Source organism: Apium graveolens, chromosome 3, assembly GCF_009905375.1.
Source record: "Apium graveolens cultivar Ventura chromosome 3, ASM990537v1, whole genome shotgun sequence".
NCBI classification, from domain to species: domain Eukaryota; kingdom Viridiplantae; phylum Streptophyta; class Magnoliopsida; order Apiales; family Apiaceae; genus Apium; species Apium graveolens.
Genome location: NC_133649.1, coordinates 221,871,827 through 222,016,005, shown reverse-complemented (window position 1 = coordinate 222,016,005; position 144,179 = coordinate 221,871,827).

Below are 144,179 nucleotides of genomic sequence, written 5' to 3'. Positions count from 1 at the left end.
TGTTAAATGATTAAATGCGAGTCTGATGTGCGATTTAAAAATGTTTTAAAAATATAATTTTATTAATTTTCAATAATTGGAGATTTTAAGAAATATTCAGCATTATTTATAATTATTTTATATATAGATATTCGATGAATTTTGCACGCGATGCGTAATAACACATTCGCGATTCAGGAGCGAGACGAAATAACAACGAAAATAAAAATAACGAATCAAAAGAAGGAAAAATAGATATAAAACCTAATTTTACCCCTAAATTATTCCCACCCCCTCCCCTGTTACATCGGTCTCTCCTCTCTCCCTCAATCGATCTATCTCTTTCCCCTCTCCTTTCTTTCTCTCTTTTCCCAGTTCTGTCTCCCGATTTTCCGGTTGTTTCCGGCCGCCGTTGCTCTATTTTTCTGGTAAGCCGGCCGTCCTGTTCCTTTTTGGCAATCTGTGTTTTATTACTATTTTAATTCGTTGGTTCTTGGATTACATACATATATATACGCTTGTATGTGTATCTCAGTTGGGTTTGGGTACAGTGCTCCTGTTTTCATCTTTATAATCGCTGCCCCTCACCGTTTTCCGGTGAGGATGGTGGCGATGACTGTTAGTTACTGTATGGTCGTGTTTTGTTGCCCCTGTGTTGTGGGTTCTATGTTTTTTTGGCCCCTTGCGCGTGTACGCGCGTGTGGTGGCGGTGGTTCGAAATCTGTTGGGTTTGGTTATGTTTGTTTGAATGGTTTAATTGAATTACTCGAATATTTTTACTGAAATTCTCGAATGAAATAATTGATTAGTTTGTGAAATAAATTATACGATGTTGCGAGATTTAATTGATAATTATCGGTGAAATTTACGTAGGATGCCCGATATAACGGGAACCCGTAAATTTTATCACCGTCGGCAATGAGCCTCGGCGAGCCGACAGTGGACTATGATGATACGATCTGATTACTACGATTTAAAACACACAATACGAATAAAAATTGTAAAATACGGTTTAAAACATAAAAATATGGATGATAATGATTAATAATTATATTTAATTAGTATTGGAGAATTTGTGAAGTGACGTTGTTAATTAAAGTTGGTGATTGGATTTTTGAATTGCGATTGGCTGTGTTGTGATTGATTTGATGTCGGGATGTTCGACGGGTAGGCCGATAAACAAAGGAGACGCTACCCGATTTTCGGGAAATTAATTCTGAAAATACAGGAACGTAATCTATAGTTATCAGAGATGTCGAATAACCATATACAATTATATTATATGAACTTGACTGCGATTGAGACTAGATAATTTATAAATAATCGATTACCCTGTTTTTCGAAACGACGAGTATACGTATTATCTGAAAATAAATACCGAACCGAGTTTCAAAGATGTGAACCATAATTGCTATGTTTATTTCGATAATACATATAAATACGAATTCGGTGATAAAACCGTATGTGTAGAATAGGATAACGATTTGATGTTAAGCTTAAGCGGTTATCTGAATTAGGGTATTTCAACCCAGTAGGTTTTAGACGGAAGACCCGAGATTTGACATCGGACTAGGAACGATCTAGTGAGTAGACGTCGAGATCAATGAAGTTCCAACTGAAGGGTCTGAATGTTGGGATCGTATCCAGAATAGGATAGTAGTTTGACGATAAAGCCAAATGATCAAAGTCGAACCAAAGTCGATAGCTGTTAAAGTTTATTGAGGCAAGTATTCCTGAATTTTCTTTAAATACTGCAAGTATTCTTGATTTTCTTTTAAATTACTGCAAATATTTATTCATTCCTATTCTAAGTTCAGAATAGTTAAATGTTTTACATTTCGCTGCAATTACTCTGATTATGCATGTTCTTTTATTCTTGTTCCTGTAATTCGATTGCTCTCTTGAGCGAATACCCATTCTTTCGGGTTATTTGCAAACCGTGAATTGGGATGTTTTGAATTCAAAATGATTTGACATCAAAACACTCTACAGGCTGGATAGTGATATTTTGGGGATTGAGTTTTACTTAATCCTGAGGACCGGGATGACTGGTGCCTCGAGATGGGCCATAGTGCCTGGGGACCCGACTAGATCTATATATTGAGATATAGATCTGCATTATATTCTGACTAATCAGCAGAATATAGATGCGAACTAGTGTCCATTCTAATTTGTTGTTGATCGCCATTAACGACATTCTCTCTCGAATGGTTTTATGATTCCAAAACCGGACAAAACCCTGACTCAGGAGATGAATCGGGGAATCGCTTGTCATTTTTGGATTTTAGTTAAAGGCTGATGACAACCAACATTTATTCACTCACTCAAAACAAATAGAATTGTTAAAATTGTTTTAAGATTTTGTCCGGAAGTTTTCGTTGAAATTAATGTTTGAAACTCTAATTATATACTTGTTGGGCATTTTTGGCTCACTCTTGCTTTGTCAATTCTTATTTCTTGCCAGATACAGATGATGATAAAAATGAATAGCTTAGATAGACAACAGAAGTTCGAGAAATCTCCGCTGCGAGAGGTTGAAAAAGTTAGAAGAATATGACACGAGCATTAGTTCAAAGGTATTTATACTTGTATTTTAGTTATTGTGAGTTGTGAAGGGTTAGATTCTTGTTTCATACCATAACCTGTAAACGATCCGGATTCAAGGGGTTAATTGAATATTCATTTGTTTTATGTAAAGATTATTTAGTGATACCAAATCTATACCCCGGATTTGGGTTGTTACATCCGTTGTGTTATGCTTACAAACTGTAAGTATACTCGATGGATAATGTTTAGAAAATTAACGGCTAAGATTTAGACAATTCGATGGATGAGAAAAACAGTTATCCGTCAAGTTATAAAAATTCCATAAAAATAATTGATTTTATTAACAAATTGTATTCCGACGGATGATCGAACTCGATGGATAATGATCATCCGTCGGGATGTTAATTTTGACTTAGCCAAAACTTCATCCAGAACTGAAAAATAATTAAATTTCTGGATGCTTTACAACTTACAAAATATTTGAAAAGATTCAAGAGTAATTAAGCATACCTAACTCACTTACCAACCTTGAAAAGGTGGATTCATCCAATGGCTTGGTAAATATATCTGCAAGCTGTTTTTCACTTGGAACAAAATGTAGTTCCATAGTACCATTCATTACATGTTCCCTTATGAAGTGGTACTTGATGTCTATGTGCTTTGTTCTTGAATGTTGTACTGGATTCTCAGTTATGGCAATTGTACCTGTATTGTCATAGAAAATAGGAATTCTTTCCATTGCAGACCATAGTCTAGCAATTGGTTTTTCATCCACAAAATCTGTGCACAGCAACTGTCAGCAGCAATATATTCAGCTTCTGCTATAGAAGTAGAAACTGAATTTTGCATTTTACTGAACCAGGACACAAGCTTGTTTCCTAGAAATTGACAGGTTCCTGTTGTACTTTTTCTATCAATTCTACAACCTACATAGTCTGCATCTGAATAACCTGTTAGATCAAAACCAGAATCTTTAGGGTACCAAATGCCAAGTTTTAGTGTACCTTTGAGATATCTGAAAGTTCTCTTAATAGCAATTAAATGAGATTCTCTAGGATCAGCCTGAAATCTAGCACAAAGACATGTAGCAAATATTATATCTGGCCTATGAGCTATTAAGTATAGAAGTGAGCCAACCATGCCTCTATAACTTAAAATGTCCACATACTTTTCAGTAGTGTTTAATTCAAGTTTAGTTGCAGTGGCCATGTGAGTTTTTGCAGATGTTCAATCCATTAGTTCAAACTTCTTTAAAAGATCATAAATGTATTTAGTTTGACTAATGAATATTCTGTCACTAACTTGCTTAACTTGCAAACCAAGAAAGTAAGTTAGTTCTCCCATCATGCTCATTTCATACTTACTTTGCATAAAATTTGGCAAACTTTTTGCAAAGTTTTTCATCTATAGAGCCAAAAATAATGTCATCTACATAAATTTGAACAAGTATGCTAGAGCCATTAACATTTCTAAAGAATAAATTTTTGTCTATAGTACCTCTAGTAAAGTGATTCTCTAAAAGAAACTTTGACAAAGTGTCATACCATGCTCTAGGTGCTTGCTTCAATCCATAGAGTGCTTTCAAATGATAGTATACATGATCAGGTAGATTTGGATCTTCAAAACCAGGAGGCTGACTGACATAGACTTTCTCCTCCAAATCTCCATTTAGAAAAGCACTCTTGACATCCATTTGATAGACCTTGAAATTGGCATGGGCTGCATAGGCTAAGAAGATTCTGATGGCTTCAAGTCTTGCAACAGGAGCAAAGGTTTCATCAAAATCTATTCCTTCTTGTTGACAATAGCCCTTAGCAACCAATCTAGCTTTATTCCTGACTATTATGCCATTTTCATCCATCTTGTTTCTGAATACCCATTTGGTGTCTATTGGATTCTTTCCTTTAGGCTTGGGTACCAGCTTCCATACATTGTTCCTTTCAAATTGGTTTAGCTCCTCCTGCATAGCTAAAATCCAATCAGGATCTAACAAAGCTTCTTCTACCTTCTTTGGTTCTTCCTTAAATAGGAAATTGCTATATAGACATTCTTCTTGAGTTGCTCTCCTTATTTAAACTCTAGAAGATACATCACCAATGATGAGCTCAAAGGGGTGATCCTTTGTCCATTTTCTTTGTTGAGGTAGATTAGCTCTAGATGAAGAGGCCTCATTATTGTCTTGATGTGTAATTGAGTTTTGATTATTAGAAACTCCCCCTGAGTTTGTATATCTATGATTTGAGAAAGAGGAACTTTCCGTAAGTGATTTATTCTGACTTTAAGCTTCTTTTGATGACCCGACGGATGGTGTATTTTGAGTTCCGACGGATGAAGCTGACTGTCTCCCGATGGATGATGCAGATTGTCTATCGACGGATGAAGCATTTTATAACTCGATGGATGTTGAGTTATTAGCTTCATTGGTTGTAGATTTTTCTGAACTATCCTTAGTTGTAGTTTCTTGATCACTTTCATCATCACTGTCATCACTAACCATCTCCACATTGTCAAATTTGAGGCTCTCATGGTAATTTCCATCTTGTAGTCCTTCAATCTTTTTATCATCAAACACAACATGTATTGATTCCATAACAATGTTGGTTCTCAGATTGTAGACTCTGTATGTTTTACCAACAACATATCCAACAAAAATTCCATCATCTGCTTTAGCATCAAACTTCCCATTTTGATCTGTTTGATTTCTCAAGATATAACATTTGCAGCCAAAGACATGAAGAAAATTTAGAGTTGGCTTCTTGTTCTTGAACAATTGGTAGGGAGTCATGCATTTTGCTTGATTAACCAAAGAAATATTCTGAGTGTAGCATGCAGTATTTACAGCTTCAGCCCAGAAGTATGTTGGTAACTTTGATTCTTCAAGCATTGTCCTTGTAGCTTCAATAAGTGATCTGTTCTTTCTTTCTACTACTCCATTCTGTTGTGGAGTTCTTGCTGCTGAAAACTCATGCATAATCCCATTCTCTTCATAAAATGTTCTCATGACAGAATTCTGGAACTCAGTTCCATTGTCACTCCTGATTCTTCTAACTTTGAAATCAGGATGATTGTTGACTTGCCTTATGTGATTGATGATGATTTCACTAGCCTCATCTTTAGACTTTAGGAAATATGTCCAAGAGAACTTTGAGAAATCATCTACAATTAATAGGCAAAATCTTTTCTTTGAGATGGATAACAAATTGACTGGTCCAAACAAATCCATGTATAGCAGTTGCAAAGGTTCTTCAATTATTGAATCAAGCTTCTTTTTGAATGATGCTTTGATTTGCTTTCCTTTTTGGCAAGCATCACACAGTCCATCCTTAGAAAACTCCACTTGAGGAATACCTCTTACCATTTCTTTCTTTACAAGCTCATTCATGGTCTTGAAGTTTAGATGGGATAGCTTCTTGTGCCATAGCCAACTTTCATCTTGACTTGCTTTACTGAGAAGACAAGTAACATATTCTGCATTTGATGAGTTGAAGTCAGCTAGGTACACATTTCCTTTTCTCACTCCAGTGAGAACCACTTTGTTGCTCCTCTTGTTTGTCACAACACAGGCTTCTGAATTGAAGGTTACTGAATTGCCTTTGTCACAAAGTTGGCTGATACTCAGCAAATTGTGCTTGAGACCATCCACTAAGGCAACCTCCTCAATGATGACATTGTCTTTTGAAATCAAGCCATATCACACAGTATAACCCTTGCTGTCATCTCCAAAGGTAATACTTGGGCAAGCTTTTTTCTTTAACTCTGTGAGCAGGGTAGAATCTCCAGTCATGTGTCTTGAACATCCACTATCCAAGTACCACAGATTCTTTCTGTTTCCCTGCACACATTAAAATCAAATCAAGTTGATTTTGGTACCCAAGTTTCCTTGGGTCCAGCCTTGTTAGCTTTCTTCTTTTGTATCTTAGGTTTGATCTCATTTGACTTGGGGATATCAGATTCATCCTTAGTCATTTGAGTTGGACCTTTGAAACTATTCATTAAAACAGAATTAACATGCACATTTTGATTAACAGGAAATAACATGCTATTTGCAGACATGTTATTCCAGTAGGGCATGCTAAGTGACATTTGAGGCATACTAAATGCAGCATAATAAGGATTAGGTGCAAATGGCATATTATCAGATTGTGCATTCATATTCTGTGTAGACATAGCATTCATAGGCATAGAAGGCATAACACTCATGTTGAGAAAAGAAGGTGGTACAGTCATGGAAGTAGGCATGGCAATTTTGCAATTAACGGACAAATGATTAACACTACCACACTTAACACAAATTTTTCTTGGAGCATACTTATCAGGTTTGTAGTTGTTATGTTTGTTAATCCCTACTTTCCCATTTCTATTGTTTTTCTTTTTAGCCTCTGTTTTAACCTCAATCTTTTCTAGTCTGTCATTCAATTGCTTGATGGACAGATGACCAACATTCACTTTCTTCTCCTTCTTCACTTGACTAGATTCTTCTGACATAAAGTTTTTGGAAACTGATCCATATTTTTCATTTAACTTGGCAAGTTTGGCTTACTCACAGGTTTTCGACAGATAACCTTCTTGATTATCCGACGGATGACTCTCATCATCTGTCGAGTCTACATCTGTTAGCAATCCTTCAACCAAATTGAATTCCAGCTTCTCTTTATTCTTTTTCCAGGCTGCATCACAGAAGAACTCAACACCTTGAACTTTGGTGATTTGAGCATGGCCATCTCTATATGATTTCCATGCCTTAATCACCTCCTGTTCACGATCAAGCTGCTTCTTTAAATTTTTTTCTTTCTTCAAGGACTCAGTTAATTCCTCCTTAGAAATCTTACATTCTATTCTCAATTTTTCAAATTCAATAAACTGAGACTCTAGCACATTATTCCTCTCACTTAAAAACAAATTGTTTTCTTTGATTTTAGCATTTTCCTTAGTGAGGGACTTAAGTGTAACACGTAAATGATATAATTCCGTAGACATGTCATTTATTGCATCATTACACTCAGCTTTAGATAAATATGCAAGGTTAGTGGTGATTACCTGATTACTTGAAGATCTTGTCCCTGTTTCATCAGACATGGCCATTAGAGCTAGATTAACATAGCTGACATCTTCATCCTCATACAAACCATCTGCTGCCCAGTCATTTTCTTGTGTAATAAAAGCTCTTTCCTTTTGTTTGAGCAACTCAAAATACTTCTGTTTATAATCCACCGGCTCAAACTTCTTCTTGCTGGAATCTGACTTTCTACACTCACTGGCAAAGTGCCCTGCCAAGACACATTTGAAACACTTAAATTCTGATTTATCCACCATGTTTCTATTTGGCTTAGCTGCTCCAAAGTTCCTCTTGAACTTGAGCTTGGCAAATCTTCTAGAAAGAAATGCAAGATGTTCATCAATGTCATCCATATCATCTTGGCTCATAGAATCTTCATTTTCTGCTACCAGCCCCTTGCCCTTGTTTTCACAGACCTTTGAAGTGGACTCAACAGCTTCTATCTTCATCTCCTTCTCTTTCTCTAACTCAGCAACCAGTGCAATGGACCCTCATTTCTTTCTCCCTTTCTCCATTCTTTCATCTTTCTCTATTTCAAGCTCATAAGTCTTTAGAATGCCATACAGTCTCTCTAGTGTAAACTCCTTTTATTCTTGTGAATTTCTCAAGGAGACTGTCATTGGTTTCCATTCTTTTGGAAGGGATCTCAAGAATTTGAGGTTAGAATCTTTGGTTTGGTAAACTCTTCCATGCAGCTTCAGAGCGTTTAGTAGCTTTTGAAATCTACTAAAGATATCAGTGAAAGTTTCACCTTCTTCACAGTAGAAATGCTCATATTGCTGAATTAGTAACTGCATCTTGTTTTCTCCAACTTGTTCAGTGCCATCATAAATTATTTGAATGGTGTCCCAAACCTCCTTGGCTGTCTTGCAATTGATGATGTTGTCAAACATGTCACCATCAACTCCATTGAATAAAATATCAATGTCATCCATATCATCTTGGCTCACAGAATCTTCATTTTCTGCTACCAGCCCCTTGCCCTTGTTTTCACAGACCTTTGAAGTGGACTCAACAGCTTCTATCTTCATCTCCTTCTCTTTCTCTAACTCAGCAACCAGTGCAATGGACCCTCTTTTCTTTCTCCCTTTCTCCCTTTCTCCATTCTTTCATCTTGCTCTATTTCAAGCTCATAAGTCTTTAAAATGCCATACAGTCTCTCGAGTGTAAACTCCTTTTATTCTTGTGAATTTCTCAAGGAGACTGTCATTAGTTTCCACTCTTTTGGAAGGGATCTCAAGAATTTGAGGTTAGAATCTTTGGTTTGATAAACTCTTCCATGCAGCTTCAGAGCGTTTAGTAGCTTTTGAAATCTACTAAAGATATCAGTGAAAGTTTCACCTTCTTCACAGTAGAAATGCTCATATTGCTGAATTAGTAACTGTCTCTTGTTTTCTCCAACTTGTTCAGTGCCATCATAAATTATTTGAATGATGTCCCAAACCTCCTTGGCTGTCTTGCAATTGATGATGTTGTCAAACATGTCACCATCAACTCCATTGAATAAAATATTCATGGCCTTCTTGTCCTTCCTGACTGGTTCAATATCAGGATCTAACCATTCATGCCTTGGCTTGGGAACTGATGGCTCATTTCCAGTTGCAGCTCTTATTGGCACATGAGGACCTCTCTCTATGCAATCCACATAGGCCTCATCTTGAGAAATTAAATGAAGATGCATCTTTACCTTCCAGTGATGGTAATTATCTTTGTCCAGAAAAGGAATCTTGACTCCAACATCCTTCTTGTTCATCTTGCTATTTGTTGTGATCTTTAAACTCTTTGTGCTTCAAGAGCTCGCTCTGATACCAATTGTTAGTCCCTAACAATGCAGCAAGAATTACAGGGGGGGGTTGAATGTAATTCTAGTAAACTTTTTCTTGAACTGTAAAATGTTCTAACTCAAACTATATATATAAGTGTTTTGATTTGCAAGGTGCGGAATAACAAGTTAAGTGAATCAAAAACACAAAGTAATAAAAACACAAGCTTTTAAAACTTCTGGTGGATTTGAAAGTATCCACCAGATATGTATATATATATATATATATCGATTTAAGAACTCTGTGAAGAACAAATTGTCTCACAGCTGCTTTACAAGTAAACAAACAAACTACAGAGAAATTCTTAACAGTTACAGCCTTTTCTATTTCTCTTCTAAAAGTGTTTGCTTAGTTATTTGTTTCACTAGCTACACTTGGTTTATATATTACCAAGTTTACATGGTAACAAGACAGGATAATAAAACAAAACTATCGAGTCAAACTCCATGCTGCTTCACTACTCTATTCCAGCATCTTTGAAAAATCTTCTTAACTTGCATGGGAATGGTAATGCTTCTTTATTCTTCATTTCCTGTTAAACAGGCTCCCACATTCCTTTTGTAAACACCCAACACATGTGACTGTGTTGTCACTGTCGACAGATGTTTGAATTGATCATCCGTCGGGTACATGCTTGTCATCCATCGGGTTTCCTTGTTGATCATCCTTCGGGTAGGTTTGTTGATCATCCATCGGGTAGCTATTTGGCACTTGACTTCATTTCACTTATGCAGAATTATAAGACATCTTATATTTACAATTATTCAACCTATTCTGCATATCTAATAATAGTCAACATGACTCATATGCTACTACAAGATCTATACAAAGTTGTTCACAGAAATGTTTTACAATACTTATTGTTACATAAGCTACTCACTCGATGGATGTCAAATCATCATCCGTCGGGACTATATTGAGTCATCCGTCGGGACTATATCTGATCATCCGTCGAGTGCTACATTTTTCACTAAGTTAAATCTACTAAGGTGTTTTGTTAATATAATCATCAAGTTCACAACATATTCCCAACAAGCAGCAAATGGAAATCTGTTGCTTTGAAAGTAAATGATAAAGCTTCAAAAGAAAAGTCTGTCGGAGTTATAAGAAAGAAGAAAAATTTTCCAGAATCAAATACTGATGACTCATCATCAAATCCAGATGATGATACTGATTCTGAAGTTGATGAGAACATGACAGATTCTGATGTCATGCAAATGGCCGCATTGCTGGTTAAGGGCTTCAGGAGGATGCAAATCAGGAAGTCTAAGAATGACATAAGCTTCAGGAAGAAGTTTACTGGAGGTGAAAGGAAGTCAACTGGGAGAAAAGATGGAAAGGACTCTAAAGTTGGAAAGGTAGACATGACAAAGATCAAGTGCTACAACTGTGATGAACCTGGTCACTATGCCACAGAGTACAAGAAAACAAAGCATGATAAAGGGAAGAACAAAGGCCTGATAACATCAAGCAAGAATTGGATGGACTCCTCTGATTCTGAAAATGAAGACATATGCTATGCACTGATGGCTAGTCTTGATGATCCTGCTTCTTCTGAGTCTAAGGTACCAACTTCCTTCTTCTCCTTTAATACTGAAGATATATCTGAATTGAAATCTATTCTTAAATCTCTGCATGGTAATTTTAAGAATAAGACTCTAGAAAATGATAGACTTATAACTGAAATTGAGATCCTCAAATCTAGGAATGAACATTTAGAGTCAGACTTAATAAATCAGATAGATTTGAAGAAATAATGTGAGAGAGCTAAACATACAATAAAGATTCTTGAGGCTAGATACAGTATGTTAGAGATGGATTTAGAAAATGAAAGAAAAACCCTTAAGGCCTGGACTGATTCAGGCAAAAAGGTTCATGAGATGATCTCAAAGAAAAACTGGAATGGAGTAAAGGATGTGGACACTGAAAATGAAATTTCCCTTAAAACTCCTATTAAGTTTATTTCATCAGAAGTTGATGAACCCAAATCCACCTTTGATCAACATCAGTATCACAAGAAAAATTGGTAAGTAATAAATCTCAAAGAAAGGAAAGCAAGGAAACCACTAAGACTGTTAAGAAACAAAAGAACACAAGACTTTTGTCAGCAAAATAATTGAAAAAGAAATTATCAGAGGTTACTGAAAAACCTCAAGTAAAAAGTCCTAAAAGAAATAGGAATGGTAAGCAAAGTATTTCTAAGGATTCAAATTACAAGGTTGTTTCCAATGCTCCTAAAATAACTTGTTTTAACTGTGGGAATACTAATCATCTTTCTATTGATTACAAGAGGAGTAAGAAATTAAAAACTGTTATTCCTGAGTCTGATGTTAGGGGTAGATCATTATTTTATAAACCACAAAATCCCTGTTTTTATTGTGGTAGTAGTTGGCATTTTATACTTGTAGTTCTTATCACAAGCTGTATCACAACTATTATGAACCTTTGCCTAAATTTAATAAAGTTTCTTGTGTGCTTAATTCTCTTGGTTATGCTAAATATGCTTCTGACAAGACAAATCTTGACAAAGGAAAAACTGTCAGAAGTACTCCTGACACATAAAGGCTTAAGTTGTCCAAAAAGAGGGCCCAACAAGTGCGGGTCCTTAAAAATCCTTCTAATTAATTATTCTTCTAATTGCAGGGTAACAAAAAAAATACACTTGTTCTGGATAGTGGATGTTCAGGACATATGACTGAAAATAAATCCCTGCTATCAGAATTTGAGAAGAAGGCTGACCCAAATGTATCTTATGGAGATGGAAATGCAGGACACACTCTGGGATATGGCAACTTGATAATTGGGAAGGTAGCAATAGATAATATAGCTCTGGTGGATGGACTGAAGCACAATTTTCTGAGCATCAGTCAAATCACTGACAGAGGTTAGCATGTGGTATTCTATGACTCACATTGTGAAGTTGTTCATAACAAGTCAAAGAAAATTTTCTTGATAGGATACAAACATGGTAACATATATGAAGCGAGGCTACATGAAAGTCTTGAAAAGGAAGCTACTTGCCTTATCTCTAAGGCTTCAATAGATGTGAGCTGGAACTGGCATAAGAAGCTCTCACATCTCAACTTCAATTCAATCAATGAACTTGCTAAGAAGGAGCTTGTAAGAGGATTACCAAATATGCTATACTCAAGTGATGGTCTTTGTGATACTTGCCAAAAGTCTAAAAAAAGAAGAGTATCTTTCAAAAGAAAAACAAAATTCTCTATTTCTGAGCCATATCACATGCTACACCTGGACCTTTTTGGACAAGTGAACATAATGTCCATCAACAAGAAAAGGTACACACTCGTAATTGTTGATGATTTCACTAGATATACTTGGGTTTATTTTCTACATAGGAAGGATGAAACTCCAGAAATTCTTCTGGACCACATAAGGTAAATTGAAAATGGATCTACTCATAAAGTGAAAATTCTGAGAAGTGATAATGGTACTTAATTCAAGAATTCAAAAATGGAGGAATTCTGCAAGTACAAAGGCATAGAACAACAATTCTCAGCTCCTGTACACCTAAAAAAATGGTGTTGTTGAGAGGAAGAACAGAACCTTGATTGAAGCTGGCAGAACTCTGCTAGAAGAAGCAAAACTACCCACTTCCTTTTGGGCTGAAGCAGTAAACACAACATGTTATACTTGAAAGAGATATATCCTAAGTCCAATCATGTATGAGGATTTAGGAATAACTTTTATGTAATCTGTTTTGATTTCATTGATATTAATAAAAAACTTGTTTTGTTTTTATTGCGGACTCTATCTATTTTAAGTGTTTAAATAAGATATACCACATTTTAGAGTAAAGCTTTTTATGGATTGTGATGAGATCATAATAATGAGACCTAAAAGATGATAACTCTAAACTCAAATAGTTCCTGGTCGTAGGATTACTAACTGGTAATTAATAATTCACAAATATCGGTACATACTATGCTTGCTTCATTATGAAGGATGTCTGTTCTCATAGACATTTGTGTGGTGACACTATAGCCAGTATGTAGGTGCTTATTATAGAATAAGTTCACTGAACATGACTCACACAGCTGAACAACTGATGGAGTTCACTCACGTGTTAGCAGTTGTTCACATAGTGATAGTTATATAAGTATCCTTAGACTGAGGTCATCATAGTCATCTTGTGTACACTAAACTATGCTTTGGTTTAGTTCTTAGTCTCCAGAGACAATTATAAGGGCTCTACTGGGTATAGGAATTTGTACACGAAGATATTGTATGATCAATAAAGGATCTACCCCTTCTAGTGAAGGAAGAGAATGTTCAATGCTGAACCACTTATGCTAGTTCAGGAATCTCTGGCCAGAGTGAATGAAATTAGAAAGGAGTTTCTAATTTACATTAAATAGAACTAAACATAGTGAATGGGAAAGCAAGTGATTAAATAAGATATGCTTGACACAAGTTCCATGCCTTGTATTTAATCATGACATTGCAGGGTAGAAGGAATTAATTGTATGGTAAATACTCACTGAATAGGTTCTTGGTATTCTAAGCAGTGAATTCGTATTATCCGGATAGTCGCGATATGCTGAGAAGTATCCCTCACGATGTAGAATAAATATGATTAATTAATTAATCATATTTAATGAATTAAAGAATTTATATAAATAATGATAAAATAGTTTTATTATTATTTATTTCTACTACCGGCTTAATATTGAACCTACAAGGTCACACCATAAAAGAGAATGGTTTAATGGTGGAGGAATTAATTAATAATGGCTGATAATTATTTATTTATGAAATAAATAATTAATTGGTAAATTTAATAATTAATTAAATGAGATTTAATTGATTATAAATTAATTAAGAAAAAGTTCTTAATATTATTAATTAAGTACTTAATTTTTGGAAATTAAATCAAGTGAGAGAATTATTTCTAAGTGTTTAGAAAAAGGATTAATAATTAGAAGGTGTTTTAATTATTAGTGAGAATAATAAAGGGTTAATAATAATAATATTTTATGGGAAAATTTTCAGCTGAAAATTTTGCCTATAAATATACTATTATAAACCCTATTTTTGCCTCAACCTAAAAATTCACAAAACCCTAATTCTCTCCACCTCCTCCTCCTTCATTATATCAATTTCTTGGTGGATAGCGGTGGAGTGCTACACACTTGAGGAGCAGCTGCTAGGGATCTCCGCTCGTAGTTTTTGGATCGCTTTTAAAGGTTAGAAATCGATCTCATATGTTTTAATCACGATTTGTATGCTTTTATTTGGATTTTATATGTGTAAAATTGTTTTACCATGCTTCCTTGATGGATAAAATCCAACAATGGTATCAGAGTATAGGTTGTATGCATATAGATCTGTGGTAAAAATTTCAGAATTTTATGTGCTTGTATGAATTAATTATGATTTTTACAAGTTATATCATGGATTAATTATGACTGATTAAAAATCGTTTCTCAGAATTATTTTGACTGTAGATCTGGGTTCTACAAGTGTTGTAGATCGTCTGGGTATTTGTTTCATAATTTTATGATGTATGGATTAATTCTTATGAATTTTTGAAGTTGTTTTAATTAAAATTCATAATTAAATATATGTATATATAGTATATATATATTTGTTTTGCTGAAGAATAATTCTGCTGTACTGAGTTTTAATGGTGGCATGGAAAGAGAGAACGCATGTTTTTCTGTGCGAAGAAAAGCGGCGGCGACAGTCTGAAACGGGCAGAGGAGCGCGCGTCTGGCATGCGCGCGTGGGGCACACGCGCTCGTGTGTCACGCGCGGCGCGTGTCAGACACGCGCGGTTAATGGTCAGCCCTGTGTTGACGTCATCAGATGACGTCATGCTGACGTCAGCTTAGGGTTTAGGGCGCGTGAATCGCGTGTGCGCGTGGGGCGCGTGGATGAATGTCAAACACGCGCCTGACAGCGCGTGTGCGCGTGTCGGCGCGTGGAATTTCTTCTCAGGGCACGTGAGGGCGCGTGGCTTGTCAGAATGAGGCATTTTTGGTGCCGTTGGATTCGTCTTTTCGAGACGCATCTAATGGTATATTATATGATATTTTCTGAAATTGTTTCGAACTGTTTATAGCTAACAATAGTGTTTTAAAGCTGTTTTTGACTGTTTTAATTGCTTTTAAATGCTCGTATGATACATAGAGATGTATAATGCCTAGAACAATATGCTACATGATTTAACATGCCTACCTTTACGTTTATTCATGCTAATATATGTGATATATCCTTAGTTTATCATGCGATGATTGATTTAGGTGAACTGAATTAACATAAGACGTTTGTTAGACAATCTAGTATAGTGAAATTGTTTCTTGACCTTTATATAAATATTATGAATACGATCATGAGATTCTTGTGTTTATGAAACACGTAATTGAATATGAATTTTCAATATTGAGAGAAAGGATGATTCTGTCAACAACAGATTTCTATCTGTAAGAAAGGGTTATTAAGTGACGCCTCTTGACAATGCTCCACCCGATCTGGGAATCATCTGATTATCGATTATTGATTTGAAATATTTAATTTAAAAGGAAGAATCTCTTTATAATATGATTATGATTGTAACGTAATATAATTCCTCTAAAATTAAATAATATCAAGTAGTAATTGGCCAATGACACAACGGGCTTGTGTCGGTCATAGCCTTCCAACATGATAGAAAGTGGTTCTTATTTTTAAATCATTGTCGTTTCGTGCTACAGCCGAGGGCTTTGATTTTGAAATAAGAAATACTTGTCTATTACATAGAGATGTGTACATTGAATTAGAATCTAAAGGTCGTTACGTGCTACAGCCGTGGGCTGTTGGAGACTGATTCAATTGTACGAAATGTTGGGTCAGACTTGACTTAGAATATTGAGTTTGTCGTGCCACAGCCGTGACTCAATTATTCAAGAGGCTAAATTTATATTAGGGAATAACATAAGATGTAATTGACAAGAGTTGTTTGCCTATTGAACATCACATGGCGTTTCGTGCTACAGCCGAGGTTGTGTGATGGAATGTAGGATCCCTATTCCCACTAGCATTATGAATGCTTAATTTTCACTTAGGGGTTGTATAAATTAGATAAACTAGTGGGAGCCACTTATGAATAAAGACCCGATTCATATAGTGTTTTAAAATGAAATTGAATATTTGCTAAGTGTTGTTATGTGTTTATCATTTACAGATTTACTATAATTGTCATGTCTTCTGCACTATCACTCTGGAGCATACTAGATGCTCACAAGTTGACTGGTCCTAATTTAGCTGTTTGCTTTCACTGTAACAAAATGGGGCACTGGAAGAGGAACTGCAAGCTTTACCTTACAGAATTGAAGAAGAAGAAGGGTAGTGAGACTACCGCTTCTGATTCAGGCACGTTCATGATCGAAGTTAATATGTCACTAGGTCAAATTTCTACTTGGGTATTAGATACCGCCTATGGTTCTCATATTTGCAATTCGTTGCAAGGACTAAAGGGAAGTAGGAATCTTGAAAAAGATGAGGTGATTCTATGTATGGGCAATGGAGCAAGGGTTGCGACCAAATCTGTAGGATCATTTAGTTTACATATGCCTACGGGCAAGACTATTATTTTGAATAATTGTTATTACGTTCCCTCTATTGTGAGGAATATTGTTTCTATTCCTATGTTGGATTTGGATGGGTTTTTATTTATTATTAAGAATAATGAATGTTCTATTCTTAGAGATAATGTTCTTTATGGACGTGGTATTTTAAATCATGGTATGTATGTGACGTAGAGCATGATTTACTTCAGATTGAACAAACTAATAAAAGAAAATGAGATGATGAAAATATGACCTATTTATGGAACTGTAGGCTAGGTTATATTAATGAAAATAGACTGCGGACATTGCATAAGGAAGGGTTACTTGACCCCTTTGATTTTGAATCATATCCTACATGTGAATCTTGTCTATTGGGTAAAATGATCAAATCTCCATTTAGTGGACATGGAGAGAGGGCTGCAGATTTGCTTGGATTGGTACACACAAATGTATGTGGACCAATGTCTACGCAAGCCATGGGTGGATATTCATACTTCATTACTTTCATAGATGATAGATCTAGATTCGGATATGTGTATTTGATGAAACACAAGTCCGAAGCCTTTGACAAGTTCAAAGAATATAAACATGAAGTGGAGAAACAAACCAAACACAGTATTATAACTCTTCAATCAGATCGAGGTGGTGAATACTTGAATGGAGAGTTTCTAGATTATCTCAAAGAAAATGGTATAGTCTCCCAGTGGACTCCTCCATATACTCCACAGTTAAATGGGGTATCTGAAAGGAGAAATCGAACTTTGTTAGACATGGTTCGGTCCATGATGAGCTATGCGAATCTTCCAGTATTTCTATGGGATTATGCATTGGAAACCTCAGCATATTTACTGAATAAGGTGCCTTCCAAATCTGTTCCTCAAACTCCATATGAGATATGGAAAGAAAGGAAACCGAGTCTTAAACACGTTAATATTTGGGGATGTCCAGCTTATGTCAAGAAAGTTGACCCAGATAAGCTGGAATCTCGATCCGTAAAATGTAATTTTGTGGGATATCCTAAAGAGACTTTGGGGTATTACTTTTACATCGATCATCGGGTGTTTGTCTCCAGACATGCTACCTTCTTGGAAAAGCAGTTTATACTTGAAGGAAACATTGGGAGCAAAATTGAACTTGATGAAGTTCAAGAAGCACAAACTACTATGAATCAAGTGGAAACACCTATTCAGACTGAACAACCTTCCGTGGAACAGCCCATTCATAGGACAGGGAGAGCATCTCGCCAACCTGAGAGGTATTATGGCCTTGTCATTGAGAATGGCAATGAGTTGTTAATCATTGATGATGACGACCCTGTGACCTATAATGAGGCTATGAGTAGTCTTACTCAGAAAAATGGCATAGTGCCATGAAATCTGAAATGGAATCTATGTATACCAACCAAGTATGGACTCTGGTTGAGGCGCCTGAAGGTGTTAAGCCTATTGGGTGCAAGTGGGTATACAAAAGAAAGATTGGAGCAGATGGCCAGGTGGAGACCTATAAGGCCAGGCTCGTGGCAAAAGGATTGAAACAAAGGCAATGGATTGACTTTGATGAAACTTTTTCGCCTGTAGCCCTGTTAAAATCAATTCGGATTTTGCTTGCGATTACTGCTTACTACGACTATGAGATCTGGAAAATGGACGTGAAAATGACCTTCCTCAATGGGGAACTTGAGGAGGAAGTGTATATGACACATCAGGAGGGTTTTCTTTCCAAGGGAAATGAACACCTAGTGTGTAAGCTACTGCGAACCATATATGGTTTAAGGCAAGCTTCTCGTAGATGGAACATCCGTTTTGATGAGACAATCAAAGAATTTGGTTTTATCAAAAACATAGATGAACCATGTGTCTACAAGAAGGTTAGTGGGAGCGCGGTAACATTTCTTGTATTGTATGTAGATGACATACTTCTTATAGGAAATGATATACTGATGCTGCAATCAGTCAAAGTATGGCTATCAAAGAACTTCACCATGAAGGACTTGGGAGAAGCATCCTACATTCTTGGTATGAAGATCTATAGAGATAGATCTAGAAGAATGATAGGTCTTACCCAGGGTACATACATCTAGAAAGTGCTTAAAAGGTTTAGCATGGAAAACTCCAAAAGGGGTCTCATACCGATGAGCCATGGAGTGTCCCTTTCCGAAAAAATGTCTCCTACGACACCTGAGGAAAGAGAGCGTATGAGTAAGATTCCTTATGCTTCAGCAATAGGATCTATCATGTACGCGATGTTATGTACAAGGCCTAATGTTGCTTATTCAATTAGTTTGACGAGCAGATATCAGTCCAATCCAGGTGAAGACCACTGGAAAGCAGTGAAAAACATCCTTAAGTACTTGGGAAGGACTCATGACATTTTTCTTGTTTTTGGTGGTGAATCTGAGTTGAAAATAGAGGGTTATACTGACTCTAGTTTTTAATCAGAAAGTGATAGCAAATCCATGTCAGGGTACGTGTTTACTCTGGATGGTGGTGCGATTAGTTGGAAGAGTTCCAAACAGTCTACAACGGCTGACTCCACAGCGGAAGCAGAATATATAGCTACAAGTGAGGCTGCAAAAGAAGCCGTTTGGATGAGGAAATTTGTTTCTGAGTTGGGAGTTGTTCCTAGCGTTGAAGAGCCTATTGTGTTGTATTGTGATAACAACGCAGCAATAGCACAAGCCAAGGAACCTAGGTCTCATAAAAATTCCAAACATGTCCTACGGCGCTTTCATCTGATTAGGGAGATTGTTGAAAGAGGAGATGTCAACGTCGAGAGAGTTGACACACATAACAACATAGCAGACCCTTTAACAAAGCCACTTTCTCAAAGTCACTTTGATCGTCATAAAGACAAGATGGGTATTAGATACCGAAGTGATTGGCTTTAGTACAAGTGGTAGATTGAAAGAGATATGTCCTAAGTCCAATCATGTATGAGGATTTAGGAATAACTTTTATGTAATCTATTTTGATTTCATTGATATTAATAAAAGACTTGTTTTGTTTTTATTACGGGCTCTATCTATTTTAAGTGTTTAAATAAGATATACCACAGTTTAGAGTAAAGCTTTTTATGGATTGTGATGAGATCATAATAATGAGACCTAAAAGATGATAACTCTAAACTCAAATAGTTCCTGGTCGTAGGATTACTAACGGGTAATTAATAATCCACAAAGATCGGTACATACTATGCTTGCTTTATTATGAAGGATGTCTGTTCTCATAGACATTTGTGTGGTGACACTATAGCTAGTATGTAGGTGCTTATTATAGAATAAGTTCACTGAACATGACTCACACAGCTGAACAACTGATGGAGTTCACTCACGTGTCAGCAGTTGTTCACATAGTGATAATTGTACAATTATCCTTAGACTTGAGGTCATCATAGTCATCTTGTGTACACTGAACTATGCTATGGTTTAGTTCTTAGTCTCCAGGGACAATTATAAGGGCTCTACCGGGTATAGGAATTTGTACACGAAGATAGTGTATGATCAATAAAGGATCTACCCCTTCCAGTGAAGGAAGAGAATGTTCAATGCTGATCCACTTATGCTAGTTCAGGAATCTCTGGCCAGAGTGAATTAAATTAGAAAGGAGTTTCTAATTTACATTAAATAGAACTAAGCATAGTGAATGGGAAATCAAGTGATTAAATAAGATAGGCTTGACACAAGTTTCATGCCTTGTATTTAATCGTGACATTGCATGGTAGAAGGAATTAATTGTACGGTAACTACTCACTGAATAGGTTCTTGGTATTCTAAGCAGTGAATTCGTATTATCCGGATAGTCGCGATATGCTGAGAAGTATCCCTCACGATGTAGAATAAATATGATTAATTAATTAATCATATTTAATGAATTAGAGAATTTATATAAATAATGATAAAATAGTTTTATTATTATTTATTTCTACTACCGGCTTAATATTGAACCTACAGGGTCACACCATAAAAGAGAATGATTTAATGGTGGAGGAATTAATTAATAATAGCTGATAATTATTTATTTATGAAATAAATAATTAGCTGGCAAATTTAATAATTGATTAAATGAGATTTAATTAAAAAGTTCTTAATATTATTAATTAAGTATTTAATTTTTGGAAATTAAATCAAGTGAGATAATTATTTCTAAAGTGTTTAGAAAAAGGATTAATAATTAAAAGGTGTTTTAATTATTAGTGAGAATAATAAAGGGTTAATAATAATAATAATATATTATGGAAAAATTTTCAGCTGAAAATTTTGCCTATAAATATACTATTTATAAACCCTATTTTTGCCTCAACCTAAAAATTCACAAAACCCTAATTCTCTCCACCTTCTCCTCCTTCATTGTATCAATTTCTTGGTGGATACCGGTGGAGTACTTCACACTTGAGGAACAGCTGCTAGGGATCTCTGCTCGTTGTTCTTGGATCACTTTTAAAGGTTAGAAATGATCCCATATGTTTTAATCACGATTTGTATGCTTTTATTTGGATTTTATATGTGTAAAATTGTTTTACCATGCTTCCGTGATAGATAAAATCCAACAATACTCAGAATATCACTCTGATAAATAGACATGGTGTTACTCCTTATCAAATACTAAAAAAAAAGAAGCCCGGTCTCAAACATCTTCATGTATTTGGATGTAAGTGCTTTATTTTGAGAACTCATACTGATCAGCTTGGAAAGTTTGAATCAAAGGCTGATGAAGGAATCTTTGTTGGATACTCACCATCAAGAGCATACAGAGTTTTCAATCTGAGAACAAACTCTGTAGTTATCTCCATCAATGTATCTTTTGATGATAAGAAGAATCCTGGTTTTGCAGATTATACTCATGAAAGTCTAATCTTTGTAAATGAAAATGCATTGTTGGAATCTGGATCAAACTCTAATGAACTGTCAAATCCTGATACTCCTTCATATTCTGGAGATAATCATTGTACTAATGAACCTGCACATGTTGAGGGGGAGCAACAACAATGATCAGTTAATATCACTAACACTGAAGAATCATCTCAAGGTTCCTCTCAATCTAATCTCTCAGATTCCAATGCTGATTCAATATCCAATGAACATGAGTCAAGTCCCAATATCTCATCAGGAGATAACACAACAAATTTAGGGGGAGCCTCAAATGCATTTGATGAGGCATGCAATTTAGGGGGAGCATCTAGCTCCAGAAGGACACTTCCTAGTGCTAGAAAATGGACTAAAGATCACACTCCTGATCTGATCATTGAAAATCTTGATGATGGTGTAAAGACAAGAAATGCAACTCAGAATGAATGTTTAAATCATAATCTACTTTTAAAAGAAGAACCAAAGAAAGTAGAAGATGCACTTAAGGATACAGATTGGGTCATGGTTATGCAAGAAGAATTGAATGAGTTTGAAAGAAATGAAGTATGGAAGCTAGTGCCTAGACCTAAGAACAGGTCAATTATAGGCACAAAGTGGGTCTTTAGAAATAAGACTGATTCTGATGGAATAATCATCAGAAACAAGGAAAGATTGGTGGCTAAAGGTTATTCCCAACAGGAAGGTATTGACTATGATGAGACATTTGATCCTGTTGCTAGGCTGGAGGCAATCAGAATCTTCTTGGCATATGCTGCTCATAAGAAGTTCAAGGTATTCCAGATGGATGTCAAGAGTGCATTTCTCAATGGAGAACTTGAAGAGGAAGTCTATGTTAAACAACCACCAGGATTTGTGAATCCTAAACACCCTGACTATGTTTACAGACTTGATAAAACACTCTATGGACTGAAGCAAGCACCTAGAGTATGGTATAAACTCTTGCTCAGTTTCTACTTGAAAGTGGATTCAAAAGAGGTACAATAGATAAAATCTTATTTTATCTGAATAAAGGTAAATATTTTCTTTTAGTTTAAATTTATGTAGTTGATACTATTTTTGGATCAACTAATCAAACACTATGTGATAAGTTTTCAAAGTTGATGCAATCAAGATATCAAATGAGTATGATGGGAGAGATGAGCTATTTCCTAGGCTTGCAGATTAAACAAACTAATATTGGCATCTATATTAATCAGTCCAAGTACACGAAAAATCTACTGGAGAGGTTTAATATGCAAGAAAGTGCAACTGCAAGTACTCCTATGGTAACTGCTACAAAACTTGATCCTCATGAAGGTACAATAGTTGATGTCACAAGCTACAGAGGCATGATTGGTTCTCTTTTATACCTAACTGCTAGTAAGCCAGACATTATATTTGCCACTTGTTTGTGTGCAAGATTTCAGGAAAATCCAAGGGAGCCACATCTAATTGCAGTAAAGAGAATTTTCAAATATCTCAAGGGTACTATTTCACTTGGACTTTGGTATGCAAGGGAAGCTGATTTTGCACTATGTGGTTATTCAGATGCTGATTTTGCTGAATGCAAAATAGACAGGTAGAGTACATTAGGAAGCTATCAGTTTTTGGGAGGCAGATTAGTCTCATAGTTCAGCAAGAAGCAGAAATCTATTTCTACTTCAACTGCTGAGGTTGAATATATTGCAGCTGGAAGTAGCTGTGCTGAGTTGTTATGGATGAGAAATCAGCTCATGGACTATGGATTATCATTTTCAAAAATTCCTATTTATTGTGATAATCAAAGTGCTATTGCTATGACAGGAAATCCGGTGCAACACTCTCTTACAAAACACATCAGTATCAGATATCACTTCATCAGAGAGCATGTCATGGAAGGAACCATAGAACTTCATTTTATTCCTACTGATCAACAGCAGTCTGATAGTTTCACAAAGCCATTATCTGAAGTAATATTTACAAAGCTTGTAAATGAACTTGGTATGGTTAGTTAGGACAAATAAATTTCTTTAAATTTATATTTGATCAAATCCTGATGTATATTAATCAAATCCTGATATGTCCTAAATGCTGTTTTTAAATAATGAGCCAGAAATATTTGATGTATTTTATTTTTATATGCATGATAAATTAAGTGAATTCATTTGCTAATTGTGCATGTATGAATATATATCATTATCATCATTACAAATCAGTCTAGGGAGACGCGCCTTAACAAGACATCTTTTAGTTAATCCATTAAGTTAACTCTTTACTTAATAATTGGTCAGTCTTCTGGTCCCTTGATATTCCTTTGGCTATTTAACCGTCATTTCAGCTCAGTCATATCATCTCCTATTCTCACACACAATGGCGAACTCCAGTTGGTTTTACTGCTATGGCACAAATATTGTGACAATTTTTCAAAATGGAATCCAAACTCATTATCCCATCAACAACATTCCACACGACATCTGGATTCAACTTCAAGACGTCATCAAAAATGATCTTCTGTTTTTTCAAAGAGAATTTCATCTCCACAATCTTAAACATCAGGAGAAAATTATTCGTCTTGCTGTTCTCTTTGTTAAAAGTAGGAAGAAGCATTAAAAATCCTCCATCCGTTTCTCTTCACCATCAGCTTTATCAGGCTTCTTAGACCAAGGTTGTTGATATTCATCTTCTTAGACTAGGACTATCTTGTAATCTTTTTACATGTTTATACAATCAAATCGATTTCAACACAAGTATGTAATAAAGATCAAGTATATTCAATAAACTCTGTTACAATATGAACTGTTGTTCTCTCTCAGTGATGAACAAATATCACTAAGAGCTGCTAGGTTACAATGTATAATCTTCTCGATAATGATAACACTTTTAGTGTAAACCCTAAGCCTGTGTTTATATAGTACACAGTTACAAGATATATTCTAATTGATATGGAATACAATTCTGTCTCCTAAAATATATCAATCAGATATCTTCTACAAGTCTTCTACTCCTCTAACTTTTTCCATGCATATCTTCTATTATTTTAGTCTCGAACTTCTCCTGTAAATCAACCGCATTCCTTATTTGAAAGTCTTCCCGCACTTAAGTTCTGATATACATCTTCTGACAACTTAAGTTCTGATATTAAGTTCTGACTTCAGTAAGTCCTGATTTCAGTAAGTCCTGATATGTCATGTTGTTAAGTTCTGAAAACTAAACACAAATCAGATTAGACATGACATCTCAAATATATCTAAAAATCTCCCCTAACTTGTAAATTATGCAAAATATACAAGTTAATAGATTTGATGATGTCAAAAACATTTAAGTACAAATGCAAATAAGAGTTTAACAAGATAACTAACTACAACTTACAGTTCTTGTAGCTTTTACCAATCTCACTGAGTCAATTTGAATCCAAAATGATTCTTGACAAAGTTTGATATCAGCTTTTCTTCTTTATTCCTCTGGACTTGAGATAGTGTAGTCTTGACTTGCTTCATCTCTTCATTCTGACTTCCAATCTGGTAGATTGCAGTCCTTAAAGCAGAGATATGGTTTCTTTCCAAATCATCACCCAGTCTTATTACCCTTGGATGAGAAGAATCTTCATTGTAGCACATACATTTCTCATTCAGTATCACTTCAAGCTTAGCAGAATCCAACTTCATTGGAATTTCACTTCCATCATCTTCAACTATGTTATGAATGAATTCTTTAACCCTTGTACCAGAAATTCTAGCTTTATCTCTTATGGTCTTCATTATGAAATTTGACCATCTCCTGGTAATATCAGACTTTATCTCTAAAAGATAATGAAAAAATTGAAGTTCTTTCAGGGATTAGTTCAACACATCTGATTCTGACATTTGATATGTCCTTCCATCTTCAAGAAATAGAATCGGATTTTCTTTGCCATTATGCTTGTCATGAGCATCTAATACCACTTGAACAGAGATAACCTTATCAAGGTATTTCTGTGTAATATCTTCAAGAGGTTTGTCAGTCAACAAAAATGGATCTCTTGTAAGCACTTCAACTCCTATCTTGGTCTTAGCTTCATCAGAACCTAGTCAAGCTCTGTCTCTTGCTTCTCTGGCTTTCAATCCAACAATCATGAAATCAGATAATAATTGGCTTTTCTTTGGATCTGATGGTTTGACATTCTTCCATAGGAGTTTCTTTTTATCAGTAACTTTCATTGTGTCTAAATCAACTTGAGCACTGTCAGAGATTGATTTCTTGATGACTTGATCATTATTTTCTGTTTCTTCTGTAGCTTGGTGTTTCTCACTCTGAACAACTTGAGCTTTGTCAAAGGTTGTCTTGGATTCTTCAGTTATCTTCCTTCCGTTCAGAGTTTGAACATCTTCATCTTCAACAAGAGTATCATCATGAACTTAAACCATTTTGCACACTGGTTTCATCAGGATTTGAGGAATTTTCATCTCCTGTGACTTTGTTGGTTCATCAACTTTTCCTTTCCCTTTATCTTTGGGATCAATCTGTGATCTTGTCATGGGCTTTGAAGCCTCATAATTTGACTTTTCCTTGATCACAATGCCTTTTACCTTAGGCCTTGGAGGTTTCTTAGCATCAAAAGCTTTAGACTTTAGATTTGTCTTCTCAGCTGCAAATCAAGCTTCGTCCTCCTTGAGAGTTTCCAAATCCATTCCAGGATTATGTTTCAGAAATAATCTTCTAGCAATCTCTTCATCAAGTGTTTGAATCTTGGGATCCTTGTAGTAGACAATAGTTTGCTTTCCCTTGAGCTTCAGAGTTTGCAGAAACTTCTGAGAGTCTAGACTTCCACCTTGAATCAGAACATCAGGCTTTGTCATCAGACTTTGCTCATCAGAACTTGATATCAGATTTTGATTATCAGCACTTGCTATCAGATTTTGAGTTTGAGCAGCTTCAGAACTTGTCTTCTTTTGAATAGAAGATTTGCTTGCATCAGTAATTAGTTTCCTAGAAGAAACCTTGCTGCTTTGCCCTTGACCTTGACCCTTGTTTGGGTTTCCCTGGGCATCTTCATTATTATCCCTTTTCTTCAGTATCTGAGTATTAGAGCATTTGGACTTAACTATCTTCTCCCCCTTTTTGGCATCATCAGGTAGTAGGAGAGAGAGAAAAAGTTCTACTGAAGATTGAATTTCATTAAGTTGAGCTTGTTGCGAGGCTTGATTCTGCAGGACCTCAGTAATTTGGGCCTGTTGCTTCTCTTGTACCTTCTCAATAGCTTCAACCTTCTCATGTATAGGTCTGATAAGTCTTGACTTGTCTAACTTGAGATTCATATCTAGCTTTTCAGCTGACTCAAGAAGTTTATCAACCTTGGCATGAGTTTGAGAGTGTAGAACTTGAAGATTTTTAGTATATAGAGCTGTGACTTTGAGTTATGTCTTGAAATTAGAATTTGTGAGCAACTCATCAGCTTTTCCAATATGGTATGTCAGTACTTTGGAGCTAGGAATGAAATCAGTTTCATTCCACTTCTTGGTCCACTCTACACCTTTGTGAATATGTTCCCAAGGAATAGGAGTAGTTTGCTCAACAAACTTCTCAATAAGTTCCTCCTTTTCTAGAATGGGAGCTGGAGTATCAACAGAAACACTGTCTTCAGAACTTGAAGAAGACTCATTATCTTCTGACAACACAAGAGTGTGTGAGGCTATTGGAAATTCTGGAATAACTTCATCTAAATTCTGATCATCATAATTTATCTCCAGAATAGGAGTTGTTGGTATCTTAGCCTATAGAATAGGAGAATTGACTGTAGATGGCTGAGCTACTGTAGGAGCTTCAAGATAGAGAACAGTTGGAATGTGCAGCCTATGGATGTCAATTTCAGGACTTAATCCTGAATCTTCAACTGTTGTTGCTTTGACTGGAGAGACAGGAGGTGAGATCACTGTTTCCTGAACAGTGTCTTCAGCCTAAGTAGGAGGTGGCAAAGATTCAATCACAATTGGTTTTGAGATCAGAGATTCTTGACCCCCTTCCTCAGCTTCAGTAGTATCCTCAGATGGAGGCTTATCCATGTGCCTTTCTGCCCTCATTTTCTTTAATCTCCTTGATAGTGAAGGAGTTGCTTGATCTGCATCAGAACTTACAGTTTTCCTCTTCAAATTACCTGAACCCACAACTTCATCTAAATTCTGATGGGTTGACCCTTCAGCTTCTTCAGTCACAAGTTCTGATGCATGAACCTGTGCTTCTTCATCATCTGAATCATCCCTTAGAATCATCTTCCTTCTCTTTGGTGGACGTTGAGGAACAGACTTTGCCCTCTTAGGCCTGGAAGATGAAGGTCTGACGGTAGTTGCTGATGGTTGTTGTTGTGAGGATTGAGCTGGTTGGAAGTATGTTCTGATGGTAGGTTGAGTTGGTTGAGGTTGAGAGGTGGTTGGTTATATAGTGGTTGGAGGTGCTGATGGAGGTTGGGTTGGTTGGACATCAGGATATTTAGCAGTGTATGTGGCTGGGTCAGAGTTTACTAAAAACTGTTTGACTGATTGTGGAATTTGAAGGGGTCTTAGAATAGTTTTCTTATTATCAGTAGATAATAAGTCAGTAAATGCTCTCTTAGCAAGTTTAAATGGTTCAATTAACTCACTTGCTAGTTGGGGTGCATCAGAGCAACAAAAACTGTAAATAAGATGACAGAATATAGCAAAATAGACTGTATTTCTATCTTCTGTCATCCTATCACCTATAAATCCTAAAACAACATTTGCATAATCAAAATATGTTTGATTCAAGAGAGCATACCCGATTTGTTGACTCATTATGGGTATAGCATCAAAATTGAAGCACTTGTTGGAAAAGGCCTTTGTGATGCAGTCAAAGAAGAAACTCTATTCCCTCCTGATGTGAGGTCTCTTTAATTAACCTAGCTTTGCCAAAGACTTCTCATAGCCCAGATTGGCCATCATCTGTTGAAGAGCAGGCTCCTCAACTGGTAAACTGTAAACACAGTTTTCTGGTAGATGGAGTGCTTGTCGAACTGTGGCCAAAGTCACCACATGAGCATCCTCACCTGCTGTAAATATGATGCTTGGGGACCCATTAGCACCACCATCATCATAAACTCCTGACCTTCAGAACTCCAGCACCTGAGTCCCTGAGATTGCTTCAGGTTGGGTCAAAGCATACCCAATCTCACTTCTAGATAGAAAATCTTGGATGAAGTGAAGTTCTGATGGTGCTTCATCCTTGCTGAGAATAGCTAAGTAGTTGTTAGGAATAAACTTAGCTTCATTAAAAACAATGTCTTTTGGTGCCATTTCTGTAAGAAATAAGTGAGAGAATAGAGTGTACACAAGGTGTTTGATAAAAGGCCTGTAAGAAAATAGCTTCAGAGAATATTAGAGAGAGAGAGAATAAGAGAGATTAAGAATAAGAAAAGTAGGTAAAAGATTGTAAAATCTTTTAACTCTCATATATATACTCTCTCCACTCAATAGCTCTTTTTGGAAGTAAAACAGACCCTTTACACCTGTTAGCCCGTAAATATTTAAAGCAGTAGTTAGTGGGCACGAGAAATAAGCAGTAATTAATGTGCACATGCAGTGTTTCAAAACAAACACATTTCCCACTAACCAAATGATTATGACTGTTTTTATCTCACTTAAATATATTCTGATAAAATATGTCTGTGTAGTATTACCACAAATAAGTTAAGTAAATAAATAATGCCACATAAGAATCAGAGTTTGCATCAGGATTTAATATCAGAACTTGACTATTATCAGATTTTATAGGTCATCAGAACATGGCTTCTGTACTCAAAAAGTGAATGTTTGTATGTGTTTCTTCATACAAATACTGATTTTTTTCTTCAGAGTTTAATCATCAGAACTTCTATCAGAACTTGTCCTCAGAATTTATGCAAATGACACTTAACTGTTTGTCAAAAACAATTTAATCACCACAGTAATTTTCATCATTCATATGGAGTGAAAGTGTGTGCATTAGCAAAATATCAGATAAAGATTAAAGTCTAATAAACTTCAGTACATCTTAGAAATAAGGCATAACTCAGAAAAGTGCTTAAAATCTGTCTTTAATTATGAAGTCTACTATAGAACAAATTTATGCAAGAGTCCACCTCAACTATTTGTGCTCATTTTATGCATCTTTTGTACTTCCTTTTACAGTAGCTTCCTAGTGTAAGTGAGTCACAACTGCTATCAGAATTTATGCTATTATCCGAGTATTTCTCTAGTAATCAGATAATATAAAAAGTCACCAAGAAAAATTTATTTGCTTTTCTAATGCATATAACTTAATACCAACAATGCACTTGGGTCTTACCTTCCACATATTTACTCTAGATCTCAAAGGAGTACCTGCCTTCAATTTTCTTTTCTTTTATTCAGATAAGTGAGGCTTATCAAGCATGTGGTTCATCATTAAGATTTACTGACATCACAATTTGACAGATAAGAAGCAAGAATCTAGTTTGTGACTTAGAAATAAGATACACAAAGTAAATTTGACTAAGCTCAACATCAGAATTTGCTTGTGTTAATGAATTTCCACATAAACAATTAATTCAAACATGAGATTTCTAGTATGTTAAAGACTAGTAGGTCAGCATCTAGCACATTAATCTTCATTGGATTGAATAGTCACAGAACATTCAAAACACTATCAGAGTATATAGAATCACATCAGATATTAATCAGTATTTAATGTATTGAAATTTAACCACAGATTACATAGAGATAAGACAATCTGTAAATATTGATCATAAAGTCTGATTCAAGAGAACAAAAAATAAGCATATTTTGAGAAAGAACCTGAAACTATTCCAAGTTCATTTACCAGTCTTGTAAAAGTAGCTTCACAAAGTGGTTTTGTGAAGATATCTGCTAGTTGTTGATCTGTTGGAACAAAATGTAATTCCACTGTACCTTCCATCATATGTTCCCTTATGAAATGGTACCTAATGCTGATGTGCTTTGTCATTGAGTATTGAACTGGATTACCTGTTATAGCAATAGCACTTTGATTATCACAGTAAATAGGTATTTTAGAAAATTCTAACCCATAGTCCAGTAACTGATTCTTCATCCAAAGAATCTGTGCACAACAGCTTCCTGCAGCAATATATTCTGCTTCTGCAGTTGATGTGGAAATTGATTTTTATTTCTTGCTAAACCAAGAAACCAGTCTGCCTCTAAGAAATTGGCAGCTTCCACTAGTGCTTGTCCTGTCTATTTTGCATCCTGCAAAATCTACATCTGAGTAACCTATTAGCTTAAAATCTGATTCTCTAGGATACCACAACCCTAGATTAGCTGTACCCTTGAGGTACTTGAAAATTCTTTTCACAGCTACTCCCTGCGTCCCGGTGGGTTGTTTACATTGGGGGACGGGGGATCGACACACATTTTAAGGCTCCCGTAAAACATGGTTCCCTAAATAATTTTAAATATTTTTTCTTTTAAATAAAAATATAATGTTTAAACTTTTATACAGAAAAAGAAAATTCTAAAAAAAAATTATAGAACTATATTTTATAGTAGCCTTAAAGTGCATGCCAAACATGAGGCAAAAGTATGTAAAGAATCCAGTGGGACAGATGGAGTATTAAATGATGTTCTCTTGGATCAACCTGAAATCTTGCACATAGACAGGTAGCATATATGATATCAGGTCTACTTGCAGTTAAATAGAGTAAAGAGCCAATCATACCTTTGTAGTTAGTAATATCTATTGATGAACCAATATCTTTATCTAACTTGGTTGCAGTGGCCATGGGAGTGGATGCAGTTGAACAATCTTGCATTCCAAATTTCTTCAGTAAATTTCCGGTGTACTTGGATTGATTTATGAAAGTACCTTCTTCATTTTGCTTGATTTGAAGTCCCATAAAATAGCCAAGTTCTCCCATCATACTCATTTGATATCTTGACTGCATTAGCTTTGCAAACCTTTCACAGAGTTTGGCATTTGTAGAACCAAATATGATATCATCAACATATATCTGTACCAAAAGTAAGTCCTTTCCATGGTTGAGGTAGAACAGTGTTTTATCAATTGTACCTCTGTGAAATCCACTTTCTAGAAGGAATTGAGCTAAAGTCTCATACCATGCTCTTGGAGCTTGCTTAAGGCCATAAAGTGCTTTGTCAAGCCTGTAGACATGATTTGGAAATTTTGAATCTACAAAACCTGGAGGTTGTTCAACATATAACTCTTCTTCCAATTCTCCATTGAGAAAATCACTTTTCACATCTATTTGAAAGACCTTAAACTTTTTGTGAGAAGCATAAGCCAAAAAGATTCTTATGGCTTCCAATCTAGCAACTGGTGCAAAAGTTTCATCATAGTCAATACCCTCCTGTTGAGAGTAGCCTTTGGCAACTAGCCTTGCCTTGTTCCTTGTAATTATGCCATCACTGTCAGTTTTGTTTCTGAACACCCATTGTGTGCCAACAATTGATATGTTCTTTGGTCTTGGCACTAGGGTCCAGACTTTATTTCTTTCAAATTCATTTAACTCTTTCTGCATTGCTTGCACCCAATCAGCATCTTGAAGAGCTTCTTCCACTTTCTTTGGTTCAGTCTGAGATAGAAAAGAATGATAGAGACATTCACTTGATGTTGCAGTTCTAGTTTTGACACCTACTTCAGGATCTCCAATTATTAAGTCAGGTGTATATGCTTTAGTCCACTTCCTTGCAAATGGAAGTTGTTCTATAGAACTGGATCCTCCCCCATGATCCATGCTGTCTCCATCAGCATTTTCTGATGCTCCCCCTGTAGTTATGATTTCTGAGAGTTCAGAATTTGAGTTGGATCCTTCAGGATTTGAAAAATCAGAGTTTTCAGAATTATCAGAATTTGGCTCATCAGAACTTGATGAATCAGAACTTGAAGAGCCAGTGACAGGTTCTGATACTTCTTGAGAGTCTTGAGTTGTGGTAGGATCTTCAGCTTGCTCCCCCTGAACAAGTGCATTTTCCCTTGGAGTAGTTACCACAGTTTCAATGACATCAACACTTAACCCGTCAGAACTTACAAGATCAGGATTTAGGCCATCAGAATTTACAGAATCAGAATTTAAATCTTCATTTTCAAATCTCAGCTAATCATGATCATTGAAATATTCAAGTCCAGTAATCTTCTTATCATCAAAAGGTACATTGATAGATTCCATGACAACCCTTATTCTTAATTTGTAGACTCTGAAGGCTTTTGTGGAAAGTGGATATCCAACAAAAATTCCTTCATAAGCTTTTAGATCACATTTTGACAGCTGTTCAGGATGAGTCTTAAGAACAAAACATTTACATCCAAATACATGAAAGTATTTCAGATTTAGCTTCTTTTTCTTCACCATCTCATATGGTGTTTTTCCATGCTTGTTTATGAGTGTAGCATTCTGTGTAAAACAAGCAGTCTGCACAACTTTAGCCCAAAAGTAGGTTGGCAGCTTTGCTTCATCAAGCATAGTTGGTGCAGCTTCAATGAGAGTCCTGTTCTTTCTTTCTACAACTCCATTTTGCTGTGGAGTTCCAGGTGCAGAAAATTCCTGTTTTATTCCATGCTCTTTACAGAACTCTTCCATGATTGAATTCTTAAACTCAGTGCCATTATCACTTCTTATAATTTTGACAGAATCTTTGACCAATTTATCCAGCTATTTGACATAATCAGTTAGAGTAGATGTAGTTTCATTCTTCTTGTGCAAGAAATACACCCAAGTGTATCTTGTGAACTCATCCATTATAACCATAGCATATTTCTTCTTTTCAATTGACATGACATTGACTGGACCAAATAGATCAACATGCAGTAGGTGATAAGGCTTAAGAATTGAAGATTCAGTTTTGCTCTTGAATGAAGATTTTCTTTATTTTGCTTTTTGACATGAATCACAAAGGCCATCAGGAGCAAATACTGATTTTAGCAGTCCTCTCACAAGATCTTTCTTTACTAGCTCAGTTATGTTGTTGAAATTTAAATGAGAGAGTTTCTTGTGCCAATTCCAGCTTTCTTCAATTGATGCTCTACTCAACAGACAGATTACAGAACCATCAGAACTTGTTGAAAGTCTGGCTTTATATATGTTACCATGACTGTAACCTTTCAGAACCACTTTGCCTGTAGAATTACTTACAACTTCACAGTGTTCTTCAAAGAAATCCACATGATAACTTCTATCACAGATTTGACTCACACTTAGCAGATTGTGTTTAGGTCCTGTGACAAGAGCTATTGTTTCAATGATGACATTCCCAAGATTGATATTGCCATATCCCAGAGTTTTTCCCATGTTGCCATCTCCATAAGAAACTCCTGGGCCAACTTTCTCCACAAAGTCTGATAGCAGGGCTTTATTTCCAGTCATATGTCCTGAACATCCACTGTCAAGAAGTAGGATGTTTTTCCTGTTGCCCTGTAATCACATAGACCACTATTGGTTAGTTTTAAGGACCCAGACTTGCTTGGATCCTTTGGCCTTTTTAAGTTTGTTAGCATTTGCAGCGGATTTAATTTCAGAGTTTATGCTAACATGCTGTTTATCAGAATTTTATATCAGACTTTGCATCAGACTTTACACTAGAAGGAATAATACTAACTTTCTTCAAAGAAGGTTTTATTTGATAATAGTCATATTACAAACTATGATATTCCTTACAAGTATAAATGGAATGCCATAAACTACCACAATGAAAACAAGGATTTTATGGTTTAAACCTAACAGACTGACTCTTAATTCCTGATTTAGGAGGTAAAGAGTTTATATCTTTATTTTTCCTGTAAAAAGAAGCAAGATGTTTTGAGTTTCCACAGTTATAACATTTCTTTCTAGGAGCATTAAGAACAGGCATATAATTATTGCTTTTATTCACACCTTCCTTTCCATTCCTATTTTTCTTAGCTTCCTTTACCTTGTTCACATTTTTAATTTCTTTCAGCTTATGCTTAAGCTGCTTTTTTGTCATTAAGCCTATGTTTACTTCAGCTGGTTTATCCTGTTTTAATTTGTCAGAAGTTGACTTTTCTTTGACTTTAGTCCTAGACTCTTTCATCTTTTTAGAATCAGACTTTACAGTTTTTGCTACAAACTTAACAGGATTTACCTTTGGCTTAGCGGTCTGTTTAACAACAATTGGCTCAATTTGCACAGTTCCTTTCTCACTTTTATCATCTCCATAACCTAAGCCCTCTTTCCAGTTTCCACTACTTAGTAAATTCTGAGTTGTTCTGCCTGAGTTAGTCCAAATTTTGATCATCTCTCTTTCCATTTCTAAGTCAGCTTTTAGAGATTCATTCAATTTTAACACTTTATCTCTAACATAAAAAGCATCATCTCTTTCTTTCTTAGTTTGATGAAGAAAAACTAACTCCTTTTCTAAATAGTCATTTCTCTTTTTAAAAGCAAGATTTTCAGATGTTAATCTTTCACATGTTAAAGTCTGATCTCTATAACTAATGAACATGGTTTTAAGATATAATCTCAACTTAGTAATATCATCAGTATGAAAAGCATAAGTTGTTTGAGGTACCTTCAATTCAGCAGTTTCAGTACTGCTATCAGCATTTGCCATCAAGGCATAGTTCACCTCATTTTCAGAATCTGAAGTGTCTTTCTAGATTTTCTTCTTTGTGACAAGTGTCTTGGCTTTGTCACTTTTTCCTTTCTTGCAGTCAGGAGATATGTGGCCTCTTTCAACACAATTGTAGCATTTGACATTTGAGTTGTCTCCTCTGTCAGACTTTCCTTTGCCTTCACACTTTCTGAATCCTTTCTTATCAGAACTTCCACCTTTCTTGGGAAACTTCTTTCCCTTTCTGAATTTCCTGTAGGCTATATTTGCGATACCCTTCACCATAAGAGCACACAGTTGCATCATCTCTGCATCAACATCAGCTTCAGATAAACTTTCAGTTTTTGAATCATCATCAATCAGAATATGATGACTCTGAATCAGAATTTATGATGAGAGCCTTTTCTTTGCCCCTTTTTGAGGCAACCACTTTAGGAGATTCCTCCTGAGCTTTAAGAGCAACTGTCCTTGACTTTCTTCCATGCCTCTTGCTCCTTTGATCCATCTCAAGTTCATAAGTCTTGAGCATACCATAAATTTCATCAAGAGTAGTTTCAGTAAGGTCATAGTTGTCTCTTATGGTAGTAGACTTCAAATCCAATTTTCAAGAAGAGCTAAAAGGAATTTTAGATTTGAATCTTCAAGATCATATTCCTTTTCCACCAGTGACAGATCATTCAAGAGTTTGACAAACCTTTCATATAAGTCAGTTAATGACTCATCTGCTTTTGAGTCAAAGTGCGCATACTCTTGAGTGAGTATAGTCCTCCTGTTCTTTTTGATTACATCAGTTCTCTGGCATCTTATCTCCAAAGCATCCCATATCTCCTTCGCAGTCTTGCATCCAATTACCCTGTTTGACATGACATTATCAATGGCACTATACAGCAAATGCATTACCCTCGCATCCTTGGCAATAGATGAGATGTCTGCAGCTGTGTAATCACCTTTCTCCTTTAGTATGGACTTTGCTGGTTGATCAGCAACTGCAACAGAGAGCTTGGTAGGCTTATATGGTCCTTCACTAATTCTGTCAAGGTATTCTGGATCTGTAGCTTCCAGAAACATATCCATCTTCACTTTCCATATAGGATACTCAGAAGGTCTCATTATGGGAACTCTAATAGTCTCATATCGACTGTGGGTTTGGGTGTTTTGAGTTTCTTGAGTTTTGGTGGGCTTAGTTGGGGTTTGTGTTTCTTCAGACATGATTGTTTGGATCTTTACTGTATGTGTTTTAACAGAAAAGCTCTGATACCACTTGTTAGGTCACACAACACTGTAGAAGGGGGGTTGAATACAGTGTTTATACAATCAAACCGATTTCAACACAAGTATGTAACAAAGATCAAGTATATTCAATAAACTCTGTTACAATATGAACTGTTGTTCTCTTTTAGTGATGAACAAATATCACTAACAGCTGCTAGGTTACAATGTATAATCTTCTCGATAATGATAACACTTTTAGTGTAAACCCTAAGCCTGTGTTTATATAGTACACAGTTACAAGATATATTCTTATTGATATGGAATACAATTCTGTCTCCTGAAATATATCAATCGGATATATTCTACAAGTCTTCTAGTCCTCTAACTCTTCCCATGCGTATATCTTCTATTATTTTAGTCTCGATCTTCTCCTATAAATCAGCCGCATTCCTTATCTGAAAGTCTTCCCGCACTTAAGTTCTGATATACATCTTCTGACAACTTAAGTTCTGATATTAAGTTCTGACTTCAGTAAGTCCCGATTTCAGTAAGTCCTGATTTCAGTAAGTCCTGATATAACCTGTTGTTAAGTTCTGAAAACTAAACACAAATTAGATTAGACATGACATCTCAAATATATCTAACATGATATTACAACAGCTCCTACTGAGAATCATCCTTCAACTACACTAGCTACTATTGATGATCCACTACTGGTTGCTAGTTTGCAGAAGCATCCTGATGTGCTATTTGTTCCTCCACTATCCTCACTTCCACTTGAGGACTCACCTTCAGGTATTGCTAACTTTCTCATATATATTTTCATATTTGTATGATTATAAATAGTCTCTTCTTTGAGGTTACCTCTATTTATATGACAAGCATACAACTCTTCTCAGCCATCTCGTATTTCTTTGCTAAATGTATGATTGAGCCTTTTTGTGAGACTGTGTGAAAATATAAAAAAAGACAAAAAAAAAGTTTTGAGTGGCAGTCTCCTGTACTGACAAAAGGAGAGGTAGCTTTGAGACAAGAATCTTATAAGTTTTTTTTTCTTGTAAAGTTTCTTCTGTGAGAACAATATTACTCTTAAAAGTAATATATTGTGTGAGAAGTGATGAGATCACTTGAAAAGAACAGAGAGATTTAGGTGTTACCATGTTTCTTTTTCAGGATCTCATCAGCCACAGGCACCTCTTGCAAAGGATTTCGATAAAGGCAAAGCAATTCTGCCTGATTCTGAAAACTCTTCTGATGTGATGTCTGATTCTGATAATGATAGTGATGTAGATGATTCTGACACGACTCAGCTTAAGACTGCAATTGATGCATCTAAGAAGTCCAATATTGGTTCTTCTTCGCACTTCAATGAAAATTCTTCTTATTACAATGCTGATGCTGAGCATTTCAAACAGACAGAATGGGATTATAAATGGAAACTTGCAAATACTTCTATCTCATCTACTATTGGCCTGCAACATGTTCATCATGCCTATGATGAAATTCAAGCTCCTAATCTGAAGTTGCATCTTATGCCCTCCACTATTTCTGTTAAAGGAATTCACTCTGACCTTGATGAAATGAAGAAGCCTCATGCTGCTGTCAAGGAGAAAATTGATGGATTTTTGCTTCACACATCAACCTCAGCTGAATTTAAAAGTGTGAAAAATACTATCATAGATGTTGTTGAATCTCAACACAGCATGACCTCTCGAATTTCCTCCTTAGAAGATAAGGTATCTTCTATAGGTGACAAACTGGATGCTCTGTTTTCTCTTCTTTCAAATACTGATGCCAAAAAGGGGGAGAATATAGTTGCTACAAAATGTACACCAGATTCTATCCACACAAAGGATAAAGATATTGATGATGATGATGGTAATAAGAATAATCCAGTTACAGATGTTCAAATTGCTTCTACTGCTCAACAACCTCAACATTCCAAGAAGACTCATCCTTCAGGACAAAGAAAGTCTACTGTTGCTCACAAAGCCAAGCACAAGACTACTGCTCGTGCTCCTGAGGATGATGACGTTACAATCTCTAATATAGCAGATGCTAAGGGATTATTCTTTCCTTACAGGCATAAGGAAACAGGTGAAGAGATTGTCTTGTACTACAAAGGCAAGAGGTTTGAGCAAAAGAATGCTAGGAGTGCTCTTGGGTATATAACTGAAGAATTTCCTGATCTAACACCTGAAGAAGTGGTTATGCAACAAAAGGAGCTAATGGCTCAAATTAAAGCTAAATCTAACCCTTCTAAAGGAAGAGGAAAAAGAGGTGGAAGATCTACAAGAGCAAGAGGAAGAGGAAGAGGAGGAAGAACTTCTAAATCAAGTCAAGTGATTGCATTTAACTCTACTTTTCTGAATTTTCTATCCAGAGAAGGGTATGTTCCTGTACAAGGACATGAAGGACATGAAGGAGATGAAGAAGTTCAGAAGCCAGAAGAGTTGATTATACCAAGGAAGAAAAGATCAGCCACTGACATTGATCAAGCTAATATAGCAAATCAGAATGTAATTCATGATGCAGACACAAATCCTAAAGTAAAAACAGAACCTGATGTTATGAACCTGATAGCTAATTTTGACTCTGATGAAGAAGTGATCGAAGCATTAAATGAGTCAGCCCTTACTCCAGTAGTCACTTCTCATATTTTAAAGGTTGATGAAAAAGTAAAGGTTGATAGGAGGAAAGCTGATCAAGCATGAAAAAAAATATTTACAGAGAGTTTTAAAATCAAAGAGGGAGCTAGGCATAAAACAAAAGGGACGATTAATAATCTGTCTACAAGTTATGCTCTTCTCAGCAAGAAGGATAGAAGATGGAGATATATTTATACATTTGACTATCCTAAAGGGTTCAAGCATGTTGAATTTGTGTCAGCAGGGTTAAGAGATTATATTCCAGAACATAAAGATGTTGATAAGTCCATCAAGAAACCTTCTTGGGTGGAATATAATGAAAAACTGAAACTTGTCAAATCCCGAACTAGAGGAGGCATTGGTCATTCTGATATGGAGATTCTAAGATCTGATCTGTTGGATACAAATACTCTGATAGAGAATCTTGGTGAAAGAGTTTCTCCTTCACATCTTGAGAAAGTTGAAGCTGTGAAGATCGTCTATAGAAAGATAAATGATAATGATATCAGAGAAGAGATTCTGTACTTTTTTAGGGATGGTAAAGTAAAGAAATTTACATTGCAACAACTCTTAATGAAGACTGTGACAAAATTGAAATACATTCACTATCTTCTTAGAGTTGAGAACAGTGTCACCAGAAACTGGTCTTCTATGATACTTGAAGTCATCAGAAGAAGAGTCATGGAAAAAGATGATAAATACAATGGCGATTATATTCCTGAGTACAAAACTTATACTGGTCAAGAAATGAAGATGAAAAAGGGAGCTGCAGTGCTATAATTTTTTCTCAACAGTCCTCAGTTATCCTTCAGTCCTGATCATGAAGATGTCAGTTTAAGCTACATGTTGACTGGTGATCTTGAGATAAGCAAAAGCTCAATTTCTAAGTTGAGATCAGCTATCTATCAGCTTGGAAAAGACATTGAAGAGAAGAGAGAGTTGAAGAAAAAGCTTGTTAAAGTCCTACGAGACAAGGAGGAAGAAAGATTGAAAAACTTTCTGGAAACAACTGTCAATTATCTGAAGATACTGAAGTAAGCTTTACTCCTTGTACATTTTGTAGATTAGTTTTGGCATCATTGAGAATGAAATTTGTGCTTCATTACATTAAGCATAAATTGGGGGAGATTATTACATATTGAATTCTCAATGATCAGAAGAAGCTCAGGATCTGGCTGTTCGGGTGTCATCAGTATCTGATGTGTCGTCAGGATTTGACACATCATCAGCATTTGGATGTCATCAGTACTTGAAGACAGTCAGCTTAGAAGATTTGTTCTATTCCTTATATTTTGGAGCAGATATCTTTTACATCTTAGTTATATGACTTTTTCTATTCAGTTGAAGATATGTATCAGTTTCAGTTAGCTTTTGATAATGCATATCTTAGATTGGTTTGTTGTAGCTGTGTAGTATATAATCACAGTTTAGGTCATCACTTAGAGAATCGATCTCGAGTATCATTCGACCTAGCAGCTCTCAAGAACATCAGTATTTCTTGAGAGAGTTTTGTAACAGTTTTTATCAGATATTTAAAAAGCTGTTATATTTTATTACTTGTTCGAAACATTTATACAATTGTATCCAACCTGTTGGGAATATGTTGTGAACTTGATGATTACATTAACAAAACACCTTAGTAGATTTAACTTAGTGAAAAATGTAGCACTCGACGGATGTTCAGATATAGTCCCGACGGATGACTCAATATAGTCCCGACGAATGATGATTTGACATCCATCGAGTGAGTAGCTTATGTAACAATAAGTATTGTAACATATTTTTGTGAACAACTTTGTATAGATCCTGTAGTAGTATATGAGTCATGTTGACTATTATTAGATATGCAAAATAGGTTGATTAATTGTAAATATAAGATGTATTATAATTTTGCATAAGTGAAATGAAGTCAAGTGCCAAATAGCAACCCGGTGGATGATCAATAAAGTTACCCGACGGATGATCAACAAGGTAACCCGACAGATAACAAGCATGTACCCAACGGATGATCAATTCAAATATCTGTTGACAGTGACAACACAGTCACATACGTTGGGTGTTTACAAAAGGAATGTGGGAGCCTGTTTAACAGGAAATGAAGAAAAAAGAAGCATTAGCATTTCCATGCAAGCTAAGAAGATTTTCAAAGATGCTGGAATAGAGTAGTGAAGCAGCATGGAGTTTGACTTGATAGTTTTTGTTTTATTATCATGTCTTATTACCATGTAAACTTGGTGATATATAAACCAAGTGTAGCTAGTGAAACAAATAACTAAGCAAACACTTTTAGAAGAGAAATAGAAAAGGCTATAACTGTTAAGAATTTCTCTGTAGTTTGTTTGTTCACTTGTAAAGCAGCTGTGAGACAATTTGTTCTTCACAGAGTTCTTCAATCGATATATAATATATATATATATATATATCTGGTGGATGCTTTCAAATCCACCAGAAAGTTTTAAAAGCTTGTGTTTTTATTACTTTGTTTTTTTATTTGCTTAACTTGTTATTCCGCACCTTGCAAATCAAAACACTTATATATATATAGAGTTTGAGTTAGAACATTTCATAGTTCAAGAAAAAGAAAAGTTTACTAGAATTACATTCAACCCCCTTCTGTAATTCTTGTTGCATTATTAGGGACTAACAATTGGTATCAGAGCAAGTTCTTGAAGCACAAAGAGTTTAAAGATCACAACAAACAGCAAGATGAACAAGAAGGATGTTGGATTCAAGATACCTTTTCTGGACAAAGATAATTACCATCAATGGAAGGTAAAGATGCATCTTCATTTACTTTATTAATATGAGGCCTATATGGATTGCATAGAGAGAGGTCCACATGTACCAATGAGAGCTGCAACTGGAAATGAGCCATCAGTTCATCAGTTCCCAAGCCAAGGCATGAATGGTCAGATCCTGATATTGAACGAGTTAGGAAAGACAAGAAGGACATGAATATTTTATTCAATGGAGTTGATGGTGACATGTTTGACAACATCATCAATTGCAAGACCGCCAAGGAGGTTTGGGACACCATTCAAATAATTTGTGATGGCACTGAACAAGTTAGAGAAAATAAGAAGCATTTACTAATTCAGCAATATGAGCATTTCCACTGTGAAGAAGGTGAAACTCTCACTAATATCTTTAGTAGATTTCAAAAGCTATGAAATGCTCTGAAGCTGCATGGAAGAGTCTACCAAACCAAAGATTCTAACCTCAAATTCCTAAGATCCCTTCTAAAAGAATGGAAACCAATGACAATCTCCTTGAGAAATTCACAAGAATACAAGGAGTTTACACTAGAGAGACTGTATGGCATTCTAAAGACTTATGAGCTTGAAATAGAGCAAGATGAAAGAATGGAGAAAGGGAGAAAGAAAGGAGGGTCCATTGCACTGGTTGCTGAGTTAGAGAAAGAGAAGGAGATGAAGATAGAAGCTGTTGAGTCTACTTCAAAGGTCTGTGAAAATAAGGGCAAGGGGATGGTAGCAGAAAATGAAGATTATGTGAGCGATGACATTGATGAACATCTTACATTTCTTTCTAGAAGATTTTCCAAGCTCAAGTTCAAGAAGAACTTTGGAGCAGCTAAGCCAAATAGAAACATGGTGGATAAATCACAATTCAAGTGTTTCAAATGTGGCTTGGCAGGGCACTTTGCCAGTGAGTGTAGAAAGTCAGATTCCAGCAAGAAGAAGTTTGAGCCTGTGGATTATAAACAGAAGTATTTTGAGTTGCTCAAACAAAAGGAAAAAGCTTTTATTACACAAGAAAATGACTGGGGCAGCAGATGGTTTGGATGAAGATGAAGATGTCAGCTATGTCAATGTAGCCCTAATGGCCAAGTCTGATGAAGCAGAGACATGTTCTTCAAGTAATCAGGTAATCACCACTAACCTTACACATTTATCTAAAGCTGAGTGTAATGATGCAATAAATGACATGTCTACATAATTATATCATTTGTGTGTTACACTTAAGTCCCTCACTAAGGAAAATGCTAAAATCAAAGAAAACAACTTGTTTTCAAGTGAGAGGAATAATGTGCTAGAGTCTCAGTTTATAGAATTTGAAAATTTGAGAATATAATGTAAGATTGCTAAGGAGGAATTAACTGAGTCCTTGAAGAAAGAAGAAATTTTGAAGAAGCAGCTTGAACGAGAATATGAGGTGATTAAGGCGTGGAAGTCATCTAGAGATGTCCATGCTCAAATCACCAAAGTTCAAGGTATTGAGTCCTTCTGTGATGCAGCCTGGAAAAAGAGTAAAGAGAAGCTAGAATCCAATTTGGTTGAAGGATTGCTAACAGATATAGACTCGATGGATGATGAGAGTCATCCGTCGGATAATCAAAAAGGTTATCCGTCGAGTGACATAAATCCTCATCTGTCGGCTGTAAGCAAACCTGTGAGTAAAGCCAAACTTGCCAAGTTAAATGAAAAATATGGATCAGTTTCCAAAAACTTTATTTCAGGAGAATCTAGTCAAGTGGAGAAGGAGAAAAAAGTGAATGTTGTGAAAGAGATATGTCCTAAGTCCAATCATGTATAAGGATTTAGGAATAACTTTTATATAATCTGTTTTGATTTCATTGATATTAATAAAAGGCTTGTTTTGTTTTTATTGCGGGCTCTATCTATTTAAATGTTTAAATAAGATATACCACAGTTTAGAGCAAAGCTTTTTATGGATTGTGATGAGATCATAATAATGAGACCTAAAAGATGATAACTTTAAACTTAAATAGTTCCTGGTCGTAGGATTACTAACTGGTAATTAATAATCCGCAAAGATCGGTACATACTATGCTTGCTTCATTATGAAGGATGTCTGTTCTCATAGACATTTGTGTGGTGACATTATAGCTAGTATGTAGGTGCTTATTATAGAATAAGTTCACTGAACATGACTCACACAGCTGAACAACTGATGGAGTTCACTCACGTGTCAGCAGTTGTTCACATAGTGATAGTTGTACAAGTATCCTTAGACTTGAGGTCATCATAGTCATCTTGTGTACACTGAACTATGCTTTGGTTTAGTTCTTAGTCTCAAGGGACAATTATAAGGGCTCTACTGGATATAGGAATTTGTAAACGAAGATAGTGTATGATCAATAAAGGATCTACCCCTTCCAGTAAAGGAAGAGAATGTTCAATGCTGATCCACTTATGTTAGTTCAGGAATCTCTGGCCAGAGTGAATGAAATTAGAAAGGAGTTTCTAATTTACATTAAATAGAACTAAGCATAGTGAATGGGAAAGCAAGTGATTAAATAGGATAGGCTTGACACAAGTTCCATGCCTTATATTTAATCGTGACATTGCACGGTAGAAGGAATTAATTGTACGGTAACTACTCACTGAATAGGTTCTTGGTATTATAAGCAGTGAATTCGTATTATCCGGATAGTCGCGATATGCTGAGAAGTATCCCTCACGATATAGAATAAATATGATTAATTAATTAATCATATTTAATAAATTAGAGAATTTATATAAATAATGATAAAATAGTTTTATTATTATTTATTTCTACTACCGACTTAATATTGAACCTACAGGGTCACACCATAAAAGAGAATGATTTAATGGTGGAGGAATTAATTAATAATGGTTGATAATTATTTATTTATGAAATAAATATTTAATTGGCAAATTTAATAATTGATTAAATGAGATTTAATTGATTATAAATTAATTAAGAAAAGGTTCTTAATATTATTAATTAAGAATTTAATTTTTGGAAATTAAATCAAGTGAGAGAATTATTTCTAAAGAGTTTAGAAAAATGATTATTAATTAAAAGGTGTTTTAATTATTAGTGAGAATAATAAAGGGTTAATAATAATAATATTTTATGGGAAAATTTTCAACTGAAAATTTTGCCTATAAATATACTATTATAAACCCTATTTTTGCCTCAACCAAAAAGATTTACAAAACCCTAATTCTTTCCATCTCCTTCTCCTTCATTACATCGTTTTCTTGGTGGATACCGGTGGAGGGCTTCACACTTGAGGAACAGCTTCTAAGGATCTCCGTTCATCGTTCTTGGATCGCTATTAAAGACCTCCATCTTTCCATTAACGTAAAGCTTCTTAAGATAAACATACTGAACTACGAATTAAATATTATTTTTTGCATGGATCCTGCGGAGGGTTTCGGTTTTTTTTAAGATTAAATTTACGCTTTCGCTGCGTTTATGTGCTAAAAACCCTTCAATGGCATCAGAGCTACTTGCGAAAAGTTTTTAATTCGTTTATGTGTTTAACTGTTTTCGATATATGAGCATGTATTGGATTCACCATGATTTGATGTTGATATAATATGCTTATATATGTATGGTTTTGAATATATGATATTCATGTGAGTTGTATAATCATAAGATGATTATGTAATCTGTATATATACTGATATATACATGATTTATGTTTGTTCTAATTATGAGAATCATATTAGATACGGATTCTGAATTGGCTGCTGCAGATTTGCTGAAATCTGGGTTTGGTGTCCGATTTATGCAAATGAATACCCTATTCCATAGGTAAACGAGCGTCTGAACAAAACTGATAGCAAAAGCTATCAACGACTCGTCTGTCAGGCGTTTGACGTCGTTTACTGCCCGTAAACAGTGATTCTTGTTTTTCTGATTTGATTCTGATTTTTCTGATTTTTGTCATATTTTCTTTTTATGATTAGATCATGGATAATATGATATCTTAAGATCAGATTATGTGTTTTAACATGCTTTTATGTGTTGTCTGAGCATGGTGGATGGTTATGGTCTTTCGGCCTTAGTGTAATGGTTTTGGTTTTGGTTTTAAATACGACTTGCATGTCGTCAATCTTTGTAATCATAAATCTCGAATGTAACTTGAGTTATTCTTGTAAGTTCATTAGATTAGTTTTACTTTCAATCATGTAATGTAATTGAAGACTCAAGAAGGCTATCCAATGGAGGTGATACAAAGAAGAATACGAGGCATACAAGAAGTCTAAACAAAGAAGAAGACTAATGTAATAAGTAGTTGTATTTATTTCCATCACCATATTAGATTGACCTTGATCTTTATCATGAGCTTGATAAAGATCACATAGGATGGGGCCATAACCAAACACATTTACTTTATTGCACTTTACATTTACTTGTTTATTTAATTTTATATATGAGATATATGCCTATGTTTACCATGCGATGATAGATTTAGGTGAACTTAAATTAATATAAGGCGTGCTCTAGAAAATCTAGAATAGGAATCATTTCTTGCCTTAACAATAAATATTATGAATACGATCATGAGATTCTTGTGTTTATGAAACACGTAATTGAATATGAATTTTCAATATTGAAAGAAAGGATGATTCTGTCAACAACAGATTTCTATCTGTAAGAAAGGGTTATTAAGTGACGCCTCTTGACAATGCTCCACCCGATCTGGGAATCATCTGATTATCAATTATTGATTTGAAATGTTTAATTGAAAAGGAAGAATCTCTTTATAATATGATTATGATTGTAACTTAATATAATCCCTCTAAAATTAAATAATATCAAGTAGTAATCGGCCAATGACACAACGGGCTTGTGTCGGTCATAGCCTTCCAACATGGTAGAAAGTGGTTCTTATTTTAAAATCATTGTCGTTTCATGCTACAGCCGAGGGCTTTGATTTCGAAATAAGAAATACTTGTCTATTACATAGAGATGTGTACATTGAATTAGAATCTAAAGGTCGGTACGTGCTACAGCCATGGGCCGTTGGAGATTGATTCAATTGTATGAAATATTGGGTTAGACTTGACTTAAAATATTGAGTTTGTCGTGCCACAATCGTGACTCAATTATTCAAGAGGCTAAACTTATATTAGGGAATAACATAATATGTAATTGACAAGAGTTGTCTGCCTATTGAACATCACATGACGTTTTGTGCCATAGCCGAGGTTGTGTGATGGAATGTAGGATCCTTATTCCCACTAGCATTATGAATGCTTAATTTTTACTTAGGGGGTTGAAAAAAATTAGATAAACTAGTGGGAGACACTTATGAATAAAGACCCGATTCATATAGTGTTTTGAAATGAAATTGAATATTTGCTAAGTGTTGTTATGTGTTTATCATTTACAGATTTACTATAATTGTCATGTCTTCTGCACTATCACTCTGGAGCATACTAGATGCGCACAAGTTGACTGGTCCTAATTTAGCTGTTTGTTTTCACTGTAACAAGTTGGGGCACTGGAAGAGGAACTGCAAGGTTTACCTTGCATAATTGAAGAAGAAGGGTAGTAAGACTACCGCTTCTGATTCAGGCATGTTCATGATCGAAGTTAATATGTCACTAGGTCAAATTTCTACTTGGGTATTAGATACCGCCTGTGGTTCTCATATTTGCAATTCGTTGTAAGGACTAAAGGGAAGTAGGACTCTTGAAAAAGATGAGGTGATTCTACGTATGGGCAATGGAGCAAGGGTTGCGGCCATATCTGTAGGATCATTTAGTTTACATATGCCTACAGGCAAGACTTTTATTTTGAATAATTGTTATTACGTTCCCTCTATTGTGAGGAATATTGTTTCTATTCCTATGTTGGATGTGGATGGTTTTTCATTTATTATTAAGAATAATGAATGTTCTATCCTTAGAGATAATGTTCTTTTTGGACGTGGCATTTTAAATAATGGTCTGTATGTATATGACGTAGAGCATGATCTACTTCAGATTGAACAAACTAATAAAAGAAAATGAGATGATGAAAATCTAACCTATTTATGGCACTGTAGGCTAGGTCATATTAGTGAAAATAGACTGCGGACTTTGCATAAGGAAGGGTTACTTGACCCCTTTGATTTTGAATCATATCCTACATGCGAGTCTTGTGTATTGGGTAAATGCAACACCCCCAAATCCGGGGTCGGGGATCCGGGTTGTCACGAGTTCCATTTCCCTTAATAACACTTAATCTTAATAAACAACCAACTAATGCGTATTGTGACCCCACAATATACACATACACACCACAAGTTATAGTCTCAGAGATGAATACCAAAAATAACACAAGTCATTTTATTCCACAATTATAAGTCATTACACCTCAAAAGGGTTTCTGAATAAATTTACATTTCTTTGCCATTATTACAGTTCATATAGATACATAAGTCTGGTACAACAAAAGTTGAAAGCCTAGCCTACTGGTAGTTCCTACCTCAGCTACAACGACATCAACGCCTACAGGAAATTGCGGAACGTTTCCTAACCGTTCACGAATTGGGAGCTTGATCCTGTTCATCTTGTCTATTTGTTGTTGTGTGATGAAAGAAGAAAGCAAGGGTGAGCAACAAGCCCACCGAAATAATATGTATAATGAATAACAATATATGAGCATTCTCATAGCACTCATGAAAGTCTTGGTCAAGAAGAATTGAACCAAGTTTGATCTCTTAATGCGACCAAGTCGCAAAATATTTACTATATATGTATATATACTTTTCCAAAATCTTTAAAATCCTCTTCCATGTATAATATACACAGAGTTCCAGTTTATAACTATATAAAAATATCGTTGCAAGGTGATCTCCTATATCTAACCTCGTCTCAACGTTTTTCTGAAAATCTTTGTCATGTATAAGATAATCATTAACCAGATATAAGTTGAAAAGATGAAGTTACAAGATACTCCAATATACTTATATATTTTTCCGAATACTACTTGAACTACCACCATTCAAGGTATAAATAGTTCATCCCATAAATGAAGCTACACGACAAAAATTGTATAGAATCAATCTTTGAAATATCATCAAAATGAAATGAAGTTACGAGATACTTCATTTGATGAAAACATCATTTTAAAAACTCGACCCTGCCAACACTTAACAATCGCCCAGCCGTAGCCTTACTATCGAAGTGCTCTGGGTAGTGTTGCAGAAATATCCAATTGGATGATGAACTCATTACGGGAGTTTGCCGCGCCAGGAAGACCACTCACGATGATCAGTCACAGTAGTGCAACCCCACCATTTTCTACATGTAGAGGAGAACAGTCGGATTTACTTGTCAACCGAACACTGGACTCCTAAGGAACGGACCGTCTTAGCGGATCTTCCGGGCCATTTGGGCCAATATAATAAGGCTGGGCCGGCGCCACTTGACCACTTACGCCACTCCCAGTTCAGATGAAATCCATGACTCTGAAACGTAAAGCTCATCCCCCTTTCCCCAAGTAGAAACTTGTTGATACGGCTCCACCAAGAAGTCGTATCTAGTTGGAAAGGAAAACTCACCGATATTTCCCAGGCGATGCCTGTTAATGGATTAACTTATTCCAAGAATTTTACTTCCCGAGTGTTGGGTAAGTAATCAAAAACTCTTTTACCAAAACAGCAACCTTATTGCGATTATAAAAATACATCACGGAGCCAGATCCCTCAAATTTTTGAGCGAGTATTTAAATCCCCTTCGAAAGGAAGATCTTAAATTTAAAAACGAGTTTTGGGGTCCGCTCTAACTTTTAAAATCATTTTGAAGACTCGAAAACATTTTTAAGAATGTTTGGTATAATGCTGATTTAATAAAATAAATCAGTCCCAATAATATTCCCAAAAAGGATAATCTTTATAAAAATAGTTGAAGTAGAAGTTTTCAAACTTATACTTGAAATGAATAATAATAATTAACCAAAGATATACTTATACGAAAGTACGATCTTTATTTGAATAATCAAAAATAAGTTTGATTATTGAAACATTATTCTTTAATAAAATAAAGAATATTATTTAATAAAATAAGCGGAGTCATAAGTCCTCGAATGAATATTCAAAATAATATTCATTAAGTAAAATAAGCGGAGTCATAATTCCTCGAATGAATATTCAAATAATATTCATTAAGTAAAATAAAGTTATCGAATAAACTTTATTCGATTAATAGTTTTGAAAACTATTCATATATATATATATATAAATAAATAAATAAATATATATATATATATATTATAATCGGGAACATTGACTCCCGGTTTAGAAAATGTTCACCTTTGGGTCCCTTATACTAAGGGTATACGCAACTACTACTTATCTCTAGCATAGGTATTGTGCAACTTATAAGCATTTGAATCAACAATTAGATATCAAGATTACGAAACAGACATGCATATATACCATATCAGCATGCTCCAATATATCGCAAGATTTGCTAATAACAATCATGCACTTATCACAAGATAATGCATATACATATTTACATCACAACAACAGTATAACGGGTAGAAAACTTGCCTGAGTGTTCTCGGACAGACTTAAGCTTAGAGTGGGTCCGATAACCTATGAACAACAACATAAGTCGGAATTAAACCCCGGTCGCTTAAGAAACTAGACTTTAACCAATTGAACCCTAACGTTCTCTTATGGTCACTTAATGATTCACTTAAGTCGCTCGAGTACCCTCGGCTCCACCATTTTTAATAAATTAACCATTAAGAATTTAAAGGCGATTCTTTCACGAGTACCCTACCAACTTCCTAATCCACTTTAAATAATTGTTTCATACTCCAATTAGTCATTTAAATACCTTAACCAAGGTTTCAAAGTAAGGCAAGGGGTAATGGTTCGTTCGCGAAACGCCGTTACTTAAAACGGTCGTTTCTCCTAAACCGTACATCGGATTCAAGCGAACCACATATCAAAACGAAGCTCGTAACATGAAATATCTAAACATGGCAATTGTCAGAATCTAACAGTGAGTGCACGGGTCCTGAAGTTAAGAACAAAAACAGTCTAAGGAAAATTGGGCATTACGACGGCTATAACTTAGTAATTCCCAAATTTTTACCCAATCAATTCAATATTAAACCACCACCCATCAACACCATTCCACCATCATTCAACCACAAATCAACCATACAACCAAACTTCATCCAAATCCTATTAAATCAGTCCATTACTTCATGTTTTATCCATCTTATTCAATCACAACAAGAGCTACTAACTATACTTAAGGTTCATTAACCACTAACCAAGATTTACAACCCAAACTCATTACAAATCCAACCAAACTCTAAATATACATGAATCATGCTTTCATGAACTATAATCAACAAAACCAAACCTAATACTCAAAGTAAAGCTAGGGTTTGGAGGGGTTATACCTTCCTTGGAGTGATTAGAGTAGCTAGGAAGCCTTAAGAAGCCTTGAGATAGCTTAGGAATTCTTGGATCTTAAAGGAAATCAAAGAAAATAAAGTTAGTAATCTTGAAAATACTATTCATCATCTTCTTCCTTGATTTATTGGAAGAGATTCATGAAGAATTGGAGGCTTAAACTTCTAGGATAGCCATAACTAATCATAAGGAACCTTGGATAATTACCTTGTAATTTAACAAAGCTTGAATCTTGATTTTTTGGAATTTTTCTCTTCTTTCAGATGGAGCCGAGAGAACTTGTTCTTGGGAGGGTTTTTACTTTGCTAAATGAGTTTGTGGTGGAAAATGGAAGTGAATGGGATATTTGGGTGATTAATTGGTTGAATAAAGTGAGTGGAGTGTGACTAAGCATGACATCACCTTGGTGACTTCATCAATTGCCACTTGTCATCAATTGGTGATGGAAGCATCTTTCATGCTAATCCTTTCTTAGTTGCTTGATTATCATCCTTAATCCTTGCACTAATCTCTCTTGCATTACCTGTCGTTTAATTGTTTTACGACTCGTTTATCGTTCGTTCTTACTAATCGTTTGAGGGATCATATCCGAGATCTTATTACTTGGGTTCCCTTAACCTTTCTCAATATATTATATTCCTTTTATGATCCTCTCTTATAATCCTTGAATTAAAATCCTTTTAATTATGTTACCTTATACTCAATTCTTTCGGTATCTGGTGGATTTTCAGGAAAAATCAAAGTGTTCAAATTTGGATTCTGACGATCTTTACATACACTTATTTACTTTATGGAATACTAATATGATCTTAGAATTTCCATAACAGTACTCCTATATATCACGGTTTGATAATTTTCCTTACTCAGCATCATCAGCAAAAGTTACTATTCATCAGGGTTTCACAAATTCCAAAAATTGGGGTTATTACAGTCTCCCCTCCTTAAAAGGATTCCGTCCCGGAATCAGATAGAAAATGAATAGGGATACTCTCTTAGCATTGCACTTTCTAACTCTCGAGTAAATTTTCCAACATTGTGGTTCTACCATCAAACTCTGACTAGTTTGATAACCCTTCTCCTAAGCACTTGTTCATTTTCAATCTATAACCCTTCCTGGTTGCTCCATATAGGTTACGTCTGGTTGCATGTCTATGCACTCATATGCCCCTATTTGTCTGGCATCCGAATTACACTTCCTTAACATTGATACGTGGAACACGTTATGAACTTGCTACATGCTAGGGGGTAGGGCTAGCTCATATGCTAACTTCCCAATACGTCTTAATATCTTCAAGAGTCCAATAAATCGTGGACTTAGCTTTCCTTTCTTTCTGAACCTCATCAATCCTTTCCAAGGCTTTCCAAGGGGATACCTTTCACAACACTAGGTCCCCTACTTCATACTCCTTGTCCTTTCATTGTCAAATCAGCATACTTCTTATGTCCATCTTGGGCTACTACCAGCTGTCCTCTGATTAGATCTATTATATCCTTGGTCCTTTGGACTACTGCTGGCCCGAGCATCTCGCGCTCTACAACTTCATCCTAACATAAGGGAGATCAACATTGTCTTCCCTCAAGGATCTCATAAGGTGACATCTCGATACCTGACATACGATCTATTGTCGTGAGAAAAATCAATCCGCGTTAAGTGATCATTCCAAATTCTTTCAAGTCTATTACACAGACTCTCATCATAGCTTCTAGCATTATAGCTTTTACTCCTCAATACCCATTCTTTTCCAGTTCGTAATCGCTACTATCTTCCGTTCCTAATATTATACTGGTTATACTTTTGCTCATTAGCGTTCTATAACCTTTTAATAACCACGTCAACCTTAGTATCACGAACGGGTTAGAATCAGAATACCACCGTACTTGGTACCATTTCATCTCTAGCTGCCTCCATCTTCAAAAGCTTGGTCCTTCATATAGAAGTAAAAGAATTTATTGAGAGATCACTATGATCATGAACACTTGTTATATCGCATAGTTAGTACAGAAGGTGGCCAGCCTTTAGTACTTGACAAGCAATTAAACAACATGTGGTATCCTACTAGGCTTCTATCACACAGATAGATAGTCATTCGGCAATACCTCCCCTTCTGGAAGGGTTGTTCTTCTCATCTTACATGAAATGAAAAGGAGAGAAAAGAACGAATTGAAGAGAATTGTATATATAAAAATATACTGCCACAAAATATCTGGCTTGGAATCTACCTCTGCACTATAGAGGTTTATCATAGGAGAACAAAACATATACGTATCTATATCAATATCCAGTATTATCGCATCGCATTTCACATGCTTAAATATTTTTGCTATTCCGTCCATCATTCTATGGACCCATGCTCTTTCTCGAGCTTATACACAATCACCTTTGAAACTCCCTCGACATCAAAAATTGAATCTGGGATTTCATTCTAGACGTCATCGTTATTAGAATTCTATGCTTGCATCGCAACCTTCCTCGTATAGTAATACGACTCTCTATTGATAAGAAGGAATAAGTATTCAATAGGTAGATAATCGACTTACAATGATAACTTATACACCACCACGACCCGGTTAGTGGTACTCACTCTCAACATCCATTCCAATACAACTCCCACGGTTGTAAGTAATCGGCTCATTAATCGCAGAATCATTCTTGCATTACTATGGCCCACCATTGACCTACTGTAGTCATTCGTTTTCCATGAAGTTTTAATAGCTAACCATACGAAGTCCATTCATATCATATCGAATCCTTCTAAGGAGGTAACATAATCACCATTCATGATTCATGAAGGACACTCCTGAACTTGACGTACATATGACATGAAGCAGATAAAATTGCAGAAGAATATCAATCAAAGCAACAATAGCAGGTTATTATCGTTAGTAATCATATGTCCTCAATAAGAGACTGGAAACTAAAGGGTTCATTTAGTCCTTTCATAACATGGCCCTGGCTTATCTCGAGATATGACATTCTAAGATAGATAGCCCGCTTACGGCGATTGCATAAATTAAATCTTTACCAAACTACTATTACGGTTGAGTATCGCACAATCATCAGAAGGAATGTCAATCTTTAACACCATAATACCACCTTCACGGCTTTAACCATCATTACTGTATTCCTATGGCATGAGCGCCTATAATTTCTCTTTTACAGTTAGAGTGTCGGCCACCTCATTGGCCTTTCCTGATAGTAATAGTTCCTTACAATCAATGTCATTTGAACGATCTTCAACTAAATTTTCTACCTCATTTCCATTCACTACTGGTGTGAAAATGCTCTTCCTTAAGCTTTGGTGAGAAGAAAAAAAATATCACAATTTTCCCATAATGTATTTCCTCGGTCTTTGAATGTGAACATTGTCACGACTGACTCTCGATCATACTTTGGACGTCTCTTATCTTGGGTACTTCTCGTTGTCACCAATCTCGACCTTCATTGGGTCGATCTATAGCTTCTTATGGTTTAACACGTGCCCCACCTAACATTATTATAATTACATCATATTTCCTTTACCAAAGTTTCTATTCTTCAGAACTTTGAATATTACCTTTCTCCTTGTAAAACCTCTAAGGTTATCCGTTAATCGTTCCTCCTGTATTCCCTAGATACAGGGCATATCAAAATACCATTTACTACTACTAGAACCATTATCTATGGAGTTCTGAAAACTTTCTCCACTGATCTTTAAAGATTGTTGTTGCTTTAATCCTTCATTCTGTATTACCCAAACTCATAATGTCCCTATTAAGGGTGAAATGCCAACCTTTATGCATTCCCCTAGGATTCATTTTAATTTACCGATGTTCTATCCTTAATCCCACCTTTAAAATGGTACATGCATCCTTCCATGGATAAATCAAGTCATATATCCCTGATAAGGGTGTCTTATTCAATCATTCCCACCTCGATAGTATATTCCTTATTTCACGATAACATCCTTATTCAAACTGTGGTCAACCCATATGGCCTTCAAAAGATAACAATGGTTACCCGCTTTTCTTTCCTAATTTGGTAATGACAACAGGGATGTTCTGGAAGATATTGGTCGTGTTCAATGTGAAATTCTTCTTAATAATTCCTCATTTACTTTTGTTGTTTATCTCAACAGTCATCTCAATGTTGGAATACCTTTTATACCTAGAGTCTCCCTTTTGGGCATCAAGCCACAGGTGTTACATACACTTCACATTTTTGAAGGTCACTTCCTTCATCCCATTTTCCTAAATTCTTATTATCCTGTCTCCTCAATCCATCCGTGTTTCCTTATTAATCCATCGATCTATCTCAAAGTTTCATCGAATACTCTTAACTTCAAGGGAATTAACTATACGTATCGCTTACGCCTTCAAACCTTGAATTTATCTCATGATCAGTCACCATCGCGCTGATGATGACACACTTCTCTATATTTATTTCAAGGGTTTCTTAGGGTTTCCCATACCTAACTCCCTTATCACTTCTCAACTCTATTTCCTTTATATCCCTTTATACTCCTTCCCCTTTCAGTATTTTATTTTCATTTCTATTACAACCATTACATGAACTAACACAACATAAGCATTGATTTCAAACATCCCGTCATTCTGGATTCGTGTCCTCAGAACGAATATTGACAACTTTTACAACTTAGATTCATAATTCATCATACTCGTCTGCCTTTGTTCTGGCTCTAAAGCTTTTACACTATCTCCATAACCTTGGGAAGTACTTTCCTGAAAACAATTGACTGAACTTTAATTAGTTTATTCTAATCTCTGGCTCCATGCCTTTCTTGGTCTTTCACCAACGGGTGGCTTCTCTCTTAGGAAGGTGAGTGACAAAAACAGTCTTTTGTACTTTGTCAATTATTTAGAATCTCAAATAATTCCTCTATTTCCTTTAGCCAGGCTCTTGCCTCGACTGGGTCAGCTTGTTCCTTGGAACTCTGAGAGCTTAGCGACTTAAAGGTCCTAAAAGAATTTCCCACCGCATTGTTTCCTCAGGGTGGTGCTTGGGAATAAAAGTATAATTTTTGTTTAGGCAGGTCCATGAATTGCCCCATAGGAGTACCGTCCTGGTTCTCCCTATCTTGCTCGACTTCTGTTTTCTCAGTATGAAATGTTTTATCATCCTCCCCATAATCGGGGTCATCCTACATGTTTTAAATCCTCATTTTCCACTTCATTATATTATGGGTTCCTTCTATCTTGATGGCGTCCTCCCTGACTATCACATTCATGGTTTGCCCTAACTCTTATTCCTCGAACTATGACTTTCATCTAAGATCCAGTCCTTAAGCTCTTGAACATTTGGAACCCAAATTCTGTAGGGATACCTCATTATTCTCTCATCATCTTTCTAGGTATTAATCTCTTCTCTATTTGTTGGCTCTCTGCCTTCATTCATCACTTTTTCTTGGCACAATATGATCTTTCCAATAATTCGGGCTGCATTGCAATCTCAAACAGCTTTTCGGTACCGGATCCGATTACCTTCACTTCTATTTCCATTTTCTCAAAATCCCTTATCAACTCTCCCCAAAGACATTTTCATCTTGAGTCTCTCTTTTATACTAAGGGCATTAGCCACCATTTTGGTTTTCCCTGGATGATAAAGAATCTCATAATCGTAATCCTTGATTAGCTCTAACCACCTCCTCTGGCGCATGTTGAGCTCTTTCTGCGTGAAAATGCGCTAGAGCACTTATGGCTTGTGTAAATCTCGCACTTCTCTCCATACAAGTAGTGCTTCCAATCTTTAGGGTAAAACTATTGCCACGAGCCCAAGCTCATGAGTAGGGATATCGAATTTTATATTCCCTTAATTATCTTGAAGCGTACGCGATTACCTTGCTGTGCTGTATAAGAAGCACCCTAATTCCTTATGTGAAGCGTCACTACACATCACAACATCTCCTTTTCCATCCGGCAACGCTAACATAGGGGCCGTCACCAACCTTTACTTCAGTTCTTAAAAGCTGTTCTCGCATTTCTCTGTCCATTCGAACTTTTCAGTCTTACGAGTAAGCCACGTTAAAGGGGCTACTATCTTTACAAACTTGAACGAACCTCCGGTAGTGACCGGCCAATCTTACCTCTGGTAGTCTCCCTAACCATGGTTATAAATTCCTCAGTGGTCCTTTATTCATTCTTGTTAGGATCCTCCACGGTATCCTCCTCAGCAACAATCCCTTCTAGGACAACATCCTCAACCGCTACATCCTCAATATGAACATCATCTGGTCCCTTGTTAGGACGCACTATCGGATCCACAATCTGATCTCCAATAAGTAATAAAACATCATCGCACTGTTGCTCCTCAACCTCACGGTTCGGAGTCCCGCTACCATATACGATAACGAACTACGCTTCTATCACGATATTTATAAGGGTTCCCATAAGGGTTTTAACTATCAGTACTACGTTAGGTAGTCCGACTATGAACTTGGCAAGAGTTCTTATTATCTTAGTGAACTTATTATTTTAACGTAACATCATCTCTGAGGTTTATAACGCTTAGCTCTGATACCATTTCTGTAACACCCCCAAATCCGGGGTCGGGGATCCGGGTTGTCACGAGTTCCATTTCCCTTAATAACACTTAATTTTAATAAACAACCAACTACTGCGTATTGTGACCCCACAATATACACACACACACACACCACAAGTTATAGTCTCAGAGATGAATACCAAAAATAACACAAGTCATTTTATTCCACATTTATAAGACATTACACCTCAAAAGGGTTTCTGAATAAATTTACATTTCTTTTCCATTATTACAGTTCATATAGATATATAAGTCTGGTACAACAAAAGTTGAAAGCCTAGCCTACTGGTAGTTCCTACCTCAGCTACAACGGCATCAACGCCTACAGGAAACTGCGAAACGTATCCTAACCGCTCACGAATTGGGAGCTTGATCATGTTCATCTTGTCTATCTGTTGTTGTGTGATGAAAGAAGAAAGCAAGGGTGAGCAACAAGCCCACCGAAATAATATGTATAATGAATAACAATATATGAGCATTCTCATAGCACTCATGAAAGTCTTGGTCAAGAAGAATTGAACCAAGTTTGATCTCTTAATGCGACCAATTCACAAAATATTTAGTATATATGTATATATACTTTTCCAAAATCTTTGAAATCCTCTGCCATGTATAATATACACAGAGTTCCAGTTTATAACTATATAAAATATCGTTGCAAGGTGATCTCCTATATCTAACCTCGTCTCAACATTTTTCTGAAAATCTTTGTCATGTATAAGATAATCATTAACCAGATATAAGTTGAAAAGATGAAGTTACAAGATACTCCAATATACTTATATCTTTTTCCGAATACTACTTGAACTACCACCATTCAAGGTATAAATAGTTCATCCCATAAATGAAGCTACACGACAAAAATTGTATTGAATCAATTTTTGAAATATCATCAAAATGAAATGAAGTTACGAGATACTTCATTTGATGAAAACATCATTTTGAAAACTCGACCTTGCCAACACTCAACAATCGCCCAGCCGTAGCCTTTCTATCGAAGTGCTCTGGGTAGTGTTGCAGAAATATCCAATTGGATGATGAACTCATTACGGGAGTTTGCCGCGCCAGGAAGACCACTCACGATGATCAGTCGCAGTAGTGCAACCCCACCATTTTCTACATGTAGAGGAGAACAGTCGGATTTACTTGTCAACGGAACACTTGACTCCTAAGGAATGGACCGTCTTAGTGGAACTTCCGGGCCATTTGGGCCAATATAATAAGGGTGGGCCGGCGCCACTGGACCACTTACGCCACTCCTAGTTCAGATGAAATCCATGACTCTGAAACGTAAAGCTCGTCCCCCTTTCCCCAAGTAGAAACTTGTTGATATGGCTGCACCAAGAAGACGTATCTAGTTGGAAAGGAAAACTCACCGATATTTCCCAGGCGATGCCTGTTAATGGATTAACTTATTCCAAGAATTTTACTTCCCGAGTGTTGGGTAAGTAATCAAAAACTCTTTTATCAAAACAACAACCTCTTTGCGATTATAAAAGTACATCACGGAGCCGGATCCCTCAGATTTTTGAGCGAGTATTTAAATCCCCTTCGAAAGGAAGATCTTAAATTTAAAAACGAGTTTGGGGTCCGCTCTAACTTTTAAAATCATTTTGAAGACTCGAAAACATTTTTAAGAATGTTTGGTGTAATGTTGATTTAATAAAATAAATCAGTCCCAATATATTAGAAAATATCTGAATATTATTGTTTAAATAATATTCCCATAAAGGATAATCTTTATAAAAATAGTTGAAGTAGAAGTTTTCAAACTTATACTTGAAATGAATAATAATAATTAACCAAAGATATACTTATACGAAAGTACGATCTTTATTTGAATAATCGAAAATAAGTTTAATTATTGAAACATTATTCTTTAATAAAATAAAGAATATTATTTAATAAAATAAGCAGAGTCATAAGTCCTCGAATGAATATTCAAAATAATATTCATTAAGTAAAATAAGCGGAGTCATAAGTCCTCGAATGAATATTTAAATAATATTCATTAAGTAAAATAAAGTTATCGAATAAACCTTATTCGATTAATAGTTTTGAAAACTATTCATATATATATATATATATATATATTATACTCGGGAACTTCGACTCCCGGTTTAGAAAATGTTCACCTTTGGGTCCCCTATACCAAGCGTATACGCAACTACTGCTTATCTCTAGCATAGGTATTATGCAACTTATAAGCATTTGAATCAACAATTAGATATCAAGATTACGAAACAGACATGCATATATACCATATCAGCATGCTCCAATATATCACAAGATTTGCTAATAACAATCATGCACTTATCACAAGATAATGCATATACATATATACATCACAACAACAGTATAACAGGTAGAAAACTTGTCTGAGTGTTCCCGGACAGACTTAAGCTTAGAGTGGGTCCGATAACCTATGAACAATAACATAAGTCGGAATTAAACCCCGGTCGCTTAAGAAACTAGAATTTAATCAATTGAACCCTAACATTCGCTTATGGTCACTTAATGATTCACTTAAGTCGCTCGAGTACCCTCGGCTCCACCATTTTTAATAAATTAACCATTAAGAATTTTAAGGCGATTCTTTCGCGAGTACCCTACCAACTTCCTAATTCACTTTACATAATTGTTTCATACTCCAATTAGTCATTTAAGGACCTTAACCAAGGTCTCAAAGTAAGGCGAGGGGTAATGGTTCGTTCGCGAAATGCCGTTTCTTAAAACGGTCATTTCTCCTAAACCGTACATCGGATTCAAGCGAACCACATATCAAAATGAAGCTCGTAACATGAACTATCTAAACATGGCAAGAATATAACAGTGAGTGCACGGGTCCTGAAGTTAAGAACAAAAACAATCTAAGGAAAATTGGGCATTACGACGGCTATAACTTAGCAATTCCCAAATTTTTACCCAATCAATTCAATATTAAACCACCACCCATTAACACCATTCCACCATCATTCAACCACAAATCAACCATACAACCAAACTTCATCCAAATCCTATTAAATCAGTCCATTACTTCATGTTTTATCCATCTTATTCAATCACAACAAGAGCTACTAACTATACTTAAGGTTCATTAACCACTAACCAAGATTTACAACCCAAACTCATTACAAATTGTTAGTCCCTTAACAATATAGCAAGAATTACAGAAGGGGGGTTGAATGGAATTCTTGAACCTTTTTCTTGAAATAAAAATGTTCAACTCGATTATGGATATATTTGTTTTGATTAGCACAATGCGGAATGTAAACTTGAATAAATCAAGACATAAGTAATTAAAAACAAGAGGCTTTAAAAACTTTCTGGTGGATTTAAACAATTCCACCAGAGATATATTTAATATCTCTCAGTTGTTTTTCTATTTGCTACTCTCTTGGTTTATATATTACCAAGATTACAAAGTCAAAAGAACTGAACAAATATAAAATCTAACAGTCTTGATCTTTGCTGCTTTTCGTCCTCTATTACCCAGTTAATGGGCTTCCACAGTGTACTTGTATCCAACTCAACGGCTGTGTGTCAGCTTTCACTGTTCAACTGATGTTTGAATCTTGATATGATCATCAGTCGACTTTCAGATCATCTGTCGATGACTTAATTGATCATCCGTCGACTGCTATGTTAAACATCCGTTGATAGTCATTTGATCATCCGTCGAAGCTTTGTTATGCATCCGTTGATAGTCATTAGATCATCCGTCGAAGCTTTGTTAAGCATCCGTTGATGCTTCATTTGACTTATACAGAATTACAAGACATTGCTTATGTACAGTTAATCAACCTATTCTGCATATCTAGTTAAAGTCAACATGACTTATATGCTACTTCAGATTCTATACAAAGGTGCATACAACACTGTGCTACAAACTTATTATTACATAAGCTACTCACTCGATGGATAATAAGTTAATCATCCATCGGGAATATAATGAGTTATCCGTCGGGACTATAATTCTTATCCGTCGAGTGCTACATTATTTCACTAAGTAAAATCTACTTAGATGTTTTGTTTAGGTAATCATCAAGTACACAACATATTCACAACAATCTCCCCCAATTTATGTCTACTGGAATTGTAGCCATAAATTAAGAGATACTTGATGATAACAGAACATCCTAAACATATATCTTTAAAGATAAGTAGATAAAACTGAAAGTGCTTCAATTTAAACAAAAATGTACAAGGTTTGGCTCACAGTCAGTTCAAGATGCTCCTCTAGTCTGAGCAGATTTTTCTAGTTTCTTGAAGGTCTGGATCTTCTTCCAAGCTTTCTGTTGTTTTCTTCAATTTGATTCTGGAGCTGTCTGTGGAATTCTAATTCATCAGATTCTGAGAGATCTAACATTTCTTGCATTTCCAAGAGAGTCTCATTGCTAGAGATACTCAATTGGTCTTCTAATCTGAAGAATCTTCTCACACCCTTGTCATCCATGAATTCCATCAGCCAGTAGGGCCTTAGATGCACTCTTCTCCCTGTGTATGGGATGAGAAGAGTTTTGGGTAGTGCATCTTTGGCTCTAACACTCCTTAGCTCTTCAATCTTCTTCAACACTAATCTTCTTGCAGTTACATTGAACCCAAAAATTTTCTTGAAGGATGAATAGAGTTTGATCAACACAGCTTGGCTTTCTTGAAGTATCCTGTGAAGAGGCCACTGAATCTCCCTTCCCCCTTTGTACTTGAACACCAACCTTTCAGGTAGGTTTCTGTATGCATCAATTGCCCTTACCTCATCCAGCTCCTCCAGATAAAGGTTTAGATCTGAGAATTCTTTGATGTCACACAAGTACAAGTAGTCTCCCCTGTTGACCTTGGGTTGAGTTTTGACTACTGACTTGGATTTGAAAGGTGACAGCTTCACTTTCTTGACTGCCCTTGATTTTGTCCTTCTTGGCTTAGTAAGAATTGGCAAGTTGAAGTCAGGAATTGGTAATTTATCCCACTCTATTGGCTCATCCTTTGGCACAATAGGCTCTCCATGTATGTTCTTGTAGGGGTCCACCACCCTTATGTCTTCAAACACCACAGAGGGCTTTGATGCTTGAGTTTCAGCTTGAGTGGATTCCTTTGGAAATTGATCTTCCAATTCCTTGTCAACAACATCCAACTTTCTTTTTGTTCTTTTAGCCAGTTCTTTCTTTCTTGGGGATTTCTTCTATTTTTCAATCTTCTTCTCTGATTCAGTAGCTTGAGATGGTTGAGAGGGAATTTGTTGAGAAGAATTCACAGCCTGTAGCTTGGCCAAGATAGCAAAATGTTCTTTCTTTTGTTTAGACATCTTTGCATCTAGAGCAGCTTGCCTCTTTTCCTGCTTCAATCTGGCTTTTTCTTCTTCCTTTGCATGGGCAAATTGTGGATGTCCAGCTACCACACAAATTTCCTTCCCATTTCTGAATATCTTTGCAATTCCCTTTCTTGAGGCTGAATCAGCTGGATCTTTGTAGAGGAGAATAGATCTTGACAGAAGCTTCTTTTCATCAGGCTTGGGTGTCTCATACACAGAATCCATAGGGTTCTTCAAAGATAACTTTGGATAGTTTGCCCTTGGTTTAAGAATTATCTCAGCCTTTGTAGTGTTGATGCAGGAAGATTGTCCTTTCTCCAGATAGTTCATCATCTCATTCATATTGATTGGCTTGACATGAGAGTGATGGATGGCTGACTGATCTGGTTCCTTGACTAATTGAAACTTTTTCTGTATTTCCTCATCAATCTTTTTCCAGTTGATCAGAGTCAACTCTCCTTTATCAGCATCTTTCAAATTTGCTGCTACTGCATTTATAAGATCTATACCATCTACAACTGGTGGCTTGGAGATAGTAATTGAAGGTATAATTACTTTGCTGATTTGAACTAGAAGTTTCTCCCCCTCAGTTGGTCCTTTCTCCCCCTTACTTGATTCTCTCTCCCCCTTTTTGTTATCATCAAGTGGAGGAGTTAGGCCTTGTGCTTTAGCCAGTTGCATAAGAAGATTTGTCTGAGTCTGTTGATTTTGAAGAAGTAGAGCCACTGAATTCTCAATAACCTGAACTCTGTTCTCCAGCTTGGCTATCTTCTTGTCAGAATCTGATTCTCTCTTTAATCTTAGTAATAGATCATGCATGGTACCATATGGCATTATTGAATCCAGCTTCTCAGAGTTATATGTCTTTAAGTCAGCTATATCCTTTTTCAATTCATCCACACTGAGATTCTGTCTTGAGTGTTGGATCTTCATTAAATGTAAGGAGTCTAGGTGAGCTTGAAGAACAGCCCTGGTACCAGCATCTGAAGCTTCCTGAAGGGCCTGCTGAATAGCTATTACTTGTTTTACCAAAGACACCTCAAATTGCCCTGGTGAAAATTCCTTTGCCCATGCCCATTTAGGTAAACTGAAAGCAGAACTTGGGCCTTCAGCTCCCCCTAAGTTCATGCTTCCATCCAAAGAACCAGAGTCATCATCATCAGAATTTACTCCAAATTCTTCAGATGGCTCTCCAGCTTGAGAAGGCATTCTGTTCACAGCAGCTTTATCTCTTTGAAGAGATTCTGTGGTGTGCACTAAATTCAAAGTCTGCTCTGCCTCCACATTGCCCTAAGCAGCCAACAGTTGATAGGCTGAAACAGGGTGAGTGAAAGTGTCAGCATCCAAGGAAATGTTATCAATTACAACTTTGTAATGTTGCTGAAATTGTCTTTCCTTGTCAGCATCATCCACAATCATTGACTCACTAGCAATGGTTGGTTCCATCCTTATTTCTCCAGTACCTGCCTTTCTCTCATATTCTCTCTTTTGTTGCATCAGGGTCTCACCCTGGCTCCCCACCCTCACACCCTCACCTTCACCTACTAAGGTGGGACTCCTCTCACTCACTTTTGCCAATCCTGAATGAATGGATTGCTGAAATTCACTCTTTTCCTCTCCTTTTGCCTGGGAGCAACCCAACCTCTCACTCAATGCACTCTCCTCTCTCAGTCCTAAGAGTGATTGTATTACCACCAAACCTTCTGCACTGGAAATTATTGAAGTTTGAAGTTGTGCAGAGACACTCGACGGATAAGTGATATCCGTCGGGTGAGTGGTAAAGCTATCCAACGGATAACTGCTGTTAAGCTTATCCGTCGGGATACAATCACTACTCGACGGATAAGCAATATCCATCGAGAGAGTAGAAATGAATGAGGTGGGAAGAGAAACTATTATTGACTCTGTGTTGATTGAAGTTATTTGAGGCACATATGTCACAATAGAATCAGAAAGAATTGGAAAGTGAGCCAACAAATCATCTAAAAGATGATGCTCACTTGCACTAGATTTTGGCTTCCCCAACAGAGTTAAAGAAGGGGAATCAGGAATTGAAGTGTTTATCATGTCCACTTCCAGTGAGTTAGTTGGTGAGTATTGTGTTTCTGTGGCTTCTACTATGAGAGATTTTGGCTGTGACTCCACATTTATTGGAGCCACATCAATCTGAATTTGAGAAGGTGCAGGGACTGTGTCTTTAGCACCAGTTTGCACTAAGTGTGTGCCCTGTGCATCCCCAATTGTTTTGGATTTTTTCTTTCTAGTGTAAGTTTGGTGTGAGCTTGTGTCCCTAACCCTCTTGGCCTGTGCTCTTGGATGAGAGCTTTGTTCAATAGCCACATCCTTTTGGGAGGATGCAGCTAGAAGTGAGCTTTTGTCCTTTTTAAGCACTACAGTTTGTTGGGAAACTGCAGTGTGGCTAGGCTGGGATTCACTCAACTTTCCAACCTTATCCTTGGGGTTTCTTTGATGTTCACCCCTTCCCTCACCTATCTTACCTTCCTTCACACTCCCCTCTTTGGCTTTGGTAGATTTTTGAACTGGTACCTTTTGAGAGATACCAGAGGTGGTTTTCTTTGATTTGGATTTAGAAATTGTAGTTATTTTGGCAGCTTTGGTAGGCAACTATTTGGTCATTGTCACAGTTGCCATAGCTATGCCTGAAGTCAAAGAAATAGAAGAGATTGGAATAGTTGAGGGTCTGGATGAACTTACCTCACTTACCTGAGGTGTCAGCATTACAGGAAAATAGAACATTGGCACATCCTTGTGATGGTTGGCTCTGTTCAATTCTGCAATGATTCTTCTCTCTTGAACCCAACAAGCTAATTTGTTATTTGGGTTCTCAAGTTCAATCTCTTGACAAAGATGGTTAGCCAAAAGCATAAAAAATCTAGCATAGTAAATATTTTTTCCTCTTTTGGCTAAGTCACCTAGTTTAATACCTAACTCATACACAACAAGGTCACTGAAATTGTAATATTTGTCTGTAACTAGCATGTATAGCATGTTAAGCATGGAAATGTTCATAGAATCAAAATTACTGATTTTTCCAGAAAAGACTTTAGTTACTACATCACACAAGTAACTCCATTCCTTCCTAAGACCTAGTCTTCTAATTTCACTTAGTTTTGCAGTAGGAAGTGCATAATGAATGGAATTGAGCATATTGACAATATCAGTGTCAGTGTGTGGTGCAGTTACATTATCATCAGGAATCTTGAAACATGCTTTTATGACATCACTATTGATACAGAAATCATTACCTTTGATGGTTAGAGTGATGGTTTTGTCAGTAGAGTTATAGATTGTTGTTTTCCACATCTCCTCAACAACTTCACAATAAATTGTGGGTGATTCCAGCATGGCAAAACTTAACTTGCAGTTGTTCACGAAGTCCATCATCTTATGATAGTCTTCAGATTGCTGAATCCCCTTATTGACCAAGGCAGTGAAGTTGTTCTTCTCATAGATGAACCCAGTCTGTGACATGATCTTAACTACGGGTGCCATTGTTAGAGAAGAAAAGCTTGAAGAGAAAGAGGATTTTTGCTTGAGAGAGAATGAAGTAACAGAGTTGAATTTGAGAATGATAAAAGAAAATGATTAGAATGAAATAAGCTTTTATACTTTAATCAAAATCAACTGATTAAAATAATAAAAAGAAGTAAATTACCCAATAGAAATTGTCTAAAATAGCCGTTTTAAAATAAACTGTAAAAATTCTACCCATTATCCGTCGTGTAATGCTTACAAACTGTAAGTATACTCGATGGATAATGTTCAGGGAATTAACGGTTAAGATTTAGACACTTCGACGGATGAGGATAAGTTGATATCCGTCGAGCTTTAAAATACTCCAGAAAAGTAATTGATTTTTATTTAAAATTTGTATATCGACGGATGACTCAACTCGATGGATAATGGTCATCCGTCGAGATGCAAATTTTGACTTAGCCAAAATTTTCATCCAAGACTAAAAATCAGTTAAATTTCTGGCTACTTTTCAACTTGCAAAATAATTGAGATAAATTCAAGAGTAATTAAGCATACCTAACTCACTTACCAACCTAGAAAAGGTGGATTCATCCAGTGGTTTGGTAAAAATATCTGCAAGTTGCTTCTCACTTGGAATAAAATGTAACTCTACAGTACCATTCATTACATGTTCCCTTATGAAATGGTATTTGATGTCTATATGCTTTGTCCTTGAATGTTGCACTGGATTTTCAGCGATGGCAATTGCACTTGTGTTGTCACAGAAAATAGGAACTCTTTCAACTTGCAAACCATAGTCTAGCAATTGATTTTTCATCCATAAAATCTGTGCACAGCAACTGCCAGCAACAATATATTCAGCTTCAGCTGTAGACGTAGAAACTGAATTTTGCTTTTTACTGAACCAGGACACAAGCTTGTCTCCTAAAAATTGACAGGTTCCTGTTGTGCTTTTTCTATCAATTCTGCAACCTGCATAATCTGCATCTGAATAACCAGTTAGATCAAAGCCAGAATCTCTAGGATACCAAATGCCAAGGTTTGGTGTTCCTTTGAGATATCTGAAGATTCTCTTAATAGCTATCAAATGAGACTCTCTAGGATCAGCCTGAAATCTAGCACACAAACATGTAGCAAACATTATATCTGGCCTACTAGCTGTTAAGTACAGAAGTGAGCCAACCATGCCTATATAACTTGAAATATCCACAGACTTTTCAGTAGTGTTTAGTTCAAGCTTAGTTGCAGTGGCCATGGGAGTTTTTGCAGATGTGCAATCCATTAGATCAAACTTCTTTAAAAGATCAAAAATATATTTAGTTTGACTAATGAATATTCCATCACTAATTTGCTTAACTTGTAAACCAAGAAAGTAAGTTAGTTCTCCCATCATACTCATTCCATACTTGCTTTGCATCAGTTTGGCAAACTTTTTACAAAGTTTTTCATCTGTAGAGCCAAAAATAATATCATCTACATAAATTTGAACAAGTATGCTAGAGCCATTCACATTTCTGAAAAATAAAGTTTTATCTACAGTACCTCTTGTGAAGTGATTTTCCAAAAGGAACTTTGATAAAATGTCATACCAGGCTCTAGGTGCTTGCTTCAGTCCATAAAGTGCTTTCAGTAGATAATAGACATACTCTGGGAAATTTGGATCTTCAAAGCCAGGAGGTTGACTTACATACACTTCTTCCTCCAAATCTCAATTCAGAAAGGCACTTTTGACATCCATTTGATAGACCTTAAAATTGGCATGGGCTGCATAGGCTAAGAAGATTCTGATGGCTCCAAGTCTTGCAACAGGAGCAAATGTTTCATCAAAATCTATTCCTTCTTGCTGACAATAGCCTTTAGTAACCAATCTTGCTTTGTTCCTTACTACTATGCCATTTTCATCCATCTTGTTTCTGAATACCCATTTGGTGTCTATTGGATTCTTTCCTGTAGGCTTGGGTACCAGCTTCCATACTTTATTCCTTTAAAATTGGTTTAGCTCCTCCTGCATAGCTAAAATCCAATCAGGATCTAACAAGGCTTCTTCTACCTTCTTTGGTTCTTCCTTAGACAGGAAGCTGCTGTATAGACATTCTTCTTGAGTTGCTCTCCTGGTTTGAACTCTGGAAGAAACATCACCAATAATCAGTTCAAAGGGGTGATCTTTTGTCCATTTTCTTGGTTGAGGTAGATTAGCCCTAGATGAAGAGACCTCAATGTTGTCTTGATGTGTGATTTAGTTTTAATTGCTAGAAACTCCCCCTGAGTTTGTGGATCTTTGATTTGAGATTGGGGTGCTTTCTATGGGTGATCTGCCTTGACTTCCTGCTCCTTTTGATAACCCAACGGATGGTGAATTTTGAGTACCGACGGATGAGGCAGGTTGTCTTCCGACGGATAATACAGATTGCCTTCCGATGGATGAAGCATTATGTAACTCGACGGATGTTGAGTTTTGTGCTTCATTTGTAGTAGATTTGTCTGCATTATCCTTAGACACTGTTTCTTGATCACTCTCATCATCACTTTCATCACTGACCATCTCAATATTGTCGAATTTGAGGCTCTCATGGTAATCTCCATCTTTTAGTCCTTCAATCTTTTTATCATCAAACACAACATGTATAGATTCAACAACAATGTTGGTTCTTAGATTGTAGACTCTATATACTTTACCAACAGCATATCCAACAAAAATTCCTTCAACTGCTTTAGCATCAAACTTCCCATTTTGATCAGTTTGATTTCTCAGAATATAGCATTTACAGCCAAAGACATGAAGAAAGTTCAGAGTTGGCTTCTTGTTCTTGAACAATTGATAAGGTGTCATGCATCTTGCTTGATTAATCAGAGAGATGTTCTGAGTGTAGCATGCAGTGTTTACAGCTTCAGCCCAAAAGTATGTTGGTAGTTTTGATTCTTCAAGCATTGTCCTTGCAGCTTCAATAAGAGATCTATTCTTTCTTTCCACTACTCCATTCTGTTGTGGAGTCCTTGCTGCTGAAAACTCATGCAAGATTCCATTTTCCTCACAAAATGCTCTCATGACATAGTTCTTAAACTCAGTTCCATTATCACTCATGATTCTTCTAACTTCGAAATCAGGATGATTGTTAACTTGCCTTATGTGATTGATGATGATTTCACTAGCTTCATCCTTGGACTTTAGAAAATAGGTCCAAGAGAACTTTGAGAAATCATCTACAATTACTAGGCAAAATCTTTTCTTTGAGATTGACAATATATTGACTGGTCCAAACAAATCCATGTGAAGCAGTTGTAGAGGCTCTTCAATTGCTGAATCAAGTTTCTTCCTGAATGATGCTTTAATCTGCTTCCCTTTTTTGGCAGGCATCACACAGTCCATCCTTTATAAACTCTACCATAGGAATGCCTCTAACTAGCTCTTTCTTTACCAGCTCATTCATGGTCTTGAAGTTCAAATGGGATAGCTTCTTGTGCCATAGCCAACTTTCATCTTGACTTGCTTTACTGAGAAGACAAGTTGCAGATTCTGCTTTAGTTGAGTTGAAGTCAGCTAGATACACATTTCCTCTTCTCACACCAGTGAGAACCACTTTGTTGTTTTGATTATTAATCACAACACAGGTTTCTTTGTTGAATGTTACTGAGTTGCCTTTATCACAAAGCTGGCTGATACTCAACAGATTGTGTTTGAGACCATCCACTAAGGCAACCTCTTCAATGATGACATTGTCCTTTGAAATCAAGCCATATCCCACAGTATAACCTTTGCTGTCATCTCCAAAAGTGATACTTGGGCCAGCTCTCTCTTCAAACTCTGTGAGCAGGGTAGAATCACCAGTCATGTGTCTTGAACAACCACTATCCAAGTACCAAAGATTCCTTCTGTTTCCCTGATTGCTTGAGGAACTTGTCTCTGTTTCATCAGACTTGGCCATAAGGGCTAGATTGACATAGCTGACATCCTCATCTTCATCCAAACCCTCAGCTGCCCAGTCATTCTCTTGTGTAATAAAATCCCTTTCCATCTGTTTGAGTAGATCAAAGTATTTTTGCTTATAATCCACAGACTCAAATCTTTTCTTACTGGAATCTGACTTTCTACACTTATTTGCAAAATGCCCTGCCAAGCCACATTTAAAACACTTAAATTTTGATTTATCCACCATGTTTCTATTTGGCTTGGCAGCTCCAAAGTTCTTCTTGAACTTGAGCTTGGCAAATCTTCTTGTAAGGAATGCTAGGTGCTCATCAATGTCCTCCATGTCATCTTGGCTCAATGAATCTTCACTTTCTGCAGCTAGCCCTTTACCCTTGCTTTCACAGGCCTTTGAAGTTGATTCCACAGCTTCCATCTTCACTTCCTTCTCCTTTTCCAGTTCAGCCACTAGTGCAATGGATCCTTCTTTCTTCTTTCCTCTCTCCATTCTTTCATCCTACTCTATCTCAAGCTCATAGGTCTTCAGAATGCCATACAGTCTCTCCAAATTAAACTCCTTATAATCTTGTGAGTTTCTCAATGAGACTGTCATTGGTTTCCATTCCTTTGGAAGAGATCTGAGAAATTTCAGATTGGAGTCTTTAGTCTGATAGACTCTTCCATGCAATTTAAGAGCATTTAGTAGCTTTTGGAATCTACTAAAAATGTCAATGAGTGACTCACTTTCTTCATTGTGAAAATGCTCATATTGCTGAATCAGGAGCTGCATTTTATTTTCTCTTACTTGCTCAGTACCATCACAGATTATCTGTATTGTGTCCCAAACTTCCTTGGCAGTCTTGTAGTTGATGATGTTATCAAACATGTCTGCATCAACACCATTGAACAGAATGTTCATGGCCTTTTTATCTTTCCTGACTTGTTCAATATCAGGATCAGACCATTCATGCCTTGGCTTTGGAACAGATGGTTCATTTCCTGTTGCAGCTCTCATAGGAACATGAGGGCCTCTTTCTATGCAATCCACATAGGCCTCATCTTGAGAAAGCATATGAAGATGCATCTTTACCTTCCAATGATGGTAATTATCTTTATCAAGAAAAGGAATCTTGACTCCAACATCTTTCTTGTTCATCTTGCTGAATTGTTTTGATCTTTAAACTCTTTGTAGATTAAGAGCTTGCTCTGATACCAATTGTTAGTCCCTTAACAATATAGCAAGAATTACAGAAGGGGGGTTGAATGGAATTCTTGAACCTTTTTCTTGAAATAAAAATGTTCAACTCGATTATGGATATATTTGTTTTGATTAGCACAATACGGAATGTAAACTTGAATGAATCAAAATATAAGTAATTAAAAACAAGAGGCTTTAAAACCTTTCTGGTGGATTTAAACAATTCCACCAGAGATATATTTAATATATCGAGAGCACTCTGTGTGCAGAAATGCTCACAACTGCTTACAAAATAGAACTGCTAAAAACACAGGAAAGGCTAAAGATAGTGCTTACAAAGATTTCTCTGTTGTTGTGTCTTAGCTATCTCAGTTGTTTTTCTATTTGCTACTCTCTTGGTTTATATATTACCAAGATTACAAAGTCAAAAGAACTGAACAAAATATAAAATCTAACAGTCTTGATCTTTGCTGCTTTTCATCCTCTATTACCCAGTTAATGGGCTTCCACAATGTACTTGTATCCAACTCAACGGCTGTGTGTCAGCTTTCACTGTTCAACTGATGTTTGAATCTTGATATGATCATCAATCGACTTTCAGATCATCCGTCGATGACTTAATTGATCATCCGTCGACTGCTATGTTAAACATCCGTTGATAGTCATTTGATCATCCAACGAAGCTTTGTTAAGCATCCGTTGATAGTCATTTGATCATCCGTCGAAGCTTTGTTAAGCATCCGTTGGTAGCTATTTTGGCACTTGACTTCATTTCACTTATACAGAATTACAAGACATTGCTTATGTACAGTTAATCAACCTATTCTGCATATCTAGTTAAAGTCAACATGACTTATATGCTACTTCAGATTCTATACAAAGTTGCATACAACACTGTGCTACAAACTTATTATTACATAAGCTACTCACTCGATGGATAATAAGTTAATCATCCGTCGGGACTATAATGAGTTATCCGTCGGGACTATAATTCTTATCCGTCGAGTGCTACATTATTTCACTAAGTAAAATCTACTTAGATGTTTTGTTTAGGTAATCATCAAGTACACAACATATTCACAACACAAATCCAACAAAACTCTAAATATACATGAATCATGCTCTCATGAACTATAATCAACAAAACCAAACCTAATACTCAAAGTAAAGCTAGGGTTTGGAGTGGTTATACCTTCCTTGGAGTGATTAGAGTAGCTAGGAAGCCTTAAGAAGCCTTGAGATAGCTTAGGAATGCTTGGATCTTAAAGGAAATCAAAGAAAATAAAGTTAGTAATCTTGAAAACACTATTCATCATCTTCTTCCTTGATTTATTGGAAGAGATTCATGAAGAATTGGAGGCTTAAACTTCTAGGATAGCCATAACTAATCATAAGGAACCTTGGATAATTACCTTGTAATTTAAGAAAGCATGAATCTTGATTTTTTGGAATTTTTCTCTTCTTTAGGATGAAGAAGCCGAGAGCACTTGTTCTTGGGAGGGTTTTTACTATGCTAAATGAGTTTGTGGTGGAAAATGGAAGTGAATGGGATATTTGGGTGATTAATTGGTTGAATAAAGTGAGTGGAGTGTGACTAAGCATGACATCACCTTGGTGACTTCATCAATTGCCACTTGTCATCAATTGGTGGTGGAAGCATCTTTCATGCTAATCCTTGCTTAGTTGCTTGATTATCATCCTTAATCCTTGCACTAATCTCTCTTGCATTACCTGTCGTTTAATTGTTTTACGACTCGTTTATCGTTCGTTCTTACTAATCATTTGAGGGATCATATCTGAGATCTTATTACTTGGGTTCCCTTAACCTTTCTCAATATATTATATTCCTTTTATGATCCTCTCTTATAATCCTTGAATTAAAATCCTTTTAATCATGTTACCTTATACTCAATTCTTTCGGAATCTGGTGGATTTTTGGGAAAAATCAAAGTGTTCGAATTTGGATTCTGACGATCTTTACATACACTTATTTACTTTATGGAATACTAATACGATCTTAGAATTTCCATAACAGTACTCCTATATATCACGGTCTGATAATTTTCCTTAATCAGCATCATCAGCAAAAGTTACTATTCATCAGGGTTTCACAAATTCCGAAAATTGGGGTTATTTCAGTAAAATGACCAAATCTCTATTTAGTGGACATGGAGAGAGGGCTGCAGATTTGCTAGGATTGGTACACACAGATGTATGTGGACCAATGTCTATGCAAGCCATGGGTGGATTTTCGTACTTTATTACTTTCATAGATGATAGATCTAGATTCGGATATGTGTATTTGATGAAACACAAGTCTGAAGCCTTTGAAAAGTTCAAAGAATATAAACATGAAGTGGAGAAACAAACCAAACACAGTATTATAACTCTTCGATCAGATCGAGGTGGTGAATACTTGAATGGAGAGTTTCTAGATTCTCTCAAAGAAAATGGTATAGTCTCCCAGTGGACTCCTTCATATACTTCACAGTTAAATGGGGTATCTGAAAGGAGAAATCGAACTTTGTTAGACATCGTTCGGTCTATGATGAGCTATGCGAATCTTCCAGTATTCCTATGGGGTTATGCATTGGAAACCTCAGCATATTTACTGAATAAGGTGCCTTCCAAATCTGTTCCTCAAACACCATATGAGATATGGAAAGAAAGGAAACCGAGTCTTAAACACGTTAAGATTTGGGGATGTCCAGCTTATGTCAAGAAAGTTGACCCAGATAAGCTGGAATCTCGATCCGTAAAATGTAATTTTATGGGATATCCTAAAGAGACTTTGGGGTATTACTTTTACACCGATCATCGGGTGTTTGTCTCCAGACATGCTACCTTCTTGGAAAAGGAGTTTATCCTTGAAGGAAACAGTGGGAGCAAAATTGAACCTGATGAAGTTCAAAAAGCACAAACTACTACGGATCAAGTGGAAACACCTGTTCAGACTGAACAACCTTCTGTGGAACAGCCCATTCGTAGGACAGGGAGAGTGTCTCGCCAACTTGAGAGGTATTATGGCCTTGTCATTGAGAATGACAATGAGTTGTCAATCATTGATGATGACAACCCTGTGACCTATAATGAGGCTATGAGTAGTGTTGACTCAGAGAAATGGCATAGTTCCATGAAATCCGAAATGGAATCTATGTATACCAACCAAGTATGGACTCTGGTTAAGGCGCCTGAAGGTGTTAAGCCTATTGGGTGCAAGTGGGTATACAAAAGAAAGATTGGAGCAGATGGCCAGGTGGAGACCTATAAGGCCAGGCTCGTGGCAAAAGGATTCAAATAAAGGCAAGGATTGACTTTGATGAAACTTTTTCGCCTGTAGCCCTGTTAAAATCAATTCGGATTTTGCTTGCAATTGCTGCTTACTACGACTATGAGATCTGGAAAATGGACGTGAAAACGGCCTTCCTCAATGGGGAACTTGAGGAGGAAGTGTATATAACACAGCCAGAGGGTTTTCTTTCCAAGGGAAATGAACACCTAGTGTGTAAGCTGCTGCGAACCATATATGGTTTAAGGCAAGCTTCTTGTAGATGGAACATCCGTTTTGATGAGACAATCAAAGAGTTTGGTTTTATCCAAAACATAGATGAACCATGTGTCTACAAGAAGGTTAGTGGGAGCGCGGTAACATTTCATGTATTGTATATGGATGACATACTTCTTATAGGAAATGATATACCGATGCTACAATCAGTAAAAAGTATGGCTATCAAAGAACTTCACCATGAAGGACTTGGGAGAAGCATCTTACATTCTCGGTATGAAGATCTATAGAGATAGATCTAGAAGAATGATAGGTCTTACCCAGGGTACATACATCCAGAAAGTGCTTAAAAGGTTTAGCATGGAAAACTCCAAAAGATGTCTCATACCGATGAGCCATGGAGTGTCCCCTTCCGAAAAAATATCTCCTAAGACACCTGAGGAAATAGAGCGTATGAGTAAGATTCCTTATGCTTTAGCAATAGGATCTATCATGTACGCGATGTTGTGTACAAGGCCTGATGTTGCTTATTCAATTAGTGTGACGAGCAGATATCAGTCCAATCCAGGTGAAGACCACTGGAACCAGTGAAAAACATCCTTAAGTACTTGCGAATGACTCAGGACATTTTTCTTGTTTTTGGTGGTGAATCTGAGTTGAAAATAGAGGGTTATACTGACTCTAGTTTTCAATCAGAAAGTGATAGCATATCCATGTCAGGGTACGTGTTTACTCTGAATGGTGGTGCAATTCAGATTGTTGAAAGAGGAGATGTCAACGTCGAGAGAGTTGACATACATAACAATGTAGCACACCCACTCACAAAGCCACTTTCCTCAGAGTCACTTTGATCGTCATAAAGACAAGATGGGTATTAGATACCAGAGTGATTGGCTTTAGTACAAGTGGGAGATTGAAAGAGATATGTCCTAAGTCCAATCATGTATGAGGATTTAGGAATAACTTTTATGTAATCTATTTTTATTTCATTGATATTAATAAAAGGCTTATTTTGTTTTTATTGCGGGCTCTATCTATTTAAATGTTTAAATAAGATATACCACAGTTTAGAGTAAAGCTTTTTATGGATTGTGATGAGATCATAATAATGAGACCTAAAAGATGATAACTCTAAACTTAAATAGTTCCTGGTCGTAGGATTACTAACTGGTAATTAATAATCCGCAAAGATCGGTACATACTATGCTTGCTTCATTATGAAGGATGTCTGTTCTCATAGACATTTGTGTGGTGACACTATAGCTAGTATGTAGGTGCTTATTATAGAATAAGTTCACTGAACATGACTCACACAGCTAAACAAGTGATGGATTTCACTCACGTGTCAGCAGTTGTTCACATAGTAATAGTTGTACAAGTATCCTTAGACTTGAGGTCATCATAGTCATCTTGTGTACACTGAACTATGCTTTGGTTTAGTTCTTAGTCTCAAGGGACAATTATAAGGGCTCTACTGGGTATAGGAATTTGTACACGAAGATAGTGTATGATCAATAAAGGATCTACCCCTTCCAGTGAAGGAAGAGAATTTTCAATGCTGATCCACTTATGTTAGTTTAGGAATCTCTGGCCAGAGTGAATGAAATTAGAAAGGAGTTTCTAATTTACATTAAATAGAACTAAGCATAGTGAATGGGAAAGCAAGTGATTAAATAAGATAGGTTTGACACGAGATCCATGCCTTGTATTTAATCGTGACATTGCAGGGTAGAAGGAATTAATTGTACGGTAACTACTCACTGAATAGGTTCTTGGTATTCTAAGCAGTGAATTCGTATTATCCGGATAGTCGCGATATGCTGAGAAGTATCCCTCACGATGTAGAATAAATATGATTAATTAATTAATCATATTTAATGAATTAGAGAATTTATATAAATAATGATAAAATAGTTTTATTATTATTTATTTCTACTACCGGCTTAATATTGAACCTACAGGGTCACACCATAAAAGAAAATGATTTAATGGTGGAGGAATTAATTAATAATGGCTGATATTATTTATTTATGAAATAAATAATTAATTGGCAAATTTAATAATTGATTAAATGAGATTTAATTGATTATAAATTAATTAAGAATTTAATTTTTGGAAATTAAATCAAGTGAGAGAATTATTTCTAAGGAGTTTAGAAAAAGGATTAATAATTAAAAGGTGTTTTAATTATTAGTGAGAATAATAAAGGGTTAATAATAATAATATTTTATGGGAAAATTTTCAGTTGAAAATTTTGCCTATAATTATACTATTATAAACCCTATTTTTGCCTCAACCAAAAAGATTTACAAAACCCTAATTCTCTCCATCTCCTCCTCCTTCATTACATCGTTTTCTTGGTTGATACCGGTGGAGTACTTCACACTTGAGGAGCAGCTGCTAAGGATCTCCGTTCATCGTTCTTGGATCGCTATTAAATACCTCCATCTTTCCATTAACGTAAAGTTTCTTAAGGTAAACATACTGAACTACGAATTAAATATTATTTTTCGCATGGATCCTGCGGAGGGTTTCAGTTTTTTTTAAGATTAAATTTTCGTTTTCGCTACGTTTATGTGCTAAAAACCCTTCATGTTGGTCATCTGTCTATCAAGCAATTGAATGACAGACTAGAAATGATTGAGGTTAAAATAGGGGCTAAAAAGAAAAATAATAGAAATGGTAAAGTAGGGATTAACAAACATAACAACTACACACCTGATAAATATGCTCCAAGAAAAATCTTTTTTAAGTGTGGTAGGGTTAATCATCTATCTATTAATTGTAAACTTGCCATGCCTACTTGTGTATATGTTGCGTACTTGATGATTTCATGAACAAAACACCTTGGTAGATTTTACTTAGTGAAAATGTAGCACTTGACGGATAAAGATTATAGTCCCGACGAATAACTCATTTTAGTCCCGACGGATGATGACTTATTATCCATCGAGTGAGTAGCTTATGTAACAATAATTCTGTAGCACATTTCTGCATACACATTGTTTAGAATCTGTAGTAGTACTTAAGTCATGTTGACTTTAACTAGATATGCAGAATAGGTTGATTAATTGTACATAGATGATGTCTTGTAATTCTGTATAAATGATATGAAGTGAAGTGCCTGATTGCTACCCGACGGATAAACAAAAATGGATTCGACGGATGATCAACAACCCGACGGATGATCAATAACTCGACGGATGATCATAAACCCGACGGATAAAGAATTCAAATATCTGTTGACAGTGACAACACAGTCACATGCGTCGAGTGTATGCAAATGGAATGTGGTACCCTATTCAACTGGGTTTTCGAGAACAAAGAAGCATTGCCATTTCCATGCTATTATGAAGATATTCAAAGATGTTGGAATAGAGTAAGGAAGTAGCATTGTATTAGACTTGATAGTTTTTGTTTTATTATCCTGTCTTATTACTTTGTAATCTTGGTGATATATAAACCAAGAAGCAGCAATAGAATAAAAACTAAGAAACTAAGCAACCAAGAGAGAAACATTTGTAAGTTGTATTCTTAGCATTTCTCTCATTCTTAGTTGTTATCATTTTGTAAGCAGCTGTGAGCTTTTTGCACACAGAGTTCTCTCGATATATATTATATATCTCTGGTGGAATCATTCAAATCCACCGAAAAGTTTTTAAAGACTCTTGTTTTTAATTACTTGTGTTTTGATTCGTTTGAAGTAACTATTCCGCATTCTGCTAATCAATTCACACTTATATATATATTTGAGCTAGAACATTTTTATTCAAGAAAAAGTTTCAAGAATTCCATTCAATTCCCCTTCTGTAATTCTTGCTATATTGTTAAGGGACTAACAATTGGTATGAGAGCAAGCTCTTGAAGAACAAAGAGTTTAAAGATCAAAAAAATACAGCAAGATGAACAAGAAGGATGTTGGAGTCAAGATTCCTTTTCTGGATAAAGATAATTACCATCATTGGAAGGTAAAGATGCATCTTCATCTGTTTTCTCAAGATGAGGCCTATGTGGACTGCATAGAAAGAGGCCCTCATGTTCCAATGAGAGCTGCAACTGGAAATGAGCCCAATGTCCCCAAGCCAAGGCATAAATGGTCTGATCCTGATATTGAACAAGTCAGGAAGGATAAAAAGGCCATGAATATCCTGTTTAATGGAGTTGATGGTGATATGTTTGACAACATTATCAACTGCAAAATTGTCAAGGATGTTTGGGATATAATATAGATCATCTGTGATGGCACTGAGCAAGTTAGAGAAAACAAGATGTAGCTATTGATTCAGCAATATGAGCATTTTCATAATGAAGAAAGTGAGTCTCTCACTGACATTTTTAGTAGGTTTCAAAAACTGTTAAATGCTCTAAAGTTGCATGGAAGGGTCTATCAGACAAAAGACTCTAATATGAAATTCCTTAGATCTCTTCCAAAGGAATGGAAACCAATGACAGTCTCATTAAGAAACTCATAAGATTATAAGGAGTTTACTTTGGAGAGACTGTATGGCATCCTGAAAACTTATGAGCTTGAAATAGAGCAAGATGGGAGGACCGAGAGAGGAAAGAAGAAAGGAGGGTCCATTGCACTAGTTGCTGAGTTAAAGAAAGAGAAGGAGATGAAGATGGAAGCTGTTGAGTCAACTTCAAGGGTCTGTGAAAGCAAGGGCAAGGGGCTTGCAGTAGAAAGTGAAGATTTTTTGAGCCAAGATGACATGGAAGATATTGATGAACATTTAGCATTTCTTTCCAGAAAATTTGCCAAGCTCAAGTTCAAAAAGAACTTTGGAGCAGCCAAGCCAAATAGAAATATGGTGGATAAATCAAAATTCAAATGTTTCAAATGTGGCTTGGCAGGGCACTTTGCCAGTGAGTGTAGAAAGTCAGATTCCAATAAGAAAAAGTTTGAGCCTGTGGATTATAAGCAAAAATACTTTGAGATGCTCAGACAAAAGGAAAGGGCTTATATTATACAAGAAAATGACTGGGCAACAAATGGTCTGGATGAAGATGAAGATGTCAGCTATGTCAATCTAGCCCTAATAGCCAAGTCTGATGAAACAGAAACAAGTTCTTCAAGTAATCAGGTAATTACTACAAACCTTGAACATTTATCTAAAGTTGAGTGTAATGATGCTATAAATGACATGTCTACAGAGTTATATCATTGGCGTGTTACACTTAAGTATCTTACTAAAGAAAATGTTAAAATCAAAGAAAACAATCTTTTTTAAGTGAGAGAAATAATGTGCTAGAGTCTCAGTTCATTGATTTTGAAAAATTGAGAATTGAGTGTAAGATTGCCATGGAGGAATTAACTGAGTCCTTGAAGAAAGAAGAAATTTTGAAGAAGCAGCTCGAGCGTGAACAAGAGGTGATTAAGGCATGTAAAACATCTATAGATGTCCATGCTCAAATCACCAAAGTTCAAGGAATCGAGTCCTTCTGTGATGCAGCCTGGAAAAAGAACAAGGAGTAACTAGAACCAAATTTGGTGGATGGAGTGCTAACAGAGGTAGACTCGACGGATGATGAGGATCATCCGTCGGATAACAAAAAGGGTTATCCGTCGACTGATGAAAATCCTCATCCGTCAGCTGTAAGCAAGCCTATCAATAAAGCCAAACTTGTTAAGCTAAATGAAAAGTATGGATCTGTTTCCAAGAACTTTGTTTCAGGAGAATCGAGTCAAGTTAAGAAAGGGAAAAAGGCTAATGTTGGTCACATGACTATCAAACAGTTAAGTGACAGACTTGAAAAGATTGAGGTGGAAACAGAGGTTAAAAAGAAAAATAATAGAAATGGTAAAGTAGGGATTAACAAATACAATAACTACTCACCTGATAAATATGCTCCTAGAAAAATCTGTGTCAAGTGTGGTAGTGTAAATCATTTGTCTGTTAATTGCAAATCTGCCATGCCTACCTCCATGTATGTGCCACCTCACTTTCCTAACATGAATGCCATGCCTCCCATGCCTATGAATGCTATGTCTACACAGAATTTGAATGCACAGTTTGCTAATATGCCATTTGCACCTAATCCCTATTATGCTGCATTTAGTATGCAACAAATGCCATTTAGCATGCCTTACTGGAATAACATGTTCACTAATAGCATGCCATTCCCTGTTGATTATAATATGCATGATAATTCTGTTGCAATGAATGATTTCAAAGGCCCAACTCAAATGACCAAGGATGAATCTGATATCCCCAAGTCAAATGAGATAAAGCCTAAGAAACAGAAAAAGAAAACTAACAAGGCAGGACCCAAGGAAAATTGGGTACCAAAATCAACTTGATTTGATTTTGATGTGTGCAGGGAAACAGAAAGAATTTTTGGTACTTGGATAGTGGTTATTCAAGGCATATGACTGGTGATTCTACCCTGCTCACAGAGTTCAAGGAGAGAGCTGGCCAAGGTATCACTTTTGGAGATGACAACAAATGTTATACGGTGGGATATGGCTTGATTTCAAAGGACAATGTCATCATTGAGGAAGTTTCCTTAGTGGATGGTCTCAAACACAACTTGTTGAGTATCAGCCAGCTTTGTGATAAAGGCAACTCAGTAACCTTCAACTCAGAAGCCTGTGTTGTGACTAATAAAAGAAGCAACAAAGTGGTTCTCACTGGTGTGAGAAAAGGAAATGTGTATCTAGCTAATTTCAACTCATCTAATGCAGAATCTGTTACTTGTCTTCTCAGTAAATCAAGTCAGGATGAAAGTTGGCTATGGCACAAGAAGCTACCATTTAAACTTCAAGACCATGAATGAGCTAGTAAAGAAAGAACTGGTTAGAGGCATTCCTCTAGTGGAGTTTTCTAAGGATGGACTGTGTGATGCCTGTCAAAAAGGGAAGCAGATCAAAGCATCATTCAGGAAGAAACTTGACTCAATAATTGAAGAACCTTTGCAACTGCTACACATGGATTTGTTTGGACTAGTCAATGTGTTGTCCATCTCAAGGAAAAAAAATTTCCTAGTAATTGTAGATGATTTCTCAAAGTTCTTTTGGATATATTTCCTAAAGTCTAAAGATGAGGCTAGTGAAATTATCATCAATCACATAAGGCAAGTCAATAATCATCCTGATTTTACGGTTAGAAGAATCAGGAGTGACAATGGAACTGAGTTCAAGAATTCTCTCATGAGAGCATTTTGTGAGGAAAATGGGATTCTGCATGAGTTTTCAGCAGCAAGAACTCCACAACAGAATTGAGTAGTGGAAAGGAAGAACATATCACTTATTGAAGCTGCAAGGACAATGCTTGAAGAATCTAAACTGCCAACATATTTCTGGGCTGAAGCTATAAATACTGCATGCTACACTCAGAATATTTTCCTGGTTAATCAAGCAAGATGCATGACTCCCTATCAATTGTTCAAGAACAAGAAACCAACTCTAAATTTTCTTCATGCCTTTGGTTGTAAATGCTACATTCTGAGAAATCAAACTGATCAAAAGGGGAAGTTTGATGCTAAAGAAAATGAAGGAATTTTTGTTGGATATGCTGTTGGTAAAGCATATAGAGTCTACAATCTAAGAACCAACATTGTTGTGGAATCAATACATGTTGTGTTTGATGATAAAAAGATTGAAGGACTTCAAGATGGAGATTACCATGAGAGCCTCAAATTCGACAATGTGGAGATGGTTAGTGATGACAGTGATGATGAGAGTGATCAAGAAACAGTATCAAAGATAATGCAGAAAAATCTACTACTAATGAAGCACAAAACTCAACATCTGTCGAGTTGCATAATGCTTAATCCATCGGGAGACAATTTGCGTTATCCGTCGGGAGACAACCAGCTTCATCCGTCGGTACTCAAAATTCACCATCCATCGGGTTATCAAAAGGAGCAGGAAGTCAGGATAGATCATCTACAGAAAGTTCCCCTTTCTCAAATCAAAGATCCACAAACTCAGGGGAGTTTCTAACAATCAAAACTCAATCACACATCAAGACAACAATGAGGCCTCTTCATCTAGAGCTAATCTACCTCAACAAAAAAGTGGACAAAAGATCACCCCTTTGAGCTCATAATTGGTGATGTTTCTTCTAGAGTTCAAACCAGGAGAGAAACTCAAGAAGAATGTCTATACAACAGCTTTCTTTCCAAGGAAGAACCAAAGAAGGTTAAAGAAGCTTGGTTGGATCTTGATTGGATTTTAGCTATGCAGGAGGAGCTAAACCAATTTGAAAGGAATAATGTATGGAAGCTGGTGCCCAAGCCTAAAGGAAAGAATCCAATAGACACCAAATGGGTATTCAGAAACAAGATGGATGAAAATGATATAGTAGTCAGGAACAAAGCTAGATTGGTTGTTAAGGGCAATTGTCAACAAGGATGAATAGATTTTGATGAAACATTTGCTACTGTTGCAAGAGTTGAAGCCATCAGAATCTTCTTAGCCTATGCAGCCCATGTCAATTTCAAGGTCTATCAAATGGATGTCAAAAGTGCCTTTCTTAATGGAGATTTGGAGGAGGAAGTCTATGTCAGTCAACCTCTTGGTTTTGTAGATCCTAATTTTGCATAACATGGCTATTATCTTTTGAAAGCACTTTATGGATTGAAGCAAGCACCTAGAGCCTGGTATGACACTTTATCAAAGTTCCTTTTGAAAAATCATTTCACAAGAGGTACTGTAGATAAAATTTTATTCTTTAGAAATGTTAATGGCTCTAGTATACTTGTTCAAATTTATGTCGATGATATTATATTTGGCTCTACAGATGAGAAACTTTGCAAAAAGTTTGCCGAATTGATGCAAAGTAAGTATGAAATGAGTATGATGGGAGAACTAGCTTACTTTCTTGGTTTGCAAGTTAAGCAAGTTAGTAATGGAATATTCATTAGTCAAACTAAATATATTTTTGATCTTTTAAAGAATTTTGATCTAATGGATTGCACATCTGCAAAAACTCCCATGGCTACTATAACTAAGCTTGAATTAAACACTACTGAAAAGTCTGTGGATATTTCAAGTTATAGGGGCATGGTTAGCTCACTTCTGTACTTAACAGCAAGTAGGCTAGATATAATGTTTGCTACATGTTTATGTGCTAGATTTCAGGCTGATCCTAGAGAATCTCACTTAATAGCTATTAAGAGAATTTTCAGATATCTCAAGGGAACACCAAAACTTGGCATTTGGTACCCTAGAGATTCTGGTTTTGATCCAACTGGTTATTCAGATGCAAATTATGCAGGTTGTAAAATTGATAGAAAAAGTACAACAGGAACCTGTCAATTTCTAGGAAATAAGCTTGTGTCCTGGTTCAGTAAAAAGCAAAATTCAGTTTTTACTTCTACAGCTGAAGCCGAATATATTGCTGCTGGAAGTTGTTGTGCACAGATTTTATGGATGAAAAATCAATTGCTAGAATATGGTTTGCAAGTTGAGAGGATTCCTATTTTCTGTGATAACACAAGTGCAATTGCCATCACTGAAAATCCAGTACAACATTCAAGGACAAAGCACATAGACATCAAGTACCACTTCATAAGGGAACATGTAATGAATGGTACTGTGGAACTACATTTTGTTCCCAGTGAGAAGCAACTTGCAGATATCTTTACCAAGCCATTGGATGAATCCACTTTTTCATGGTTGGTAAGTGAGTTAGGTATGCTTAATTATTCTTAAATCTATATGAGATAATTTACAAGTTGATAGCAGCCAGAAATTTAATTGATTTTTCAATCTTGGATGAAATTTTGGCTAAGTCAAAATTTACATCTCGACGATTGATACTTATCCATCGAGTTTGATCATCCATCGGTATAGTATTTGCTAATAAAAATCAATTATTTTTCTGGAATATTTTATGACTCGATGGATAATAGTCTATCCTCATCCGTCGAATTGTCTTAATCTCAGCCGTTAATTCCCTGAACATTATCCAACGAGTATACTTACAGTTTGTAAGCAAAACACGACGGATACTGGGTGGAATTTTTACAGTTTATTTTTAAACGGCTATTTTATGCAATTTTCATTGGTAACTTTATTTTACTTTATTATTTTTAGCAGTTATTTTTGAGATAGTATAAAAGCTTATTTCATTTCAATTGCTTTTCTTTTATCATTCTCAAATCAACTGCTCAAATTTCTTTCTCTTTCAAAGCACTTACTCTTTCTCTTCAAGCTCTCATTCTCTAACAATGGCGCCCGTTGTCAAGATTATGTCTCAAATTGGGTTTATCTATGAGAAGAACAATTTCACTGCATTAGTAAACAAGGGTATTCAGCAATCTGGTGACTATCACAAGATGATGGACTTTGTGAAGAATTGCAAGCTTAGCTATGCCATGCTGGAATCACCCACAATCTTTTGTGAAGTTGTTGAAGAGATGTGGACCACTGCTACATACAACTTAACATATAAGACCATCACTCTAACCATTAAAGGTAAAGAATTCTGTATCAATAGTGATGTTATAAAAGCATGTTTCAAGATTCCTGATAACACTGTGACCTCACCACACACTGACACTGATATAATCAATATGCTTAATTCCATGAACTATGCTCTTTCTACTTCTAAGTTATGTGACATTAGGAGACTAGGCCTTAGGAAAGAATGGAGTTTTATGTGTGATGTAGTGACAAAGGTCTTTTCAGGTAAAGTCGGTAATTTTGATTCAGTCAATATCTCTAGGCTTAACATGCTCTACATGCTAGTTACAGATAAATTCTTTAATTTCAGTGACCTTGTTTTGTTTGAGTTAGGTTTTAAACTAGGAGAGTTAAATAAGAGAGGTAAGAATGTGTATTATGCTAGACTCTTTATGATATTAGCTAACCATTTCTCTGAGGGTATTGTGCTTGAGAACCCTAACAACAAATTAGATTGTTGGGTTCAAGAGAGAAGGCTCATTGCAGATTTAAACAGGGCCAATCATCACAAGGAGGTGCCACTGTTCTATTTTCCTGTAATGGAAGCACCTCAGGTAAGTGAGGTAAGTTCATCTATTCCCACCACTATTCCAACCTCACTAATTTCTTTGAGTTCTAGTGTGGCTATGGAAACTGTGTCAATGACCCAACAGTTGCCTACCCAAGCTACCAAACCTGCAAATATTTCAAAATCCAAATCAAAGAAAGCCCCCTCTGGTATCTCTCAAAAGATGCTAGTTGCAAAATCCACCAAAACCAAAGAGGGGAGTGTGCAGGTGGGTAAGACAGGTGAGGGAAGGGGTGAACATAAAAGAAACCCTAAAGATAAGGATGGAAAGTTGAGTGGTTCCCAGCCTAGCCACACTGCAGTTTCCCAACAAACTGCAGTGCTTAAAAAGGATAAAAGCTCATTTCTAGCTGTATCATCCCAAAAGGATACAGTTATTGAACAAAGCTCTCAACCAAGAGCACAGGCCAAGAGGGTTAGGGACACAAGCTCACCCTAAACTTATGCCAGAAAGAAGAAATCTAAAACCCTTGGGGATTCACAGGGTATACACACTGTGCAAACTGGTGCTAAAGACACAGTCACTGCACCTTCATAAATTCAGTTTGATGTGGCTCCAATAAATTTGGAGTCACAACCAAAATCTCTAGTAATAGAAGCACCTCAAACACCAAACTCACCCACAAACTCATTGGATGTGGATATGATAAACACATCAATTCCTGATTCCCCTTCTTTAACTTTGTTGGGGAAGCCAAAATCTAGTGCAAGTGAGCATCATCTTTTAGATGATTTGTTGGCTCACTTGCGCATTCTTTCAGGAACTGTTGAATCATCTATGCCCAAAATATCTTCAATCAGTACAGAGTCCACAATAGTTTCCATTCCTAGTTCATTCATTTCTACTCTCTCGATGGATATTGCTCATCCGTCGAGTAGTGATTGTACCCCAACGGATAAGCTTAACAGCAGTTATCCGTCGAATAACAAAACCACTCACCCGATGGATATCACTCATCCGTCGAGTATCTCTGCACAACTTCAAACTTCATTTATTTCAAGTGCAGAAGAATTAGTGGTTGTACAGTCACTATTAGGATTGAGAGAGAAGAGTGTTATGAGTGAGAGTCTAGGTTACTCCCAGGAAAAAGGAGAGGAAATGAGTGAAATTATGCAATCCATTTCTTCAGGATTGGCAAAAGAAAGTGAGAGGAGTCCCACCTTAGAAGGTGAAGGTGAGGATGTGAGGGGGGGGGAGCCAGGGTGAGACCCTGATGCAACAAAAGAGAGAATACGAGAGAAATATAGGTACTGGAGCTATAAGGATGGATGTCATTGCTAGTGAGTTAATGAATGTCCAGGATGCAGACAGGGAGGGACTATCTCAGCAACCTAAAGCTGTTATAGATTCCACTTCCCTTGATGCTGAGGCATTTACTCACCCTGTTCCAGCTTATCAAATTCTAGCTGAACAGGGCAATGACAATGCAGAAAGGATGCTCAATCTGGTGCATACCACACAGTCTATGATAAGAGCTAAGGATACCATCACAGCTTTGCCCTCTACAGCTGGTGATGTGGATTATGAGACTGGTGGCTCAGCTGATTTCTTTGGTGATGAAAGTGGGGATAATGAAGATGAAGCAATAGATATAGGGGGAGCAGTAGGATCCAGTTCAAGATCAGGTATGCCATCATGGGCATTTTCAAAGCACTGTGATGAGAACTACTTCAAGACAACCCTGATCCAACTAATCAATCAGATACATACTGCTCTTCAAACCACTTCAAATGCCAGTACCAAGAAGCTCCTTCAGGCACATCTAGCCTCTCTGCAACTTCAACAAATTCAAGTCTTCTAATATGCTAGGGATGTAAACACCATCAAGGGTGATATTGAGGAGATGAAGAAGGCCATTTCAGACAATATGGACTCTAAGCTTCCAGAAGCTACAATGCTTGACATCAAGAGGCAATTAAGGAAAAATTCTGATCTTGCAACCAAGATAGATGCATTGGATACAAGAATGTCAGCCATGGAAGCATCTTTAACAACCATTCATTTTCATCAAGCCCAACAGATAGATTTACTTCAGAACCTGGTGGCTGCTCAAACCCCCTCCTCTGCTCAACTTGATGATAACAAAAAGGGGGAGAAAGGACCAAGTAAGGGGGAGAAGATTCAAATTCAAATCAGTAAAGTGATTGTGCCTTCAATTACTATCTCAAAGCCACCAGTTACAAATAATATAGATCTGATAAATGCAGCAACAGCCAACTTTAGAGCAGCTGAAAAGAAGAAGTTGAGTCCACTCAACTGGGAGAAGATTGATGAGGATATACAAAGGAAGTTTAAACTAGTCAAGGAGCCAGTAAAGTCAGCCATCCATCACTCTCAAGTCAAGCAAATTTCTGTGAATGAGATGAGCATGAACTATCTGGAAAGGGGACAGTCATCCTGCATCAAATCTCCAAAGGCTGAAATAATTTCAAAACCAAGGGTAAATTATTCAAAATTATCATTGAAGAACCCTTTGGATACTGTGTATAAGACACCTAAGCCTGGTGAAAAGAAGCTTCTGTCAAGGTCAAGTGCTTTCTACAAAGATCCAGCTGATACAGCTTCCAAAAAGAGAATTGCTAAAATTTTCAGGAATGGGAAAGAAATTTGTGTGGTGGCTGGACATCCTCAATTTGCTCAAGCAAAGAGAGAAGAAAAGGCTAGATTGAAGCAGGAAAAGAAGCAAGCTTCTTTAGATGCTAAAAAGGCTAAACAAAAGAAAGAGCAAATTGCTATCTTGGCCAAGCTACATGCTGTAAATTCATCACAACAAATTCCTGCTCATCCATCTGAAATCATTGAATCTCAAGATCCAAAGAAGCAAGTTGAACAACAGAAGAAGTCTCTAAGAATCAAGGAATTGGCTAAAAGAACAAATAGGAAACTGGATATTATTGATAAGGAATTGGAGAATCAGTTTCCCAAGAAGTCCACTTCAACTACAACTCAAGCATCAAAACCCTCTGTGGTATTTGAAGATATCAAGGTAGTGGATCCTTACAGGAACATTCATGGTGAACCTATTATGCCTAAGGATGAGACAATAAAATGGGAGAACATACCAATTCCTGACTTCAATTTATCAATCCTCAGCAAGCCAAAAAGAACAAAGTCAAGAGCAGTCAAGAAAGTGAAGTTATCACCTCTCAAATCCAAATCTCTAGTCAAAGCTCAATCTAAAGTCAACAAAGGAGATTATCTGTACTTGTATGACATCAAGGAGTTTTCTGATCTAAAACTCTATCTAGATGAACTAGATGAAGTGAGAGGAATTGATGCATACAGAAACCTACCTGAAAGGTTAGTGTTCAAGTACAAGGGAGGAAAGGAGATTCAGTGACCACTTCACAGGATCCTTCTAGAAAGCCAAGCTGTACTGATTAAGGTTTATTCATCTTTCAAGAAGAACTTTGGGTTCAATGTTACTGCAAGAATAATGGTACTGAAGAAGATTGAAGAACTAAGGAGTGTTAGAGCTAAAGATGCACTCCCAAAGACTCTAATTATCCCTTACACAGGGAGAAGAGTGCATCTAAGGCCCTACTGGCTGATGGAGTTCATGGATGACAAAGGAGTGAGAAGATTTTTCAGATTAGAAGACTAATTGAGCATCTCTAGCAATGAGACTCTCTTGGAAATGCAAGAAAAGCTAAATCTCTCAGAATCTGATGAACTGGAATTCCACAGGCAGCTCCAAAATCAGATTGAAGAAAACAACAGAAAGCTTGGAAAGAGATCCAGACCTTCAAGAAACTAGATAAATCTGCTCAGGCTAGAGGAGCATCTTGAAAATGACTGTGAGCAAAACTTTTTACATTTTGTTAATTGAAGCACTTTTCAGTATTATCTACTATCTTTTAAAGTTGTATTTTTAGGGTGTTTTGTTATCATCAAGTATCTCTTAATTTATGGCTACAATTCTATTAGACATAAATTGGGGGAGATTGTTGCGTATATGTTGCGTACTTGATGATTTTATGAACAAAACACCTTGGTAGATTTTACTTAGTGAAAATGTAGCACTCGACGGATAAGGATTATAGTCCTGACGGATTACTCATTTTAGTCCCGACGGATGATGACTTATTATCCATCGAGTGAGTAGCTTGTGTAACAATAAGTCTATAGCACATTTCTGCATACACATTGTTTAGAATCTGTAGTAGTACTTAAGTCATGTTGACTTTAACTAGATATGCAGAATAGGTTGATTAATTATACATAGATGATGTCTTGTAATTCTGTATAAATGAAATGAAGTCAAGTGCCTGATTGCTACCCGACAGATAAACAACAATGAATTCGACGGATGATCAACAACCCGACGGATGATCAATAACTCGACGGATGATCATAAACCCGACGGATAAAGAATTCAAATATCCGTTGACAGTGACAACACAGTCACATGCGTCGAGTGTATGCAAATGGAATGTGGTAGCCTATTCAACTGGGTTTTCGAGAACAAAGAAGCATTGCCATTTCCATGCTATTATGAAGATATTCAAAGATGCTAGAATGGAGTAATGAAGTAGCATTGTATTAGACTTGATAGTTTTTGTTTTATTATCCTGTCTTATTACTTTGTAATCTTGGTGATATATAAACCAAGAAGCAGCAATAGAATAAATACTAAGAAACTAAGCAACCAAGAGAGAAACATTTGTAAGCTATATTCTTAGCATTTCTCTCGTTCTTAGTTGTTATCATTTTGTAAGCAGCTGTGAGCTTTTTGCACACAGAGTTCTCTCAATATATATTATATATCTCTGGTGGAATCATTCAAATCCTCCCGAAATTTTTTAAAGACTCTTGTTTTTAATTACTTGTGTTTTGATTCATTTGAAGTAACTATTCCGCATTCTGCTAATCAATTCACATTTATATTTATATTTGAGTTAGAACATTTTTATTCAAGAAATTTTTTTAAGAATTCCATTCAACCCCCCTTCTGTAATTCTTGTTATATTGTTAAGGGACTAACACTACTTCAATGACTGTACCACCTTCTTTTCCCAACATGAGTGATATGCCTTCTATGCCTATGAATGCTATGTCTACATAGAATACGAATGCACAATTTGCTAATATGCTATTTGCACCTAATCCTTATTATGCTGCATTTAGTATGCCTCAAATGCCATTTAGCATGCCCTACTGGAATAACATGTTTGCAAATAGCATGCCATTTCCTGTTAATAAAAATGTGCATGATAATTATGTTTTAATGAATGGCTTCAAAGGTTCAACTCAGATGACTAAGGATGAATCTGATATCCCCAAGTCAAATGAGATCAAACCTAAGAAACAAAAGAAGAAAGCTAACAAGGCAGGACCCAAGGAAACTTGGGTACCAAAATCAACTTGATTTGATTTTAATGTGTGCAGGGAAACAGAAAGAATCAGTGGTACTTGGATAGTGGTTGTTCAAGACACATGACTGGAGATTCTACCCTGCTCACAGAGTTCAAGGAAAGAGCTGGCCCAAGTATTACTTTTGGAGATGACAACAAGAGTTATACTGTGGGATATGGCTTGATTTCAAAAGAAAATGTCATCATTGAGGAGGTTGCCTTATTGGATGGTCTCAAGCATAATTTGTTGAGTATCATCCAGATTTGTGATAAAGGCAATTCAGTAACCTTCAATTCAGAAGCATGTGTTGTGACAAACAAGAGAAGCAACAAAGTGGTTCTCACTGGAGTGAGAAAAGGAAATGTGTACCTAGCTGACTTCAACTCATCAAATACATAATCGGTTACTTGTCTACTCAGTAAAGCAAGTCAAGATGAAAGTTGGTTATGGCATAAGAAGCTATCCAATCTAAACTTCAAGACCATTAATGAGCTTGTAAAGAAAGAACTGGTTAGAGGTATTCCTCAAGTGGAGTTTTCTAAGGATGGACTGTGTGATGCTTGCCAAAAGGGAAAGCAAATCAAAGCACCATTCAGGAAGAAGCTTGATTCAACAATTGAAGAACCTTTGCAACTGGTACACATGGATTTGTTTGGACCAGTCTGTAACAACCCCAAATCCGGGGTCAGAGGATTTAGCTGTCACGATGAAACCTCAATCAAAATTAACCTGTTTAATCAATAAATAAATGCCAGCGGAAGATATTTATCATAAATGACCCCAAACTAATCCAAGATCTTTTAAGGTTACAGTTCTAGAAACAAGAATTCCAAATTCCACCAATAATTTTTTTCACTTTCTTTTAAAACTCTTTTCAATAAATTCCAATTCAAAACTAACCCGCTAGTATAACTTCGAAAAGAAGTATACTAGGCCCAACTATAAAATAACACAATTATAATATAATATAATATAAATAACTTTACACAATAAAACTTACACTAGCCCGCAACCCTGGACCAACCACCTTCCAAGAGTTTCTTCTTTGCTTCCTCGAATTACGCAGCTAACTAGCATAAGCTACCTCACTAGAGGTTAAATTTAAAAATAGGCAAGTACGAGCGAAAGAAATGCTCAACAAGATCATTATAGCGAATATAAGGTCGTTTTGATATAAAACCGACATCTGCATTAGAGAGGAACATTTAAAAATCATAATTGTTGAATCATAAAATTTTAGTTGAGGAACCCCATAATTGATTCCTCCTCTGTATTCAAAATCCTTTTAAACTCGTAAAACAGTGTTTACGGAAATATCGTAAACCACAATAATATGAAACAATGATTATGGATTGAATCATATACTTTACTCAAAACTGAACTCTTGAAATTAATACTTATTTTGTTGTCATATCAAATTATATATCAATACGAACTTTGATGCTCACAACATCCCATATTGAAGTCAACATCAATCATATATACTAATACCACCTTTGATATTTAACAACAACGTAAGTATCAGCATAAATAAGAATCTGAATCAAAACCGCATTTTACCATTATTCCAAAACAGAAACAGTTGATAAATCATTTATTCTATGAATATCAAAAATGATATGATAATTTAGATTGGGATCATTCTCCGAAGGACGTACTATCACATGCTGATCAGCTCGTGTGATAGCACTGAGTCATGATTCGTAGAAATATGACCCCAAAAACACGAGTACTCAAACAAAAGGAAATATACCTGCCTGTGGCAAAAATTGTGTCATAATATTCCATAAGACACTTAGAAATAGCCCTCCGCTGGACCGTCCGTCCCGGTCACTTACGCAATTATGATCCAATCTTAAAAAGTTTTATTGAAATGGGGTCATAATAATCGACACCCAAAATAATTTTATTCCCTCATTTACTTGGGTAGGAATACTCGCAACTAAATCATCTTTCTCAAAATCCAAAATATTTATAAATCCAATAATTTGATAAGTAAAATCACTTAGCTATTCTGAACATAGAATAGCAGAAGAGTACTTGCATAAACAGAATCATTTAATTCAGCGATATGTAAAACATTTATCTATTCCGAACTGAGGAAAGCAATACTTGCATGATAAGATTTAAAATAAATATCACTTGAACAATAAGTGATGATAGGGATACTTGCCTTTGGGTTTTTAGCAGTTAGTCACACTCGTAGAAACGCATCTATTCTGAAATTATGTCTCAAAACATCACCGTCTTTCTTCTACTAATCCTTTAGCATGTTGCTCATGCAGTGTTGCAACCCAATATTCCAAACTATTCAACTCTATCCTTCAGCCATTCCATATGGTCCTGATCATCTTGAAAGAATCATATCTATAATTAGAAGATCACACTTTAATCTTCTAATCGATAATTATTCGACGAACTGCGCGTCAAAACCCTAATGTCTACCCATACGATAGCTCACACATAAAGAAGACAGTCAAATACAAGACCATTGACCCACGTACACACGTATTTCATATAGCATATAATCATATAAACCACGTATCACATAATTTATATATGACTCGGTTCATCAAAACATTCGATTCGGTACGTTTAAAACTAAAATCGGGGCAAAAATATGATTTTTCAGTCACTACGCGACTCAGAATGATTCGTAAAACAAGCGACCTTTCGGAATAAAAGGATTTGGGTCTCGAAAGTATTTTTAATGAAAGCGGAATATTTTTCTGAGTCTAGAGGCGTTCGTTTCGTATTAAACGGCAGAACGGTTTATTTATTATGAATTTTTGAACAATTTTCGGAATTAAAACAGGTCTCTGAATCATTTAATAATTAAATAATAGGGCTCGAACACCCTAAAATAATTTTATAAGAATTATCGAGCCTGGAAAATAATTTAAAATAATATTTTAAAATTCAAAACCATTTTTTGGAATTTTAAATCAAAATAAATAATTAAATCTAATCAATTAAAATTAATTAATAACTAATTAAATTAATTAATCAATTAATATTTAAATTAATTGACTAATGAACTAAATAATTATCAACTAAAATTAATTAATTAAATAATTTGGATTTATTTTTGAATTAAAAATAAATTTTCAGAATTAAAATAATTATTTTCAAAATGAAAATGAATTTTAAGAAATTAAAAAAATAGGATTTTTGAATTATTTTTAAATCAGAATTCTGGAAACATAATTGAAATTAGGAATTAGGGTTTAGGAGAATCAAAGTCGGGTCGGTTTAAATCAGAAAACGGGTCGATAAAAACCTAGCCAGATATGGGTCGAACACCGGCCGGATTCTGGAATTGAAACCCAGTTTCCGGTGGTTCGCCGGATTCCGGCGAGCCCGAATCTCCCACCCTTCACAATCATTTTCTACGTTTTTTGAATCGAATCAATTCGTCACAAACTCAGCAACTCAGAACGAGTCACCACCGTAATAGACGAACGTGAACCCGTCGATTCCGATCAAAACGCCATGAAAGCCGGCGGATACTCAAGGTTTTCCGGCGACTTAAAATTAGACACGATAAATTCAATCAAAAATATCATTAAACTCAGAGAAAGACGATCTATAATTCTGCATAAACCAAATCAATAAACGAGTAACAATCAAGAAACCCCCAATTCGAAAATTAAATCCAAAAATCGACTTTCAAAATCGATACCTCCTTTGATCATTTTGATTGCAGAATATGATAGAGGGGATCAAGGGCTTCACAACGGTCATAAATACTTGTGATTTGGTGTTCAATATCACCTTCAATTTTGGGTTTGATTCTCAGAACTTTTCAAGAACACCAAGAACAGCTTTTTACAGAATTTCCAGAAAATCAAACTTCAATTACTACATGATATTGAACTCTATTTTTGAAGTATAATATACGAAATTGACCAAAAAACATGCTCTACAACATGGAATCATCAAAACACTCAAATAATCACGTCTGCAAAAATTTATATTTTATTCCCTAAATAATTTGAATTAAAATAATTAAATAAGAAAATTACCTTGATATCTGGGTAAAACTGATGATTGATTCAGAAAGAAGATATCGAGAGCTTCATTTTAATATATTACACGCTTGAATCGGAGTTCGGTAACGTCCTCGTTCGTGCGTTAGATTCTCAAGAACGTATCGGTTTCTAGGGTTTATCTCTGTATTTACTGTATTTTACTGGTTGCAAATGAATAAATGAAATAAATGAAATAAGAAATAGGCTATTTATATTTACGAAATATTGGTTCGTTCTGGATCGTTTTGGATCGATAAATTAGTTGCTTAGCCGCTAAGTAACTATAAAACAATCCAAAAATAGATTACTTAGCCGCTAAGTAACTATAAAAATGATACAATTTAATACCATATTTGGATAATTATCAAAACCGAGCTTTTCATAAAATACCATATACGAAAATAATGTAAAAATATCACTTTTCTCGAAAATACGGGTTTTGCTGATTTATCGAAATGGTTATCGTATCGAAAATTTTGCGTCGGGCCGCGCACGGGTCAAACCGTAATCCGGATCGAAAAAGTTAAAACACGGAAATGTCCGGAATTACCAGATTAGGTTAGGAAGGAGTTTTTGGAAGAGTTTCGGGTTATAAAAACACAAAAACAGTTAAAGTTGAACGATTCCCGGCTTTATAAAATAATTTTGTAATTATTCTGAAAATAATTAACAATTCATAAATCATTATAAAATCATATAACATTCCAAATATTACCAGTAAAATATCATAATTACCTATATTTTATTCTGGACATATAAAAATTAGAATACTCAAAGAATATCATATATAAACATCCAAAACATCAACTCCAATTTCCAGATAATTCACCAAAATTCACATAAAATCACATAAACAATTCCAAATAATTATAATAATAATATTTGAAAATATGGAATATTACAATCTACCCCCTTTATAAGGGTTCCGTCCTCGGAATCAGAAGAAGAAAGCACTAAGGGTTTTCTAGCCAACTTCCCAATCTTGCATACACAACTTTTCTCAGAATTTCCAATAACACTGCAATTCCTTATACCACACAGTTATCATGAAAGTTTCACTTTGCACCTTGTTCCATCCACCTCCTTTGACCAACTCTTTAATAAAATTACTTTTACCGATTGCGAGAAATAAGAATAGAGAGAAAGATAGAGAGAAAGAAAAAGAAAGAGAGATAGATAGATAGAGAGAAGTAAAGAAACAGATCGACTTCGGTATATGCCACTGATATTGTAACTGCATTGCAGTCTACTGCCGTCCTTCGTAATTCCATCACATCGCCTTACTTTGACTTGACCAGGATACTCAGCTTAACTTGATTGACATACCTTCGAATATTTGGAATGATAAAATCATGGAATTTCAAAGAGAAAAGAATTTTATATCATAACGGATGTCCTACAATTGTGGTTACCAAAACTGAATTTTTGAAAAAGTATTGTCGAAATGAAAGAATAACTGAGAGATCAATATGATCAAACGAACTTGGTATTGCATGTCCAAATTAAGACACTACTAAAGGTTGTTAACCTTCTTGTAGTCACAACACACATAAGTGATGGCGTCACATCCAACTCTAATCACACAGACAGGTATACCTTGTGTCCCCTATAATTAGGGTTGTTCATCTTAGTCAGAATAAAAGAATATCAAAAGAATCCAAAATCAAATGAATAAAACTGAAAAGATTTCAAAGCTGATATTTCTGAAGGAAATGAAGTGTAGAGAATAAAATTTCTGGCACAAAATGAATAAACTGGTGTTAGGGATTATGTCTTCTAACTGATATTTCTTTTTGAGAGAAGTCAAAAGAATTTATAGAAAAAGAAGGTATTGCCAAAGTCTTAATATTTATCTCCAATTTGAACTCTCCAGTTGACTCGCCATCTGATTCTAGACGCTTCTTCATGTTCCAAGGATATCGATAATCTTCATCGTCGTCGAATCATAGTCTCGGAAGATTCCACAATAGAAGTTTACAGCTTCCTAGAGTTCCATCCAGCTCAGCACAATCATCTCAAACGAATGCGTCTATCTTAACTTACTCGTTGGTACTATATCCAATAGTCCAACAGGAACTCGATATGAGCTCAAACGTCCTCACATAGCTATACACACTCCTACACACTCACGTTTCTAGTTTACTATAACCTCGGCTCTGATACCAACCTGTAACGCCCCCAAATCCGGGGTCAGAGGATTTGGCCGTCATGATGAAACCTCAATCCAAATCAACCTGTTTAATCAATAATTAAATGCCAGCGGAAGATATTTATCATAAATGACCCCAAACTAATCCAAGATCTTTTAAGGTTACAGTTCTAGAAACAAGAATTCCAAATTCCACCAATAATTTTTTTCACTTTCTTTTAAAACTCTTTTCAATAAATTCCAATTCAAAACTAACCCGCTAGTATAACTTCGAAAAGAAGTATACTAGGCCCAACTATAAAATAACACAATTATAATATAATATAATATAAACAACTTTACATAATAAAACTTACACTAGCCCGTAACCCTGGACCAACCACCTTCCAAGAGTTTCTTCTTTGCTTCCTCGAATTACGCAGCTAACTAGCGCAAGCTAATCCTCACTGGAGGTTAAATTTAAACACATGAAAGTATGAGCGAAAGAAATGCTCAACAAGATCATTATAGAGAATATAGGGTCATTTTGATATAAAACTGACATCTGCATCAGAGCAGAACATTTAAAAATCATAATTGCTGAATCATAAAATTTTAGTTGAGGAACCCCAGAATTGATTCCTCCTCTGTATTCAAAATCCTTTTGATATTTTTGAGTGAAATTCTTCAACAATACTTTGAATCTTGACGAGAATAAACTCGTAAAACAGTGTTTACGGAAATATCGTAAACCACAATAATATGAAATAATGATTATGGATTGAATCATAAACTTTACTCAAAACCGAACTCTTGAAATTAATACTTATTTTGCTTTCATATCAAATCATATATCAATACGAACTTTGATGCTCACAACATCCCATACTAAAGTCAACATCAATCATCTATACTAATACCACCTTTGATATTTAACAACAACGTAAGTATCAGCATAATTCAGAATCTGAATCAAAACTGCATTTTACCATTATTCCAAAACAGAAACAGTTGTAAATCATTTATTCTATAAATATCAAAAATGATATGATAATTTAGATTGGGATCATTCTCCGAAGGACGTACTATCGCTTGCTGATCAGCCCGTGTGATAGCACTGAGTCATGATTCGTAGAAAGATGACCCCAAAAACACGAGTACTCAAACAAAAGGCAATATACCTGCCTGTGGCAAAAATTGTGTCATAATATTCCATAAGACACTTAGAAATAGTCCTCTGCTGGACCGTCCGTCCCGGTCACTTACGCAATTATGATCCAATCTTAAAATATTTTATTGAAAAGGGGTCATTATAATCGACACCCAAAATAATTTTATTCCCTCATTTACTTGGGTAGGAATACTCGCAACCAAATCATCTTTCTCAAAATCCAAAACATTTATAAATCCAGTAATTTTATAAGTAAAATCGCTTAGCTATCCTGAACATAGGATAGCAGAAGAGTACTTGCATAAACAGAATCATTTAATTCAGCGATATATAAAATATTTATCTATTCCGAACTGAGGAAAGCAATAATTGCATGATAAGATTGAAAATAAATATCACTTGAACAATAAGTGATGATAGGGATACTTGCCTTTGGGTTTTTAGCAGTTAGTCACACTCATAGAAACACATCTATTCTGAAATTCTGTCTCAAAACATCACCGTCTTTATTCTACTAATCATTTAGCCTGCTGCTCATGCAGTGCTGCAACCCAATATTCCATACTATTCAACTCTAGCCTTCATCCATTCCATCTGGTACTGATCGTCTTGAAAGACTCGTATATATAATTAGAAGATCACACTCTAATCGTCTAATCGATAATTATTCGACGAACTGCGCTTCAAAACCCTAATGTCTACCAATACGATAGCCCGCACATAAAGAAGACAGTCAAATACAAGACCATTGACCCACGTACACACGTATTTCACATAGCACATAATCATATAAGCCACGTATCACAAAATTCATATCATATATGACTCGGTTCATCAAAACATTCGATTCGGTACGTTTAAAACTAAAATCGGGGCAAAAATATGATTTTTCAGTCACTACGCGACTCAGAATGATTCGTAAAACAAGCGACCTTTCGAAACAAAAGGATTTGGGTCTCGAAATTATTTTTAATGAAAGCGGAATATTTTTCTGAGTCTAGAGGCGTTCGTTTCGTATTAAACGGACGAACGCTTTATTTATTATGAATTTTTGAACATTTTTCGAAATTGAAACGGGTCTCCGAATCATTTAATAATTGAATAATAGGGCTCAAACACCCGGAAATAATTTTATATGAATTATCGAGCCAGGAAAATAATTTAAAATAATATTTTAAAGTTCAAAACCATTTTTCGGAATTTTTAAATCAAAATAAATAATTAAATCTAATTAAATAATCAATTAAAATTAATTAATAACTAATTAAATTAATTAATCAATTAATATTGAAATTAATTGACTAATTAAATAATTAATTATCAACTAAAATTAATTAATTAAATAATTTGGATTTATTTTTGAATTTTTAATAAATTTTCAGAATGAAAATAATGATTTTCAAAATGAAAATGAATTTTTAGAAATTAAAAAAATCAGATTTTTGAATTATTTTTTAAATCAGAATTCTGGAAACACAATTGAAATTAGGAATTAGGGTTTAGGAGAATCAAAGTCGGGTCGGTTTAAATCAGAAAACGGGTCGATAAGAATCCAACCGGATCCGGGTCGAAAACCGGCCGGATTCTGGAATTGAAACCTAGTTTCCGGTGGTTCGCCGGATTCCGGCTAGCCCGAATCTCCCACTCTTCACAATCGTTTTCTACGTTTTTTGACTCGAATCAATTCATCACAAACTCAGCAGCTCAGAACGAGTCACCACCGTAATAGACGAACGTGAACCCATCGATTCCGATCAAAACGCCATGAAAGCCGGCGAATACTCAAAGTTTTCCGGCGACTTTAAATCGGACACGATAAATTCAATCAAAAATATCATTAAACTCAGAGAAAGACAATCTATAATTCTGCATAAACCAAATCAATAAACGAGTAACAATCAAGAAACCCCCAATTCGAAAATTAAATCCAAAAATCGACTATCAAAATCGATACCTTCTTTGATCATTTTGATTGCAGAATATGATAGAGGGGATCAAGGGCTTCACAACGGTCACAAATACTTGTTATTTTGTCTTCAATATCACCTTCAATTTTGGGTTTGATTCTCAGAACTTTTCAAGAACACCAAGAACAGCTTTTTACAGAATTTCCAGAAAATCAAACTTCAATTACTACATTATATTGAACTCTATTTTTGAAGTATAATATATGAAATTGACCAGAAAAACATGCTCTACAACATGGAATCATCAAAACACTCAAATAATCACGTCTGCAAAAATTTATATTTTATTCCCCAAATAATTCAAATTAAAATAATTAAATAAGAAAATTACCTTGATTTCTGGGTAAAAACTGATGATTGATTCAGAAAGAAGATATCGAGAGCTTCATTTTGATATATTACACGCTTGAATCAGAGTTCGGTAACGTCCTCGTTCGTGCGTTAGAGTCTCAAGAACGTATCGGTTTCTAAGGTTTTTCTCTGTATTTACTGTATTTTACTGGTTGCAAATGAATAAACGAAATAAATGAAATAAGAAATAGGCTATTTATATTTACGGAATATTGGTTCGTTCTGGATCGTTTTGGATCGATAAATTAGTTGCTTAGCCGCTAAGTAACTACAAAACAATCCAAAAATAGATTACTTAGCCGCTAAGTAACTATAAAAATGATACAATTTAATACCAGATTTGGATAATTATCAAAACTGAGCTTTTCATAAAATACCATATACGAAAATAATGTAAAAATATCCTTTCTCTCGAGAATACGGGTTTTGTTGATTTATCGAAATGGTTATCGTATCGAAAATTTTGCGCCGGGCCGCGCACGGGTCAAACCGTAATCCGGATCGAAAAAGTTAAAACACGGAAATGTCCGTAATTACCAGATTAGGTTAGGAAGGAGTTTTCGGAAGAGTTTCGGGTTATAAAAACGCAAAAACGGTTGAGGTTGAACGATTCCCGTCTTTATAAAATAATTTTGTAATTATTCAGAAAATAATTAACAATTCATAAATTATTATAAAATCATATAACATTCCAAAAATTACCAGAAAAATATCACAATTACCTATATTTTATTCCGGACATATAAAATTAGAATACTCAAAGAATATCATATATAAACATCCAAAACATCAACTCCAATTACCAGATAATTCACCAAAATTCACATGAAATCACATAAACAATTTCAAATAATTATAATAATAATATTTGAAAATATGGAATATTACACAGTCAATGTGTTGTCCATCTCAAGGAAAATATTATGCCTATTAATTGTAGATGATTTCTCAAAGTTCTCTTGGACATATTTCCTAAAGTCTAAAGATGAGGCTAGTGAAATCATCATCAATCACATAAGGCAAGTCAATAATCATCCTGATTTCAAAGTTAGAAGAATCAAGAGTGACAATGGAACTGAGTTCAAGAATTCCGTCATAAGAGCGTTTTGTGAAGAGAATGGGATTATGCATGAGTTTTCAGCAGCAAGAACTCCACAACAAAATAGAGTAGTAGAAAGAAAGAACAGATCACTTATTGAAGCTGCAAGGATAATGCTTGAAGAATCAAAGTTACCAACATACTTATGGGCTGAAGCTATAAATACTGCATGCTACACTCAGAATATTTCTTTGGTTAATCAAGCAAAATGCATGACTCCATACCAATTGTTCAAGAACAAGAAGCCAACAAGAGGAAGACAAGTGTAACAAGATGACATAAGCAGATGACATAAGCATGACAAGGTGGGAAGGATTGGTTGGTTGATTGTGAGCCACACAATTTTTACCATGATAACAATCTAATTAACAACAAAAGGAAGCAACCAAGCCAAAACAAATCATAACACAAAAACACAAGTTGACTTTACATTATTCAAGCAAGAAGCTCTCGGCTTCTCCATTTCTTCAAAGAAAATAAAATCCAAATTCAAGTTCCAAGCATTGTTAAATTGTGAGGTAATTATCCAAGGTTCCTTGTACATAGATATAGCTATCCTATGAATCTAAGCTTCTATTTCCTTCACAATCTCTTCCAATAATTCATGGAAGAAGAGGGTGAATAGTGTTTTTAAGATCTTGAAAATTTTGATCTTGTGTTTTCTTTAGATAAAGCTTTAGTAAGGATTTTCAAGGGTTGTTTCAAGCTCCTTAGTTACTTCTACTCACCAAGGAAGGTATAATCTCATACCCTAGCCCTACTTTTGAATATTTAGAGTTTTTATGTTTGGTATGGTTCATGAGAAGCATGATTCTTGTATACTTAGAGTGTGGTTGGATTTGTAATGAGTTTGAAGTTGTAAATCTCGATTATTGGTTAATGAACTTAAGTATAGCTTTTAGTTCATGTTTGAGGGTAGTATAAATTGGAAATCTTGAGATGTTGGGGCTGTTATAGTAAAGTATGTATGGATTTTGGTTGTAGTAATGATTGTGGGTTGATTGTGGATTGATTTGGAATGGTACAAATTTGGTAATCTCGTAAACATAGCCGTCATAATGCCCGATTTACCTTAGACTGTTTTTGTTCTTAACTTCAGGACCCGTGAACTCACTGTTAGGTTTTTACCATTTCCATTATTAGATAGTTCATGTTACAAGCTTTGTTTTGATATGTGGTTCGCTTGAATCCGATGTACGGTTTAGGAGAAACGACTGTTTTAAGTAACGGCGTTTCGCGAACGAACCATTACCCCTCGCCTTACTTTGAAACCTTGGTTAAGGCCCTTAAACGACTAATTGGGGTATGAAAAAATTATGTAAAGTGGATTAGGCAGTTGGTAGGGTACTTTTGAAAGAATCGCCTTAAAATTCTTAATGGTTAATTTATTAAAAATGGTGGAGCCGAGGGTACTCGAGCGACTTAGGTGAATCGTTAAGCGCAAAAGCGAACGTTAGGGTCTAATTGGTTAAAGTATAGATTCTTAAGCGACTTTGGTTTAATTCCAACTTATATGTTGTTTATAGGTTACCAGACTCGTCCCAAGCCTTTTACCACCCCCAGTCGCTCAGGCAAGTTTTCTACCCGTTATACTGTTATTGTGATGTATATATGTATATGCATTATCTTGTGATAAATGCATGATCATTATTAGCAAATCTTGCGATATATTGGAGCATGCTGATATGGTATATATGCATTCCTGTTTCGTAATCTTGATATCTAATTGTTGATTCAAATGCTTATAAGTTGCATAATACCTATGCTAGAGATAAGCAGTAGTTGCGTATACCCTTAGTATAGGGGACCCAAAGTTGAACATTTTCTAAACCGGGAGTCGATATTCCCGAGTATAATATATATATATATAAATATATATATTGATATAGTTTTCAAAACTATTAATCAAATAAGGTTTATTCGATAACTTTATTTTATTTAATGAATATTATTTTGAATATTCATTTGAGGACTTATGACTCCGCTTATTTTATTTAATGAATATTATTTTGAATATTCATTCGAGGGCTTATGACTTCGCTCCTTTTTTTAAATAATATTCTTTATTTTATTAAAGAATAATGTTTCGATAATCAAACTTATTTTCGATTATTCAAATAAAGATCGTACTTTCGTATAAGTATATCTTTGGTTATTTATTATTCATTTCAAGTATGAGTCTTAAAACTTCTACTTCAATTATTTTTATAGATATTATCCTTTATGGGAATATTTTTTAAATAATAATATTCAGATATTCTCCAACATATCGGGACTAATTTATTTTATTAAATCAGCATTACTCCAAACATTCTTAAAAATGTTTTCGAATCTTCAAAATGATTTTGAAAGTTAGAGCGGATCCCAAAACTCATTTTTATATCTAAGATCTTCCTTTCAAAGGGGATTTAAATACTCGCTCAAAACCCGAGGGATCCGGCTCTGTAGTGTATTTTATATTCGCAACAAGGTTGCTGTTTTGAGAAAACATTTTGATTACTTTCCCAACGTTCGAGAACTAAGTCCATCTATTTGAGTCGGCATAAGCAACATGGGCTCAGTGGGCGTCCATGAAAGTGTAAGTGGCTCAGTGGGATTTCATCAATGCGTAAGTGGCTGAGTGGCAGTCCAGCATAGGTCCTAATGCCGCCAGGGTGATGACCAGTGGGGAATTCGTCCATCTACTAGTAGAAAAGGTTACTTATTGGTATCTTTGCCTGTTCAGCAAGATATCGGGTTTATACCAAAGTTCTTTCTTCCCAAATTCATTGGGTATTGCAACTCTGTTCATACTTTACATAACAGAGGTTTTCGGGAAATGTATGAGAGATATATATGGATATATATATATATATCGGGACTTAGTGAAGTATCTCGTAACTTCATTTCATTCAATATTATTTCAAAGGTCGAATCTATTCAAGTCTTATGTTGTAGTCCCACCTATGTGATGAACTTCGAAAACTTAGTATACTTGAACAGTGGTAGTTCAAGTAGATTTCTAAAATGGTATAAGTATAGTGAAGTAATTGGTAACTTCATCTTCCTTTAAGCTTATATCCAGTAAGTAATTACCTTACACTTGATAAAGGTTTCCAGTAAGTTATCCATCTAGATACTTGCATTATTGTTTACACTATATATTATCTTGCGAGCTGTAATGCTCACTCTTGCTTCATTTCTTTATCACACAACAACAGTTAGGAAAGATGGCCAGACTCAAGCAGACCCAGCGCAAGTGCGTGGGAAGCGTCCCGCGTCTTCCCGTTGATATCGTAGCAGCTATAGCTGCAGAGGTAGATCTATTTGTAGATCATGCATTCTACTTTTGGGAATCAATTATGTATAATTATAACTTATGGCAGATAATGGCAATTAACTGTAAACTTATCAAGTAATCATTTTGGGTTGTAATAACTTCTAAATAGTGGATTCAAGGACTTGTACTTATTTCAATTTCATCTCTGAGACTATAACGTGTTATGGTGTGTGTTAGTGTGGGGTCACAGCATGAGATTATTTATTATTATTAATTAAGTTAAGTGATATTGTGGAAAGAAAGACCGTGACGACCCGGATCCCCGACCCCGAATCTGGGGGTGTTACAGAAATGGTATCAGAGCTAAGCGTTATAAACCTCAGAGATGATACGACGATATAATAATAAACTCACAAAGATAATAAGAACTCTTGCCAAGTTCATGGTCGGACTACTTAAAGTAGCGCTGACAGTTAAAACCCTTACGGGAACCCTTATAAGTATCATGATAGTAACTTAGCTCGTTTAATATGTAGGCGCCTGAGATAGAGGACCCAGAGATGTTCGAGCGTGAGCATGATGAGGCACTGCTAGATGCCGAGGATCAGGAGGAGCCTGAGATGGAGGAGAAGGACCCCTCAGAAGAGTCAGAGACAGAGGTTATTGCGATTTCAGATGAGGAGGACCCAGATGAGGTCCCAGTAGCTGAGGAGCATGTCGGAGCTATGGTAGAGTACACTAGTACCCCTTTACCCTCACTCCCGGTGGTCAAAGTTCCTACCCCTCCACCACTATCTTGGAGACCCTATGATGACAGCTCTGAGACCCATACTCCCGAGCCTAAGCAGACCGAGGAGGCACCCCCAGCGGCTCCGGATTCACCACCTCTCGACCCTGCCCATAGGCAGTCTTTGTTAGCTCACGGCTATGTTCAGGATGTTCTGAGGACTCGAGTGGCTCTTGCTGAGGCCCGGCTGGATGTGGGGAGGGCTGGTAGGTGTGCCCAAGCTCATGAGGCTAGAGCTACCATACCCCGATCCTTGAGGAGCAAGCTGACTGGGATAGAGCTCACGGCCCGTGCGAGACTCCGATCACTTCAGGGAGATAGATATGGCAGGATCTCCAGGAGGCAGGCTGACTATATTTTCCGTCGTGCGATGGAAAGAGTGTGGGAGCTGACCCGCTCCGGAGTTTGATTCAGGACCAGTGATGTGGTAGTCTAGTCGTCTAGTTAGTCGAGGCCATAGTAAGAGCCAATTTTCCGGGATAGTTGACTTGTACATAGTATCCCTTTCTCTGACTAGACAGATAGACTCATGTATTTAACTTTTGGACAGATGACTGTAGCATTGTTGTACTTTTGACCAGATCAAACTATGTATTTCTCGCATTATGTATATATTTGTTTCCTTTCAGTCCAGTTCCTTAGTAACGAGATCACTGTTTTTATCGTTATTATTACTACACTTTTTATTAGAACTGTCATAATATAATAGAATTGTGAGATACATTCTCCCCATTATAGAAACTGTGCAAGGCACAATTTTATGTATGATTGTGACCTAACGTTGAATTTTCCCAAAATTTATCAGTATCATGCCGCCAAGAAAGATTAGAACTAGGGCGAACCCTGGATTTGAGGACCAGGGAAGCCATAACCAGGACGGTAGGAACCCAGAACACAGTGAAGAGGAAGATAAGGATTATGTTGAACAGGATGACTCCATGTATGAAGAGGAGGAGAAAATATTTGATGTTGAAGGATTTGAGATAGAGACTGAAGAAGGAGAAACTGAGATGAGCAACAAGTACCCAACCCAGACATGGATCCCATGGAACAGTTCATGCAACTACTAAGGCAGAACTTGGAACGTCAACCCAACCCACCCCTTCAAGGAAATAACAATGTTGTGGCAACCTCTTTCAGGGCTTTCAAGTCCCTTAAGCCCCCTGAGTTCCACGAATCAACCGACCCAGTTGAGGCAAGGGCATGGCTAAAGGAAATGGAGAAATCCTTTGAGATTCTGAGTACCGATGAGGCACAGAAGACTGCATTTGCTACCTACCTTCTGAAAGGAGAGGCCAACTACTGGTGGGAGGCCAAGAAAAACATGGAGACAGATGCTATCATAACCTGGGAGAGGTTCAATCAGTTGTTTTTGGGAAAATATTTCCCAAGGTTTATGGAGAACCAGATGGAGCTCAAGTTCTTGGAGCTAAAGCAGAATAATTTATCTGTGGCAGAGTATGAAGCAAAATTTACTGACTTATCAAGGTTTGTGCCGAAGTTTGTAAGCACCAAGGAAAAGAAAGCTAGGAGGTTTCAGCAGGGACTGAAACCATGGATTCAGAATAGGGTGGCAATCCTTGAGCTTACAGATTATGCCACTCTGGTGCAAAAGGTAACAATTGCAGAAGCCGGAAGTGAACAGATGCAGAAGGAAAGAGAGAAGAAGGGAATAAAGAGGAAAAGTATGAGCTTGGGTGAAGGTTCCGCAGGAGGGAGCTTCCTAACTAGATTTAATCGAGGAGCAGTGTCCCTACCGGGAAGGAGCATTGGGTTTAAGCGGCCCGTGAGTGTGAATGTGAGCCAGAGCGGCCAGAAGTCAAGAATGTCCTATTCCAACCAGTCTCGACCCCCATTGCCAGCCTGTAACACTTGTGGAAGGATACATTCTGGGGAGTATAAGGGAAAGCCAGTAACCTGCTTTAAGTGCGGTCGAGAGGGTCACTATTCAACTAAGTGCCCTTCGTCAACCCCTGCCGTCATTCCAACCACCACTTGTCATCAGTGTGGACGCCCGGGTCATTGGAAGAGGGAATGCCCAATGAACAAACCAGCAGCTTCGGGATCCAGCAGGGCTGCCTCCAATAAGCCTCCTACCGCGAGGACTTTCAACATGACAGTGCAAGATGCTATGAAAGACTTAGATGTGATAGCAGGTACCCTTTCTCTAAATTCAGTTAGTGCAAATGTTTTATTTTATTCGGGAGCAACTAAATCTTTTATATCAAAGGACTTTGCGCATAAATTAAGACTTAAGGCTGAACCCTTGATAGAACCCTTACAAGTGGAAATAGCCAACCATGAAATTATTCCTGTTAACCAGATTCACCCCACCTGTGAGTTAGACATAGGGGAACAATCTTATAGTGTTGATCTGATTCCTTTTAAATTAGGGGAATTTGACGTAATTTTGGGAATGGACTGGCCATCTAGCAGTGATGCTCAGATAGACTATAAGGGGAAGAAAGTTAAGTTGAATATCCCAGGGAAGAAAGAAGTCATATTCAGAGGGAAGAGGCAGACGCAGAAATTTTTGACCATGGCCCAGGCTAATAAGATGCTACGAAAAGGAAACGAGGCTTACCTAGCCTATGTGATGGACACGCAGAAGGAGGTGCCCAACTTGCAAGATATTCCGGTAGTCAACGAATTTGAAGATGTATTCCCACAAGACCTTCCGGGACTACCACCCGATAGAGTGATTGAATTTGCTATTGAATTGGCCCCAGGGACGACGCCAGTTTTAAAGGCACCTTACCGGTTAGCCCCATTAGAAATGAAGGAACTGGCTACCCAATTACAAGAACTTTTGGATAAGGGAATGATAAGACCCGGTGTGTCTCCGTGGGGAGCTCCAGTATTATTTGTTAAGAAAAAAGATGGGAGCATGAGGCTGTGCATCGACTACCGAGAGTTGAACAAGCTAACCATAAAGAACCGGTACCCGTTACCAAGAATAGATGATCTGTTCGACCACCTAAGGAAGTTGTTTACTTTTCCAAGATTGACTGAGAACTGGATATCACCAACTAAAGATTAAATCCGAAGATATTGCCAAGACTGTGTTCTGTACCAGGTATGGGCACTATGAGTTCTTGGTAATGTCCTTTGGATTAACCAACGCCCCAGCGGCTTTCATGGATTTAATGAACAGAGTATTCAAGAAGTACTTGGACAAATGTGTGATAGTTTTTATCGATGATATTTTAATCTACTCAAGGACTGAGGCAGAACATGTAGAGCATCTGAGGATAGCTCTAGGAATACTCAGAGAAGAACAGTTGTTTGCCAAATTCTCGAAGTGTGAATTCTGGCGGAAGGAAGTACAGTTTTTAGGACATGTGATCAATAAGGAAGGAGTATTGGTCGACCCCTCCAAGATAGAGGCGGTCTCAAATTGGGAAAGGCCAACCACACCCACAGAGGTAAGGAGTTTCATAGGATTGGCCGGCTACTATCGTAGATTTGTACAGGATCATTATCCATCGAGTTCGATCATCCGCCGGAATACTATATGTTAATAAAATCAAATATTTTTCTGGAATATCTTATATCTCGATGGATAACTAATTTATCCTCATCCGTCGAATTGTCTTATTCCTAGCCATCGATTTTCTGAACATTATCCATCGAGTATACTTACAGTCTGTAAGCATAACATGAAGGATAAGTGATGGAATTTTTACAGTTTATTTTTTTAACGGCTATTTTGGGCAATTTTTAGTGGTCACTTTATTTTACTTTATTATTTTTGACAGTTATTTTTGAGATAGTATAAAAGCAAAATTCATTTTCATTTCTTTTATTTTATCATTCTCAATTCATCTGCTCTAACTTATTTCTTTCTCAAAGGCAATACCCTCTCTCTCTGCAACTTTTACTCTCTAACAATGGCACCAGTCGTCAAAATCATGTCTTAAACTGGCTTTATCTATGAGAAGACCAATTTCACGGCTCTAGTGAACAAAGGGATTCAACAGTCTGGCAACTACCACAAAAAAATGGATTTTGTGCAAGGCTGTAAGCTCAAATATGCCATGCTAGAGTCTCCCACTATCTACTGTGAGGTTGTGGAGGAAATATGTACGACTGTAGTGTACAACTCAACTGACAAGACCATCACTTTCACTATTAAAGGTAAGGAATTCTGTGTTAATAGTGACATTATTAAAGCATGCTTTAAGATTCCTGATAATACTGTCTCTACTCCACACACAGACACTGATATTGTTAACATGTTAAACTCCATGGGTTATGCACTCTCCACCTCTAAATTAAGTGAAATTAGGAGATTGGGTCTTAGGAAAGAAAGGAGTTATCTGTGTCATGTAGTTACTAAAGTATTTTCTGGTAAAATTAGCAACTTTGATTCTGTTAATATCTCCATGCTCAACCTGCTTTACATGCTAGTAACTGACAAATACTTCAATTTTAGTGATCTAGTCTTGTTTGAGTTGGGGTTTAAGTTAGGGGAGCTTAATAAGAGGGGTGAGAATGTTTATTATGCTAGATTTTTCATGATGCTTGCTAACCACCTCTCCGAGGATATTGTTCTTGAGAACCCAACCAACAAGTTAGATTGTTGGGTTCAAGAAAGAAGAATTATTGCAGATCTCAATAGAGCAGATCACCACAAAGAGGTGCCACTCTTCTACTTTCCAGTAATGGAGGCACCTCAAGTAAGTGAGGTAATTTCTACTGTCTCTACTCTTCCAACCTCAACCATTTCTTTGCCTTCTAGTGTAGCAGTGGCATATGTGTCAATGACCAGACAGATGCCTACCCAAGCTACCAAAACCAAAGTTTCAAAACCAAAGAAAAAGAAAGCCCCCTCTGGTGTTTCTCAAAAGATGCCAGTTGTAAAATCCACTAAACACAAAGAGGGGAGTGTGAAGGTGGGAAAGTCAGGTGAGGGACAAGGTGAACATTAAAGAAGCCCTAAGGATAAGGATGGTGAGCATAGTGTACCCAAACCAAGCCACACCACAGTTTCCCAACAAACTGTGGTTATTAATAAGGATAAAAGCTCAATTCTAGTTTCATCCTCCCAAAAGGATGTAACTATTGAAACAAGCTCTCAACCAGGAGCACAGAACAAAAGGGGTAGGGACACAAGTTCACCACAAACCTACACAATAAAAAAGAAATCTAAAACCTTTGGGGATGCACAGGGTACACACACAGTGCAAACTGAAGCTAAAGACCCAGTCACTGCACCATCTCAAAGTCAAATTGATGTGGCTCCAACAAATGTGGAGTCACGGCCAAAATCTGTATAAATTGAAACACCTCAAACACCAAATTCTCCCACACAATCTTTGGATTTTGACATGATTCAAACATCACAACCATATTCTCCATCTTTAACTCTGTTGGAGAAGCCAAAAATCCATACAATTGAGCATCATCTTCTAGATGATTTGTTGTCTCACTTGCCATTTCTTTCTGAGACTGTTGAGACATCTGTGCCAAAATTTTCATCAATCTGCACAGAGTCCACAATAGTCTCCACTCCAAACTCATTCATTTCTACTCACTCGATGGATATTGTTCATCCGTCGAGTAGTGATTGTATCCCGACGGATGTGCCTAACAGCAGTCATCCATCGGATAGTCAAATTACTACCCCGATGGATATTTCTCATTCGTCGGGTATCTCTGTACAACTCCAAAGTTCAACTATAGTTACAAGTGCAGATGACTTAGTAATTGTGCAGTCACTATTAGGATTGAGGGAAGATAGTGACATGAGTGAGAGTTTGGGTTGCTCCCAGGAAAAAGGAGAGGAAAAGAGTGATCCAATGCAGTCCATTTCTTCAGGACTGGTAAAAGTGAGTGTGAGGAGTCCCACCTTAGATGGTGAAGGTGAGGGTGTGAGGGCGGGGAACCAAGGTGAGACCTTGATGCAAGAAAAGAGAGATAATGAGAGAAATGCAGGTACAGGAGATATAAGGATGAATGTCATTGCAAGTGAGTTAATGAATGTCCAGGATGCTAACAGGGAGGAACTATTTTAGCAAAGTCAAGCTGTTATAGATTTAACCTCCTTGGATGCTGAGGCTTAGATACAAACTTCATGTCAAGAGAAAAGTGGACTTTGATGTAAAGGAATTGGAAGATCAGTTTCCCAAAAAGTTTACTTCTACAACAACTCAAACATCCATGCCCCTGTGGCACATGAAGAATTCAAGATAGATCCATCCAAGAATTTCCATGGTGAACCTATCATTCCAAAGGATAAGCCAATAGACTGGGATAGTCTACCAATTCCTGAACTCAATCTACCTCATTTCATGAAGCCAAAGAAGACAAATACCAGAGCAGTCAAGAAAGTGAAGCCATCAACTCTCAGATCCAAGTCCCTAACCAAAGCTCAAACCAAGGTCAACAAGGGAGAAATCATGTACATCTGTGACATCAAAGAATTCTTCGATCTAAACCTCTATCTAGATGAACTGGAAGAAATTAGAGGGATTGATGCTTAAAGGAATCTGCCTGAAAGGTTAGTATTCCAGTACAATGGAGGAAAAGAGATATCATGGCCACTTCACAGGATTCTTCAAGAAAGCCAATCTATACTGATAAAAGTTTATTCATCCTTCAAAAAGAACTTTGGATTCAATGTGACAGCTAGAAGATTAGTTTTAAAGAAGATTGAAGAACTGAGGAGTATTAGAGCCATAGATGCACTCCTAAAGACTTTAACTATTCCTTACACAGGGAGTAGAGTGCATCTAAGGCCCTACTGGCTAATGGAATTCATGGATGATAAGGGAGTTAGAAGATTCTTCACATTAGAAGACCAGTTGAGCATCTCTAGCAATGAGACTCTTCTGGAAATGCAAGGAATGCTAGATCTCTCAGAATCTGATGAACTTGAATTCCACAGACAACTCCAAAATCAAATAGAAGAAAACAACAGGAGGCTTGGGAAGAAATCCAGACAGTCAAGGAGATAGATCAATTTGCTCAGACTAGAGGAGCACCTTGAAAATGATTGTGAGCAAATCTTTGTACACTTTGTCTTGTCAATTTTTCAGTAAATTATGCAGCACTTTTTAGTTTTATCTACTATCTTTTAAGTCTGTATTTTTAGGGTGTTTTGTTATCATCAAGTTTCTCTTAATTTATGGCTACAATTCTAGTAGGCATAAATTTGGGGAGATTGTTGGGAATATGTTGTGAACTTGATGATTACATTAACAAAACACCTTAGCAGATTTAACTTAGTGAAAAATGTAGCACTCGATGGATATTCAGATATAGTCCCGACGGATGACTCAATATAGTCCCGACGGATGATGATTTGACATCCATCGAGTGAGTAGCTTATGTAATAATAAGTATTGTAACACATTTCTGTGAACAACTTTGTATAGATCATGTAGTAGCATATGAGTCATGTTGACTATTATTCGATATGCAGAATAGGTTGATTAATTATAAATATAAGATGTCTTGTAATTCTGCATAAGTGAAATGAAGTCAAGTGCCAAATAGCTACCCGACGGATGATCAACAAAGCTACCCGACGGATGATCAACAAGGCAACCCGACGGATAACAAGCATGTACCAGACAGATGATCAATTCAAACATCTGTTGACAGTGACAACACAGTCACATGCGTTGGGTATTTACAAATGGAATGTGGGATCCTGTTTAACAGGAAATGAAGAACAAAGAAGCATTACCATTTCCATGCAAGCTAAGAAGATTTTCAAAGATGCTGGAATATAGTAGTGAAGCAGCATGGAGTTTGACTTGATAGTTTTTGTTTTATTATCCTGTCTTATTACCATGTAAACTTGGTGATATATAAACCAAGTGTAGCTAGTGAAACAAATAACTAAGAAAACACTTTTAGAAGATAAATAGAAAAGGCTGTAACTGTTAAGAATTTATATGTAGTTTATTTGTTCACTTGTAAAGCAGCTGTGAGACAATTTGTTCTTCACAGAGTTCTTCAATCGATATATATATATATATATATATATATATATATATATATATATATATATATATATATATATCTGGTGGATACTTTCAAATCCACCAGAAAGTTTTAAAAGCTTGTGTTTTTATTACTTTGTGTTTTTGAATTACTTAACTTGTTATTCCGCACCTTGCAAATCAAAACACTTATATATATAGAGTTTGAGTTAGAACATTTCATAGTTCAAGAAAAAGAAAAGTTTACTAGAATTACATTCAACCCCCCTTCTGAAATTTTTGCTGCATTGTTTGGGACTAACACAACCCCACTTAAACAATTCTATCTTCACTGGGCAACACGCAAGCCTTCGGGCTTTCGGCGTGTGCAGCCTGCGGACACGAATGTGGCAGAAAATTGGCCCGAATAATGCCGGACTAGTTTTGCTAATTTTTATTTTTCGTTGGGCCTGGGCTCAAATAAATTGACTTACATATTTGTTTTTGCGTTGGTCGAATTAATTAATTAATAATAATTAATTGACCACCGACCTAATTAATTAACGCGTTTTAATTAATTATGGCAATTATTTAGCGCACAAGTTTTTCCTCCCTATATAAACACCTTTAGGGCGTTAGGGTTAAACACACAAATACAAAGTTGTTCCTAAACACCTATTCTCTAACCCGCGATAGTTTCTTGCTCACTTTTAAGCTTGCTGAGAGTGCTGACCTTCGGTGTCGCCACTGCAATCCGTTTTATCGTGGGAGGCTTTTTGCTCGCACAATACGGTGAGGGCTAATAAGCTTTAAGGAGACAGTTCTGCACTGGACTCGGGTTTTTATATCCTTCACAATATGCTTCCTGTCTCCATTCCTTTTTCGGTTATCTATTTTGCACGCACACACCTATACGTATATTTGTTTCTGCACAGATTATTGTTAACAATCTTAAAGCTTACTATTTTTTGAATATGTGACTGTCAAATCTGTCTTGTGGGGTTTTTTATTTAACAGACTAATGGAGAACGTGAACAATATGACTAGTAACGATGTGGTTGATCCCAACGCACAGATTGTAACATCTGATGGGGATCACCAGCCACCGTTAAACCTTAACGCACAGGTACGGTTGTACATGTGCCTCCAGGACATGTGCCTTGGGGAAGAATGCCTTGAGGACATATCGTCGTGGGACAGTTCAATGTGCCTCTTGGACAGAATACCGTACATGTGGGGTATACTGATGTGCAAACAACGATAGTACAAACACCTGTTACGACTGTCACACCTATTGTGTCTGTTGCACATATTGCACCTGTTACGCCTACTCATCCTGTAGCGCCTACTCATCCTGCTGTGCCAGCTGCACACGCTGAGAAACCTGAGAAGTTCAATGGATCGAACTTCAAACACTGGCAGCAAAAGATGTTGTTCTATCTGACCACACTGAACCTTGATCGATATCTCAAGGAGGAAGTACCATTGCTCACTGCTGAGAGTGATGTGCAGACTGTGTATGCTGCGGATTCCCGGAAGCACGTCTACTATATATGTCAGAACTATGTGCTAAACTGTTTGGCTGATTCATTATATAATGTTTATTTCTCAAAATCATCAGTTAAGGTCTTATGGGAATCACTTGACCATTAGTATAAAACCAAGGACGCTGGGGCAAAGAAGTGGATTGTTGGTCACTTTCTTGATTACAAGATGGCGGATTTTAAGACTGTGGTCAGTCAGGTGCAAGAACTACAAGTGATCGTCCATGATACTCATGCTAAGGGGATGGTCATAAGTAAGTCCTTCCAAGTTGCTGTTGTGATTGAAAAGTTGCCGTATGGTTGGAAAGATTTCAAGAACTACCTTAAGCACAAGCGTAAAGATATGTCTATGGAGGATCTTATCGTTAGACTTCGTATCGAAGAAGACAACAGAAGATCCGAGAGGAAAATCAATGTTCCCAATGAAAAGGCGAACTTGGTGGAGCAGCAGAGCTCCAAGCCCAAGAAGAACAATTTTGGGAAAGGGGGAAAGCTGGCACCCAAAGGAGGAATTTCGAAGTCGTCGAAGTTTCAAGGAAAGTGCTACAACTGTGATAAAGTAGGGCATAGGTCTGCCGATTGCAAGAAGCCCAAGAAGCCCAACAAGAAGAAGGAAGCAAACATGATTGATGATGTGTCCAAGGAGATGGGTGACATAGACCTATGTGCTACAATCTCTGAAGTAAACCTTGTTGGCTCAAATCCAAGAGAATGGTGGATTGATACTGGAGCTACAAGGCATGTCTGCTCGGATAAGGCAATTTTTTCTAGCCTCAAAATTTCTAATGCTGGTGAGAAGCTCTACATGGGGAACTCTGCAACTTCTTCAATTGAAGGAGAAGGCACGGTGATTCTGAAAATGACCTCTGGAAAGAATCTGACTTTGAAAATGTACTTTTTGTGCCTGATATTCGCAAGAACCTGGTGTCTGGCTCTCTGTTGAATAACCATGGCTTTCGCATTATAATAGAGTCAGATAAAGTTATTTTGTCTAAGAGTGGTATGTTTATAGGTAAGAGTTATGTAACTGATGGGCTTTTTAAGCTCAATGTGAAGTCTGTTAAGGATAATAATGAAATGAAAAATTCTTCTGCTTACTTGATTGAGTCTCCTAATCTATGGCATGCTAGATTCGGACATGTAAATTATGACACTTTACGATGATTAAGTGCAAAAGAATACATACCAAAACTCACTACTGATTCAAAACATAAGTGTGAGACTTGTGTTGAGGCAAAATTAACGAGAACATCATTTAAATGTGTGGAAAGAAACGCCAAAGTGCTAGACCTAATACATAGTGATATATGTGATTTAAAATTCACTTCAATAAGAGGAGAAAATAAGTATTTTATTACATTCACAGATGACTGTACAAAATACTGCTATGTATATTTGCTAAAAAGCAAAAATGAAGCTATAGATAAATTTAAAATCTATAAAGAAGAAGTTGAGACACAACAAACTGAGAAAATTAAAACTATACGAAGTGATCGTGGAGGTGAATATGTTTAACCTTTCGGAGATTTCTGTTCACAACATGGTATAATTCATGAGGTCACTGCACCATAATCCCCTTAGTCAAATGGTATGGATGAGAGGAAGAATCGCACTCTCAAAGAGATGATGAATACGATATTGTTAAGCTCTAGAATTCCGCAGTCGATGTGGGGGGAAGCCATCTTAAGCACAAATAATATCTTAAATATTACGATGCGCAAGAATAAGGATGTAAGTCCTTATGAATTATGGAATAAAAAGAAACCAAGTTATTAACACTTAAAAGTGTGGGGGTGCCTTGCAAAGGTATTAATCCCTACACCTAAAAAGGTGAAGATTGGTCCAAAGACTGTGGATTGTATCTTCATTGGATATCCTCCACATAGCACTGCATATCAGTTTCTTGTTCATGAATCTAAGATTCCTGATACTCAAAAGAATACCATTATGGAATCAAGGAACGCCTCATTCTTTGAGATAACATTTCCATGTAATCCAGGAAACGAACAACCCACAATGTCTAAACGAACTCATGAGTCTATAGATAATAATAATGAAAGTGAAGAAAGTGAAGACGAAAATGTGGGGGTTGTGAGAAGGAGCAAAAGACAACGTACGGAGAAATCCTATGGGTCTAATTTTATGACCTATTTGCTCGAAGAAGGTGATTTGAAAACCTATAAGGAAGCGGTTAGCTCACCGGATGGGCCTATGTGGAAAGAGGCCATCAAGAACGAAGTTGATTTTATTATGCAGAATCATACTTGGGAATTAGTATACTTGCCAACCGGTTGTAAACCATTAGGTAGCAAGTGGGTGTTCAAGAAAAAGTTGAAAACCGATGGCACTATCGATAAGTATAAGGCCAGACTTGTAATCAAATGATACAAGCAACAGAAAGGCCTTGATTACTTCGATGCATATTCTCCTATAATGAGAATAACATCCATAAGGATGATGTTTTCTATCGCTGCAATGCGAAATCTAACAGTACATCTAATGGATGTGAAAATAGCTTTTTTAAATGGGGATATAGATGAGGAAATCTATATGAACCTGAAGGGTTTGTTGTCCCTGGACAAGAGAGAATAGTCTGTGAATTAGTGAAATCACTATATGGTTTGAAGCAAGCGCTTATGAAATGGCATGAAAAAATTTGATGAGATCGTGATGGAAAATGGCTTCAAAATCAATGAATGTAATAGTTGTGTATATTACAAGGAAAACGAGAGAATCTATGTCAAGGAAAATGACAGCGGTTATGTCATGATGATATTGTATGTAGATGATCTACTTATTGCCGGAAGCAATGATAAAATGATCAAATCTACTAAGGACATTTTGAAATCGAGATTCGAAATGAAAGATGTGGGACTAACAAATGTTATTCTAGGAATTCAAATTTCTAGAACATCAGAGGGTCTCGTACTAAGTCAACCTCATTACATTGACAATATCCTAGAAAAGTTTCTTAAGGACGACTTTGAGAAAGCTAGACACCTGTGGATATGACTTTACATCTATCCAAGAATAAAGGTGTAGGAGTCTCCCAAGTGATATACTCGAGAATAATCGAAAGTCTGATGTACCTTATGAGTTGTACAAGATCATACATTGCATACTCAATTAGCATTTTGAGTAGATTTACGAGTAATCCGGGAGTTGATCACTGGAAAGCAATCATAAGGGTACTGAGGTATTTGAGGGGAACTCGAGAGTATGGACTGAACCATGGCAGATATCCAGCAGTATGAGATGGATATACTAACACAAACTGGATATCAAGCAAGAAGGCACTAAAATCCACGAGTGGCTACGTATTTACACTAGCTGGAGCGGTAGTATCATGGAAATCCTCCAGGCAAACGGTGATAACTCATTCCACGATGGAAGCTGAGTTCGTGGAACTAGATAAATGCGCTGAAGAGGCTGAATATCTACGCCAATTTCTGGAGGATATTCCAAGATGGCCAAAGCCTGTGATTACAATAAAGATACATTGTGATAGTCAATCCACTATTGAAAGAGCACAGAGCACGATGTATAATGGAAAGTCCCGTCATATACGATGACGACATAGCTCCATTAGACAATTAATCTCAATCGGAGTTATCACTATTGACTATATGTCGTCAAAGGATAATATTGCGGATCCACTAACCAAAGGGTTATCAAGAGAAGTGGTTGAGAAATCATCGAGAGGGAAGGGCCTTAATCCTATTGTTTAACAACATCATGGTGGTCACCCAACCATTGCTGACTGGAAATCCCAAAAACTTGGTTCAATGGGACAACTAAATTATGATGACCAAATCATTGTGGGGGTAACCCCTAGCCTGTTCCTATGATGAGAAACAGTGAGACTCGTAAGGTACCAGGTTAAGTTTTTGAGCTTTTAATGATTTTTGATGAATACATGAAGTTCAGAAGTGAACACATGGAATTCAGTTGAGTAAACGAGGGTTACTCTATAAGATAAAGATCGCCTATATGGGAGAGAAGTGGGGCTGCTTTAAAAGAGAATTGTGAGGCAGAATTCTTTAGATACTCTTGCAGAACCAGGACGATGTTCCATGACCACAATGGACATACCCATGAGAGCTGAACGAGTTAGAAAAGATATAGTGATTGGTATATCATCGTCTACACAAACCGTCGAACAGTTCAAGGACAAACACGTCTACTGTCTACCAGTAAAGTCAGTATGCTTACTCGAGCAAAGGTTCAATGAGCATTCTCTACCTATCGTATGCTATATCTGATCGAAGAAACTATCACCAAGTCAACCCTGTGTCTGTCTGTCTGATGTGTGCTACTGAAATATCAATCTCACCCATGTGGGGGATTGTTAGAAAATGTGGGTATTACACCCCACATTGTCGAGTCATTTTGAGCCGCGCTTGAGTGGTTGGTTGTTGCGTGTGTGCAACGAGTGACGCTTGGAATGTGTTCTCCTTCACGAGAGCTTTCCGAGGCACTTTGAATCACTCAAAATAATTAAGGGATGAGTGAGATATGATTATCCAAAGATGGTCCCTTAAGAGTGGAAAATGAGCTATAAAACCTTAAGTCCCACATTGAAAAGGAAAAGAGATTTCCTTAGCTTTATATAGCAATACACATATGTAGTGTTCACTTCTGTTGTCTATGTGTTGCTCCATCACCTATGCGGGCGCGGGGGGGGGTGCAAATTGTGGGATTTCGAGGGGAAATTCGAGGTTTCGCAAGCCTTCGGGCTTTCCGCGTGTGCGACCTACGGACGCAAATGTGGCAGAAAATTGGCCTGAATAACGCCGAACTTGTTTTGCTAATTTTTATTTTCCGTTGGGCCTGAGCTCAAATAAATTGACTTATGTTTTTTTTGTGTCAATCGAATTAATTAATAAATAATAATTAATTGACCACCGACCTAATTAATTAACGCGTTTTAATTAATTATGGCAATTATGTAGCGCACAAGTTTTTCCTCCCTATATAAACATATTTAGGGCGTTAGGGTTAAACACACAAATACACAGCTGTTCCTAAACACCTATTCTCTAACCCGTGATAGTTTCTTGCTCGCTTTCAAACTCGCTAAGAGTGCTGACCTTCAGCATCGCCTCTGCAATCCGTTTTATCCTGGGAGGTTTTTTGCTCGCACACTACGGTGAGGGCTAATAAGCTTTAAGGAGACAGTTCCACACTGAACTCGGGTTTTTATATCCTTCACAATACGCTTCATGTCTCCGTTCCTTTTTTGATTATCTGTTTTGCACGCGCATACCTATACGTATATTTGCTTCTGCACATATTATTGTTAACAAAAACATCACTAAATTTTTAACCAAACTGCAAGAAAGTTATTGAACTAAAAAAAACTTGCAAATTAATCACTAAATTTACCTTGAATCTTAGCCATTAAACATTGACAAATATCCACATACGTCAATTTATTGTTAACTTAATACATACGTGTTAATTCTTTACACTTCAGCATTCATCTAAGCATTCACACGCTATAATATTAATATAACATCATATTTTAATCACTTATGAATAAAAGAACACCAATATGTTCAAAACTTTACCCCAAGCCCCTCTAATCCCTAATATAAGGCCTCTGAATTCTGATATAAAATTCACGCAGTTCTTATGTTTATATGCACCTTCTTTTGTATACAGTTGAAGACTAATATGTTTTTATGCATAAAATATCTATAGGCGCTACTGGTATCCATTACAATTTACATGGGCTTTTGTTTCTTTTAGTTTTTCAAGTATATAGTTTATCAACATGTTCAGTTGTAACTTTTTATTCCATAAAACACATATCAGCTAATCTAGAAATGCTAATTTTTTTAGTAGGGTTTAATACGTATATCATGTTTTTATTATTCAAAAGATTATCAGATTTAGAAATATTTTTGTTTATTATTAAAAGTGAAATAAATCACGTTTTAAATATAATGCTACTTAAAATAAAAGAGCTAACACATGAGGGACTTTTGTAAAATCATATAAATTATACTGAAGTGATGAAGACATATGGCAATTGATATTTTAAAATCCTATATGTTTGGTTAAGTTATTCATTGTACATAATTCTTTTGTTTCGGGAGCCACATAAAATTAATTGAGTGTACTTTAATGACAGTAGTGAACATTAAGATACCAAAATTGGTAATACCTGAAATGATAAAGACTTTATTTCTCACATCAATGTGGGCAGTAATTCTTCTTTTTAATGTTGTCAAACAGTTTAGGCACGAATACAAGTTTACGTATACCCGAATTCGAAAATTTAATCTTTAATTGAATCCAAGTTCAAAAATATTTAAACGTAAATATCTGGATCTAAATACAAGGAATACTATGCGGATATATAAATAATCTAAAGTCTATTTTTAGTTCGAACTTTTTATTAACATTTTTATTAATTTTTTAAAAAATGAAAAACATTTATATTATTTTTTTTCTAAATTAAGTTAAATTTTAAATTTATTCAAACATATTTAATTTTTTAAACAAAATTATTTTTATGTATTTTTTAGTGCCATCTTGTTATCTTTAAAATATTAAATTTATATGATATCTACATATAAGTCTATAATATGTTTAGAATGATATATAACTTATATGAATATATTGATTAATGAATATATATATATATATATATATATATATATATATATATATGCGCATACACTCCCGACAAAAAAAATGTATACTGTTATGGATAAAAAACTAAGATTATTATTTGCTGTATTTACTGCTAAGGTTCGGGAGCTCAAGGCCTTTAATGGCTGCTCTCGTGTTTCGTAGCTTAACTCTGCCTTTACGAGATGTCTACGTATCTCTGTGAATTAGAGAATTAAGTCAAAAAACGTAGTTCTGATTTGTGGGGTGAGTCTCATAATTAGAATGAACTTTGGAGTTCTAAATAGAAGGAAACTGATTCTTTATCCTTTCAGGTCCCTCTGAGGCTAATCTGCAAGGATTTATATCCTTATCGGGGCTCTTCTCAATAGCTGATTTTTCCCTTATTAATTAATTACGAAATTAATTAATATTCAGGGTTTTGGGGCATTCTTTGTTCCATCAGGCCTGATCTGATCCATCAGGCCTGATCAATGTGTTTACCTTTTTGGTCTGAATGTAATACATCTTCTTATTGGGCCTTGCAGCCCAAACCTTTTATAATTACTGTAATATTTAATTATCAGGATTTATTTATCCCTATCATTTGCCCCCCAACTTTTGGGAAATCGTATAAGATTTCGCGAAAGTTAAGTTCATTTTTTTCCTTACAGGGTATCGTTTTGCGTAAAGTGTGGAGCGACCTACACGTTTACAACGATTTGCCTTGTGCGCGGCTCCAGGGCTTGTTAAAAAACTTCCCTCCCTATTTTCTTACCTTCTCCCTATTTTTAGGAATTTTCTAGTATTTTTTCAGGAATTTTTCCCTTAATTCTGGGATTTATCCGATTTTTTAAGAATTTTCCCTTAATTCCGGGGATTTTTTCCTTAATTTTTTTTCAAGAATTTTCAACAAAAATAAAATTTGAAAATTATTTTTTAATCTTCCTGATTTTCTGGGATTTTTTTGCTTATTTTCCCTATTTATTGGGATTTTTTTTTAGCAATTTTCCCTATTTTAACCCATTTTTCTAATTAATTAAATAATCAGAAAAATAGAATTTTTGCTGCTCAATACATCCTAGGCGTTTTTGATCCACGCCTATGAGACAGTTTCCTAACAATGTCGAGGAAGCTTGCTTCCTGGGCGTTGTTGGAGGCTGATGCTTCCTGGGCGTTGTTGATCCACGCCTAGGAGACAGTTTCCTAACAACGTCTAGGAAACTTGCTTCCTGGGCGTTGTTGGAGGCTGATGCTTCCTGCGCGTTGTTGATCCACGCCTAGGAGACAGTTTCCTAACAACGTCTAGGAAACTTGCTTCTTGGGCGTTGTTGGAGGCTGATGCTTCCTGGGCGTTGTTGATCCACGCCTAGGAGCCACGCTTCTAACAACGGCTAGGAACAATGCTCCCTGGGCGTTGTTGGAGGCTGATGCTTCCTGGGCGTTGTTGATCCACGCCTAGGAGCCACGCTTCTAACAACGGCTAGGAACAATGCTCCCTGGGCGTTGTTGAAGGCAGATTTGTTCATAGATCCTAGGCGTTGTGAACCCACGCCTAGGAGACATGTTTGGTACCACGCCTAGGAAGCATGCACTCTGGGCGTGGTTGAGGCTTTTCGAGAACATTATAGATCTTTTCAAAATTCAATTTTTATGGGCTTCCCGCCTTTATTAGGCCCATTTCTTGAGGCCCAAATACGTTTGTGCTTACTCAGGCTCTTCTATATAAGGGGTGGAGTGTGAGTTCATTTCTCACACTTTACTTTCACAAATTTTCTTCGCCTCTACTCTGCAATTATTCTCTCAAGAATCGCCACCTCAAAGCGATTTCCGGCTTTCTACACCACCGCTTTCTGGGCTTATTTTGAAGATTTCGTTTGAATCTTCATCTTCTTCGCTTACCTTCAAGAGCTTCCTGGGTTTCTGTCTTTATCCATGGCGGATTCCGATTCATCTCACTCCCATGTTCCCCAAGTTGTTGCCCGTCCATCTAGGGCTAGCCGAGGTAAAAAATCTCTTGTACATTCCTCAGTTATTTCTCTTAGGGATCTTTTAACCGAATTCGGGCAAGCCTTCCCTAACATGTTACACTTAGATGCATATAATTATCCTTCTAGATTTGGTCCAGAACAAGTAGGTACCATAGCTCGCCTTTTTGGCATTTCTCACCCTTATAGGGCCGAGGCTCCAGGCCCAAATGATAGGGCCTGCTACCCAAAGCCTGGGGCCATTCGGGTTTATAAGGAAACCTTCTATACTGGTTTTCGCCTTCCTCCTCATCCTTTCATTTTTCGCCTTTTGGCTGAGGCCCGAGTCTGTCCGACCCAACTCACACCCAATTCTTGGCGTTTTATTCACTGTTATATGGCCCAATCTCGTAAACAAGGTTTTGAGCCTAATGTTTGTGTCTTTCGTTATTTATTTAAATTTGTAAATGCTTCTGAGGACCAAGGATGGGTCAAAATAGTTCATAGATCCTTGGCCCGCTCCTGCTTTATTTCTGGCACCAACCCTGACTCGTATCCAACGTGGAAGAGCGAGTGATTTTATGTGTTTCTGGATTCCGAGGAGGGTTGGGAGCATTTTTTCAGGCCCAACTTCTCAAAAAGTATAGACGGATCTTTGAGAGACCTAAAATTGGGGATAGATGAGGATACGGCCATCAAGGCCATCACAGCTGATAACTTGCATCATTGCGCTCTCATCCTTTCAGAGGGTAATTTGCAAGGTTTAGGTCTAAGTGACCTTGGTCCCGAGGGTATTTCTTTCCCCTTTTTGTTCCATTTTCTTAATTCCTTATTTGTCCTTCTTCTTACATGCCTGCATCTTTCTGCAGCTAGGGCAGCTTTGGACACGATCTTCAAGAAGCGGGAGGCCCGTGCTGCCAAGGGCTCTGCTGTTGAGACCCACCGCGACAAGCGGGTTAGGATTGGTGACGGCCCTTCAGTCACGGTTCAGGAGGTCGTCCCTACCTTTTTATCCCAGAGGCCTCTTAGCCTTAATGAGGATACCTCTCCTTTTACCGTAACTTGGGGCCTTCAGAGGAGGGACACAGTGGTAGGGAGTTCCGAGACTGCAGCTGTTTGGTCTGAGAGTGTGATTACGCCTCGTGACAGGGCTGAGATAGTAGAGTCTTCTGATGACCTACAGATTGAGCGTCTGGGTGCTTAGGCCGTGGCTTCTGTAAGCCTCTTCCTCGTTTCTTTTTTTTTATTCTTTCATACTTACTTACTGTATTTGGATATGCTCGTGTAGATGAATACCTATCTCCAGGCTGCCCTTCACAAATTGAAGGATGTGAGGACTAGCCTAACCATTACTGAGAGAGATAGGGATAGGTACCTCAAGGCTTCTGAGGCCAACTTCACTAGTTTCCGTGAGGTAGAGAAGGAACTGGCGGATGAAAAGGAGAAAGTTCGTAAGCTGGAGCTAGATGCTCAGAGGGCCCGGTCTAAGGTGATAGCTGAGTATAAGGCATCTCAGGACTTTCAGGATGTCCTAAATGCTGAATATGATGCTAACTTCCCAGAGACCTTTTCTAGCTGTTGGGAGCAGATAGTGGAGGAGATTGGGAAGAAGATTCCGGAGGTGACTCTCACCACCTATCCAGTCCCTGTTATTCCTGGGAAAGAGCCTCTTCTTGATGATATTCCTCTTTCTCCTACTCTTACTACTTCCGCTGAGGCCGCAGCTGTTTCTCCTCGAGATGTTGATCCTACGCCCGTTCCTTCTTCTAGTGCTGCCGATGAAGGAAACATTGATGATGACTTTTTCAAGGATCTTTGAGTAGTTTGTTTTTCTTATTTGGCTCATCGTGGCTTTTTATGTATTGACTTAGTCGTATTCGGAACTTATTACCCTTCGGGGTTTATTATGTTATTTTAAGTTATTTGTTTGCTTTTCTACTATTCTTTTCAAGTACTTGTACTGTTAGTTTGCTAGCCTTTTAAAAGCTATCCCCTATTTTCCTCGTACTTGTACTAAAATAGATAAGCAAAATTAATCATATATTGCATGCACCAAATAGTTCTTATAATAAGATGAACTAAACAATTATAAAACAAGTTTATGGCAACTCTTGGGATTCATCCCTTACACCACTCCTAATAATCCTAAAAAATAAAGCTAAAACATGTAACTCCTAAGCAATCAAAGCTTCAAAGTACTTTTCAACCTACTTGTCACCTTGACAAGTGAGAATCATGTTTAATGGCTTCATACATAGTAAACCTTCCGGTTTTGTGCATGGCAAGTTCTCGGGACTTCAACACCATCCATAGTCTCCAGCTTGTAGGTTCCTCTACCTTGTACACTCTTGACCTTATATGGCCCTTCCCAATTTGGGGCAAGTTTCCCCTTCTGTCCTACACCAGAAGCTTCCACCTTCCTCAAGACTAGGTCATCCTGTTTGAAGAACCTTTCTTTAACCCTTAGGTTGTAGTAGAACGAAGTTTTTTTCTGATACTCCACTATTTTCGCATGTGCCTCGTCTCGAACTTCATCAATTAGATCCAAGGCTAGTCTTTGCCCTTCCTTATTCTCCTCAGCATTGAAAGCTTGAACCCTGGGAGAGGAATGTGATATCTCTACGGGGATAACTGCTTCTGCCCCATATGCTAACATGAAGGGAGTTGCTCCAGTCGTGACCCTACAGGTAGTCCTATAGGCCCATAGTATTGGGAGTATTTCATCTACCGAATTATTCCTCGACTTCTCGATCCTTTTCTTTAGTCCATCCAGGATTATCCGATTTGCCACTTCCGCTTGCCCATTGGCTTGCGGATGAGCTACAGAGGTAAATCGTAACTCGATTTCATTTTCCTTACAATACTTCTTGAATTCCTCGTTGTTGAACTGTGTTCCATTGTCAGTGACTAGGATGCGGGGAATTCCATACCGGCACATAATACTTTCCCACAAGAATTGTGCAACCTGCTTAGTTGTGATCTTGGCCAAGGGCTTGGCTTCAATCCACTTGGTGAAATAATCAATGGCAACAATCAGAAACTTCCTTTGTGTCGTGGCCATGGGGAAAGGCCCTAATATATCCATTCCCCACATAGCAAAGGGGATGGGTGAGTTGATAGAGGTCAGCATCTCGGGGGGTTGTCTAACAACTGGAGCGTGCTTCTGACAACGGTCACATTTTTTCACATATTCTTTGGCATCAACCATCATTTCTGGCCAATAGAAGCCTAAACAGGTTATCTTATGAGCCAAGGCCCTGCCCCCAAGTGTTGCCCGCATATGCCTTCTTGTACTTCTTCAAGAGCCAAACGAGCCTCATCAGGCCTGAGACATCTTAAGTAGGGAACCACGAAAGATCTCTTACACAGAATCCCATCTTTTAAATAGTATCTTAGTGCTCGAACAACCAATTTTCGTGCTTCAATAGCATCGTTAGGTAACCAGCCGGTTTGAATGTGAGCCTTAATGGGATCAATCCATGACGTCCCCAGGCCTATAGGAGCCACAAGCTTAATATCAATGCTCCGTGTTTTCAGAACGCGATAGTATACACTTCCAGAACTTTCTTCCATCTCAGACGAAGCAAATTTTGACAACGCATCTGCCTTAGCATTTTCCTCCCTTGGAATGTGCTCAACATGGAATTCATCAAATTGGGTCATCACAGCCCTTACTAGGCGGACATATTTAGCCATCGTATCATCCCTTGCCTCAAACTCTCCCTTCACCTGGGATACGACCAACTTCGAGTCTCCACAGACTTCTAAGTTCTTGACTCTAAGTATCCCTGCTAAGCCAAAACCAGCTATCAGAGCTTCATATTCTGTCTCATTGTTTGTGGTTGGGAAGTCTAACTTCATGGCATACTCAATTAAGAACCCATCAGGGCTTTGTAAAACCAAACCTGCTCCACTTGAATTCGTTTTTGATGCTCCATCAAAATAGAGAACCCAGTATTCTTTTTCCTTATTAACCTTCTCTTTATCCCCCTTATCAACTGAAAGGAATATGTCCTAAGTCCAATCATGTATAAGGATTTAGGAATAACTTTTATGTAATCTGTTTTGATTTCATTGATATTAATAAAAGACTTGTTTTGTTTTTATTACGGGATTTATCTATTTAAGTGTTTAAATAAGATATACCATAGTTTAGAGTAAAGCTTTTTATGGATTATGATGAGATCATAATAGTGAGACCTAAAAAGATGATAACTCTAAACTTAAATAGTTCCTGGTCATAGGACTACTAACTGGTAATTAATAATCCGCAAAGATCGGTACATACTATGCTTGCTTCATTATGAAGGATGTCTGTTCTCATAGACATTTGTGTGGTGACACTATAGCTAGTATGTAGGTGCTTATTATAGAATAAGTTCACTGAACATGATTCGCACAGCTGAACAACTGATGGAGTTCACTCACGTGTCAGCAGTTGTTCACATAGTGATAGTTGTACAAGTATCCTTAGACTTGAGGTCATCATAGTCATCTTGTGTACACTGAACTATGCTTTGGTTTAGTTCTTAGTCTCCAGGGACAATTATTAGCGCTCTTCTGGGTATAGGAATTTGTACACGAAGATAGTGTATGATCAATAAAGGATCTACCCCTTCCAGTGAAGGAAGCAAATGTTCAAGGCTGATCCACTTATGCTAGTTCAGGAATCTCTGGCCAGAATGAATGAAATTAGAAAGGAGTTTCTAATTTGCATAGAACTACGCATAGTAAATGGTAAGCAAGTGATTGAATTAGATAGGCTTGACACGAGATCCATGCCTTGTATTTAATCAGGACATTGTAGGGTAGAAGGAGTTTATTGTACGGTAACTATTCACTGAATAGGTTCTTGGTATTCTAAGCAGTGAATTCATATTATCCGGATAGGTGCGATATGGTGAGAAGTATCCCTCACGATGTAGAATAAATGTGATTAATTAATTAATCATATTTAATAAATTAGAGAATTTATATAAATAATGATAAAATAGTTTTATTATTATTTATTTCTACTACCGGCTTAATAGTGAACCTACAGGGTCACACCATAAAAAGAGAATGATTTAATGGTGGAGGAATTAATTAATAATGGCTAATAATTATTTATTTATGAAATAAATAATTAATTGGAAAATTTAATAATTGATTAAATGAGATTTAATTGATTATAAATTAATTAAGAAAAGTTCTTAATATTATTAATTAAAGGATTTAATATTTGGAAATTAAATCAAGAGAGAGAATTATTTCTAAAGTGTTTAGAAAAAGGATTAATGATTAAAAGGTGTTTTAATTATTTATGAGAATAATAAATGGGATAATAATAATAATATTTATGGGAAAATTTCAGCTGAAAATTTTGCCTATAAATACACTATTATAGACCCTAATTTTATTCTAACCCACACAAAACCCAAAAAGTTTGGAAAACCCAATTCTCTCCACCTCCTTCCTCCTCCTTAACATCGTTTTCTTGGTGGATACCGGTGGAGTGCTTCACACTTGAGGAGCAACTGCTAAGGATCTCTGATCGTTGTCTCCGAATTATTTTTAAAGGTTAGATTCGATCCCTCGAATTTTTATTCATGATCTGTATGCTTTTATTTGGATTTTATATGTGTAAAAGTGTTTTGCCATGCCCCGCTGTGTTTAAAATCCAATAATGGTATCAGAGCACAGGTTGTATGCATATAGATCTGTGGTAAAAATTTCACAATTTTATGTGCTTGTATGAATTAATTATGATTTTTACAAGTTATATCATGGATTAATTTTGTCTGATGAGAAATCGTTTCTCAGAATAATTTTGAATGTTGATCTGGGTTCTACAAGTGTTGTAGATCGTCTGGGTATTTTTTTCATAATTTTATGATGTATAGATTTTTTATTATGAATTTTTGAAGTTATTGTAATTAAAATTTGTAATTAAATAAATCATATATATATATATATAAATTGTTTATAAGTATGTATATATATTTGTACAACATCTGTATGTTGTCTGTTGATGCTGTTGGCACGGAGAAGGAATGTCAGTACGGCGGCACGCAGATCGAGGAAGAAGTGACGGCTGCTGCAGAAAAACAAAAAAAAATAATAGGGGTGTCACGCATTCTGGGAATGCGTTACACACCTGTGACGCATTCACGGAATGCGTTACACCCTTAAATGGCTTAAAAGGTGTGTAACGCATCACCGGAATGCGTTACAGGGCTTGTAACGCGTTCCTGTAATGCGTTACAGCCCGTCTGTTGATTTTAAAATTGATTTTCTGGGAGTTTCGTAACTCCGTTTTGGACGTGCAATATACCGTTGGATTCGTTTTTCTGAGACGGATCTAATGGAGTGATAAATTTTAGTTTATATAAAAGTGTTGAACTGTTTATATTCCATGAAGTGTTTTAAAGCTATTTTTGATCGTTTGAATTGATTTTAAATGCTTCTTGTGATACATAGAGATGTATATTGCTTGTTCTAATGTGTTAGATGATGTAACATGCCTACCTTGATGTTTATTCATGTTGATATATGTGATATATGCTTAGTTTATCATGCGATGATAGATTTAGGTGAACTTAAATAAACATAAGGCGTTTGTTAGACAACCTAGTATAGTGAAATTATTTCATAACCTTAATAATAATATTATGAATACAATCATGAGATTCTTGTGTTTATGAAACACGTAATTGAATATGAATTTTCGATATGAGAGAAAGGATGATTCTGTCAATAGCAGATTTCTATCTGTAAGAAAGGGTTATTAAGTGACGCCTGTTGACAATGCTCCACCCGATCTGGGAATCATCTGATTATTGATTATTAATTTGAAATATTTAATTTAAAAGGAAGAATCTCTTTATAATATGATTATGATTGTAATGTAATATAATCCCTCTAAAATTAAATAATATCAAGTAGTAATTGGCCAATGACACAACGGGCTTGTGTCGTTCATAGCCTTCTAACATGGTAGAAAGTAGTTCTTATTTTTGAATCATTGTCGTTTCGTGCCATAGCCGAGGGCTTTGATTTCGAAATAAGAAATACTTGTCTATTACATAGAGATGTGTACATTGAATAAGAATCTAAAGGTCGTTACGTGCCACAGCCGTGGGCCTTTGGGGACTGATTCAATTGTACGGAATGTTGGGTTAGACTTGACTTAGAATATTGAGTTTGTCGTGCCACAGTCGTGACTCAATTATTCAAGAGGCTAAAGTTTGATTAGGGAATAACATTAGATGTAATTGACAAGAGTTGTCTGCCTATTGAACATTACATGGCGTTTCGTGCCACAGCCGGGGTTGTGTAATGGAATGTAGGATCCCTATTCCCACTAGCATTATGAATGCTTAATTTTTCATGTAGGGGGTTGAATAAATTAGGAAAACTAGTGGGAGCCACTTATGAATAAAGACCCGATTCATATAGTATTTTGAAATGAAATCGAATATTTGCTAAGTGTTGTTATGTGTTTATTATTTACAGATTTACTTTGTACGTTATGTCTTCTGCACTATCACTCAGGAGCATATTAGATGCTCACAAATTGACTGGTCCTAATTATGCTGACTGGCTTCGAAACTTGAGAATTGTTCTCAGGATTGAGAAGCTGGAATACGTGATTGACTCACCTAAGCCTACTGAACCTGCTAGTGATGCACATAATGATGAATATGTTGTGTATCGTAAGTGGATAGATGATGCAAATGTTGCTCAATGCATCATGCTAGCTTCCATGAACATTGAGCTACAGAAGCAACATGAGCATATGGATGCTCACACTATCCTCATGCATCTACAAGAGTTGTATGATGTGGCGTGGAGGACAGCTCGATATGAGATATCGAAGGAGCTGTTCGGTTGTAGGATGTCTGAGCGATCATCTGTGAATGACCATGTACTTAAGATGATCAATTTGATTGAACGTCTTGGACAACTTGGTTTTGTCATGGATGGGGAACTGAGCCAAGACCTGGTCTTGCAATCGCTTCCGAGTTCGTTCTCGCAGTTTGTTGTGAACTTTCACATGAATAAGTTGGATGCCAGCCTTCCTGAACTCCACAACATGTTGAAGACTGCGGAATCGAATTTTCCCCCTAAGAAGAGTTCTGTTCTTCTAATTGGTGAAGGTTCCAATCCTAAGAAAAGGAAGAGGAACCCTTCCAAGAAGAAGAAAGTAGGTGAGAAAATGCCGGTTCCACCAAAAGCTGAAGACCCCAAGAGCAAAGTTGTTTGCTTTCACTGTAACAAGGTGGGGCACTGGAAGAGGAACTACAAGGTTTACCTTGCAGAATTGAAGAAGAAGAAGAAGGGTAGTGAGACTACCGCTTCTGATTCAGGTATGTTCATGATAGAAATGAATATGTCATTAAATCAAATTTCTACTTGGGTATTAGATACCGCCTGTGGTTCTCAAATCTGTAATTTGTTGCATGGACCAAGGAGAAGTAGGACTCTTGAGGAAGAGGAGGTGATTCTACTGATGGAAATGGAGCAAGAGTTGCTGCTGAAGATGTAGAATCATTTCATTTACATAGGCCTACGGGCAAGACTATTGTTTGAAATAATTGTTATTTTGTTCCCTCGATTGTGAGGAATATTATTCCCATGTTAGACTTGGCTGGATTTTCATTTATTATTGAGAATAATGAATGTTCTATTCTTAGAGATAATATTCTTTATGGACGTGGTGCTTTAAATAATGGTCTGTATGTATGTGACATAATTAATTTCAGATTGAACAAACTAATAAAAGAAAAGGGATGATGAAAATCTCACTTTATAGTGGCATTGCAGTCTCCATTTAGTAGACATGGAGAGAGGGCTGCAAATTTGCTAGGAATGGTACACACAGATGTATGTGGACCAATGTCTACGCAAGCCATGGGTTGATTTTCATACTTCATTACTTTCATAGATGATAGATCTGGATTCGGATATGTGTTTGACGAAACACAAGTCTGAGGCCTTTGAAAAGTTCAAAGAATATAAGTATGAAGTGGAGAAACAACCAAACATAGTATTATAACTCTTCGATTAGATCGAGGTGGTGAATACTTGAACGGAGAGTTTCTGGATTATCTCAAAGTAAATGGTATAGTCTCCCAGTGGACTCCTCCAGATTAGTATCTGAAAGGAGAAATCGAACTTTGTTAGACATAGTTCGGTCCATGATGAGCTATGCAAATCTTCTAGTATTCCTATGGGGTTATGCATTGGAAACCTCAGCATATTTACTGAATAAGGTGCCTTCCAAAATCTGTTCCTCAAACTTCGTATGAGATATGGAAAGAAAGGAAACCGAGTCTTAAACACGTTAAGATTTGGGGATGTCCAGCTTATGTCAAGAAAGTTGACCCAGATAAGCTGGAATATCGATCCGGAAAATGTAGTTTTGTGGGATATCCTAAAGAGACTTTAGGGTATTACTTTTGCACCGATCATCGGGTGTTTGTCTCCAGACATGCTACCTTCTTGGAAAAGGAGTTTATCCTTGAAGGAAACAGTGGGAGCAAAATTGAACTTGATGAAGTTCAAGAAGCACAAACTACTACAGATCGAGTGGAAACACCTGTTCTGACTGAACAACCTTTTGTGGAACAGCCCATTCATAGGTCAGGGAGAGTGTCTCGCCAACTTGAGAGGTAATATGGCCTTGTCATTGAGAATGACAATGAGTTGTCGATCATTAATGATGATGACCCTGTGACCTATAATGAGGCTATGAGTAGTGTTGACTCAGAGAAATGGCATAGTGCCATGAAATCCAGAATGGAATCTATGTATACGGTATACAAAAGATAGATTATAGCGGATGGCCAGGTGGAGACCTTTAAGGTCAGGCTTTTGAGAAAAGGATTCAAACAAAGGCAATGGATTGACTTTGATGAAACCTTTTACCTGTAGCCCTGTTAAAATCAGTTCGGATTTTGCTTGCGAATGCTGCTTACTACGACTATGTGATCTGACAAATAGCCAGATGGTTTTCTTTCCAAGGGAAATGAAAACCTAGTGTGTAAGCTGCTACGAACCATATGTGGTTTAAAGCAAGCTTCTCGAAAGATGGAACATTCGTTTTGATGAGACAATCAAAGAGTTTGATTTTATCAAAAAACGTAGATGAACCATGCATCTACAAAAGGGTTAGTGGGAGCGCGGTAACATTTCTTGTATTGTATTGAATTAGAATTGACACACATAACAACATAGCAGACCCACTCACAAAGCTACTTTATGAAAGTCAGTGTGATCGTCATAAAGACAAGATGGGTATTAGATACCAGAGTGATTGGCTTTAGTACAAGTGGGAGATTGAAAGGAATATGTCCTAATTCCAATCATGTATAAGGATTTAGGAATAACTTTTATGTAATCTGTTTTGATTTCATTGATATTAATAAAAGACTTGTTTTGTTTTTATTACGGGCTTTATCTATTTAAGTGTTTAAATAAGATATACCATAGTTTAGAGTAAAGCTTTTTATGGATTATGATGAGATCATAATAGTGAGACCTAAAAAGATGATAACTCTAAATTTAAATAGTTCCTGGTCATAGGATTACTAACTGGTAATTAATAATCCGCAAAGATCGGTACATACTATGCTTGCTTCATTATGAAGGATGTCTGTTCTCATAGACATTTGTGTGGTGATACTATAGCTAGTATGTAGGTGCTTATTATAGAATAAGTTCACTGAACATGACTCGCACAGCTGAACAACTGATGGAGTTCACTCACGTGTCAGCAGTTGTTCACATAGTGATAGTTGTACAAGTATCCTTAGACTTGAGGTCATCATAGTCATCTTGTGTACACTGAACTATGCTTTGGTTTAGTTCTTAGTCTCCAGGGACAATTATTAGGGCTATTCTGGGTATAGGAATTTGTACACGAAGATAGTGTATCATCAATAAAGGATCTACCCCTTCTAGTGAAGAAAGCGAATGTTCAAGGCTGATCCACTTATGCTAGTTCAGGAATCTCTGGCCAGAGTGAATGAAATTAGAAAGGAGCTTCTAATTTGCATAGAACTACGCATAGTAAATGGTAAGCAAGTGATTGAATTAAATAGGCTTGACACGAGATCCATGCCTTGTATTTAATCGGGACATTATAGGATAGAAGGAGTTTATTGTACGGGAACTATTCACTGAATAGGTTCTTGGTATTCTAAGCAGTGAATTCATATTATCCGGATAGTCGCGATATGCTGAGAAGTATCCCTCACGATGTAGAATAAATGTGATTAATTAATTAAATATATTTAATAAATTAGAGAATTTATATAAATAATGATAAAATAGTTTTATTATTATTTATTTCTACTACCGGCTTAATATTGAACCTACAGGGTCACACCATAAAAAGAGAATGATTTAATGGTGTAGGAATTAATTAATAATGGCTAATAATTATTTATTTATGAAATAAATAATTAATTGGCAAATTTAATAATTGATTAAATGAGATTTAATTGATTATAAATTAATTAAGAAAAGTTCTTAATATTATTAATTAAAGGATTTAATTTTTGGAAATTAAATCAAGAGAGAAAATTATTTCTAAAGTGTTTAGAAAAAGGATTAATGATTAAAAGGTGTTTTAATTATTAATGAGAATAATAAATTGGATAATAATAATAATAATATTTATGGGAAAATTTCAGCTGAAAATTTTACCTATAAATACACTATTATAGACCCTAATTTTATTCTAACCCACACAAACCCAAAAAGTTTGGAAAACCCAATTCTCTCCACCTCCTTCCTCCTCCTTAACATCGTTTTCTTGGTGGATACCGGTGGAGTGCTTCACACTTGAGGAGCAACTGCTAAGGATCTCTGATCGTTGTCTCCGAATTATTTTTAAAGGTTAGATTCGATCCCTCAAATTTTTATTCATGATCTGTATGCTTTTATTTGGATTTTATATGTGTAAAAGTGTTTTGCCATGCCCCGCTGCGTTTAAAATCCAATATCAACTTCCTTGTCTTGAGATATGCAATCTTCCTGCCCCCCGACTTCTTGGTTGGGTATGGTACATTCCACCATGAAGTCAGCTAGTGCCTGGGCCTTTATTGTCGTTCGTGGCTTATACTTGAGATCGAACTCTCCTAGCTCTATTGCCCACTTGATCAATCTCCCACTTGCCTTGGGACTGTGAATGATATTTCTCAGGGGCTGATTCGTTAGCACCTCAATCTGATGAGCTTGAAAGTAAGGACGCGGCTTTCTCGAAGCCATTACCAAGGCTAGAGAAAATTTCTCAATAGTTGAATAATTTAACTCAGCACCATGCAGAATTTTGCTGATGTAACACCCCCAGATCCGGGGTCGGGGATCCGGGTTGTCACGGTCTTTCTTTCCACAATATCACTTCACTTAATTAATAATAAATAACCTCATGCTGTGACCCCATACTAACACACCACAACCCGTTATAGTCTCAGAGATGAAATTTAAATAAGTACAAGTCTTTGAATCCACAATTTAAAAGTTATTACAACCCAAAATGATTACTTGATAAATTTACAGTTAATTGCCATTATCTGCCACAAGTTATAATTATACATAATTGATTCTCAAAAGTTGATGGTCTGATCTACAATAGATCTACCTCTGCAGCTATAGCAGCTACAACATCAACGGGAAGACGCGGGACGCTTCCCACGCGCTTGCGCTGGGTCTGCTGGAGTCTGGCCATCTTTCCTAACTGTTGTTGTGTGATGAAGAAATAAGGCAAGGGTGAGCAGCAAGCCCACCAAAATAATATGTATAATGATTTACAATATATGAGCCTACTCATAATACTCATGAAAGTCTTGGTCAAAAGAAATGAACCAAGTTTGATATCTTAATGCGATGAAGTCGCAAAATATTCAGTATATATACATATATACTTTTCAAAATATTGGAAGTCCTCTTCCATGCATAATATACACAAAGTCCCAGTGTATAACTGTATAAAAAAAATATCGTTGCAAGGTGATCTCATATATCTAACCTTGTCTCAACGTTTTTTTGAAAATCTTTGTCATTCATAAGACAATTATTAATTAGATATAAGATTAAAAGATGAGGTTACCAAATACCCCAATATACTTATATCTTTCCCAATACTACTTGAACTACCACCGTTCAAGTTATAATCAGTTTCAAAAGTTCATCACATAGATGAGACTACAAGACAAGATTTGAATAGATTCAATCTTTGAAATATTATTGAATGAAATAAAGTTACGAGATACTTTATTTAGTCCCGATATATATATATCCACATATATATATCTCTTAAACATTTCCTGGAACCTCTGTTATGTAAAGTATGAACAGAGTTTGAAACATCCAATGAATTTTGGAAAGGAAAAGAATTTTGGCATAAACCCGATATCTCGCTGATCAGGCAAAGATACCAATAAGTAACCTTTTCTACTGTAGATGGATGAATTCCTCACCGGTCATCACCCTGGCCGCATTAGGACCTCGCGCTAGACCGTACCCCGGCCCCTCACGCGTTGATGGACTGCCACCCAGCCACTTACACAATAATAGACCGTACCCCGGCCTGTCGCTTATGCCGACTCAATGAGAGGGGCTTACTTCCCGAACGTTGGGCAAGTAATCAATTTATTTACCAAATCTGCAACCTCGTTGCGAATATAAAATACACCACAGAGCCGGATCCCTCAGGTTTTAAGCGAGTATTTAAATCCCCTTAAAAAGGAAGATCTTAAATATAAAAATGAGTTTTGGGATCCGCTCTAACTTTTAAAAATCATTTTGAAGACTCGAAAACACTTTATAGAGTGTTTGGAGTAAAGCTGATTTAATGAAGTAAATCAGTCCCCAGAATATTTAGAAAATGACTGAATATTATTATTTAAATAATATTCCCAAAAAGAATAATCTTTATAAAAATAATTGAAGTAGAAGTATTAAAATTTATACTTGAAACGAGTATTAAATAACCAAAGATATACTTATATGAAAGTATTATCTTCATTTGAATAATCGAAAATAAGTTTGATTATCGAAACATTATTCTTTAATAAAATACAGAATATATCTCAGCAAATAATCGGAGTCATAGATCCTCAAATGAATATTCAAATAATATTCATTAAATAATATAAACTGAGTCATAAGCCCTCGAATGAATATTCAAATAATATTCAATAAATAATATAAAAGAGTCATAAGCCCTCGAATGAATATTCAAAATAATATTCAATAATAAAATAAAGTTTAAAGTTATCGAATAAACCTTATTCGATTAATAGTTTGGAAAACTATAACCCTATATATATATATATAAATATATATATATATATAATCTACTCGGGATCCTCGACTCCCGGTTTTAGAAAATGTTTTCACCTTTGGGTCCCTATACTAAGGGTATATGCAAGATACCGCTATCCTCTAGCATAGGTATTATGCAACTATAAGCATTAAAATCAACAGATAGATAACCAGATTACGAAACAGACATGCATATATACCATATTAGCATACTCCAATATATTGCAAAATTTGCTAATAACAATCATGCAATATCACAAGATAATGCATATACATATATTTACATCACAACAACAGTATAACGGGTAGAAAACTTGCCTGAGCGACTTGGGTTACGAATGGCTCGGGACGAGTCTGGTAACCTATAAACAACAAGTAAGTTGGAATTAAACCAAAGTCACTTGTAAACCTATACTTTAACTAACTTAGACTCTAACGCTTGTTTTGCGCTCACTGATTCGCTTAAGTCACTCGGGTACCCTCGGCTCCACCATTTTTAATAATTTAACCTTTACGAGTTTTAAAGCGATTCCTTCGCGAATGACTTACCAACTGCCTAACACACTTACCATAAATGTTTCATACATTAATTCACCCTTTTTGGTCTTTAACCTACATTCCAAAATAAGGCGAGGGAAAAAGTTTCGTCCGCGAAACGCCGTTACTTGAAACGGTCGTTTCTCCTAAACCGTAAATCGGAATCGGACGAACTACATATCAAAACGAAGCTCGTAACATGAGCTATCTAAACATGGCAGTGGTCACAATCTAGCAGGGGGTTCTCGGGTCCTAATGCTATGCACAAAAACAGTCCAAAGAAAATCGGACGTTACGACGGCTATGTTTACGCGATTTCCCAATTTTAACCATTCAACACCAACCACAAACCAACCTCAAATCCAACATACAACCAACATCCATCCTTATCACATCATAACAATCCCAACAAATCCACATTAACCATTTATACTATTCTTTATCATGAATTTAAACTACACTTAAGTTCATTAATCAACAACCAAGATTTACAACTTCAAAAACAACCCAAAACCCATTAATCTCTACATACACAATCATCAAGCCTCTCATGAACTCTAATACTCATTTTATGCTCTTAACTTTCAATAACAAAGCTTGGTTAAGAGATTATACCTTCCTTGGAGAGTGGAGAATCAAGGGGATGGCTTGGAATCATCTTTAAAGCCCTTATCCTAGCTTAATCTAAACAAAACTTCAAGAACACAAATTTTAGTTCTTGAAAACACTATTCACCATCTTCTTTGATGATTTATAGAAAAAGATTGGCTTGGATTTAGAAGCTTAAACTTATAGGAAGTATGTAACTATCCATGGGGAAGCTTAGATAATTACCTTGCTAAATAATAAGTGGAGGAGCTTGAACTTCCATTTTTTTAGAAGAGAACCCGAGAGCTTCATGAAGAAGAAGAAGAATTTTGTGTTTTGCCTTGTCTTGATCTTTTGGTTGGTTGATTTGGTTTTGTTTTTGATTTAGTAAAGTACCTTCTTGCCCTTGGATTTGTGTGGTTACAAAGCCACCACACCTCCTCCTTCCCATGTCATGCTTATCTCATCCACATGATGTCATCCTTCCTTCCTTGTCCTCTTTCTATTGGTTGGATGACATCATTCCCACTAATCCCTTTGATTAACTTCCTAATCGTTTGCCTAATGACCGCTGATCTGTTATACGGTTCGCTTAACTTTCGTTCTCGTTTATCGTTTGAGGGATCATACCCGGGATCTTATTACTTAGGTTCCCTTAACCTTTCTCAATATATTATATTCCTTTTATGATCCTCTCCTATAATCCTTTAATTTCAATCCTTTTTATCCTGTTACCTTATACTCAATTCTCTCCGTATCTTGTGGATTTCCGGGAAAAATCAAAGTGTTCGGAATTGGATTCTGACGATCTTTACATACACTTATATACTTCATAGAGTACTAATAATATCCCATAAGATCAATAACAGAACCCCTACATAGCGTGGCATGAAAAGTTTTCTCGTTCAGCAAAAACACTATTCATAAGGGTTTCAAAATTTCTCAAAAATTGGGGTTATTACAGTCTCCCCTCCTTAAAAGGATTCCGTCCCGGAATCAGATAGAAAATGAATAGGGATACCTTCCTAGCATTGCACTTTCTAACTCTTAAGTCAATTTTCCCACATTGTGGTTCTACCACCAAACTCTGCCTAGTTTGATAATCCTTCTCCTAAGCACTTGTTCCTTTTCACTCTATAACCCTTCCTGGTTGCTCCATATAGGTTACGTCGGGTTGCATATCTATGCGCTCATATGCCTCTATTTATCTGGCATCTGAATTACACTTCCTTAACATTGATACGTGGAACACGTTATGAACTTGCTACATGTTCGGGGTTAGGGCTAGCTCATATGCTAACTTCCCAAACGTCTTAATATGTCCAAGGGTCCAACAAATTGTAGACTTAGCTTTCCTTTCTTTCCGAATCTCATCAATCCTTTCCAAGGGATACCTATAACATTACTAGGTCCCCTATTTCGTACTCTTTATCCTTTCGTGTCAAATCAACATACTTATCATGTCCATCTTGGGCTACTACCAGCCATCCTCTGATTAGATCTATTATATCCTTTGTCCTTTGGACTACTGCGGGTCCGAGCATCTTGCGCTCTACAACTTCATCCTAACATAAGGGAGATCGACATTGTCTTCCCTCAAGGATCTCATAAGGCGACATCTCGATAATGACATATGATCTATTGTCGTAAGATAACTCAATCCGAATTAAGTGATCATTCCAAATTCTTTCAAGTCTATTGCACAGACTCTCATTATAGATTTTAACATTAAAGCTTTTGCTTCTCAATACCCACTCTTTTCGAGTTCGTAATCGCTACTACCTTCCGTTCCTAATATTATACTGGTTATACTTTTGCTCGTTAGCGTTCTATAACCTTTTAATAACCACGTCAACCTTAGTATCACGAACGTGTTCCCATTCCGCATACTACCACCACTTTATTACTCCTTTTTCAGTTGTTTCTATCTTTGGAAGCTTGATCAATCATATAGAAGTAAAGGAATTTGTTGAGAGATCACTATGATCATGAACACTTGTTATATTGCATAGTTAGTACAGAAGGTGGCCAGCCTTTAGTACTTGACAAGCAATTAAACAATAGATGGTATCCTACTAGGCTTCTATCACACAGATAGATAGTCATTCGGCAATACCTCCCCTTCTGGAAGAGTTGTTCTTCTCTGATTACATGAAATGAAAAGAAGAGAAAAGAACGAACTGAAGAGAATTGTATATATAAAAAAAATATATATATATACTGCCACAAAATATCTGGCTTGGAACCTACCTCTGAATTATAGAGGTTTGTCATAGGAGAACAAAACATATACGTATTTATATCAACATCAAGTATTATAGCATCGCATTTCACGTGCCTGAATATTTTCGCTATCCCGTCCATCATTCTATGGACCCATGCTCTTCCTCGAGCTTATACACAATTACCTTTGAAACTCCCTCGACATCGAAAATCGAATCTGGGATCTCATTCTAGACATCATCGTTACTAGAGTTCTATGCTTGCACTGCAACCTTCCTCATATAGTAATACGACTCTCTTTTCATAAGAGGGAATAAATATTCAATAGGTAGATACTCCACTTAATTAGTCTATCAATGATAACTTATACACTACCACGACCTGATTAGTGGTACTCAATCTCAACACCCATTCCAATACAACTCTCACGATTGTAATCAGCTCACTACTCGCAGAATCATTGCTGCCTTGCTATGGTCCACCACTGACCCACTGTCATCATTCACTTTCCATGAAATCTTATTAGCTAACCATACGGAGTCCATACATGTCGTATCAAATCCTTCTAAGGAGGTAACATAATCACCATTTCTGATTCATGAAGAACACTCCAAACTCTGACGTACTTTCATGTCATGAAGCAGATAAAATTGCAGAAGAGTTTCAATCAAAGCAACGATAGCAGGTTAATACCATTTTTAATCATATGCCTTAAATAGAAGACTTAACTCAAAGGTTCGTTTAGTCCTTTATGAAACATGGTCCTGGATTATTCTCAAGATAGTACCTTCTAAGATAGATAGCCCGCTCATGGCGATTACACGAATTAAACCTTTACCAACTACTATTACGGCTGGGTATTGCACAGTCATCAGAAGGAATGTCAATCTTCCAAACCATAATACAACCTTCACAGTTTTAACCATTAACACTGTATTCTTTTGGCACAAGCGCCTATAATTATCCTCTTACCTTTAAAGTGTCGGCCACCTCTTTGGCCTTTCCTGATAGTAAAATTTCCTTACAGTCAATGTCACTTTAACCATTTCCAAATAAATTTTCTACCTTATTTCAATCACAGCTTATGTGAAAATACTTTTCTTTAATATCTGATGAGTAAAAAAAAATTTCCATTTTTCCATAAGTTATCCCCTCAGTCTTTAGAGGTTAATCACTGTCATGACTGACTCTCAATCATAATTAGAACATCTTTTATCTTAAGTCCTAATTGCCCTGAACAATTTCGACCATTACTGGTTCGATCCATACTTTCTCGTGGTTTAACACGTGCCCCACTTGGCAACATTATAATTACGTCATATTTCCTTTATCAACATTTTTATTCTTGAGAATTTTGAATATTACCTTTCTCCTTGTAAAACCTCTAAGGTTATCCTTCAATCGTCCCTCCTGTATTCCCTATATACAGGGCATATCAAAATACCATTTACTAATACTAGAACCATTGTCCATATACTTCTGAAAAATTTCTCCACTGATTCTTAAAGGTTGTTATTACCTTAATCCTTTCCAATTCATACTGTCAGATTTCATACTATCCCTATTAAGGGTGAAATGTCCACCTTTATGCAGTCCCCTAGGATTCATTTTAAGTTACCAGTGTTCTATCCTTAATTCCACCTTTAAAAGGTACCTGCATCCTTCCATGGATAAATCAAGTCATATATCCCTGATAAGGGTGTCTTATTCAATCATTCCCACCTCGATAGTATATGCCTAATTTCACAATAACATCTGTATTCAAAATGAGGTCAATCAATATGGCCTCCAAAAGATAACAACGGTTATCCGCTTTTCTTGCCTAATTTGGTAACGATAACAAGGATGTTCTGGAAGATATTGGTCGTGTTCAACGTGAACTTCTTCTTAATAATTCCTTATTTACTTTTGTTGTTTATCTCAACAGTCACCTCAATATTGGGATATCTTTCATATCTGGCGTCTCCCTTTCTGGGTATCATGCCACCGG